This window comes from Thalia democratica, chromosome 3, assembly GCF_965202585.1.
Source record: "Thalia democratica chromosome 3, ktThaDemo2.hap1.1, whole genome shotgun sequence".
NCBI classification, from domain to species: Eukaryota; Metazoa; Chordata; class Thaliacea; order Salpida; family Salpidae; genus Thalia; species Thalia democratica.
The window spans coordinates 48,398,587-48,542,765 of NC_139167.1; the positions used below are offsets into that span (position 1 = coordinate 48,398,587).

At 25.9% G+C, this 144,179-nt stretch overlaps 10 protein-coding genes across 10 annotated transcripts; all 10 read right to left on the minus strand.

Moving 5' to 3' along the window:
* Positions 1 to 2,633: 2,633 nt before the first annotated feature.
* On the minus strand, positions 2,634 to 11,243 carry LOC145831853 (sodium-dependent phosphate transporter 1-A-like). The gene is made up of 14 exons (XM_082939195.1): positions 11,133 to 11,243; positions 9,572 to 9,732; positions 9,288 to 9,447; positions 8,930 to 9,070; positions 8,632 to 8,717; positions 7,502 to 7,730; positions 6,713 to 6,807; positions 6,324 to 6,387; positions 5,929 to 5,990; positions 5,710 to 5,784; positions 5,391 to 5,581; positions 4,875 to 5,063; positions 4,169 to 4,253; positions 2,634 to 2,792 (listed from the first exon to the last, which is right to left on the minus strand). Exons 1-14 carry the CDS (start codon positions 11,167 to 11,169, stop codon positions 2,634 to 2,636), a joined length of 1,734 nt encoding a protein of 577 aa, XP_082795321.1. The 5' UTR covers positions 11,170 to 11,243.
* Positions 11,244 to 21,066: 9,823 nt separating this feature from the next.
* LOC145832337 (macrophage mannose receptor 1-like) lies at positions 21,067 to 29,590 on the minus strand. The gene is made up of 3 exons (XM_082939655.1): positions 29,569 to 29,590; positions 28,988 to 29,099; positions 21,067 to 22,210 (listed from the first exon to the last, which is right to left on the minus strand). The coding sequence occupies exons 1-3, from the start codon at positions 29,588 to 29,590 to the stop codon at positions 21,067 to 21,069; spliced, it is 1,278 nt and encodes a 425-aa protein (XP_082795781.1).
* A 603-nt stretch (positions 29,591 to 30,193) lies between these two features.
* LOC145831540 (transmembrane protein 39B-like) lies at positions 30,194 to 32,163 on the minus strand. The gene has a single exon (XM_082938825.1). It carries the CDS (start codon positions 32,147 to 32,149, stop codon positions 30,425 to 30,427), a length of 1,725 nt encoding a protein of 574 aa, XP_082794951.1. The 5' UTR covers positions 32,150 to 32,163; the 3' UTR covers positions 30,194 to 30,424.
* Positions 32,164 to 43,981: 11,818 nt separating this feature from the next.
* LOC145831208 (solute carrier family 49 member A3-like) lies at positions 43,982 to 55,285 on the minus strand. Its single transcript, XM_082938348.1, has 8 exons — positions 55,049 to 55,285; positions 51,522 to 51,897; positions 50,997 to 51,073; positions 50,574 to 50,825; positions 49,632 to 49,787; positions 48,601 to 48,758; positions 45,187 to 45,314; positions 43,982 to 44,542 (listed from the first exon to the last, which is right to left on the minus strand). The coding sequence occupies exons 1-8, from the start codon at positions 55,196 to 55,198 to the stop codon at positions 44,382 to 44,384; spliced, it is 1,458 nt and encodes a 485-aa protein (XP_082794474.1). The 5' UTR covers positions 55,199 to 55,285; the 3' UTR covers positions 43,982 to 44,381.
* A 13,171-nt stretch (positions 55,286 to 68,456) lies between these two features.
* LOC145832338 (uncharacterized) lies at positions 68,457 to 69,572 on the minus strand. Its single transcript, XM_082939656.1, has 5 exons — positions 69,541 to 69,572; positions 69,332 to 69,405; positions 69,197 to 69,266; positions 68,945 to 69,072; positions 68,457 to 68,709 (listed from the first exon to the last, which is right to left on the minus strand). Exons 1-5 carry the CDS (start codon positions 69,541 to 69,543, stop codon positions 68,457 to 68,459), a joined length of 528 nt encoding a protein of 175 aa, XP_082795782.1. The 5' UTR covers positions 69,544 to 69,572.
* Positions 69,573 to 83,294: 13,722 nt separating this feature from the next.
* Positions 83,295 to 88,184, minus strand: LOC145831834 (elongation factor 1-alpha-like). The gene is made up of 8 exons (XM_082939176.1): positions 88,133 to 88,184; positions 86,515 to 86,668; positions 85,910 to 86,078; positions 84,965 to 85,148; positions 84,599 to 84,873; positions 84,173 to 84,429; positions 83,763 to 83,997; positions 83,295 to 83,632 (listed from the first exon to the last, which is right to left on the minus strand). The coding sequence occupies exons 2-8, from the start codon at positions 86,656 to 86,658 to the stop codon at positions 83,511 to 83,513; spliced, it is 1,386 nt and encodes a 461-aa protein (XP_082795302.1). The 5' UTR covers positions 86,659 to 86,668; positions 88,133 to 88,184; the 3' UTR covers positions 83,295 to 83,510.
* Positions 88,185 to 97,010: 8,826 nt separating this feature from the next.
* LOC145831641 (N-lysine methyltransferase KMT5A-like) lies at positions 97,011 to 105,215 on the minus strand. Its single transcript, XM_082938951.1, has 7 exons — positions 104,830 to 105,215; positions 104,499 to 104,623; positions 100,831 to 100,909; positions 100,268 to 100,371; positions 99,003 to 99,149; positions 98,332 to 98,498; positions 97,011 to 97,943 (listed from the first exon to the last, which is right to left on the minus strand). The coding sequence occupies exons 1-7, from the start codon at positions 104,995 to 104,997 to the stop codon at positions 97,870 to 97,872; spliced, it is 864 nt and encodes a 287-aa protein (XP_082795077.1). The 5' UTR covers positions 104,998 to 105,215; the 3' UTR covers positions 97,011 to 97,869.
* Positions 105,216 to 129,616: 24,401 nt separating this feature from the next.
* Positions 129,617 to 135,823, minus strand: LOC145831963 (serine/threonine-protein phosphatase 4 regulatory subunit 3A-like). The gene is made up of 4 exons (XM_082939320.1): positions 135,652 to 135,823; positions 135,339 to 135,530; positions 134,569 to 135,186; positions 129,617 to 132,239 (listed from the first exon to the last, which is right to left on the minus strand). The coding sequence occupies exons 1-4, from the start codon at positions 135,817 to 135,819 to the stop codon at positions 130,311 to 130,313; spliced, it is 2,907 nt and encodes a 968-aa protein (XP_082795446.1). The 5' UTR covers positions 135,820 to 135,823; the 3' UTR covers positions 129,617 to 130,310.
* On the minus strand, positions 135,820 to 139,697 carry LOC145831965 (ribonuclease P protein subunit p38-like). Its single transcript, XM_082939322.1, has 4 exons — positions 139,564 to 139,697; positions 138,828 to 138,878; positions 138,538 to 138,615; positions 135,820 to 136,171 (listed from the first exon to the last, which is right to left on the minus strand). Exons 1-4 carry the CDS (start codon positions 139,665 to 139,667, stop codon positions 135,820 to 135,822), a joined length of 585 nt encoding a protein of 194 aa, XP_082795448.1. The 5' UTR covers positions 139,668 to 139,697.
* On the minus strand, positions 139,695 to 141,815 carry LOC145831964 (WD repeat-containing protein 70-like). Its single transcript, XM_082939321.1, has one exon. It carries the CDS (start codon positions 141,775 to 141,777, stop codon positions 139,897 to 139,899), a length of 1,881 nt encoding a protein of 626 aa, XP_082795447.1. The 5' UTR covers positions 141,778 to 141,815; the 3' UTR covers positions 139,695 to 139,896.
* Between the last annotated feature and the right edge of the window lie 2,364 nt (positions 141,816 to 144,179).

Below are 144,179 nucleotides of genomic sequence, written 5' to 3' on the forward strand. Positions count from 1 at the left end.
TTTTTTTTTCATTTTTTTTCATTTGTAGCTCATTTTAATTTTGATTAAGTTTGGTATGCAACTCGATGATCGAGAGGTCTTTTTGCGTATCCAGGTCCTTGAACCAAGGAATTTTGAGCAATTTTTCGTTTTTGTTCAATAAACCACTACATATAAACAGTTAAGGTTGAATGTATTTATATACTTTTTATAATTTTTTATATTTATATATTTTTTATATTTTTTTTATAAATTTTTTATATTGTACATGATAACTTTGCTTTGTAGTTCGTGTTGTGATACAGATACTATACCAGTTTTTTAAGTTTTTAGCATTAGTTTTGTTCTAAAATTTAGTTAATATAAATAAAAATTTTAAACACTAAATAACTAAAAAAAAACTAACATTAAATGTAATGCTCGAATAATATTTCTAATTACAATGATTAACATTGGTAACATTTTTTATAGCATAAGTATAAAAACAAAAATTTAAAAATGGAAAACACATACTTTTTTTGATTATAAAGTTTTAGTTACAAACAATGAAATATAATTGATCCTTTTTTTATTAGTTTCCTGGAGTTAGAGTAAAGTTGTTCTTTACGATTTAAATATATCACAATAACGTGTGTTTAACTATAAACAAGTGTTAATTTCAATTAAACCATTAATGCAACAAAATTTTACAAGAATTTTTTGACTTTAATAGAATGTTTTCATGCGAAGTAACCGCTTTTATGTTTTAATTAGACTTAAGCGAGTAAAAGCATCAATTCTTACTAAAAAAAATATATAAAAAACAAATAATATGTTCTAATTACATATCCTTTATTTAAATGATAATTTTAAACAAACATAACATATCGCCTACAACTATATATAAAAATAAAATTAAAAAAAAAAACTTTTTACAGTTAAAAAGGCTGATAGCATATAGACTGCTTTTATTAGTTATATAATTTTTTGGTCAAATTTTTTGGAAATTATTTTTATTTCTCAAAAAAAAAAAAAACTTAATAGTAGTTGTTCTAAAAGTATTATTATAAAACATAATGTCAACTAAACGTATTTGGATTTACTAAATAAAAATTAATGCTAATGAACTTCATGCTCCTTTTTAATTTAAACTATTTGAAGCAAAAGTTTTCTTAAAAGCACTATTAAACAATAAATTAAAACTTAAAAAAAAGAGCATTAAAATTTATAAAATAGAAGCAACTTAAAACTAAGCATAAGAACAAAAATACAGAAAAAGCTTTATTTGTACAAAATGGGGTTTATGAAAATATACTAGCTGAGTTTATTTAGTACGTCATAGTATGTATTTTTGTAAACTCTAAAGAAAATTTTACGAGCTTGAACTTAGCTTGAGAGTGTTTTTTGAGAATTTTATAAAAATGTCCAAACTTAAGATCCAATTATGTCCTAATCTTAATACCTAATTAAAAGTTATTTTTTCATTCTAAAGAACGATCCTTTGTCTTGAATTAAAAATAAAATTCCATTTAATTGGGGTTTGACTTTTTGAATGTGGCCCCTTAAAATATTTTTTGTTTTTTTGTATTTTTTATTTATACAACCTTTTCTAAAAAAAAAAAATTTAATATTTTTTTAAACATATTAATAAAAATGAGTTTAATGATGGCAAATTTTTTTTTTCAATTTTTTTTTCATTATTTTTTTTTATACCATAAGCCTGAATAAACTTTTCAGAAAAATTCCGATTTTGCACGATTTTCGTTTTTCAGATATACAACTTTTATGCAAAAATAAAATTTTTTTTAGTATTTTTCATTTTTAACAGACTTGTATAGTTATGTTTTATGATGTTGTGATGTTTTTTTTCCCAGTTTATTATTGCTTTTTAAATATATGACCCATACAAGTTTAACCTAAACTCTTAGCACTTGAGCAAGAAATCCCGCAAACAGCGTTGCTAAGAATTTAGTTAAAACTTGTATGGGTCATATATATTAGAAAAAGTTGTATTTCTAAAAAACGAAAATCGTGCAAAATTGTAATTTTTCTGAAAAGTATATTCAGGCTTATGGTATAAAAAAAAAATAATGATAAAAAAGATTGAAAAAAAAAAATCTTCGCCATCATTAAACTCATTTTAATAAGTATGTTTAAAATAATATTAAAAAAAATTTTTTTAAGAAAAGGTTGTATATATAAAAAATAAAAAAAAACACAAAATATTTAAAGGGGCCGCATTCAAAAAATCAAACCCAAACTTTATGGAATTTTATTTTTAATTCAAAACAAAGGATCGTTCTTTAAAATAAAAAAAAATAGTTAGGTATTAAGATTAGGACATAATTGGGTCTTAAGTTTGGACATTTTTATAAAATTCCTAAAAAACGCTCTAAAGCTAAGTTTACGCTCGTGACAGTTTTACTAATATTTTTTTTGGATTTTAAAAACGCCTTAAAGCGTTAAAACAGCTATAAGCAAAAAGTAAAATAGTTGCTTAAATATAAGAAGTAAAAATCTATACATGTATTTATATAAATAATTTTTCATTAATTACTTTCTAGTTTATGATTTCAAAGTTAAAAAAAAATTCGAATAAAAAATTTCAAAACTCCTTCAATGCAAAGTCACAAAAAAGTTTAAAGACTTTTTTTAGCTTATGTAAATTTAAACATTCAGATACCAACGCACTTCATAAGAACCCACATTGAAAAAGCACTAAATAATCCGGACATTGGCACAGTCACGAACCAAGCGACTACTATGTTCTTTACAATGTCCCAATCAACAGCATTTTTTGATTGACTCCAACCAATGAAAACTACAGCACCGACCTTAATTACGAAACAACCGTTTAATGATTAATGCAATCGTTAATGTTTCTAAATAAAATTATGATATTTATCTGCTAAAACGTGCATTCATCATCTCTTTTACAAATTATAAAATACAAGTTTGCTCTCCTCAGTAAGATTGAAAGTGGTCATTTGCCTTTTTGTTAATTTTTGTAAAAATTGCATTAAATCTAAAGAAAAACGAACTATTATTATTCTTTTTACTGGATAGAATTAGACTTCTTGTTTTCAAATCTACCTTTGTTGTTTTCTTCTATAAATTATTTAGAAGCAATCTAAGTTTAAATCAAACCAGATTTTGTCTTGTTTTTTGCGTTTTTTAGTTTAACGATTGCTTAAAGTTATCCTCAGTTTTTTTTAAAAACTTCAAAAATAGACTATTATAGTTCTAATACTTATCAATAAAAATTGTCATTACTACCTTTCTTAAACATTGTATAGTGCTTATCGAAAAGCAAATTAGATTGATTGAACACTTACATTCTTTTTGAATACAATTGAAAAAATTCAAGTAAACTTCAAATTTCCTTTATAAAAATATTTAAAAAAAATATGTTTCAATCGACTTGTAAAACAATTTTTAGCTTAATCTTTTTTATGTGCTCTAAGTTTAAAAAAAGGTTTTACTCTCCTTTTAGCCCATTGTGTTCACTAGTATGGTACAAAATTACTTATATTTTATTTGATCAGTTTATGTTTTTACTTCGTCTTGGTTTTGTTAAATTTTATTATACAAATGTTTATTTTTACAAAAATTGACTTTAAGAAAAACTTATTATTAACTATTAGTATGTATATTTTTGTACAGTTAATACAAAATGTGTTTTAGCTTAAAACTTATATAAACTAGGTAAATTAATCATAATATCGTTTTTATCATTTTTGTTTTTAATATACTGTATTTTTATCATTTTGTTTGCAGTGTGTATTTCTTTTAAGTAGTTTTTGTTTTCTTATAAACTCCAATACTCATTAAAATAATATATTTCAAATTTTGTTTTAAATATAACTTTAAATCATAAACAATAACAATATTAGCTAAAGGAACTTGAGTACTTTTTTTTCACAAAATAATTAAATTATTACATATAACAAAGTTAAAACAAGTTGTTTATGTGTAAAGTAAATATATTGTTTAATTTAACAACAAAGATATATAAAAGCTGTTAAGTTAATGGAAGAGTTTAATTGATTCTTAACTATAAAACTAAATTTAAAAATATAAGATAAATAAATTTAAAATTTTAGTAGTTAAGTTTTATGTAAATAGTTCAACAGGAAATAAGAAAAACTGAACAAATTGTTTTGTAAAATAATTATGACTGACTAATATAAATACATCTGTGAAAACTAACTTTGCAATGGGTAGTTGAGACTGGTAGACCTAAGTTTGAAGCAACTATAACGGTAGCAGCAGTCATTAACTCAATGCAAAAACCACTAAAAGTTGTTACTTTTTAACAAAACAAAGTAAACTTGGTGATATAAAAAAATTTTAAAGTAAATAACTTTTACAATTTAAAATTTTTGTTGTATACACCTCTTTTTATTTTAAAGTTTATTTGCTAAAAAAGTACGCATTACAACAGAAACTCCTTTTATAATTTTTTTTTCTTTTTCTCCTTCAAAAGTTTTTAGTTACTTGTTAAACAATATAATCTTTCAATTTAATAAGAGAAAAAATTACCTAAAGTAAACACTCGATTACAATTTTTCATAAAGTTTGTGTTACATTACGCACACCAAATAAAAAAAAACCTAAAAGGTAATAAAAAAGAAGAGGTGCTTTTAATTAGTCTATATTATCTATGTTATCTTTTTTTAGTTTTGTAATTTCGACGTAAAAAGTTTTTTTTTGTCTTTAAGCTGCAATATAAAATAAATTTTAGTAGTTTACATATTTTAAGAAAAATAAATAAAAACATCAGTTAATAAAAAAATAATATGACACTAAATAACTTAAACTATATAAAAAGTATAATGTTGTATTTTACAGTTTTTCAAAGTACTACTTTATATAAAAATGTACAATAAGTCTTGCAGTTTAGCACAATTATATACCTTGACGAAGTAATTTTTGTCAAGTTTTTTCCTAAAGTATCAATGACACGCCTGCCAAGTGTCCACAATCCAAAACATATTCCTGCGCTTCCGTAGAACAACAAGTACCACGGGGTGGTTCGATGTGTGGTTGCTACATACCCATCTTGGAATATCAGCCACATTCCAATTAGCGGTCCGATAGAGTTGCTGTATTGTATAACCATGTTTAAAAAAACTTTTATAAAAAGTGAGCTGAGCAAAATACTGGTTAAAATATATTAAATTTTGCACTTATATCAATTATTAATAGCTTAACAATTTCGGTTTAAAACATTTATTTTTTTTGCTTTTGGGTGAGTATTGAATTGTAAAACGGTTTTAAATTAAAGCCATAGGTGAAAGCATTAAACGAATTCTGAAGTAATTTTAATGAGGTATCGAGTTTCATGAAAGGAAAAAGAATGACAGTTTAACTGGCGTTTAACGGTATCAATGGCGTTTAACGGTATCAATGACGTTTAAGGGTATCACCACCTGACGTCGTTGCCACCATGGGCGAAACTTGCAAAACAAGCAGTGAGGATTTGAAGTGGGGAGAAAAGGCGGTCCTCCACCTTGGTGTTGCCTGCAACGTCAACCACTTCATTTTCAACCGACTCGATATCGAGTTTATTGCTATTTTTCTCACTAAGAACTTTTTTACTTTCTCCTATACCCTCGTCATCCTATTTACGAGCAATCATAAAAAGTCACGAATTTTCTTAGTCAAAGGAAAAGAACAATTAAGTTTTCTTTATTGAGTAAAAAACTCGTGTAATAAAAATTTATTTATAAAACCAAAACGAAAACTTACTTCACTTCCTATAAAGTTTATCTTTTCATGTTGCTGTATAAGAAAATCTTCTTTATTATTGCAAAGTACTATTTCCTAAAAAAATTTAAAATGTAGTAATATTATTAATATTATTAATATATTAAATGTATTATAAAGCATAAATAAGTTGTTAATTTGGTAAATACATTAAATACATTCTTATTGGAAAGGTGTTATTTTTAACGATTCAAAACTTACTTTAGTTTGTGTTGAAGTTTTTTCTTTTCTATCTGTTGTTATAGCTCCAAATTCGTTTTCATCTATGCAATATTTTTTAAACATATTACTTAAAAGCTGTTCGTGCCAAGGTTAAAGAAAATGTTTTTAAATTATTTGAAAAAGATTGAAATAGACAGTTAATCAATAAAATTGTATGAAATAGAGCAACTTTACCTTGAACTTTAAAAATTGTGTTAGTTTTGTATGAGTAAACTTTTTCAAATAAAATAAACTAGCATACTTGTTTAATAGAAACTAAAATAGCTTTTATCAAATCACACGTTATTTTAAAAATATTTGTATTAGTTTTTCTGTAAACATTTTGAAAAAGTTGTTTTAATTTTAAGACTAAAATTTAAGTATAACAAACATACCAATGCAAACATTCTCCTGAAGTTTTTTGTTAACTGTTTGACTTAAGTCTTTTACATTTGTGTGCTGAAAGCATATATTGTATCAATAAAATATTTTTTGTATTAACATAAAAGCTCTTTTTAAAAGTTAATCTGAAACAAACTTTTTTTTAGTTTTATTACCTAAAATGCTTCTACAGCGAATAAGGTCAAACAATTATGTATATTTAAACTATTTTAGAAAAACACTGATTTAATAATAAAAATTTTATTGTTTTAGATTATTGTCTAATTCTTTTTATTGTCTTTCAAAATAAACAGAAATAGAAATAAAGTTTTGTGAATGCTGTAGTCACTTGGTATTTTTCATTTTTTATATCAATAAAATACGAGCAGAGGAGAAAACTTACCGGTAAATCTTTTTTGTTTTCTGGAGTGTCATAACCAGAGTCACCTGGTTTATGAACTTTGCAATTTCCAATTTCCATTAGATTTACTTCTTCAACTAAGTATTTTTTTTTAATAAAAAATAGAGTTTTAAAACTGCAAAAACAGCTTTAACTGTTGTATCATGGTATTTACATAGTTTATTTATCTATGTTATTAATAGTAGTTCTCCCTTGTTTTTGAACAAAATATTAAATTTAAAAAAAATCAATTCAAAAATACGTATACATTAAAAATTATGTGCCTTCTTCGTTTTAGTAAATTACTTAATATTAAAAAAATTATTAGAAAAAAAACAAAAGCAGTTTTTTTTATTTTATACTATAATTTTTTTATAAATGGTCTATTAAACTATAAAACTATTTTAAATAATATGTGTTTTATACATAAATATAAACAGAGAATAGTAAACGCGGTATAAGTTATTGAATATACGTTTAAATCTTTTATCTAACTTTTGAAGCTAGAACTTAACCGAAATACCAATAACTTAATTCAAATCAAAATAAATTAATCATTTTAAAAGTTAAGGATAATTGAAAGTCATCGTTATATTACTTTTTTCATTACGTGTTAAGTTAGTTAGTGTATTTAAAGCCTTACAATTAAATTTAAAGCCTTTTTAAATTAAATAATACAATCAGTTGTTTTAATATAAATTTTAGTATAAATTTTTACTATATGTATTAAAAAACTCAATTTAAAAATTGTTCTAAACAATAAGGTTAAAGTTTAGAAAGCTTTTAACTTACTTCTTTGAACAAGCTTAACATCTTTTACAATCCGTGGTATATAGAAGAAATAAACACAAATAAATACCAGTAGACCACAAATCAAAGAAATTAAAACAGTTTTGCTTATTTCAACATTCCCAAGACCAATAATGCTTACTCCACTGTACAATATTGAAAATATATTTATGAATATGGTGACAGAATAGAATAGTGGTAATAGTATTTTGCTGTACTTCAATTGATTTTTCTGTTTTAGTTTAAAAATTGTTTGTTATTACTTTATTACACAAAACATTTTAGTTTTAATACTGAGATGACAGTTTAGTTCAATAGAAAATGTGAAGTATAGCACATTAAACTAAAAAACAGTTTTAGTAAACAAGTTATAACAAGCTTATTCCTATGGGAGTTTTGAAGTTGTTTCGTAACTATTGAAATGTTAAATTTTAAAATTATGAATAAATAATTTAAACTTAAAAAACTAGTAAGTAGTTAAGACACTAGATTTATATAAAAATGTACTTACAGGCAAAAAAAAAAATTACAAATAAAAAACATGTTATATTAACAAATTTAACAAAAAATAGTTTAACAACTTTTACTATGATTTAAATTTTCCTATAAAATCTAATTTTTGCATATAACCGTATTTCTTTTTTTAGATGATATTTAACTTAAAGCTATGATTTTCAGGTAAAATAAGCAGGAGTAAAACTAAAATTTGTAAGTTTAAATTTTTTAAGGTTTTTTTGTTAATTTTAAGTGCGTTAGTTTTATATGTAATTTAAAATACATTTCAAAAAAGATAGTTTAAAAGACAGAAGGTATATATGCTGAAAAATACTTAACCAAACCAAAACAAGTTGGTATTAAATTTGTAAAGTTTTAAATTTAACATTCAGGTAAAAGGGAGACGTTACAGTTAGAGTATTGTTGCAATTAGCAGCAACTTTTTTGTTTTAAGAACTGTTTCAATTTAAAGACTTAATTAAATTAATGGACAAACATATCTAACTGTTTTGTTTTAAGACTTTACATGAATGCCTTTAATGCATACTACCAAATTCCTAAACTGTACTTCAAGTTCTGTTAATTTAAAAAGTGGCAAACATTCTACGGTATAACTTTTAAAAATACAAAAGTTTTACTTGGTTGTTAATTGCTTTCTGAACAATCCAAAAAAGAGCAACAGACGCTAAACCAGATAACACCGGAGACAAAAACCAACTTCCTACTATAATTAAAAATATTTAGTTAACAGCTGTACAATAAAAGTCTTTTAAAAAAATTCAGTAGAGTAAAAGTTAATAAAATATTTAGTGCTATTTTTTAGATTAGTTTTTTCAAGAATAAGGTTGTTAAAATCTAAAAATATTTCTAAGAAAGAAACAAGCAGTACTGTTTGCATTCTTGCAGCGATATAGGCTTAAACTAAAGTTCATTTACCAATCTGTATAAGTTTTGTCCAATTAACTCCGTCAGTGCCAGTGACAACCAGCGAAAATCCAATACAAGCTCCCACTATGCTATGAGTTCCACTAACTGGAAGTTTTAAAACCGTTGCTATCAACTGCCATACTGCGGATCCTAATAGTTTTTTCTTGATTTAGTACTCAATTGAGCATCATTTTTCTATTTTTAAAGATAGCATCAAAATTAAACAAAGTACACTTAATATAATTATTTACCTTAGTTTTGTGCATTCAATTTGTCTTTACATATTTCAAAAATATTACTTGGCATTGTTGTTACAGTACAATTAATAGTAATTGATACATACTAAATATAAAAAAAGTTTTAGAACCTATCATTGCTGATAAAAATCCGAGCATGAGGAGTTCAGTTCCATTTTCCATACCAGTATACTCTTCGGGATCAAGTATTCCTTTTCTTATCGTTTTTCCAACTTTGCTCCCCATCAGTACTGCTCCGAGCGTCTCGAAAATTGTCGCTAGAATACAAGCCTGGTAAAAGTTGAATATATTTTGTTTAAAAAATTTTTGTTAAAAACATAACCAAGTTATCAATACTAACAAATTTGCGTTTTTAGACATGCTTTGTAAGTCGCTCAAACTAAAAATTAACAACCTGCTTTAAAGTAAGTACTTTCGATCCAACAGCACTGCCGAAGCTGTTTGCAACATCGTTAGCACCTACTGCAAAAGCTAGCACGAACGCAACAATAAAGCCAATAATAAGAATCCACAACAGTGATGCACTTTCGACTGATGTTACAGCATTAGTTGCTGCTGTTTATTTGTTTGTTTTAATAGATTTTAATTATTGTTTTTAACAGTTAGACACAACTTAATATAAATATATAATTTTACAACTAAAAACAAGAAGCTTAGACCGCTGTAAATAGGTTCTTTAGTAACTAATAATAGTTTTTGCTCAACTGTTACTTTTTTAGTACTGGTTCATAAACATACCTTGTGCTTTTTATTCTTAGCTTGTTATTATATTATAGCTATATAATGTCATTATGTATAAAAAATGTAGATATGATTTAATTGTTTTAAATCTAATTTAATCTAAAAGTTAAAACTTTTAAACAACTACAAAAAAACTATTTAAAGTAATTTCAAAAATCTATTAAATAATTTTACATTGAAAATATTTGTGTGACTCAGTAAAGTTTTTATGCACAATAAGTTACTATTTACACACACTAATAGGCATCAGTAAACAACTTGAGAAACACTAAACAAACAGTAGTATTTTAGTATTTTATTGTGTAAAATCGATTTTCAAAAAGGTAAGAGTAAATATATAATTCAAAAAGAAAAAAAGTAAGTTTTTATAAATGCCATTAACTATGTTTTTTTATAAAGCATACTTTATAAAAGTGTTTGTAAAAAATAAAAAAAAAGCAAAAACTACCTAAGGATAAAACATTAAATATACACAATAATTATAATGTGCTAATTTAAGCACTGTTATAAAACTGGATTTGTATTTGAAAATCAGCCAAACAGGCGATAAGCCGGCTTATCATTTGCGCAAACAAGAAAAAAGCCGGCTACGAACAACAAGATTATAGCATTTTGTGTTGTTTCAACCAATCACGTACTATTAGTTTCATGAAACAAACTTACACTTAGATTTTTTTTTCCTATAACGAGCTGAACTTTCTGTTGATTACTAAGTCTAAAAGTTCTCTTTTGCCTTACATACTTTCTATTTAAAAACTTTTTACTACTATAATCCAAAAATTACACAATAAAAATAATTCTAGGCAACATAGTTTGCAAAAAGTTCTTTTCAAAAGTTTATTTCTATCGTTAAATTACAACAAATATTTAGTAATAAAAAGAGTTGGTAATAACTGATCAAATTTATTTTATAAATAGATTACTTATAACATACCATTTAATCTAAATAACAAGTAATGTTTTTTAAACAAGTTAACAAACTAAGGTAATTTTTATAAAATTCCCTTTAAAAATGTTTAAATTAATTGAAATAAAAAATAAAAAATTAATGTATACATTTCAAACCAAAAAACTGTATTAGAAAATATGAATTTTAACTTTATATTAATGCATTATGTTTCAAATTAAAATGTCTAAGCACTTTGTATTTTACTTATAAACTTACTCAACGACTTTTATATACTTCAGAAATATAAAAATAATAAGAAACTAACTATCTAGAACATATGCGAAACTTGAAGTAGCTTCCATGTTAAAGCTTTTTGAATTACAGTATTCCTTATAACTCTGAAAAGTTATGGTTTATTTAAAAAAAACTAAATCTGTTTTAACCGTACAAACTAATGTTTTAGTTCCAAGTTTGGAACACTTTACTGCTACTTATAAACTATTACGCTTCAATGAACGTTTGGTTATTGTGTTGTCACAAAGCGCGCCAAAAAAAAACTTATTTCAAAGAACAAATGTAGCTTATAAAGTGCAACAAACTCTAACACATTTCTTATTTAAAATTTGTAATCTCTTCCTTAACGACAAGTTTAATGCGAAAAAAAAAGTTTACTTCAACGCTTAGACTTTATATAAAGAAAAAAAGCTAAAGTTACACACAAGGCAGGTCGCAGACATACAGCCAAACATGCAACTATCACGCGGAGTTATGTTGCTGTATTCTCATTGGATAAAAGATTAAAAAAGGTAGGGCGGTTTAACTGTGTGGTGTTTTAACTCTTTTTGTTTTAAAGTGTTAAAAAAGAAAATTCACTTACAAAATGTTTAAGTTAAGTTAGTAAATCTTAAACTAATCATACTCATAAAATGTTGGTAATTATTGTTAAACATACTCTTTCGAATCGAAAAAGAAAAGTATGTACCTATAAATATTAAAACAAACAATAAGCTTTAGAAATTTTTTATAACTTTTAGAAAGCAAGTTTATGAAAACATGATTATCTATGACAATCCTAATCATATGAAATTTTTAAGCTAAAAAGTGTTTTTATTTGTTAAAACTTTCTTTTAGTCATCAGAATTAAGGGCAGGGTTTTCCAAACCGTTTTTTACAAGGTCCCCTTTGATAAAATTACAAAAGCTCAGAAAAAAATTCTAAAAAAATAATCTTAAGTACGCCTAAGACCTTTTTTTGCCTTAATCATCACCACCAGAGTATCTAGTGTAAGTTTCGAAACTACCCTTAAATACGCTTAGGACCTTTTTTTCATCATCAACTCAAGAATATTGTGTGCAAGTTTCAAATTTTGGCCTTATAGCCCATTTTATAGTTTACTTGTCCCCCTCCGTTGCAGCTTATCACCCCTTAAATCTTTGAAATTGCCCCAACAAAGGCCATATGACCCACTTTGGGAAACCCTGATTTAGGAGAAGGTGAAGTTTTGCAGATATTAAAAATTAGCAAATTTTCGCAGTTTTAATGTTTAAAAGTTTTCTAGTTTTAATGTAATCTATTACACTTACAACTCTTATTTACTTTTAACAAAAAACATTTTAAACAATTTTCCTTGATTTAAAAATACCTCATTTTTTATTTAGATTTAAAAAAAATATTATTTTTACTATAAAGTCCAGCTTATTCTTTACGTTTTTATTCTTTGTAAAGGTTAACACGTTTCAAATAAATTCAATGGATCTTACAGTTCTTGATTATTTGAAACAGAAAGCAAATTAAGTTATTTGTCTGATTTATAGATATCACGTTTTTTATTTTGATTGAAAAAAACCAAAAAAACATTTTCATAACCTTAAAGTCCAAATGTTTTATAACGTGTTTATTCTTTATAAGGGTAAACACGTTTCCAATATACTTAATAAAGTTTCCAACTCTTATTTAAACAAAAAACATATTAAGCAATTTCTCTTGCTTTGTAGATATAACTTTTTTATTTAAAATAAACAAAAACATCAAAATATACTATTTTTATGATGTTAAAGTCCAATTAAATATTATATATTTACTCTTTACAAAATAAATACGTTTCGAAAATTTATAAAGGTTACAATTCTCAATTGATTTAATCAAAAACATCTTAAAAGTCTTCTACTGCTTTGTAGATATCACATTTTTTATACGATAACATCAAAAAAATATTTGACTGTGTTTTTGTGCAATTCATGTTAAAATTTTTATCTTTGTTTATTAAACGACAAAAAACCGCTTAAAATATTTGGTCCTAGGACCTGGTACACGAAAAATTATTTCGGTTATCGAGTCGTACACCACTTAGATACCTTATAACATCTTGTCCAGGACAAGACTATTGAGTTTAAGTATGCTTGAAAAGCCTTTTATTCTAAGCACATCACTCGCAAACGCTGCTTAAAAAAAGGGAAAAAAAGTAAAATTGTAGTAGCATTAAGAGTGTTGTTCTTTTATACATACAATCAAAAGTCATTCAAGTTTGATTGTTGAACGACCAAAACAGTTTTGATTTTTAACAACTTATTTAAAATTTATTAAAACCAAGTTCGTTCAAACTTAGTTGCTAAATGGTGAAATTATTTGCAATGTTTAAAAACTTATTTAAAATTAAAAATAAGTTGCTGTTGTACTTGTTTAAACAATACATTAAAGAAGTATTCTTACTAAAAAAATTGTTACAAGCGCGCAACGTTTTTTTGCGAGATTAACTAAAAAAGTGGTTTTATTATTACTAAAATGTAAATCAAAAATATCTATAATTATTTTTTTTTATTGTTTTAAAAATTTATAACTACGATACTATTGATTTATAAAAAAAATATACTTTATGTTTTAACAAAATTCTCAGTAAACTTAGGCTAAGAAAAAAGTTTCAGAAACGTGCTTGTTTAATCACAAACAAAATTCAAGTTATTTATTGTTTATAAGCACATAAAATTAACGTTGTAAAATTACTTTTGAACAAACCAATGAAAATTCTTTGCTACACTTGCCATTGTAATTGATAAAAAAAACAAATGATATAAAAAAATATTTACATCTAGATATAATAATAACTCGTTTTGCTTATACAAAATACTTTTATACTTGACAGCAAATTAAATACTTAGAAGTACACTCAAGTTACAATTGTGCAAAAAAAAATATTTATAACTGTATAACATAGTTTATACTTAATTTTGTGACAAGTACCTGCAAAGAAACAATTAAACCTTACTTTCTTAGTGTTGAATAGTCGAATTAAAATAAGCTGCTATATTTTAATGAAAACATTCAAGGACTATTAAATATGCTCATAAGTTCTACACTACAGGATAAATTATATTGTTGGCTAAAAACCTATGCTAAACTAAAAACAATCACCCGGATAAATATAACAAATACAGTAGCCTCTCGCGAATCTTCACAGCAAAAGTGCGTTATTAATCAAGAGAAATTAAGTATAGGAGAGATAGCAAGTATACCTATATATTGGCTGCTTTCTGTTAATGCATCTAATTAGAAATAGTTTTGGGACTTTCTCAATTTTAATTACTTATTTACTTAACTAATTTTCATTCAAGTTGTACATATGTATGTAGTTTGGTGCTATAATAGCTATCTTTCTTCGAAATAATAATGATAAACTATAAGAAAGTTATATTAATAAAAATTGCTTATGTGTATACTTTTTCTAAATTCCTTATCCGCACAAAATTAAAAACTTTTTTCATGGTATAAGAAAAAGTTCAAAAAATTTATTGAGTTGAAATAAAAATTTATACCATAAATATTGTGAGAAATTTAACATTCTCCCTTGTTTAATTTAAAAGTATAAAGAGGGTAGTACAATAATGCAAATGTTTACTTTTTTTTGTTTTTTTTTTGACAATTCTGAAGTGTGTATACAAACGAGTGCGTAGATTTGCGTCAGGTTACTCTATTTAAAGTCATTTTAAATAATAATCTTTTACATGCGTTGGTTTATTTACTTTTGTTAATTTGTTCGGCAAATTGTTTTACTTAAGATAAGCTGTATTTTTTAATATATTTACAAAGTTATTAATCAATAAATTATTGTTTAGTTATATCAAATCGAAATCAGGATGATCAAAATTTAAGATTATTCTACATTTAAGTTTTTTGACATAATTCATTAAAGCTTAGGCTTTTGTTCAGCTTAAAATTTTTAATTTATTGTTATAAATATAACAAAAGTTAATATGTGACACTTGTTTTAAACCAAATATTTATACTATGTTAAAACACGCTTGTATTTTAAAGTTCCAGTTTTGTAGTTTTTATAACCTTATAAAATATGTTCATTACTCAATACTGTAACTAAGTTTGTTAAAGCAACGAATATGTTTCTTTAATCATCCTTTTGTTCAAGTTTTTCAAAAAAATATAAATAATTTTAAGTTATTGCATTTAAATGTTATGGTAATTAAGTGTGTACGCAATAAAATTACTGAAAAATTTGATTGTTAAATTAAAACTAATGTATTAATTTGCAACCTTTTAAACTTATTGTTGGATTATAAATTAAGTTTTGAAGTCTTTGTAATCACTTAAATTAACAGCAAAAATAAAACTTATTTCACATAGAATTAAATTTATTATCAATGTTTGGTTTCAACTGAAATTACTAATGCGGCTCTTATACAATTTTTAGATATAAAAATTTATAAACATATGAGAAGTTCCGGCTTTAATGTAAACATTTTAAAGCATACAATCGTTAAAACAAAGTGAAGTTAATACTTAAAAAAATTAAGTTGCTAAACCCTTTTGTGTTAAATGATTTATATACAGTAAAGTTTACTTTATTTTTTATTAAATTTCAATTTTAGTGGTTTTTGCATTAGTTAATGACTACTGCTACCATTATAGTTGCTTCGAACTTAGGCCTACCAGTCTCAACTACCCATTGAAAAGTTAGTTTTCACAGAAGTTTTTATATTAGACATAGTTACTTTATACAGTTTTTTTAGTCTTAAATAGTTTTTCTTAATTACGTTAAAACTATTTACATAAACTTATATTTTGTAAGCATTTGAAACTTATTTAGCCTGTACTTATTTTGATTTTAATTTAATATTTTAGAATCTGTTTAACTCTTCCATTAACTTAACAGTTTTAATACTTTTTCTTGTTGTTAGATTAAACAATAAATTGAATTTATTTATTAGAGAATAGTTGTATTAAAGGTCCTCTAGTTTAAAATATAGTAATCCAAATTAAATTGCAATAAACAATAATATTTTCTAGTAAATTGAAGATATCTTTTTTTGTTTGTTATTGGAGTTAACAAAATAAATAATAAATTTAAAAGAAGTACATACTGCAACCAAAAAAAAAATTATATAATGAAAAAACAAAATGAGAAAAACGATGCTTAGTAGAAGAACAAATTTTTGGACTATAAAAATGAAGTTGCAGTTTTTATGATTTATTATAATTCATTTATATAGTTTAGATATACTTTAAGCTAAAACACATTTTGTATTAACTGTACAAATATATACGTGTTTTTAGTAAACAGTTAGTTTTTATTAAAGTGATGTATATATATATATATATATATATGTATCTAATTATAGAAGTAGTTTATTTCGTTCTGAGGAGATGCACAAAGCATTGAAACTAAGTAAACGAATTGAAAATTAGTTTTTTTTTATATTATAAATATATCTAATTATATGTATATTATGTCTATATATATTATAAAAGTTAAAGTAAATCAAGACGAAGTAAAAACTTAAACAGAATTGTTTGAATAAAAGTCAAGTTTACCTTAAATATTTTTGTATTACATAGAAAAGCACAATGGGCTCAAAATTACATGATAACTCGAATTCGGACAATTCAAAATCTTACAAAATTGTTTATTGGGCCACAAATCAAAAAGTGTAACAAGTAACAAAAAAAAAATTATAGGTTATACTTCTATAATAGTAAAAATAATATTTTGTTAAAAAATAATTTTTTTAAACACTAAAAATTAGTACTTTTAAAAGGAAACTTAGCATTATCTCAAAAAATGTTAAGAAGTTTTCAAAGAAAATAAAGTTTTTTAGGTATTAACTAAACCTACAACCGGTGTTGTGGTTCTTTAAATTTTCATTATTGAATTTTAATTGACAGAATTTAAGCTGTTAGAACTTGAATAGTCTCAAAAGGTGGGTCAAGCGTCTATTGAATTATCTGGTGACTAAGAAATCAAATTAAAAATTATTTTAAGTTAGATAGAAATGGATTTTATGTTTTCACAACTTATTTTGTTTCTTATTTGCTTTAATTACTTCAGAAGTTGTGTAAGTTTAAATCAAACTAGTTTTTTTATTCTAACAATTACTCAAATCTATCAACAAATTTTGTTAAAAAGTTGAAAAAAAAAAAAATACAGTTGTAATACTTACTCATAAATGTTATTTTTATTGTTTTTCTTATACATATTATAGCTTTTTCGAAAAAGTGAATTAACTTTATTGAACACTTAAAGTTTTACATTCTTTTTAATTACATTTTTAAAGAAAAGTAGACTTCAACATTTTCTTTACAAAATATTAAAAAAAAATTTCTAATCACCTGTAAAATTATTTTCAGCTTTTTGTTTTGTATGTGATCTACCTTAGAAAAAATAATTTAGATAAAGGCTTCTACAGAAAATTTTAATTGTATGAAAAAAAACTTCTTTCCTTCAACAATTAAACTTTTAAACGAATCTACGAAAAAGAACAAAAGCTGATGTGGAAGGAAAGTCGAGAATGGCTTTTTATTTGCAAAAGGTTTTATCATATGTTAAACTTTCTTTTTGAAAGATTGACTGTAATAAACTTCTTGTAACGCTGTTGTCTAGTCAGCGTAGTCGAGTCTAACAAATTGTTGTTTATATATACGAAGAAAAGCGCAAAGGCAGTGAAATACTCGGCTCAGTTTTATTTTACGCTCGACAGATAGAATCTTAGACGCACATCTGTGAGCAGAGCATTAAAAAATTGTTTATTATTTCGTTTAAGTTTATTTTAAGAGATTTAGCTGTATCGTGTTTTAAATTAACTATCTTAGTAGTAATTTTTATATAAGCAAGCAATTTTTAGTTAGTGACAGATTTTTATTTTTTACAATAGTCTAACAGTAATTAGGACAGGTTGTAAATAAGTTACTCACGATACCAAAATTAACTCTTTTAATCTCAGTAAAAATAGTAAAAAGAGCTGTTATCAACCTCAACATTTAAAAAGGCGTTTAGCCAAGGGAACCCTCACAAGGGCGACCGATCAACGAATATATAAGCTGTTAAAGGGAAATCAAGTCATAAATGACTTTGCGGCACTTACAGAAACTACGGCAAACTTAGCCAGTACGTCACTTAGACTTTATTTGTCGATTACATTGTTGTTTTGGTCATTCTTTTGTTTGCCAGTTACTGTTATTAATAAGAGAGTATATTCTTAAAAAACACTGATTCAACCAGTTTTACTATCACATGTTTTTATAAATAAACTAAACTTAAAAGATACATGAAACGTTTAGTGAATCAAAAATTGTTTATAGCTAATGAGCGTTGACTTTATTAGTTGAGATAATTATCGGAATAGCTTGCTCTGAGATCAAAATTGTCTTTTAAAAAACATCTAAATAAAAGTTATGTACAGTAATATAAAAAAAGTTGCCGAGCGTTTTCTATAAAAAAAACTAGAAAAAATAATTTCAAGTAAACAAATGAGATAAAACATTTAGAAGGTATAGCTTAGTTAATTCCTTTTTTTCTAGGTAGCGTATTAAATGTTTTTTTTAATTTGTAGACAATACGTTAGTAACTGTAACTTAAGCTTATAAGCAATGTATGTACTATAAATAGCTTTTGTTCAAGCTTCTTTTACTATGATTCGTACACAATGTTATAAAGTAATTATTAAGACGTTGGAAAAAGAAAAATAATATATAATAAAATATTTACAATTTTTATCCCAAACTTTGTTTTTAAAACATAAAGTTCGTTAATAGTTACTACCTATATAAACACTATACATAATTATACATGCTTTTTCTGCTTTTTTTTAAATGTGTGTTAATGATTTATAGACTCCGTAGATCTGTTCTTAAATTTATTTAAGAGCAGTGAAACGCCGTTAGTCGGAATAAAGTTTTAAAACAATAACATATGTGGTACAATTTTTAACAGTTTTCTGCTTCATAAATGTTTCTTTACACAGTAGGATAATTTATTAAATACTACTACATATATTTGTTTATGTTTATATGCTATAAACATATTTTTAACTGTAGTGTTTAATTCGTTTTTTCAAGTCTGCTTTTATAAAGGTTAGGTATTAAAATTCTAATGCAATAACTTTAAAAACTCACTAAATTTAAAGCAACACTTTTTATCGAGAAGTTTAAATTGATTTAAATTTGTGCTGGTCGAGTCAAGTATTGATAGAATTTTAAATCAAAATTTTATCTATATTCCTGAATCTAAATCGTCAAATTTATGCAAGTAGATAATTACTTAACAATAATAAAACCTAAGTTTAGATTTACAGTTTAATCCCTATATCAAAATAAAATATTTTAATATATTCACAGTACTTAGACTGTTTTTAAATTGTGATTTTATTAAAAAACAACCTATGTTTTTGCACGTAAGCTTAGTTTGTTAAGTTTGTTTCAATACGAAAAATGTAAGCTCATAGTATCCTTAAAATCTTATTTACTTTATATATTTATTTTTCAGAATAATTTGTTTAATTTAATGTACTTTTTTGATGAAACCCTGTTTTAAAATTAGGTTTTAAAACTATAAATTTCATAAAGCAATATATATATATATATATATACTTATACAGTCGGATACTTTAAAGAAACTAGTTGTTGTCTAAAAAAACTAGATATCAATTTTTCTAAACAAACACGTTTGAGCATATAACAATTTCTAAAATCAATGTCTATTTGATAAGATTAAACAATTTTCTTTATGAGTTTAGACTCTAAACCATAGAAAATAAAGGCTAAATTTTAAATTATATCTAAAAACTTTATTTTTTTATTTCGATTTTTATTTTCTATCGAAAAAATTTAGAGCTAATAATTATCTTTCAAACTGTTTGTTTCAAGTTGGCTTTTAAATTGTTAAATAACTGATTATATGGTTTTATTTCTTTTTCAACTTTAGTTTTTGATTGTTTATTTCTTGTAAAAGCAGTTTTAACAAAAATTGGTGCTTTTCTTTATTAAAAACAATTTTAAATTTTTGTTTAATAAATAACTAATATCATTAAAAATTAATGCTACGTCTATTTATTGGAATAATTAAATGCTACATCTTTAATTCTACTTTCAGAACTTAAAATCCTTCGAAAAATTAGTAAAAACATTACCTTTACGAAGAAACCTTTATTTTATACCTTTATTTAGTTTTAGATTTTTATTTTGAATAACTTTATGCTTGGTAAACTCACTAAATTTCTGTTTTTCTAACATGCACTGCTTCAAAAAAAATAATAATAAACTAACTCACTATATAACAATACAAAAATAATCAACGATGAAACTGAAAACTAAAAAAAGATAGAAGAAAACACATCAATAAATTTGAAAAAAAGTAAGTTTTAAAAAACTCATGTTGTCTTTTTAAGTTTATAAGACTTAATTTTAGTAATTAACGGTTGTAAAAATTTAAATACCTACTTCTTAAGATATTGGTAGATTGCATTTATATCATAAAACGTTTTTGTTTTCAACTACAAAAAAAAAGCAAGTGTCTTATAATAACAAATTTATTTATCAGTAGTAAATTTATTTTAAAACAAATTAATAAAGAATTTACATAAGGTTTGCAAAGATTAGAGATGAAAACTGTTTTAGTTTTAAAGCAATGGGGATTAGTTTTAAGGACAAAGTGAATAGTAGAAAAGTTAAAAACTACCTAAGAAAATTTCACACAATAGGCATATCTGAATACTACACATAAAAGTGTTAAATTACGGTCTTGTTTAAAAAATGAACTGTTTTATTCGTCCATTTAAATGATCATTAAAACTAAATAAAGTTGAAAGAATATTAATAAATAAAAATTAAACAAAACAACTTGTAAAACAATTCTGTCTTTATTAGATTTAAACTGCAGATGGACATTTTGTTGACTAGTTAGACCAATAAAACTTTAAAGCTTTTTTTTTAGATTCAACAAAAATTACTTTAAATCATGATCATTACAAACTTACACGTTAGTTTTGTTGGCAGATGAACATCATTTCTCTGGAACACATTTCATCCCTCCACTTTCCTTTGTACACGTGATTGACCGCAACGCATTTTCTCCATCTAGACTGCGACTTGTTCGCATGTTTGGACCAGTTTTTAAAACTTTCCTCAGTTAAAACAGAACCGTCTTGCCAAGTAAAGTACTTGTCTTTAGTTTGATCATTTAGACCAATCCAAAAGTATTTAACAATACTACTTTCGCTCTTAAACATTTTTTTGGATAAAAAAGTGTTTTCAGCTTCTGATGTAATCTTTGCAAGTTGCGAGTTTTGCTCCTGACATATTTGCACACTATCGTACCAAGATTTAATTTCGTAGTAAAACTTGAAACATTTTTTGTTATATTTAAAAAAGCCTTTTTGGCAATTTACTTCGGCTTTGTTTGGAGTCGTTTTTACACTCTTTGAAGTTGTTACTTTATTTGTAGCAACATATACAGTTGAAGTTGTAGTCTCTTGGTATTCTATTTCGTCTGCAATCGCATTTAGTCCTTCTTCGAAAACGCAAATCTTTTGCTTGGAATCGAAATAGCTTCCAGCCGAGCATTCGTACGTAGTCATTTCTCCTTGGTTGCACCAAACGTATGAATTATTCCAATAAGGATGCGAAAAATAACCTACTCTTCCTGAACACAATTCGTCATCATCGTACATATCTGCGGGCGTCTTGACCACATGGCTTTCAGGAGGATCAAACTGGCAGACGTGCAAGTTGTAACTGTCGCAAGGCGCTGATCGCCAAGTGAAAAAAGCTTCCGTTGCTAAGACTACACAGCTGTTTGCTCGCGGCTGGTTCGGGTGGTCTCGATCCCAAGCGTCATATCGTAAAGGGGTTTCTCCGTCCCAATTAAAAGACTCTTTGAAAACGTCGTACCTGAGAGAAATAAAGTAACTTTGAGAACGAATGTGGTTTCTTTGTATGAAGGAGGCGATATCTTGCTGTTGGAACTCATCTTCGACGGTCGCTAATGCACCACCGAGTGACGCACAATGCTCTGAGGCTTTCTTGTAAGTTTGAATTTGACTTGCAAACTTGTAGCAGTAGTTCCCAAGTAAAACGGCGTTGTTATTGCATTCAGCCGACTGGCAGATTGTCTTTACTACGCCACTGAATATTAACAAAATCACAAATGATTTCATGTTGTATATTAAAACTTGGTTATCATACTGAAACAATCTTTCATTAAAATAGATGCAGTTTACATAACGTTCAAGTTGTAAGCTTTTAAAACTCTAATCATATCAGTACTCTACTTGTTAAAATAATTTTAATAACCTTTAGATTTATTAACTTGTAAGGGCAAATAAAAGTTATACAGTATTTTTTTCTTTAAATTGTAAATTAAAATACAAAACTTTACTTATTACATTCATTTATTTGGCTGATTTTAGCGTGTAACTCTAAAACAAAATGGTCTCTTAAATATTTCTCATGCTGTTCTTTAAATATATTCATAGTTAAAAAAGCTTAAAATATAAAAATAAGTGTTAAATAATTGTAAAATAACATTTTTAACCTACTAAAAAAACGTTTTGTAGAAAACTAAATTAAGTAAAACACTTAGAAATTTTTACATAATTTTAAAGATACTTTTCTTTTGAAAAAACATTTCATTGTAACTGTTAGTTTGAAACTAATCCTAAAAATTTCTTTTATTAAAATTCTTTTTTGTATTTTATAAAGATACTACTGTTTTCAGTATGCTATTTAATCAAGAAGATACCTAATTCTATATTAAAACGGTTATTGTAATAAAATATTTTTACATTATTTTTTTGAATTGCATCTTTTAGTACTTGTTGGCGCTTAGTAAAAAATTTTGACGCAGTAAAAGTATAGTACACCTTGAAATATAAAAAGCATTCTAAATCTCTATTCTGGTTTACCTTATTAATCATTTTACAAAAACTACATATTGTTCAAAATTTATTCTAATAATATTTTGGAACGATTTTTTTTTTGCTAACATTCTAAAATTAATATTAGATTAACTGATTTTATGTTTTTAATTTGCTGTTATAAAAGTTTTTATTTTTTTATTCTATTTTAGTTATGAAAACTTAATAAAAAACAAAAACAAAATTATTAGTCGTTAGTTAAACCTATTTAAACAATTTTATTTTAACAATTTTTAAACTAAGCCTGTTAACTATTTTATATTTCAATAGCTTTAGTTTGTACTTTACCTGTTGAAATTACATCTAAACTAAAAGCATCTACTAAAGATTTTAATAAGATTGGTTGTAGCAAAATAAAAAGATAGCTTAACTTTCTGAATTGAAATCGATAAACCATTAATTTTTAAAAATAACATGTTTATACAATTTAAAAGCTTTAAGTGGTGTATAAAAGTCTCAAAAACTAATTATTCTAATAAAAAATATAACAAAACGTTAAATAAATTTTCAAATAAGTTATAAAAAACATAAAGCAGTTCTATCACAGGTTAAGTATATAAAAACTAATTGTTATAAATTAAAAAAAAAATGCGTTTCAAGTTTGTGCAAACTAAAATTTCAAAATATTTACTTTAAATAATTTTGAGACAAACAAAATAAAAAAATATATATAAAAAGTATTTACTTTTTGATAAATTATTAACTAATATAAACAATGTTGTTGCAGCAAATAAAATCAATTATAAACTATTGTATTATACTACTTTAGAAGAGCTGTTTCATAAATCGTTTTGTTAATTATACTGAATTTTATAATCGTTACATTAAGCACATTTTAAATTCTTAAAAACGAAACTTAAGTTTAGTATTACGGATTTAAATCTTTACTGTTTTACCTTCAAACAAAGATTAGTTTAAAGGTTTATAAGTAACTCCTTGCTATTGTATATTCAAACTACAATGACTTAATTATCTATTGCTAAAAAGTTTTGTTTTGAACAACACAGCAATAATACAAAACTTTATTCATTGCAATTTTTTATAGTTTAAGCTACTAATTTTAACTAAAAATTAAATTGTCAGTTTTTTTGAAACTAAAAGAAAAGCTTATAAGTTTACAAATATATTTGCTACAAAAAAGTAATAGGTATTGTTTACTTTGCTTTTTAAGATTTTAAATAAATGTTGGTTATAATTAAATATATGCATATATATGCTAAAGTTTTGATAGTTAACAGTTAAATGAAGAAACAATAAAGTAATCGATGCTTTTAAATATGGTCAACCAACCTGATGTAAAAAAAGCATTTCAGTCATTTAGCTACACACCATCAATTACTTTCACTATTTTGATTTATTTCACAGTCCTGGACAAAACATAAAAAGGTACCCAAGAGGTGTGCGACTCGATAACTGAAAGGTTTTTTGTTAACCAGGTCCTAGGACCAAATATTCCAGCGTTTTTTTTTTTGTCGTTCAATAAACTCTAACTATGTAAAAACCTTATTCTTTAGTATTAAAACTATACTACTTTTTAAACGTGAAGGAATTAAAAAACTATACGGTTAAAAAAACAATTATGAAATATAACTCAGATTGACTTGAATTGAAAAAAAATAAAATAAATTCAGACTAATAAACTAAAATGTGCTTAATTAAAATGAATGCTAAAATAAAGATAGTTAAATCGAAAACCTATTGCGCTCAAAAAAAAAACATTCTTTTTGTCTAATCGATTTATTATATATTCTACAACTGTAAAAATATGTATACCTATAAACTCAACTATGACAAGATAAATAGTTTAACAAGACAAAGTAAAAACACTTTATACTCCATCAACTTAAAAAAATAAAAAGTTTTAAAATATTTTAGTTAAGAATATTACCAACTTTATGTTTTTAAAATATTTAATAATCGTTTTACACAATGCACAGTTTAATGATTTTTTTACTACTAGTCTAAAATATAATAAATAAAAAAATAGTAATTGAAATTGACTCTATCTAGTTAAACAAATATCAATAGAATTCATTCAACATATTCTGTAATAGGTAGTATAAAGTTATATTTAGATATAAAGTCATTACATGTGAAATCCTAAAAAAAGCTGAATAAATCAGTTTATTTTTGATTAGTAAAGCAGTGATTCTAAAACATACGTAGTAAAAGCACATATGACTAACTAAAAAAAGTGAATTTGTAAAACTAAATTTAGAGTATAAGATTTTTAAGAACTAAAGGTGCTATTTTATACTTAACTATCTATTTTAGTTTTTACAAACTAATAACAGTGTGAAAACAAAAAACATATAAATTTTAATGCTAAAAGGTTAAAAAAAATTATCAAAAAATATAAATAGTAATAGATATTTTTGCGTTGCTTAGACTGTTCGTCTTTTTATTTTTGAACTTTAATTTATACAAGTTTTTTAAAACTTGTTAAGTTTAATTTATCGTAGTATATCAATTAAACATGTATTTGCCTTTTTAAGCAAATTTCAGTTTTTTTTTCAAGTATAACTAATAAACTCGCAGTAGGACTTGTTTGATAAAAGTTTGTCAGGAATAGAATTATAAGTAAACCAATACTTAATTTTAATTTGGATGTCTTTTTAGACAACGGTATTTTACAAACGTTTAGAACAGGGTTTCCTAAACATTTTTCATAAAGCCTCTCTAAAAGAAATTGAAAAAAAGTTGCCTCCTCCAGTAAGATTTCTTAAAAAACTTCCATAAGATTTTTTTTTTCTTTACTCTTTTTTACCAACTCCAGACCATCTAAGGATTTTTTTAATGGTGGCTTTATGACCCTTCTTTCTTTGAATCTTATGACCCCCTCTTAACTTTCTAAAATGGTCCACTTTAAGAAGCCCTGCTCTAATGTTAGTTTAAAAACGGCCCTTAAATTTGCTTAATTTTTGCTCTTAATCATGAACTCCAGAGTATCTAGGGAAAGTTTTAAAAATAATAGTTTTCCTGTAATATCTAAGTGTAGGTTTCAAAACTACCCTTGAATACGCCATATGACCCACTTCGTAAAAACACTGATTTTAAAGTTTAAATTTATAAATTAAAGTTATAGGTTAAGAGTAACAGCAAAGAGATAAAAAATATTTTTAATAAGATATAATTTTTATTGTTGCTTTTACTGATGTTCGGTATATTGTTCTTTTTCAACAAGTGACTTTTTTACTTGTACCCACTTTTGGACAAGTGTAACTTTTGTACGGATAACTCTAGTTCTTGTTCCTAGCCTCAGTTCCGTACCTTTAAGTATTTAAAGCTAAACATTTACTTCCATCCCCTTTTATATTAACCATGACCCTTTGAATATCAGAGAAAATGCAACAATAAAAACTATATTTTTTTAAAGACTTTTATTAAAGATTACTTTTTTTCTGTTTTCAATTCAGATTTTGTTTACTATATTAAACAAAAATACAAGAGTTTATTTTAAAATGCTATATTGAACGACTGGTTTCGTTCTTATTAGGACTCATCAGGCAGACATAGTCGTGAGAAACTGCTGTTGGAATCTAACTAAACGGATTATAGTACATAAGCGCTGAAGCGACCGTTTATTGATAAAGTTTTTTTTAAAATTACAATCTTTCACAGCTCAAGGTCTAAGACATTGTGAGATTATAGTCTATGCTCGTTTGGTCAGTTTTAACCAGTATTTATTTCGGCCATCACCAACAAAATTGAGATGTTTTACGCCATCATAACACATATGGAACCTCACCACACGACCAACAACAACAGTATTCAAGACAACCTACGACCAGTTTCGTACTATTGTTGTTGTTGGGTGTGAAAGTTAATTATTTATTATGATGGCGCGAAACATTTCAACTTTGTTGATGATGGCCTAAATAAATACGGGTTAATGCTTAATTAGAAATTTAAGTACAAGTAGTTGAAGAAACAATTGTATAAGTTCTAGAAGTTTTTAAATTGTTTGTTAAATTATTGAGGATGCAATTAAAATTCATAATTTAAAGAAAACATGTAGACTTTTTTTAAAGTTTAATCTAATAATTAAAACTGAACAGGTTTGATAACATAGTGTTTGAACAAAACTATTAAACAAAACTATTCTAAAGACGTAAAATTCGCTAAATGTATAACTCTTATTTTAATCTAAATTATTAAAACTTCCGCATGCCTCGTGATCATTAAAACAAAAATTATTTACTTGAGTTTTTAAGAACTGCAAAAAAACTAAAGTACATGAAACTAAATGATAAAATAAAAACAGTTGTTATTGAATGCCTACCTTTAGAATTTTTTCAGTAGATTTCTTTTATAGCAATTGCAGCCTTGTTTTAGTTGCAGAATTTTTTTTTTAAATGGTACCAGACTATTGTGCACGGCAAGATGCTAACTAACCTTAAATATTTATTCTGCAAATATAGAAACTACTATACCGGCTGAAAAAATGATACAAGAGTCACTTCCTTATGTTCGAAAAATTGCTTATGAAAACAAGTGCATTTAAGATGTATTAAATTTGGAAAAAAATATATTGTAAAATTTCTGACCTTATCTGATGTGATCCAAAAGTTGCTTAGAGTCTCTTTTTTTCGTTACAATCTTTAAACCGATAAAATATTTCACTCATACATTAAAGGGAGGTGAAGTCGTCACTTTTGCTCTTATATGAGTTAAAAAACCTCTGAAAACATAATAACTCTAGTTTGTTTCATTTTGTAAAACATAAGAAAGTCAAATTTGTGACAATTGATTTTATTAAATACATGGATTGCGTGAAATTGTGTCTACCTGAAAAGTTCTTATCATAACAAGATAGAGGTCGTAGTATATTGTATGGACTTTTGTTGATGGCTGTGCTAGTTTTCTTTGTAGTACAAAAATTTAAATTTTTGAAGTAAATTCTTTTTTATTGTTTGTTTGTTAGTAGAATGTCAAGGAAAACATTATATTTGCTAGTAAGAAAATTTCAAGGTACAAAATTAAATTTTATTTTTTTTTACCAATCATATCAATGCAAATATGACCCATTATATATAAAAGAATACAAATCTTTCATTTAAAGCTTGCAACTATTAGGTTTAAATCAACTTTACTTCACAAAAATGTTGTTTCACAATATCAAAAGACTTCGGTAATGAGGCAAACATACGTATTTTTAGATTGCTATTTAAAAGAGTTTTAATTTGGTTTTAGTCTAAATTTTATGAAAACAAAAAACTTCTTTTTATTCAAATTAATTACTTAATCTGTAACTATTTTTTTCAATAAATTTAGAATTTTTAGTTCAGGGACCCTGGTGTAATGAAAACCTTTCGGTCATCGGTAATGTAACATACATATATCTTTTTGAAAATGTACTTTATGTGTGGTTGCTCCAATAAATTCTAATAACTTTTCTATCAGAAAGTAAAAGCCTCAAGAATTGAATGAAAGTTTACACACAATAACTTTGCATATATTTTAGAACATGCAATGCTGATCTTACAATTATTTTCAAATGAGTAACTCAGCAGTTTGTGCATCTAACTCTTTTTTATCAATATTTTACTCTAATATATAGTTAAGCAACTTTTATGGTCAGTGAAAGATAGATTTACGAAAAAATTTCTTTTACATGACTAAATAAAAAAGTCAAATGTTCTGGAGAATTTACTGATTTTTCAAAGAAGTTTTTTAAAGTTCCAGATTCTTTCTCTATTTTTGACTGAATTTTCAAGTACCATGAGTTTCCAGTTTTTTTTTGGTCGCCTATGTGCGACAGCAAAACAAGAGCCTTGTCAATGAATCAGTTTACAGAATTAGGTGGCATAAAAAATGGCGATGGAGAAGTACTTCTCTGTACATCAGCAACGCCTACTTGACTCAACAGTAATGAATTAATCACAACAGCCCTACTGTACATGGGAGTACAGACGCATCGTCGGTCAACCTAGTGTGCATTGTAACTTGCAAATGAGACTTTAAAAGTTCATAGGGAGACATTCACGCGTGGGAAAAGATGATTGATGGCCGTGACAATTGACGTTCTACAATCAGCAAGAGGTTGATAAGATAAGCAGTTTTTAGAAGACTAAAGGAGGGGAGGGAATAAGAATGAACTTAATTGTATTTCTTTATTTATTTGTTTTAAATACTTTTGTGTTTGCTTTTTTATTTAAACACACACCACATATAGCCGATTATTGTAAATTTTTAATTATCTATTTTATACCAATACCTAATGTCTACAAAGCTACGTTTTTTTTATTAGACAAAAATATAATTACGAACATAAACTACAGCTAAAAAAAATTATTCACATTCAATTAGTTTTTGGGAAAATTTAAATATTAAAAAAATATGTTTAATGATATACCACAGATGTTCTTGTGCTAAAACTTTATTTCAACTAACGGCGTTTCACTGCTCTCAAATAAATTTAAGAACAGATCTACGGAGTCTATAAAATATTAACACACATTAGAAAAAAAGCATATTGATATATGTATAGCTTTTACTTAATGTTTAAAAACCTTTGTAATCATTTTAAATTTTGTGAGCGTAAAATAATACATTTAAACTGCTTACATTTTTTATGATCTATTTCCATAATAATATTAGTGAAAATTAAATATTTTATTTACTACCATGTTTCGGTGGCAAAAAGTTTTACGATCTTGTCATGTACAATAAAGTAGTAAATATTATCTGTTTTTATTTTTACAATTTTTTTTTATGTTGATAATTAAACCGAATATAAGTTTTTAAGTATTTGTTTATTTTAAGTAATCAAAATAGATTGGTTATTTATGTATGATAACAAAAAGCCTTCAGCTAACTATTTTAGTCACCTAAGATTAGTTTCATTAAATAATACATAGCTGTAGCTAAATGATGAAAAATATATCGAACAAATAAATTTTCTTAACTTAAGCATTTATTTTGTAGTCAAAAAACTTATGAAAAATTAAAAGCAACATTTATACTTTTAATACGCATTATATTACTTAAAATATTATATAAGTAATAAATAAACTTTAGCTTGCTGTATTCTTGAGTAGCTTAATAATTTATTTAAAACAATTAATATTAAGATAGCAGTATGAAGTATGCTATTTAAATACTTATTGTTTATAGAATATAAATTTTAGTTAGAACAAATTAAAAAAACAAACGATTGTAAATAGTAGTTGTATTCTCAAACTAAGTATGATTAAAACATAGTGATTGTTTTTTCCAACTTTAATGCTACAATATAAAATATTTTGCAGTTCCAAAAAAAAATAAACACTAAACAACTTACAAACTAGTAATATAGTAAAATGAATGCAATTAAAAATCTCTAGCAACAAATAAATAATGCAAGTCAACAGTAGCACAAACTCATAATTTAAAGCAAGTATAAGACACAATCAAAATGAATAAAGTATTAAAAAACTTACATCTAAACTTTTTTTTTAGTTTCGTGTTTCAAAGCATTGGTGCATAAGTCTTTGTCTAAATCATTTACAAACCTACAATCGTAGCTTTCTTCCAGTTGAAGGGCTCTTTTGTCCCGTAATAACGTGAATGATATTAAAAAACTAAAAAGAACCAGCAAGCCTTGTGTGCAAATGCGAATCATGCTCGAACTAGTAAAAAACACACTTATGTGGTAGCTCATAGTGACAAAAAGCAAAAAAAAAGGAACGTTTATTAAAACCGAGCTAGCTGGTTTTAAAAAGTAACTGTAGAAGTTATAATGTAACTTATTTCCAGGCTCCGCAGTATTATGTTCACCTTTAGCTATGTACAGTTTCTGATTATGCATAACAATATCACCTTTGTGGTATACGATATTAGGCGACCACTCATAGTAGCAGACAAGAATTTCTTTTTCTTCCATCTCAAAAACTTCATCATCAATTTCTTCGTGAATATCTTGCACAGCAGAGTTAGTGCTTTTGTAGTCAACAGAACTGCTCACTTCACTTTCAACAATGCTGTTGTCGTCAGCTATATAATTTATTTGGTTTTCATTTTCCTCCTCAACATCTATGTCTGTCACACTTTCTTCGTTTAACGTGTGGCTACCCTTGTCAGATGAGCCACTTTGCTTTGCTGAAGTGCTTTTACTGGCATTTTCACTGTTGCTTGCCATGACTTTTTTCGTCTCACTTTTTATTGGGTCGTATTTTTCAAACCTGCCACATAAAATTGCGGTTTTGCTTAAAACTTGTGAATAATTCAAATTAAAACTGTTTAGAGAAAGCATGATAACACAGTTTAAGAAAATTAAAGCAGAGTGCTTTAAAGTCCAAACTGTGTCAATATAATGCTCTTTAGGAGTGTTCAATATAGGAAAAAGTCCTGCAAAGTATGAACAGAGAAAAGCTCTCAAAACTACATTACATACTTTACTATTGACACTTGTCTGTAACATTTTTACATCGTCACGAATTTTAGCTGGAATTTGAACATTTTTAAAATCTTCTTTTTCTAGTGAACTTTCATAGACACTTTGAAGATTGTACCAATATTTGTTAAGCTGGCTATAACCTTTTTTTAAGAAATAACTGATCTCAAAAATATTTGGATGTCCAATAAACAACCAACTTCCAATAAACCAAAGTACTAATGGGTAGCATAAATATAGACATTTTGTAAAGTCCCAAACCTTAGAAAACAGAGTAAGATTTCTCAATAAATCTATTGCGTACATAACCACAATGATAACACTTAAAACATTTCGTAAACATGCTTGCAGGAATTTATAATCGTTAGGCTGATATGAAGCAAACACTAATAAACGAGCTAAATTAAAACCAAATATTTTAAAAACTAAAGTAGATAAACTAAAGTCAATCAGATGAAAATTTGCCCAGTTTGAGCTAGCAGGAAGTGACGTAGGATACCACCACACAGTTTTGTAAATGTAAAGAAGCTGACAAAGGTGACACAAACACAGGTATGCAAAAAACATTAACTCAAAGTAGACTGTGTTTTCAGTCCAGCTTTGATCTTTAGTGGACCATACAAAGAACTGAACAGGTATTGGTGCTTGATGTTGCCGTGTGTTTTTTTCAGCTGCACCATTTAATGATGAATTGCTCGACCCCAATAAGCTATTTTTCTTTTTTGCTTGATTAGTGCTGTTATTGTTCTTAAATAATTTGCTTCTGTTTCTCATTTTTTGTTTTAAATAGTCCTGAAAAATGTACATCAGCTTTTTTTTAATTACACAATATTTAATGATTATTATTTTCTAAACTGTTTTTAAATAACAAAAAATCAAGTTTTGAAAAAAAATTCAAAATATTTCTCATATATTTTTAAAATTTTAAATACAAAAATTTTTTATTGGAAAAATTGTAAAATTAATATGCCAAGATAACATGCTTAACTGGTAGTTTTTTTACCTGAAAACTTTTTATTTTTTGACTAGCTTTACTTAATAATACTGTTTCTACAGTACACTTATTTCTAAACTAGTTGTTGCAATTAGTTTAGTTTTTTCTTTAGGCTTTTCCAATCTTTATTGTGAGTTTTTCTTTTTTGAAGTTCCAGGGTCCACCTTGATTTTTAAAGTTAATCTTAAATTATAGAATTTTATCTGAGCTATCAGAAATTTTTAACTGCTTGAAATAATTCAAATTAATTTTTAAGGTATAAGCGATCAAAGTTGGTTACCTCAATAGGTCCCTAATAAAAGGCGCAAACTAAAAACGTAAAAATATTTCATTAAAAATCTATCTTCTCCTTCATTTTTTAAGCAATCTTCTTCAAATTTACACAGAAAGTGTATTGATAAATTTTAAAAAGATTAAATGCAGGACTTTTTTTTTTGAAAATAAAATTTTTATTTAAAAAAAAACACCTTTTTCTTTGTTATTTTGTTAAATATTTTTATTTTTTAATACTTTTAAAATTCCAACATTCAATGTCTTTTAAACTTTAAAAGGAACGTTTCCTGAAATTTTGAGGTCTCTAGCTCAAAAAATGAAGGTAAAGTTAAATTGTTAGTGATTTTCTTAGTTTCTGAGAAAATTACCCCAAAAAAATTTGCGGTCCATATGTTTGTATCAGAAACTTTTTATAAAAATTAAAATATCACAAAAGTTAAATAAGATTTTTTAATTCTATAAAAACTGGCTTGTAGTTTGTTCTTCAAGCTTTCATATAAGATCCACTGTTATTTTTAGTAAAAAAAAAGTCAGACCCTCCTATGCTTTTAATGGGCTTTTTTATGACCCAACTAAAAAGGCAAAAAATCATTTCTTACAATCTATCAACTTCACCATAATTTTAAACAACTACTAACAAACTTTCTAAGTATAAGCCTTTATAAAAAATAATTAAATTCAAGTATGGCTTTAAAAAACTTTCAAGTTTAATACATTACAATAGATTTTATTAGTTATATTACTTTTTATTTCATTATGAGAATTTATATGAAACCATGCATGCAAAACTTCCTAAATATTATAACCTGGTTCAAAAAATCTAAGAGAATAGAAGATATATTTAAGTATACATCGAAATTTTTATAAAACTGTAAATGAATATTTGTCAAAAAATATTTGGAGCCCACTTCTATTCCTAATAAAATCAACTGCTTAAAAATACAAAAACTTAAAACAGAAAAACTAAAACATTAATATTTGAATAAAAGTTTCAAAAGCTGTGAACAGAGTAAATTACTAAAAAAAATGTGCACGCACACTAAATAAGGCCTGAAAATTACTCTTTTAAACTTGATCTAATTTACCTAAGCTACAAATTGCTTTATACAGCATTATAATATTTAAACTAACATTTGAGATAAAACGTTTAAAGTCAGTACAGTACAATAGGTTCTTTATGGAAGGAGAAAACTAAAATCTAAATAAATAAAAACTAATAAGATTTATCTCCTGCAATTTTTAAAACTAAATATGTTAATTCAAAGTTTTGCTTAAAAAACAAGAAAAATCTGTAGCACCAATTTTGTTTTTAATTAAAAAACAAAAAAAATACCAATTTTTTATTGTTTATTTAAAAAAGTATATTTTTATTTAAAAATAAAAACTTCCTGATGAAATATATTTTAACTGTTTTAAGAAACTTTATTTAAGCCATTTATCTCAAAAAAGTAGGAAGTATATTTCTAGTGATTTTTATTTATTCACTGTTTTAGTTTTTTCCTTCTATAATAAACCTATTGTATTTTCTAACTTTGACCAGCAATATCTCAAATAATATTTTGAATATTAGAAATCTGTAAAAGCAACTTATAGCATGACTAAAATTCATAAAATTTATTATTTTTAAATAAAAGTATTTAGTCTCCTATAGCATTAAACAAAAAGGCTTTATAAAAAATACTAATGTTGTTTTTTTTTTAATTTCTTACTACAAAATATGCTAGAATTCGTTTGGATCCATAAAAAACAGTTTGTTATAAATGAACTAAAATTTAACATAAACTAATTTCAAAAATATTTATACTGGTCATAGTAATTTCTGTGCTAACCTAGAATTTTTACACTTTTCTATTTGTAATTTCTACTTTTTTCTGTTAATTATATTTTATGAATTATAAACAAGTTTCTATTTGAAAAGTAAAAACTAATAAATAAACTGCCATATTAAGGTGATTAGTTTTTAGTCTATAAAAAAATTACAAATAAAACTGCTGTACAAAAAATACTACAACTTACCTGTAAACCAATAATATTTTGGAGCACAATAAAATTGTATTCTATAAAATCTGTGAAAAATTGTAGTAACATAGAGCTATGTAAATATAAATCTTGCTTATTAGTATTTACTTAAAAAACACAAACTTAAGAACTTGCAAAACTTAAGCAGCATTTAAAAAACACTAAATTTCCAATTTTTTTCACTTTAAACAAGTTTCAAAAAAAATTATCATATAAAGCAACAGAGTAACTACATAACACTGTCTACTAAACAAAATTCACTCTTTTATAAGCTTAATAATGTCTTCCTCCATTTCAGCTGGTTGCACCCTTGAACCAAAACGATGTCTTAGAACACCATTTTTATCAATAAGAAACTTATTAAAGTTCCATTTAATGTTACATACTCCATGATGAGAGCTAGTATCAGCAACTAGAAAAGTAAACAAAGGATCAGCATTTGGACCTTTTACATCTATTTTCTTAAACATATCAAAAGTACATCCAAATCTTTCATGCATTTCTCTTTTTACAATCTCTGCAGGATATGGTTCTTGCTGGGCATATTGATTACAGGGAAAAGCTAAAACTCTTAGACCTTTGTCATAATAGTCTTCATAAAGTTTTTGAAGTTGCAAGTAATTAACTTTGGTTACACCTCATGCTGTAGCAACATTTACAATAATGCAAACCTTTCCTCTATACTTTTCAAGAGAAACATCCTCATTACTTATACTTTTTACAGTAAAATCATAAACTGTTTTAAAGCCATCCCATTCAGTAGATGCTAAACTTGATTTGAAAACATTTTCTTTTAAGCTTGTATAATAAAATCCTCCTCCTAACAAACTAGTGCCTACTGTTAATGCTTTGGCTAAAGTCTTTAGGAACATTTTTATTAAAACCTAGAATTATCAATTTATTTATTTAATTCTAACTTTTATTATATAACAAACTAAACCTAAAGCTAGAACAGACAAAGCGCAAAACTTAAAAAGTAATTCTAAACTTCTCTGTAAGTTACATGACAATTCAAATTCTTTGAAAAATATTTAAGAGACCATATATCCAAACTTAATATATAACTGAGAAAAATTTAAAATATTCTTGTTAGTTTTATAGATATCTACAAGCTATTTTTTTTGCAAAGTTTAAAACATTTTTACAGATACTTAAAGATTGCTAAAAATAACTAAATGTTAAAACTTATATTGGTTATACCTCAAAAATTACTTAAATTTGGCAAAAAATAAAAAAAAGGCTTGTAGATATTAATAAGACTTTTGTATTTAAATTAATTTCACATTACTTTTTGAGTTATGGCCCTTTAATTTCTTTTTTAAGAACTTGAATTGTCAGAATTCAAATTTGTGCACCCCTCTGTAACATACTAACATTTAAAACAATAAATTTACTTATAAATTTTACAAGTTAATAATGTTTGTTTTATTATACAAGACTACTAAAAAAATAACATAAGATATTAGTTATTAGGGTTTAGGGGGAGGTAAAAAAATTTGTTATTCATGGTCTTTACATAAATTACTAAGCTACCAGTTACTTTTTACCTTTTGTTAAAATCTAAAACAACTTTTGAGATAAAAACAATCAAAGTTTAAGAGTTTCAAAGGTTTATTATGATAGATTCAAAATAAAAAGGCAAAAAAAACCTATTTTGCTAAAATTATATACCCTCATACAATTTAAGCAATTTTGTAAAAACTTTCTCAGTAAAACCTTTATAAAATTTTTAAAAAATATGTATATACTCAGCAAAAATGTATATACCTTCAATTCCTATGAAATTGCTTTTTTTTCAATCTTTTTAAACTTGATTTAACAGATTTTTTAAAATATTACAAGAAAAACTTTCTGAAAATTTGTTTCCTCTATCTTAAACAATAAAAAGGAGTAGATTTGTGGTGAAACATAAAGTTTCCAAGAAAACTAACAAGAAAGAAGTTAGCATCCATAGATTTGTTTCAAAACCTTTTTAAAAAATAATAACTGAATTTTTTATACTTGACAAATCTGACTTATATTTTACTTTAAATTTCCATTACAAAGACAATTTTAATAGCTGCAAAAAATGTAGGACACCACTACCTTAGCTAGTGATTTCCAACTGATTTAGTTTAGTTAAATAACAACTAATTAATCATGTTAGCCCTAGATTAGAAATTTAAAACTTTATTAAGGTAGAAAAAATCAATATATTTCTTCCTTGTAAAACAACAAATGTTTTTTGAAGATCAAGCAAATAAGTTAAATCACTTTTTACTTTGTGTACTCTTTTGATAAACTATAAAGTATAGATATAGTTGCCTTAAAATAAAATTAATTAACCAAGAGTAGACTGAATAACAATTATTTTTATGAATATATGGTAAATAAAGAGTAAATAAATGTACTAATGCTAAAACTTCATGCAAACTTTGATAGATTAAAATATTTATCTTTACACATTAAATGCATCGAAAATTAAAGAACTTCTTTCTTATCAATAAGTCAACTCAGGAACCAAACTACTTCTCTTTTTAAATGTTGATGTTGTCATACCAATTCTGTTGTCTTCAAATCAGGTACAGTAAACAAATAAAATTATCCAAGGCTCACTTAACAGAATATATAGTTAAAGAAGTAAACGAGGCTAATATGTGTTCTCTCTTAGTTTTTGATATTAAAATAGTAAGAAAGGGTAGTATAACACTGTCCTGGACAAGACTTTAAACTTTACACAAGTTATGTAAGACTCTGTAACCGATTTTTTTTGTACACCAGGTCCAAAGACCAATTATTTTCAGCGTTTTTTTTTGCTGTTAAGTAAACAATAGTATAGTTATAATCCTAAACAAGGACGTCGCGTGAAGTAAAGGCAGATACTTTATCTTCAGAAAAATAAAAATCATTATAACACTGAAAAACTGTTAAAACTATTATTTTTTAGACAAGATTATGTATACTTTCGATTTAGAACTTTTATCCTACTAAATTTTTTTTTTTTTTAATATCAAACTTTGTCGATGTTTAAATACTTCTAACCTAAACTATATAAACAATCAATTATAGGATTTTTTTTATATGTTAGCTACTGGTTTCGACCAAAAAACGTACAATTTTTTAGTCCTCTATGTAATTAGGAGGACCCCTTTATGCCACCACGCCATACTATACAATATTTAGTTTATTTCTATAGTTAGTAGAATTAGCGGATTATTTTTTTAGACTAAGTCTTTAAACACTGTCATTATTTAATTTTTCGAGCGTTTTTGTTGTTCAATAAACAATAATATTTTTAAAAATTATAAAAAACAACAATACTAATACTAGACTAAGCTATAGTCTGTCCTGGACAAGACGTTAAAAGGTATCCGTGGTGTGCGACTCGATAACCGAAAGGTTCTTCGTGCACCAGGCCAAGGACAAAACATTTTGAGAGTCTTTTTTTTTCGTTTAATAAACTATATATATTATTCATGTATATATTTATTTTAATTGTACCAACTACCAACATATGTTTCTGTGTGTTAACGAATCAACACACTTCAACTGGGTTCTGTAAAAAAATTATTACTGTAATGAAAGAATAGAATCATAGAGTAAAGTGGTCGTATACATGTTTTTTAATAAAATAAAATAATTACTACAGATAATAGTTAATAATAGGTAAAATACTTAATATTAAATCCGACTGTTATAAAACTATATAATATTTGTAATTTTTTAGACTTAATAATTACAAATATTATATAGTTTTATAACAGTCGGATTTAATACTAAGTATAATACCTATTATTAACTATTATCTGTAGTAATTATTTTATTTTAATAAAAAACATGTATACGATCACTTTACTCTATGATTCTCTTCTTTCATTACAGTAATATTTTTTTTACAGAACCCAGTTGAAGAGTGTTGATTAGTTAACACACAAAAACATATGTTGGTACAGTATACGAAGATTAATGTACAATTTGTTTTTATTTATATTTCAGTGAAGTTATTTCACTGGGATCTTTTGTTAGCAAACGATTAAACCTATATTTTATAGAGTTATATTTATTTTATGCATTTTATTTTTTTTCATTTTATTTTTTATTTTGTTGTATTAGTAATTGTCTTGGACATGACTTTAAACTGTATCCTGGTGTATGACTCGATAACCGAAGATTTTTTTTGTACACCAGGTCCTTGGACCAAAATTTTGAACGCTTTTTTCGTTCAATAAACTATTATATAGTGAAATTACCTTTAGTCACCACCACTTTTTGCTTTTTGTTATGTTTTTTTTTAATACTTAAACAAATTTTCTATTATTTATTATAAGTTTTTTCACGCAAATTGGTTATAACTAGTGATGTACCGGACCCGGATCTGGACTTTTTTTCAAATTGGGATCCGGCCGGACCCGGATCCGGACTTTTTTTTCAAATTAGAATCCGGCCGGAACCGGATCCGGACTTTTTTCAAATTAGGATCCGGCCGGAACGGGATCCGGACTTTTTTTTCATATCAAGATCCGGCCGGATCCGGATATCAGACAAAAATGGCAATATCCGGCCGGATCTAGACCCGGATAGTGAGTCCGGTACATCTATAGTTATAACTAAAATATACGTTGTAGACCAGGTATTTCAGTTTAAGTGTTAAGATCAAGCCTGCGAGCCGTAGTTTTCTGAACTCTGGTTTTTGAGCTGTAAAAAAAAATTGTGCTGTTTTTAAGTAGGACACTTTGATACATAGATTTGTTAGTTTTAGCCCTTAAAATTTGTATGCACAAACTTTAAAAAAATTTACTTAAATTTTTTTCATGTTGTTTTAATTATCTAACTATCTAAATAAAATCAGAAAATAACATTAAATAAAAATAAAATCAATAAGAAAGCCTAACAGTAAGTTTGTAAACCCGTTTGATTTTATTTAATTTATATAGGAATTAAACCTTTTATGCTTATCTTTACTTTAAAAATTAATCTTAAGAGAAGTATTTTTGCTAAAAGACGGCTCTAAGTTTAAAGAATTGTTTGTTTAAGAATATAAACTAGATTCATTTCCTGCAAGCCTTGTTTTCATCACTAACTTTGTTAAGGTAAAAGCAACAATTACAAACTAGTTACAACTTTTTTAAGAACTACTATTAAAATATTATTTCGTAACATTGGAAATAACTTTGCTTGTAGATTTTTGCTTAAGAAAGTAGTATTAAGAATACCCGACTATTGCTAGTCAAAATGACTCATTAAAAAAATCTATTACAATTTAAGCTAGCTATTGGAACTAACATATTACCTAAAAACAAATTAAATACTTACTAACTAATAAAAACAACATAATCAGAGTAAAACTAAATACTTTATAAAAATACATTAGTAATAATCACCAAAAAAAGTTAACTCAAACTAAGTTGTTTAAACAAAAAGCTAATCATAACAAAAAGGATTACATAGATAAGTTAATAGTTGCTCTTGATCCTTTACCAGGACCAAGCTGATTATTTAAATTAGTTGAAGTTTTTTAATTAGTAAAGCTTCTAAAGATAATAAATTCTTATAAGAATTACAATTTTTAAGAATTTCAAAAATGTTGTAAATTGTTTTATGAAATTTACAATATGCACAATTGTCAATGTGTTTAAAACAATTAAAAATCATTGAAAACATAGAATTATAAAACTGAAATATTCGTAACAAGCCAATCTTTACTAGTACAAAGTTAAATAAGTACTAAAGCCTAAGAGAAACTTGATCTATAAAAGCTTTATAACTCAAATGTTACTTATAAACATAAATGTCCAGAGAACAGCAACATCTCCTATATCGGAACTACAAAAAAAATATTTAATAGTGTTTAACACAAGTTTAGAAACAAAAATACCATCGCGTATAATCACATTCAAAAGTCTAACCATTGCCAAAACTTCCCGAACTTAAACAACCAACTTAAAATAATACGACGTAATAATAAAAAAGATCTATTTAGCCTAAAAGAAATATTTATCCAAAAATAATTAATCTTAGTCGTAGTTAGTTACAAGGAATAATTAAAGAGGGTTATTATTTAATATAGTTTAATAAAACAGTTATATTAAGATAAACTATAGAATAAATAGCTAAGTAAATTTTTAGTTGAGCACCTATTTCAAGAAATTTAGTTTTTATGTTTATTTTTGGAACGTTATTATGACTATTTTGATTCTTGCAGAGTTTTATTTAAATATTTTCCGTAAATACCTTGTTTATTTATAATAAAGTAACTACTAAAGTTGAAATTAAATTTATTCATTATTTTATTTACTTTTTATGATAAACTATTACATAAATCAAAATCAATCAAGATTTAAAGCTGCACATTAATTTACTTAACATTTTTTATTTACATTATATTTCAAAAGTAATAAAATAATGTTTGAAAGCTTCAAAAATAAAAAAAACGTATAAACTTTTTATTTTATTGGATTAGTAAATGCTTTCTATCGTATAAAATCCAACTTTTAAATAACTCGCGTTTTATAATATGTAATAGAATTTGTAAAATGCGAGTTATTTAAAAGTTGGATTTTATATTTGATAAATATTTGATAAGATGTAGTAAAATTTATCGACAGAAACATGAGCGGTCTTAAATTACTTTTTTGTTGCAAAACTTTGGTTTAACATTTTTACTAGAAATAATTTACGAGTTTTTTAAAAATTTAATGGGTCTTTTGTTATTTTTTGAATTTATCAAGTATAAAAAAGTATTTGGCATAAATATGGCCTATCTTATCAACTAAAATACATAAACAAATGCAAACTATTTTTTTAATACAAATTAGTAAATAAATAAAACTGTATATATCTGATCGTGGGGACAGGTCAAATATGCACGAAGAGACACTTTTGCACGAAGGATGGTGTTTGCACAAGAGTAAAAATAAAAGTAAAATAAAATAACAAAAAAAAAAAAAAAACATTAAACAAAATAATTTTAAAATTAACCGACCGAGGGTTATGGTTAGAGGTAACAGTGTTAGTAAAAAAATGATAAGAATTAAAAATACCGACAAAAGGTAAGGGTTAGCGATAACAGTAATAATTAAAAAAAGATAAAAAATATAAAAAAATTATCATTGAAAAAATGTTACTGACCAAGGATGAAGGTTAGTGGTAAGAGTGATAGTGAAAAAAAACTAACCCGTGTAAAAGTGTCTTCATGCAAAATTGACCCTTCGCACAAAATTGTTTTCGTGTAAAATCATTCCCTTGAGCAAAATTGCCTTCGTACATAATCGTCTTCGTGCAAAAGTGTCCCTTTGTGCATATTTGACACCTACCCCTGATCGTAGATATATCGTTCATACTTAAAAATCTAAATGATACTGTAAATATATTAAGGTATTTTACAGTATATTGGCGTAAATTGAGTTATAGTTTATAAACTAACTTTTTTTCGCAACAGTTTAAACATTCAAGGGTTAAACTTTCAAAAAAATATAAGTTTTTTTTAAACAAAAATTTTTAAACACTCTACTTATATAACTTTTTTTTTTGTGTGTTTTAAGATAAAACCTTTAGTTTAAGTGTTAGTTTTTTTATCTAAGACTTTTTAGTTACTTAAAGAAATTTCAAATATATATGTTTTTTATACTACAGATGTTTGTTATAAGTAACTATTTGTTTGTTATAAGTATACAATGAAAGGTGAGTCGGTAGTAACTTTTTTGTTACAAAAGAATCGAACGGCTTTATCATTTAAAGAGTTTTTTTTTTGTGGATATATTTTAAACTAAAAAAACTATATAAAATATTTACTCAAACCTAAGCTAAAAAACTAGAGAGATCTTTCGTTTTACTAAAAACAAAAAATGTTTGAAAAAGGAGAATTGAAAGTGTTTTAATAAAACAAAAGACCCTTTTCCACGTGTTTTGTTTCAAGAGTTAAGACGGGTTTTTCAAACCATAAAGAGTAAAGGTAATTTTTTTTATCTCAAGACTCTGTAGAAAAGGATCTAACTTAATATCATTTAGTATTCTTACAAAGCATTATTTACTTCTAGCATAGACTTTATCAAGTTAAGTTGATTGATTATAATGTCCAGAATTAAGTTGTAAAAGATAAATTTGCACGTTTTTAACTAACATATGTGACTGATATATGATGTATTTTAAAACTTTTTTTTAAAGATATCCTAAGTGTTAAGACTATTTTTGAACTAATATGTTGGTTTCAAAACTAAAAAAAATCGTTTCTAAGTATTATATGTTCTTCAAAGTTTTCAAGTAAAAACATTATTTTTTTTTATATATCTAATAAAACTAGTAATTACTAACTTCCAAATTAGAAAGTAAACAAATTAGTCAAATAAACATTACAAGTCATACAAAGATTAGATTCACTAAAGTTTTTATTTTGCCTACAGTAAAAAAATGCTTTAAAAAAACTGCAGTGATACTTAGAATCGATGTTATTATAATACTTTATTACTAAAATATATAGTTTTTTAATCTTACTCTAAATTTTATAAGATCTTTTTAATTTAGCTGTATTTTTAATTTTAAAATTTTTCTCAGTTTTCTAGTTTAATACAAGACTTTAAATTCACACAGGTTATACAAATTGTCTTTTTTTCTGCTACCTTTATTCTCAATAATACAGTCATTGCTTTTAAACGTAGATAATAATACATACAAAATAGTTTTTTACAAATTTGAGTTCAAGAAAAACTAAACTTTCAATAAATTGTCCCAAAATTAAATTTTTTTTAGGTATCCGGAAATCACATATTTCATTAGAAAATATTAGTGCTCAAAACTATTGCTATTTTTTGGTTCCAAAGATACAGTTATTTTAAATTATTTATATCTTAAATGCAAGTTTCAAAAACAATATTTTTTTACTAAAGCTTTAAATAACTTTTATAAAACTAAGTTAGGCTCAAGTAAAAATAACCAGTTTGTTAAAAACTTATTCTAAATGCAAAAATATGTTTATACTTTACGAAGTTTTGATGAACTTTTTTTTAACAATATACTTTAATTAAAACTTAAATTCTACCAATAAGAAAAGTTGCTACACGATAAAGTATATTATTAACTTATAACTATTTTATCATTATTTAGTATCTGACTTATTTTTGTATATTGGTTTAAAATGCTAGTATTAAAAATAGAAAAATATAAGTTTAGTAGTTTTAGTATTAAACACTTATCATGAAAAAGTTTTCTATTGATAGAAATAAATTAATTAAGTTAAACTACTTAAAGTAAAAATTAACAAAAATAATAAATAAATTATAGTGAAAAGTGTAAATAAAACTAACAAATAAAGTTTATGTATCTGTAATGCAAGCATAATTTTAAACTTAGGGAAATACATGTTTATTACATTACCACAAAATAAAAACAACTTACAGTAAAAATAATGCAACTAATTGGTAGACTTTGATTAAACATCAAACATTAACTTAAAACAAACATCATAAAACTTTGATGAGCGTTTAAGTAAAAAGTATTGAATTTTATTAACGTAAATACTTTGATTTTTGAAGAAATATTTAAAAATAAACAAAATAAAAATTTCCTTGTTCAAGGATAAAGAATGTTTTTGCTTCATTATAAAAATTAAAAAAGTTCAATAAAAGTTGAAGAAAATTTGCTTTCTTGTAAATACTAAAACAAAGCAATTAGCAAGTTTGAGGTCAGATTTTTTTTAGATAATTAAAATACAAATTGCATATCGTTTAATAAAATAAATTCTGTAAATTAGTCTTCCACTTTTATACCAGGTGTTGATTGTGTATCATTGCTGCTTGAGCTACTAGACAGTTGGTTTTCAGCATTTATCCTCCGGTATTCAGTTTTGAAAAAGACTAAGTATATCAACCACACAAGACATGCATAACCCATCATAAAGTATGCAGAATCTGATTGTTGACTTTGCATTACTTTTCATATAAACAAAAAAATATTTTCAACTATTATCTCTATAAAGGTAAAAAAAACTTTAAAAAAAATACAAAAACTTGGGAAATAAACTTAATTAACTAATGTTAATACCTAACTTTTTTAAATTTTCTTTAACTTTATTTTTTCAATTGTAATAATAAGAACAAAAAAAATTGTATTGAACTAAAAGTTTATGTTTGACTACGATCAAAATTACTACGACTATGTTACAATAAAATAGAGTTTCTCAAAATTTTGATTATATTCACATTTGAAGTTAAAATTTAATAACTGATGAACTAAATTTTTTTAATCCTTTAAATATACATATTTTTCAACCTAAATTTTAATAAATAAATTTTAAAAAGTTTTTGTTTAAAAAATGATTTATAAAAGTTTGTAGAGTAAAAAACATTTTTAGAACAATGTGTGTATGAACATATCATATTAATTTTCTTAAGAAACTCATTCTATCAATCATTCGTTTAGCTTGAATTTCTGAATACTCAACTTTAAATACACTTGCTTATATTCTGGTTTGTAAAAGTTAAACAGCGCTTGTGTGTATGTATTTTATTTATTAATTAGAAAAAACTTTTAAGCGCACAAAAATCATACTAACTTGTCATGTCCAGCACAGTTACACTTGAATCACCATTTTCGTTACAAACTTCTAAAGGAGCATCTTCTTTTTTTAGTTCAACCCCAAGTATTTGCAAAACTAAAACTAGTATTATTCCTTGTAGTTGCCTGTAACATTTGTTATTGTTTTTAATACATTTAGTATCTTAAACTATAATTTCTGTTTAATTGTACTTGTTATAATATTATTTTATTAACATACTTAAAACTCAATGCATATAATAAATTTCTATAAAGGCTCCATAAAACATAAATTTCATTTTTTAAAGAACAAACTTAATTGAGTACTTTTTTAAATATTATTGAGTCTATATTGAATCTACATGTGGAAATTTTAAAACTAAGTGAAACGTTTATAACATAACGATATAAGAAATTAAAAATATAATGGAAATAAATTGTCAAAAATTAAATGGAACTTTGAGCGGAACATATTTGAATTTTGTAGAGACGATGGCGTAGCGATCATAGAAAGTAAGTCAGGTTTACTTATTGAGAGGCTTTTGTAATGGTGTTCAAAAGACTTGAATTAATATAACTATAGATTTTAACCTTGTAAAAACAGATTTTTTGAATGTAGTAGAGCTAGAACTTTGCAACGACATTTATGTACAAAACAGGGAACCAAACTTTTAATCTAAATATGTCAATGTATAATTAAACAACCCTCGGTATGTTGTCGATCAAATACCTAAAAATATTTACAACTATATCTAAGAATAAAACTTCTTTGATAGAGCGAAAGAACACTACCAGGAAGCAACAACCTACACTTCACGCCACCATTTTATGTAAGTAGAGACAAAAATCGGCAGACATTTCCTGAAAACTGTTACTCGCAACTTTGGCCTAGCTCACCTGTACTAGAAAGTTTTCAACAGAAAACTGTATACTAAAATGTATACAATTATTTTTAATTAACTAGTGACAAAGTGCTTCTATGCAACTTAAATTTTTCAGAGCTTAATAGCTATTTTAAACAAAAACTAATTAATTTTTAATGTTTTGACGCAACAAGACGCAAGTGTCGATTTTAAAAATCATTGTACAAGTTGATAAACAATTAAAACTTGTAAAACATTATTTTTTAAACAGACTAATTTAAACTAACTTGTTTAATACTTCATAACTATAATGTGTGTTTTCAAAAGTTTGTAAAAAGTTCTTCCCTAAACAAATTTTATTTTGCTTTGATATAAATAAAACTAAAACAATTGTGAGAAACATCGACAATTGTTGTTTTTCGTTTAATAAAAATAACTATATATTTATGCATATACAATATACATATACTTTTTTTTGTTCAGTAATTACAAAAAAGAGAGGCTCTTAATAAAACACAACACAAATACGTCTAATTTAAAATTGATTATTTTAAATAAGTAAGAATGCTTACAAACTTTTTATTTAACGTGTGTAAGTTTTGACTTATGTTTATATTTTATTTGATAAAAGTGAAAGAAGAGCTAGTCTACTATATAAACTATTGAAAGAATTATCACACGAAAAACGTTAAATACTTGTATATATATATTTTTTACTTTCATACGGATACTGTACGTCGTAAACAAATTTCGTTACATACTAAGTACTAATACCATATTCTTTACTTTTATATATAATTTTAACTATCTTATTTGTTTGTAAAATATTTTCATTTAAATTTTTTAACTTAGTTAAACATCTCAGACTCTAAAGTTTTTATTAAGACTAAATAAAAAACAATTTAAACTTACTTCACAACGGTTTGTTTTTGTATATAGTGATTAGGTTTATATACCAATGTTTAAATAAATTACTAGTTGTGTCCAAGCATACTATGCTAGATAACTTATCTCAAAAACTGAGGTCATAAATTTTTTAATATGCTATCTTAAAAAAATTAATAGTAAATAAATTTTTGTTCTAAAATTTGTTTTAAAATCTTTTTTACTTAGATCGTGTACTTCTTTAAGTATTTTAAACGTTGTATTTACGAAGGTTTAGGAATTAGTTTTTTTTTAAGATTTGATTAACAAAGTAAAGTAGCCCTAAAATATCTACAAACTAAATCTAAAAAGCGTTATTATATGTTATAAAAACAAACATACACATAAAATGTCTTAATAAAAAACACTACTACTGCATATAAAAATCTCTACGTTAAAATACTTCATACTTAAAACATGTGGTTAAATTTTACGACTATTTTGAAAATCAAATTTCACTACATCTCTGATACTATAGATCATTGAAAATTTGAAAATAATTTCAAATGCTAGATTCAATGTGTATGTCATGGTAAAATATGACTAGTTCTATTATTAATGTATGAGCTAACGTAATTCTATGAACGGTTTTCATAAATATTACATAAAATTGCTTGTTAAAATTTTCTGCATAAGTAAACACGCAAAAGTAAACTAAATCTTAGGGCGAAAAGTTACAATAAGTTATAAGTTTACTTACACCGGAGTAAGAATAAATATGTTAGCGCTTTGAATAAAACTTTAACTATGTTTTATACAAATAAAAGCTATTTTTTTACAATTTTATCTAAAATAAGTTATTTTTTTAATGATAAACTTTTTGATCCTAAACTATATTTAAATAAATACTTTAAAGGTTGTAAAAAAAATATGTTAATTACTTACTTGAGCCTTAATAATAAGAAAACATATTCAAAAATTGTTTTATCATACTAAAAATGTATGAACTAAACAGTACTTAAATGAAAAATAAAACTTAATGACTGCAATAACAAAGATAAAAATGTTAGTTTTTTTTTTAACGTTCTATTTTAATCCTCAAAATTTTTAATATTTATACCTAACCATTTTCATTAAAGAGTTTTATTTAATTTTAAGTATGACATTTTTTTTACGCCAACAGTGTTTTGCTAAATGAGCTCATCAGCGCTTAAACTAAAATTCTGAAAAAGATTTGAAAGTCATTGAATTTGGATTTAAGTTAGGACATTGGTTATATCTAACTAACTATCACAACTTATCTCTTAAGTAACACCTATTTTCAATGACTTTCAATAATTCTTTTAGAATTTTAGTTAAGCAATGGTGAGCTCAATGAGCAAAACACTGTTTGCATGATAAAATTTTGAAAAAATTAAATTGTATTTATTCTCCTTATAAAAGTAGAAATCTTTGACTATTGTTTTTTTCCAAATTAGAAGATTAATTTTTTGTATGATAAAAAACATGTTTATGTTACATAAATGCAAAAGTTGTAATTTTTAAAGAACTTGTTCAATTTGTTTTACAAAAAAATATAAGAGGAATAATATAAATCTGAAATTTTTATGTAAATCAAGTCATTTGCGCAAAAAAAAAACTAATGAGTTTTAATAGTACGAATCTGCCAATTACACTTGCTCAAGCTTAAGAAAATATAAACAAACCCAAGCATGAATATGACACCAGTACTAGTAGCCTCTCCAACCGGGTAAGTTGCTTCTACTGCTAACTCATTGCCTATCGGGTAAACCGGTATGCCGAAAAATCCAAACACTCCCAGTGTCAAAGCTACCCAAATTCGTTGTTGTGGGTAATGATGAACCTGTTGGTTAAACACAAGAAGTGATTATTTAAGTACTACCTCTAGTTAAAAGTGGTAGATTAAAAAAAAGTACCCTATTTAACAATTTTTTGTATGATAAAATCGTTTAATTATAACTTAATTTAAATAACTCAGTTTTAATTAAGCAGTTTAATTATTTATACAGCACATCCAAATATGATTACAGTTATGTTTATTAAGTATTATTAAGCGTATTTATAATAATAATTTTTCATTGTTTAATAATTACTATAAGTGTAGTTGTGCACAAATACTTTCATATAGATATTTTGCTACATTCTTTAATTTCTATAACAGTTTTCTCTATAAAATATATTAATAAATTTAAAAAAATTACAACTATTTAAATAAATGATACTTTAAATAAAAATACTTAAAGATGGTAAAAAAACTTTTTTTCAGAATTTCTAATAAAAAAGCTAAGTTTATATGTATGTTTGTATACAAATAAACAAAATAGAACAAATAAAGTTAAGCTTTGATTATCTTTAGAAAGCAATTTTACCACGAAAAATACTAATAAAAAACATAAACGACTTACAGTAAAAAGCTAACAAGTTTTTGAAGTTGTGTCTGTTTTTATAAAGCTAAACAATTTTTTTAAGCTGATGTTGTACAAATAAAATAACAACTTACAAAATTAGCTTTTAAACTCATAGTAATACTTTACCTTAAGTTGTAACGTTAAAACTTAATCATACTCTTCATCTAGCTTTTAAATTGCTTATAATACATTAATTGAATAAATCTTATTATATAACTGCTAAAAAATGCTAGTTAATTAAGTTTCTTAAACTTTTTCATTACTATATTAATCAATTTTAAGTTGAAATCAACTAATCAACAACTAACTATTGAAAAGCCGACAATAGAAGCTACACCAATCGTAAAACAGAACTTCGTGATAGGCGTAAAAAGTTTTGTTTTGTCAACAACAACACCTGCAATTGCTGAGCCAACAAATCCACTTCCGACCAATACACTTACACAAATGGGTCCAGAAAAATTCTATTGATTCATATGTATATATAAAAATAATTTGTATTTTTTAGAAATATAGTATAACTTTTCATTTTAAACTCTACTATTTGTTGATCCTTAATATGTTTAAGCACATTATCAGTCGAAAATTAGAATTAAACTACGAAGATTTTTTTGTAAGATAAACACATTTGTTATGATCTAGTGTAGATTTTTTTTAAGATTTACTTTTTACTGTTTTGAAAAGATTGAGAGCTAATGTACAAAGATTTAATATTTCAATTTAAAAATCTGTAATAGTTCTAAATCAAAGACCAACTTATTTTTTATGAATTTTTTCATAACTATTTATTATACCTAATTAACTATATAAAATTAAATACAATATTTTTAGATATTTTTTAGAGATAAATGCCGTTCATAAACATTAACTATTAATATAAGCATTATAACTATTAGCAAGTTTATATATAAAAATGATGCATAACTTTTCTAAAACTAAATGTTCAACTTTTGAATTAAACTTTGAATTTGTATACTATATCTTTTTTAGAGACAAGCAAATGTCTTATTAACCAAAAACTATCAAAAGTAAAATAAAGTACACAATATATCTTGGCTTTTATATTCTGGTATGTTTAAGTTATTAATTACTAAGTCATGTGGTATTTTTTAAGAGAAACGACCGAATGTAAACTAAAATGAATCAAGTTAAAATCAAAAACTGAAACTGCAACCTTAAAATTTTCTAACAATAATCTAACATAATTGAAATGTAACTGATTAGACAGAAAACAGACTTCAAAAACTTACATCATCATAACCCCATGGGCACAAAAACTGAGAGAGAAGAGTAGTTGCTACGCTAAATAAAGAAATGCCTGCTCCGACAGTTAGTGAAAGTATGAGGTAAGGCTTGTTGCGAACCAATTGTTTTAAACCCATTACAAACGGCTGGGATTCTTGCTGTGCACTAGAAGAGGGAGGGGTAGCAGGCTTGCTACTCCACCAGCCGAATGTTGCCATCAAAACTGCAACACCTGCAGGTATCGCTTGCATTCCTAACTAAAATTTAAATTTTATTCAGTATGTTTTGATATAATTATTAAGTTTTATACTGTATTACTATTGAACTATGTTAACCTTTTGAAAGATTTTGAATGTATAAAATTTATTTTTTAAATAGAATATAATAATATTGATATCTTATTTAAACTTCTATATAACTAAAACTACCAAGAAAAGCATTTTGTCAGCAGATGGAAGCAATATAGGTGACAAAATTCCAGAAAGCATAATTCCAAGTGGATTTGCTATAAATTTATTTTTATAAGAAACATACTTTTTTTTGTTTTAAAACCTTTCATTGAATACTTTCTCATTAAGAATTCTGTTATAATGTTATGTTTTCAAAAGTTCAAACTATTTGAATATAAATAATTATAACATTATGTTAAGTAAAAAAGATTTATCATAAATGTTCTTAAAGCGTACAAAAATTTAAACTGAAACTAAAATAATATACTAAAAAAAAACTATTTAGTTATAGAAACCTTACATATAGTACTTACAAATAACTGTTCAAAAAATTTGGTTTAATCGTTTGTTAATAACAGATCTTAAGTACTTACAAATATTAATTTTAAGTTATACAAAATGATACTAAAATTTCAATTATATTAATTTTTTATCAATTTATATTTAATAAGTTAATACTTATTTATCATTAACTTAATTTAAATTACAAGTTTTCAGACTTACAAATAGTAGCTAATGTGTTGGATATTGCTCTTTGTTCTTCTGGAAACCAAAGAGCAGCCAGCTTGGTTGGAGCAAACAGCACAAAGGGCTGAGCCAGTGCTGCAAGAGTTTGCCCGACAAACAAAACAGGAACACGAGAGCTTTCTGAAATACCATCAATAGCAGTTACTATTCTAATAACACAGCCAGCACAGTTCAACCATGCTCCAAGTATAATAGATATTTTAAGTCCAAGTGTATCAAGAAGCCATGTAGCTACAATGCCACAAGGTATTCCCGTCACCATAAAAACTACAGATAGCCAATTTACAGTGTCAAGTGTAACATTGTAAAAACTTGCAGTTTTGTACGCAATTGGTCCAAAAGTCAACCATGCCTGTTTTAAAAATGCAGTAACACTTATTCAACTTTAGCTAACATGTAACAATAACATTAATTAACCAAAGCAACAATTTTTCTCTGTTACAAAAAGGATATAATAATATTGTTAATAAAATTTGGAGACTACCTCTATTTTTTTTTTTGGAGTAAAAATATTTGAACATCAAAGTAAATCTATTAATTCTTAATTACAGTTAAAAATTGTATGAACTAATACATACTTTGGGCCATAGGGGGCAAGTACATTATTTACAAAAGTTAACCTTGGGTCTTATATGAAAGCTTAAAATATGAACTCTGTTTTTATAGAAGAAAAATTGATTAATTTTCAAAATATAGTATTTTGTCTCTACAAACTAATGGAAGGCAATTTTTTCATTGTCAATTTCTAGGACAATTTAAAATTCTCTAAAAGTCCTCCTCTTCTTTTTTATGAACAGTTGACCTAAAAATTTTAGGAAATATTCCTTAACAAGTTTAAAACATTTTGAATGCTGGAAGTTTTGTAATATCAAAAATGAAAAATTTACATAAAAAAGGTGGATTTGTTTTTAGTAGGATTTAATATCAAGAGACTCTTCTTGATAAAGTAGTTAAGTTTCATAAATGAACCTGTCAGATAATCAGCCTTATGGAGCTGAGAAATTGCATATTGTTTTAAGGTTCCATATGTTATAACAAAACCTACTTAATGGCCAATACAGCAAAATCAATCACTAGAGCAGCTTACTTTGAAATAAAACCCAGAAAAATTAATACCAAAACCAATGATTAGTCTTGAGGTGAAGACCAAGTGACAATTAGAAATAAAATTGTATTGCTTACATATTTAGTTGTTCCTTTTACAGGATCTACATAAGTAAAACAGCATGTCATTTGTAGCATATCAAACAGCAAGATCAGAATCACAAGTAAATTCTAAGAAGTGTTGAAAACTATACAACAGGGAGCAATATTAAAATGTCAAAAGCAGTAATAAGTGCTGCAAAATTATCATTAGTGAAAATTCGATTAACAATACAAAATGTACTCAAAAATACAACACCTAAATATTTGGAATCATGAAACAATGAAAAGCTATTTTGGTACACTTGTTACTGTATGCTGTTATAGTAGTTTAAATTTATCTTTTTTTAAGAGTAATCTTTTAAGTATAAATTTTGTTAAATTATCTTTATATATATAAATATAAACCTTGAGCTTTGTTTTTAAATTCTGCTCGTATATAAATTAATACTAATTTTACCTAATTATACACTCATAAGCTTGAATTTTGGAATATTTAACATTTTAGTTTTTTGTTTAGATTTTCATGCATGAATAAGTTTTTAGATAACATTACATATAGATAAGCAACATTGTTATGTGCAGTTTACTATTTTATTATACTTGAAAAGGTCACAATTTTTTGCCACCGATACATGGTTGTAAATAAACTATTTAATTTTCACATCTTTATTTAAATAAGCTCTATACATTTCAGAAAATTGATTAATTCTGCTCATAAAAACATTTATGATAGGTAGAGAAATTCATTGGTTTTGTTAAATAATAATATACAAAGTGTTGAGTTTGATGTTTGTATTGATATTAAACTGAAAAGATTTATTACTGTGTTTTTACAAAACTAATAAAATTTCAATATTTTAAATAAAAAAATATTAGTAATAGACTTACTAGTACTAGTTATAATATTAAAAATTTGAAAATGTTACTTTAAAATAAATAAGAAGATAGATTTTAACAAAATAGTTTTTTTGCCTTCCATTAGAAACCTAATGAACCCACCAACTTTTATTGCTTATATCTCTAAAATTAATTTTAATTTTGTTAACTGGTAAAAACTGCATGATAACAAAGATAAAACTCTAAACATTAGACCAACTTGTAAAAACAAGGTTGACCCTCCGTCTATGGCTTAATTATATTAATAGTTGTATATAAAACGGTTGTTGTGAATTTCTTAGTAATTTTTAATATTTTTAATATAACTGTGCCTGTTATATCTGTAATTGTATATCTTTAATAACAACTATCTGTAATAGTTATTTTAATATACAAAAATAAATCAGAACTTAATTTAAATTTATCATAGATCTTTAAAGCTACATACAGCTATCATTATTATTATTATTATTGTTGTTATATTGATTTTAAAACTTAATTAAAATTTGCCTTAAACTCAGTCTTAATATTAAAATTTGATTTGTTTAGTTTCTAAAGTAAAAATTTTGAGTAAAAATTTGATTTTAATTTAATTTAATTGTTTATATGCTATTTTCCATGACTGTCACAGATCTTTTTTAGATTTATTTAAGCACTGACGAGGTCTTTGAACAAAACTTAGTTTGTAAAATAAATTCTTGAAAGAATAAATTCATGGATCTTTAAAGTTAAATATTTTAGTCTTTATTTAAGAAAGTAAAAATCTGTAAGAAATTACAAATACTTAAAAGTATAAATAAACTTAAAATAAATTTCATCTACACTATATTGTTTACAAAATATGATTTATTTTTTTAACTAATAGAATTTTAAAAAAACAAAAAATAATAAAATAGCTGAAGTCTGTTAAGGCTATACTACTATTAAGTTAGTACCATCAAGGCTACTTAATGACCAAACTTTTTGTCTCGAATCATTAGTTTATAAGTTTTATTATAGAAAAATTAAAACTATGAGATTATAATTTAGAACTTAATTTTTCTTAATGGTTTACTGATCACAAATATTTCTTGCAGTTTAGCATTTACATCAGGGTTTCCCAAAGTGGGCCAAGTGGCCCCTAAGGGGCCACAAGCACCAAAAGGGGGAAGAGGGGGGCCATGAGCAGTAAAGGAGCCACAGGGGGGCCATGAGACCATAACTTGAAACTTTCACTAGATGTTCTTGAGTTGCAGATGAAAAGCAAAAAAAAAAAAGGTCTTATGTGTATTTTATCGTAGTTTATGAGTAATCTTGTTGAAGGGGGCCATTTGCAAAAAAGTTTGGGAATACCTGATCTACATAAATAAGTTATTTATAAAAGAAAATTAGTTCTAATGTTTTTGTTTTACCACACTAACTTTTTTAAATAGCTGAACAAATCAAAGTTATACATAAAAAAATTTCATGAAGAAAGCAAAATGTTAAATTAAACTTTTTACCATTGCATTTGAAATGTTGAGCACCATCAATGTAGCTAATAAAAACCATCTACGCTTATAGACTTTATAAACAACAGTTTTTGGTTGATTGTCATCTGGAGTAAGAATTTTTGTTGAACTAGCAAAGCTGTACTCAGTCTCTCCGGTCATTGTAGAGTATTTAATTTATACAGAAATACTTATAAACATATAAAGATTTTAAAAACTATAAGTTTCAGATTATTTACTTTTATTTGCTTTCTCTGTAAAATTATATAAGTTTAATAAAGTATTAATGCAAGGTTATATTTTTTTTAACTTAAATATCTTAGAAAGATAATTGAAAAACTGTTACTCTAATTTAACAAACTATTTTTTTTAAACATCATATATTAACTAAACAAATAAATCTAAGTTAATGTAAAATTATAGTATTTTTTAAGAATTTGTTTGAAAAGTAAATAAAATTATTTATGGGACATCTACTATGTATTTGTTCAACATCAATTTAAAACTTCAGAGTTTTGATTGAAATTTATATTATTTAACAATAAAGTAAACAAACTTTATGTATAGCTACTTTTTTGCATTATTTAAGTATTTTTGTATAGCTATCAAAATTTTCTTGCTTAACGTGTAAAAATTGTTAAAACTCCAGGTTTTTCTAGTTTTTTTTTTCAAAATTTCTCAAATTTCAGGGTTCTCATGTTTTTTGAACTAAATTGTCAAATTTCAGGTTTTTACAGAATTCCAGGTTTTGTGGCAACCCTGCTTATAGATGGTGCAAACTAAAAAATCTATACCATAAAAAAAAATTTCCTTCTACAACTTTTGAGCAACTGTTTTAAACAGGGTTGCCACTCTTTAAGTCAAAAACCTTAGTGACTAAAAACTGTTGTTAGTGACCTTATGTGTCAAAGGCATGCATTATTTTATAGTTTTGAGAAAGAATTATTTTAGAACTAAAAAAAGTTATAAAAATTAACATGTTCTAAGTTTTCTCAAAACAATTTACTAATCCCAAAACAAAATTGTTTATTTGAAGAATTTAATTTCTTTCCAATGAGTATATATATCGGGTGTTTGTCTTTTAAATAAGCGTTAGTTACATACTGTTCTGCTGGTTTAGCATTCACAACTAATGAGATGCGAATGATCAACGCATTATTAAGCTAAGCTTTAGCCTATGAAGTATAAACTAAGTTGAGGAAAATAAACATTGTCCAGTGAAGGACAGTCTATACTTTTTCAAGCAGCCAGAACACTTAGTTTCAAACGCCTGACAACCCTTATTGTAACAAGTATTTTGTCAAGACTGCTAGTATTATTGCATGCTAGTATTAATATAGATTACTTGTTAACTAATTTATACAGTTTGTTTCTTGAGATTAAATAATTATTAACTTATAATAAACTACTTGACAATAATTCAAATTGTGTTTTAGTCATAACTTAGGAAAATAGTTTCTTTAAGTAAGACCAATATTTGTAACTTTAGCATTGTAAGCTACTAGTAGGTAAGACTACTTGTAAGTTTAGCTAAGTGCTTGGAGACCACATATTTAAGACCATATACATAACCAAAATTATAAATACATCTCTGTGGTTATACTTAAACTGTCTTGAGTCATCCAGAGTTTTGTTTTTAATCCTAAGAATATAATTAAGTTTCAATAATAAAAATCAATCAAATTCATTAATAGACTTTGTTATAAAATAACAAAATATTGAAATTAAATAAACTAAATCTCATTCAAAATCTAGAAAAAAAATTCTCCTGAGATTATTAGAAAAACCTAAAATTATACGGAGTTTACAAAACTATCATCAGTTTAAAAATAAAATTCAAAATATTCTGAGTTATCTTTAGTGTCCTGAGTATCCTCAGTGTGTGGCAAACCTGTTTAAAATTTCTCACTAAAAATGTCTTAAAAATTCATAGGAAGGAATTATAAAAGTAAACATTTGTTTTATTTAATTGTTTAAATACTATTTTCCATGACTATTAAATATCTTTCTAGATTTTTCATATAAGCACTGACGAGGTCTTTAACCGAAACTTAGCTTGCATAACAAAGTCTTTAAACAATAAAATATATTATTTCTCCTCTAGAAGTTGAGATATTTTTATTTGTTTTCAAAAAATCAAAATATATATTATATAAGTATATATAATATTAATAAATACTACAGTTTTTTCAATATAATTGTTCCGTATTCATCAGTTCATCAGTCAGTTTATTAAACAGATTATAAAATAAAACATATGCTAAAATGCACATAAAATTATGCTAAAATTTTAAACAATACTTCATTAAACTAATCAGTTTAAAAATAAACACACATTTAAAATTACTTAAAATTACCTATAACATTATGATTTTATTGTTTGTAAGCTAAGTAATATTTCACTTAATTAACTTTAAGTTGATTTGTTTTGACAATCTATGCAATAAAAATTGAAAAATTTTTAATCCTTATTGGAATTTTTTTTATATATAAAATATAAATAAATTGTATCTATCTAATTATATCACAAAACACAGTTTTTTACAATTTTTTTTTGCTGTTGCATATATACATCAGAAATATTTTTTGTATATGTAAAATGTATTTATGAATATATGTAAAACTAAAAATTAAAATTTTTGTTAACTCAAAGAACAAATAAAGAAAACTTTTAAAAAGTATTAACCAAATAGTTTTTTTTAATATAATTCACTTCATAAAACTCTTAAATAAATTTTGGAAAATTATGTTAATTATTTTAGCAGCTAAGGACTACTAAAATATTATGTAGATGCTAAGCTAAAATTTTAACAAGTTATTACTTTTCTCCAAAGAAAAAGGTTTGCATGTGCGAATAAACTTCTCTAGTTTAGCATTTTAGGGTACTCCCTTTTTTAGTAACTTATACAATATAGATTCAAACCACGGTCTAGTTATAATTTTAGTTAGTATTTTACCTGTTGTTTCACTTATATAAAAAAGATTTAAACTAATAGATACCTAAACTACAAAAGTAATATAAACACCCAACCAGTGAAAGTGAATTTTAATAAATCTGAAACAAATACTAAACGACTGTTTTTAAACTATACTAAGTAACTATTACCTACGGGCTTGTTTGAAGATAGATTTTTATTTACTTAAATTATTTCAAAAATTTAAAAGCATAAAAGTTAACAAATGATGAAAATTTAGCTACTCGAAAATAACATCTTTTTCTAAACAAGCTAACACAATGTACTGCAGGGACGAGTTTTGAGCGCTTTCCTGTGCACCCCCTAAAAAGACAAAACAAGAAAAAACATCTTAAATAAGTCATTGAAAACGTTGTATAATCAGAATCTTTAAGTTTGCTAACTGATTTACTTGTGTTTTTTTGCAAAATAATTAAACAAATAATATTGTATTTAAGAAACTTAAATACTAGGGAAGTTTCAATTCAACATTTTCAGCTTTTTAATTAAAAATGCTTAAATAAGTAATAAATGATGATTTTGCGTTGTTTTTGAACTAGAAAGTTTATTTTCACTTAAAAGTATTTAATATTAATAATCAACTTATACTAAACTTCGTTGCTTGAAGAAAATAAATTTACCTGAAAGTTGAATTGTTTTAAAGCATATTCCCCAATCATTTATTATGAAATTTTCATATAAATATTAAATACAGTTATTTAAGGCCATAGGGGGGGTCCACTTTGTTTTTTACAAGTTGATCTTATTTTGTAGAATTTAATCTGAGCTATCGGACACTTTCAACCGCTTAAAAAAACTCAAAGTAACTTTTGAGATATAAGCGATCAAAGAAAGGGCGTTCAATAGGTTCCTTATAGAAGGCGAAAACTAAAAATGCAAAAAAATACTATTTCACTAAAAATCTATCTCCTCCTTCATTTTTTGAGTAATCTTTCTCAAATTTTTACAGAATGTGTATCATTAAACTTTAAAGAGATCAATTGTAGGAATTTTTTTAATTTTGAGTAAAAAAAAAATTATTGTCAAAAAACTACCCTTTTTTTTAGTTTTTGTGGATAAAATTTTTATTTTTCAAAATTTCAAAAATTCCAACATTCAGATTTTTTAAAATATTAAAAGTAACATTTCCTAAAAATTTAAAGTCTCTAGGTCAAAAAATGAAGGAGAAAATAGGTTTTTAGTGAATTTTAAAATTTTCGAGAAAATTGACCCCGAAAAATTTGCGGTCCATACGTTTATATTGGAAAAATTTTACAAAAAGTTTAATATCTCAAAAGTTAAATGATAACTTTGAATTCTATAAAAACTGGCTTATAGTTTGTACTTTAAGCTTTCGTATAAAAGCCAAAGTTAATTTTAGTAAAAAAAAATGTTGGACCCCCCCCCCCCCCTATGGCCTTAATTTTTCAAGTCTTGATTCTTATAGTTCACTAAATACTGACCATGTTATTACTATAACAACATTTTCTTCAAAACTTTCAGGCTAAAATCGTTTTTATTTCACTACTTTTTTAAGTTTATAAACTAAAATCAAATTTTTAAAATAATTAATCAAATTAAAAAAATTCCATATTAAGGAATTAATATTTAAATTTAAAAAAAAGTTAGCATGATAATTTAGAAAAATTATAAATAGCTAGCATTTAATTTATTAACAATTAGTACAGTTTTAACTATGATTTCTTAAATAAATGGCTAGTATTTTGTAGAGTAAGTTATAATAAAGTATGTAACAGAATGTATGTATCAATCGAAGAAATAAAAATAATTTTCGTTTTAATCCTTTTTTTAGAAGAAAAACCTTTATAATACAATTAAAAGGAAGGACCACTCCAAATTTTTAATATTTATACTATGAAAAGATATTTTAATTTACATTGTTTTTCAAATTTTATTACATAATGATACTCACTTAATTTAAGCTCTTCATTTAAAGCTAATTAAAAAAAACTTTAAAAATAAATAAAATACAAATGTGCTACCCACATGAAAAAACCTAGACATGTCGCTAAAGTTAGCTTTAATTTTATTTTTTTTTTTAATATAAATAATTGGTGTTAGATTTAATAGTTCATTTTAATTTAAATATAAAACATTACTCTTTTTTTATTAAAGTTGGAAATACTTTGGAGAATAAAAAATCTAGTAAAATACAAAACAAAAAAATGTTTTTTTTTTCTTTAAATCATATTAAAATTACTTTTTTGTAGCTAATTTATTCTTGATAGCCAATTTACTTTTAGTGACGAAGTTGCTAATAAAGCAAAGTTCGTTTACTTGTGAGCTTTATTAGATATTTGGAACATTTTATTTATACTTAATCATTAGACTTAAAGATTTAAACTGCACTGCTATTTTGTTTTTTTATTATTAGTATTTTTTTGAACGTTTTATTTTTGTTTTTCATTAAGTTCTGCAGATATAAAACCCAGTTCATAAGACATTGAACTTTATTTGTGGAATTTAACACAGCAGCTGAAAGGTTTTTACATACACCACGTCCTTGACCAAACTTTTTGGGCACTTTTTGTCGTTCAATAACCAATATTTTGAAAAATTCAATATTTTTCATAAATTAAAGTTTTTTTGTCAATACTTATTTAACGATAAATTAAAATTTTTACTTCATTACGCAGAATAAATCTCTTGGTGAAGAAATATCAAGACAACTAAATTTGTGGATACTTTACTTTTTTATTCATTACGGTTTATTCAGTTCTATTTTTTATTTTTTCTCAGGTTGTAACTTTACCTTACTTTAGTTTATTCTGACTAAAGTTGAAGTTTTTGCTTTATTAGGGTTATATCGATAGTGAAGTTAGATTATATTGTTTGGTCACAGTAACATTGGTTTAGTCTGGATTTTAGCATTTTCTATCTAACTATTTCTAAGATTGTAGTTAAAGATTACTATTTAATAATTCATTTAATATCCAATTTTTTGTTTATTTTTTAAATGTTTTTGTTGGAAAGTAGATTTGTTTGGTTACATTAACATTGGTTTAGTTGAGATTTTAGCATTTTCTGTCCAGTTATTTTTAAGACTATTCTTTAAGACTACTTTTTTGAATTAAGTTCAGAATACTTACAAACTTTTTTTTTTAAATCTTTTTTCTGCTTACAAACTTTTTTTTTATATATACTTTATTATTATATATATTTTTTTTATTGCATGAAAATGTAAAAAGAATAGTTATAGATGTTTATATTTTAGCAGAAAATAAAGTATTTAAAAAGCAAGCTGAGATAACTGTTTCAAGCAAAATTATGTTAAAGATAAATCTCTTTTTGAGCAAAGCAAAATAATTTTTTTTTATGTTTACAAATGTTGTTTTCTTTCTATTATTACAGTTAAGACTTAGACAAAAGTTCAAAAAAGAGAAAAGAGCTTTTTTTTTTTGATTGATTTAATGGACAGAAATTTGTTGTTGTTAATATCATTGTTGTTAAAATTATTATTGTTTTTTTTTTTACGTAATACGTATCTTCATATTTTTATTTATAAGAGTTCAGTTATTGTAAAAATCACTTCTTTAAAATTCTAAAAAAAAATTTACAATAGTTTATGTAGCTATTCAAATGTGAAATATTTTTATTTTTCAACTTAAATTATCCAAAAAAAAAACCTTTTAGCACAAAATACTTAATTAAAATGATATATTTATTCTATACTTTTTATCTAGTTTAATTTTTTTTTTTTATGGATTTATTTTACTTTGTTTGAATATTGCAGTTTAACGTTATTTTTATTCTTTTTTAATGTTATAGTTATATTTTACTGTTACTTATTTTTTTTTAAGTTAAAATAAGTTGGTAGTAGAGTCGAAATTCTTAAACACACATAAAAAAAAGGAAATAACTTAACATATATATTTTTTTTTCTCTTTTTAAATCATACAAAAGGGTAATTTATTTGCAAAATTCTGGATTAATTTTAAAATTGAAACTTCAGATAAAAACTTAACCTTTTAACGTAAAGTTAGATATATATTTATGTGTATATAATGTTGATATATGTGTGTGTAAAAATTCTTTAATTTTTTTGGAAAATTCTTTTTCTTTTTTTGTTTAAGAAAAGTATTTAATGTTATAAAGTTTAATAGTGTCACTTTTCATAGAGCTTTTCGTTTTAGATTTTAATTTTTTCTTTTTTTTCATTTTTAGCTCATTATAATTTTGATTAAGTTTGGGTATGCAACTCGATGACCGAGAGGTCTTTTTGCTATCCAGGTCATTGAACCAAAACATTTTTGAGCAAAAATTTTTGTTTTTTTTTTTTGCTTTTTGTTCAATAAACTATACTATAGTATGATTTAACTTCCATAGTGCTAACTAGTTCATTTATAATATGAATAGAGTATTTTTTTTATCAATTTTATTTTTCAACTGTGTAAATAATCAACACTATAAAAAAAGCTACAAGAAACCAAAAACTTATATAACAACAAAAAGGCTACAGAAAAGATTTAATTAATTTACACAAATACTAAAGAAAAAGAGAAAAAATGAAGACATAAACAAATTGAAAAAAAAGAATAACTAAAAAGTCTGAACAAAGATCTCATATCCATCCTGTAGCCCAAGTGAAGCACGACTATCTGTTTGTAGACCAAAACTGCACCCAAAACGGAAACACTAACGCTTTTTGTGAAAATTTTATTTCTTGTAGTATTTGATCATTAGTCTTAAAAAAATATTTTGTTTAGAATAAATAAATATTAGAAAATAGTTGTTATGGTACTACGTTGTATTATATCGAGAGTTTTAAATATAGACTTAGTTTAATCTAGATTATAAATCTATACAGTTGTCGATCTCATTGACAAAAATTTATCTTTTAATAATACCAGTGAATGAATTTTTACATCTAAGTAAATTTAAGAAACTAACTTTTCTATCCTCTATTTCTACTTGATTTATATGAACTTTGTACTTTTTTCCCCTTCCATGTCAATGATTTTCACAGAAATTTTCAAAGGTTTTTCGACTATAATACAAATCTGCAAAGTGTCTTCTTTGACAGAACATTTATTTTTTTCGTTAGACTTATAATAAGTTTTATTTTTCTTGCACTCCATTACTAACTCAGTTAAACAAAGTTCAGTTGGCCAGTTAACAAAACGGGATTCAACCTTATTACCTTCGATATTTTTGGTTGATATTTGTTTTCAGCTGAATTGTTTTGATTAATTACAAAACAAGAATATTCTGGTTTATTAACTATACCAAGCACTGATTTTTTTTATGTTTTCTCAATTGAAAGTTTGTCTACACGGACATTTTCTTTGTCACTAGTTTTAGATGATTTGTTATTTAGTGAACTTTTAGGAGATACCGTTGTATTATAGCTCAATGTAAAATGTAGTTTTTTTTTTCTGTTGTTAATGGCTTCTCATACCTGCAAGTTATATGTTTTACATAATACTTACTACGTACATAAAAATTATATGTATCATAATTCATAACAATTTGACACCTGTTTTTAAGATAATAGGTTTCAAAAAGTTCACGAAAGCTGAGAGGAATAGAAAGGTTAGTTAAATAATGTTTACCTTTGGTAGACGTTAATAACATCTTTATGTTTCATTCCTAGATACGTTTGACCGTCAAAATAAAAAAAATTTGACCAAGGTACTTAAAATAGATTGTTTTCTGTCAGGGGTCGGAAAACTGCGGCCCGCGGGCCAAATGCGGCCTTTTAAGTCAAAGTCTGCGGCCCTCGAGCTCATTTTTAGCCAAAAATATACAATTCAAAAACAATGAAAATTAAAGATTTTGTAATAAAAACTTACTGTTAGGCTCTTAATTCAATAAACTATCTTTATTAGTGCCCAAGTATTGCTTAACTTATCGTATTTTTGATCTTAAGTAATATTTTTCTACTGATTACTAGAATTTTTGTTAAATAAATGCGGCCCTCAAATGTTTTTTTTCTAAATAGTGCGGCCCGAAAGCTATTTTTTTCTAGGAAAATTGGCCCGCGAGTTACATAAAGCTGCTGACCCCTGTTTTATGTCTATGTTTTTTAAAGAACAGTACTTTATGAGCAATTTTCAAAAAAATTGAATATATGCTATTGAAATAATTTCACAACTAAGTCATGGCTATATTGCTCAAACAGTACTTTTTAAGCTTATGATGTGATGTAATGCTGAAATTAAGTTGGTCATCACTTTAATCGTTAATACGCAAGAAGATGTAATCACAACAAGGTATTAACTCAATTCCAGAGGACGTATTTTTATCAGGGTTTGTTTTGTTGAAAACAGGTTTGCTTGTATTTAATTCAGTTGAATTGGTTTTTACATCATTAGCTTTTTTCGCATTCATACCAGAAAAAACATTTTGCTTGTCTTGAATTCGTAAACTATTTCTGTTTTTCTTACGGTCTACTTGTTGCACATCAGCTAATCTTAATATTTAATTGCATTGGATCAGTTCAGATTTGAAATTTTGTTCATTATTTGTACTGATAATCCTAATAAAATGTTTATATACTAAAGAATTGAATATTTATAAACTAAAGAAAGTTTTAAAATTTTTGTTTTGTTGTAACAAGTTTTTATTGCTACTAAAATCTGAGGTTTCGTTATTAAAATCGGCAACAGGACTAACAACTAGCTGTGGAGTAGTTTGCTCTTCTAATGTATTGTCACTTTGTTTTTTAGTTTTAAACTTAAGTTAATAAATATTTGTAAGAATGAAAAATAAAGATTATTTAGATATAAACGACGCATCTGAAAGATTTAACAAATATGAGCATGTATATTTTATTTGTAAAAAGAAAACTTTAAACAATTAAAAGTTAGTTTGTATTAATTTTCATAATAATCAATGTTATCTCCTTCTTTTAAACCGGTTGATTTCGGTGTGTCATTTTAAATACTTCCCGGCCATTGAGTATGAAACAAAATAAGTTTCTTTCAGACTTCTCAAGTTGCAAAAAACCGTCATCAGTCTAAAAAATGTGTTTTTCTTATATATTCACAACATTTCTATATTTATTCTAGAATCTAGATGGTAATATGCTTATACGTTTAAACTCAGGTTTGAGAGTAGTTTAATTTTGTATTTAACTTATCCGTTTTTCAAATTATCTTATGAATTTGTAAATTTTATCACTAAATAAAAGTATAATATATCTGAAAATTTATTTTTGTAACGTAAGATGACCAACTTGCTACATTTTAAGTTTAAACTAAACTAACTTCTCGACGACATGGCTTTTATTTGTTTTAAAGTGGAGTGTTTCGCTACTTGTCAAACAATTGCTATTATCAGCATTATTATTATCATCTTTATATTTACCAACAGTACTACATTCTGCTGAAGAATCTACACAATTATTGTTAAAAAGTAAAAATAAAATTCAAACATAAGAAAAGAAAATATCTTTGTATCTGTTGTTTTTTGTTTTTGTAAAATAATTGAGACAGTTTATTCGTATGGTTTTTTAAACCAGTTTCATTACCTGTACATTATTGAGTTTGTTAGACTTTTTTATTAAACTAACTAAGTTTCTTAGTACTTAATAACTAATGTACAAACTAAGTACAATTAGTTTACAAACGGATTAAAGTAGCGAGTTAGCTAAATCAAAAACAAGTTTATCTTTAATTTAAAATCATCATAAATTTTTAGAATGATTATACAAAAATATATATAAGTAACATAAACAATGAAGATACATAAAATATAAGTTACAACCCGGTTTCAATAAGTACAAAAAGCATAAGTAGTCTAAGCAACTTTAAATCGTTTTTCGCGCTTGTACACATAATAATAAATCAGGATCAAAAGTGCAGACTAGTGGTAAGTGTTACACTTAAACATGCTTCTTCTGCGGTAGTTGCTTTGTAGTTAAAAAGCACGTCGCGAAGCTGACTAGAAAGGCTGACTAAAAAGTCAACAATACTTTAACATTTTAAATTAGTCTCACAACGTATGAGTTATGTTTAAATTTTTGGTTAAACTTTGCTTGACATTTTATTTTAGTTCGTACTATAAGCTCCGATTCGTGTGTAAGTACTGTTTTAAGTTTAATAAAACAAGTTTTTATCTGAATTTAAAACTATTTACCTTAGATCGTGTGTTAATGTTTTTATTTAGTTAAGATTGTTTTTGTTGAGCATAAAAGTAGTTTCAAAGTTAAATAGCTTTTGATAAATTTTTCTTAAAAGAATGAAGATTAAAAACTCACGCCCGATTCCTGTGTGACTGCTGTTTTATATTTTTTTGAAGTTAAACTTTGCATTTTACTATCTAAAGTAGCTTTTTTAATCTTATAATTTTTTTAAACTTTCAGTATAAAGTATTTTTTTTATAACTAGTCGCCCAAACTCGTGTGTTAGTACTATGTTCGTTATGTTAGATGTTAGTTAATGTTTTGTTAGAAAATGAGTGCCCAAATTCAAGTTAAATGTTTTTATTAACTTTTGAAACTTTTGTTAAGTTTTGATTTTAAAAGTACAGATTAGTTGTAAAACATAGTAACTCAGTTTAACTTTTTTTCTACAGTAGCATGTCTGCCCCGGACTTGTGTTTTTGTGCATTTCTGTATTCTATTTAATATTTTCGTTTTATTAGTGAGTTATTGCTGTTTTTAGTAGTTTTAAGCTTAAAATATTTTAAAGTAATAAATTTATAAGTTTAAGACAATACTAAAACTAATTTATAGTTTGATATCTTGTAATTGTATTTAAAATGGAACCTTTAAATGCATTTATTTAAGATTGCTAGCTACAGTCAAAAAAAGTGGATTTTTTAACCTGTAAGCGAAAAAATGATGAAGATAAATGTGATCATTTAAAAAAATCGAAAACACGTGTGCTCTTATGGACTAAAAAAATGAAAAAATTTAAGAGAGTGGTTGTAAAACCCCGAAAGTTTTTGATTTATATGTGGCATATGGATTAAACACGTTAGACTATGCTAATAAACTAGTTCTGTGTTAATGAAGTTAGCATATACGTTAAAGCTGATCAAAAAGTACTTTATTAATTAGTTTTTAAAAGAAAACAGCTTTCGCATAGAAATAACTTCCGCTAAACAGAAGCCTGTTTTAACCGTCTCTGTGTGAACTTAAAATGATTAATCTCATTCATGGCCAATAATTTTTTAAGACTTAATTTAATTATAAAGAAATTTTTATCTTATGTTTGTTTTTAGATATTCTTGAATAAACTGTTTAGTATTTATCATAAACTGACTGTTTTCACTCCAAGACTTTTCAAAAGCAATCCATTAGAAAAAAAATTATCCTTATTTAAAAAGTAAAATGCAAACGATCACAACTATGGTGAACAGATGTTTTATTGATGAATAAATAAGCTTCTACTTTAACTGATGACAGCCATTTTAATGAATCTCATTAAAAATAAGTGTTTTGTTTTTTACAACGTTAAATAAAAAAATTTTTTTCATTTTAAACTAATCAAAATGACATATACTTGTGTGCAAAAACTAATTATTATTTTCGTTATAATTTAATTTGATCATATTTAATCCTGAAAAGCATTTCATGTACAACTTTTGTCTTTTAATACAAAATAAACTTTAATTAATTTTAATTTTACAAAAAAAACTTTTTTTTTTCGTAGGTATTCAACCAAAAATATGAATTATAAGATAAGTGATTATACAACTTTTGAACGCTTAAAACGATGTAACAGATATCTTATGACAAGCTTTATCACACAGCTAAAACGCTACGCTGTATAAAATCATAAAAAATAGACTAATAAAAATAGAACAAGAATGCTTAGGAGAGGCGTGTTTTGACCAGTTTCATAACCATAAAAACTAGACTAGTAAAACTAAAACCAATAAATTTGCTTTTTAATCATTTTTGATGAAAATATCATAAATATTTGAACTGTTTTAAAAAATGTTCGTTTATGATTTTCATTCAGATTAAATAATTCTATTATCTAATCCTTTTATTTCAAACTAAAAAATACAACATACAGCTCATGCTTATATTTCTGATATATTTTTTCAAACTTTTTTCAGGAAAATTCTTGGTAAACGGCACAAAATAAAATTATAGTTATAGATTTTAAGAACTTTATAAACAGATGGTTTGTATAATAGTTTATTAGTACATTAAAGCTTAAAAACAACAGTTTACAAATAAGTAAGATGGCTTATATGTATTATAACCTTAAGAATAATATAATAAATTTTATGCAGACTTATCAAGTCAAAAAGTAGTTATAAGAAATATTCAAAAGTAAAGCTTAAGTCGAAAAATTGTAATTAGTAAACAATTTATTTTTTAATATATAAAGCATGTTGCAAAAATTAGCTTTATAAACTTTAAAAATACAACTTATTAAAAATGAATATTTCGATTACCAACTAAAAATACTACATACTCTTTTGTTTTCAAAGTTAACGTTTTTAAAAACAAGTACTTTTCACAGAAAATTTCTGCAGGACTTACACTAAATTTGCATCTTCGCCACACCGCAGGTGCAACCGACAGCAACGTCCTGGTATGTCGACACCCACTCTTCTCCTTCATTGTTGTATCCTGGCTTTCTGCGCTGAACTTGCATGGAAATCTTTACTTCATAAGAGTACCGGCTCAAAGTATCCCTGACAAAATAGCCCCACGAATCTCTTTCTACGCAGTAAACGCAAGTACAGCAAGCCATTGGAATACGGGCAGGTCTTCTATTGGCATCGTAATCGTTGCTGGAAGTATATTTAACGTAACTTTGTTGTTTTTTAGTTATTCAAAACGAAAACTTTAAATTTTTAGTTGAAAACATTAAAAAGTATTTTGATCAAAAAACACTTGTAAGATTTTTTTCAATTGCTTTCAAAAACTGTTAATTTAAGTAATTAGTTGTAGTTTAAAAATTAAATGCGGATTTCCTATCTTAAACTGTGAACATAAAAAAATATTTTTTACTAAAATAAAACTTACTATATAGCCCAAGGAGTTGAACTTCTGTTGTTTATGGAGAGCTTGTTGTATTCAAGACCCTGCCATTTCTCATCATCAAACTCTAGCGAATAAGGGCACAGTTCACGATCTTTTTCACAAACACGTTTCTTTAAAGATCACAGTTTTACTTTTTTCATAACGTTGGTGTAAAAATTTTTAAACAGTTTGCAACATAACATAACTACAATTTAAACTTCATAATTAAGTTTAACATAGCTAAACCATACTCACTTTATGCTTTTTTTCTAGCTTTCTGTAATTTTTTCCGTTTACTCGAGGATAGACGTACGAATCTAACTTTCTGAAAAAATATTATTTAACTAGCTTTAGTGATGTAAAGTAAATGCGAGTTTATTATTATCAAACTTGTTAGATGAAACTTTAGAAGAAATCACGACACAAATTAAAACGATGTTGATTGCTATAAACGATTTTGAAACCTGTTAAAAATGATAAGATTAGACTTCCTTAAGTTATAATAAAATTTTCTTAAGTAACAAACTATTAAAAAATAATTAAACATAATTTACAGCAAAACGTTTAATGTACTTATAACTTAGTAGTAAGTGACAAACCATTTTTCATGAACTTCAAACTTTTATTTCTGTACCTAGACAAATAAATAAATGATACGTATATACTGTATATATATATATATATGTTATTTTTTCAAAAATATGTTTAAAATTCAAAAAAATATAAGTAAGTTTATACTATTTTATTATATTATTTAAATTAAATGACTTGCAAAACTGGTAAAATTTCGCAGGCAAAAGTAAATAACACTTTTGTAATATTAGCTATAATAACTTTACTTTAAAAACTAATTTAATATTTATTTACGTACGTTCAAGTCTTCGTTTTTTTTGAATTAATGTAGAAACTATACTTGCTGTTTAAGAGACATAATATACTTATACGTACAAAAAAAACATTTTCCCAAGCTATAAAAGCGTACTATTTTACTTACAATACTCTAAACTTTTGTTCGAATTTCAAGTAAAAATCAAAAAAAAAGATATCAACAAACTTTTTTGTTAAAAAAGTCCATTAGTTGTCTTGATATATTATCTTTGATGATATTTTACGTTTGTTTTATTTCTCAATGTAGAATAAACTTAATCCAACTTTAAATCGCTTGCTTGAAAGACAACTTAAATATTTATATTCCAAAAGCAAATTTAAAACTTTCTCGCAAAACATTTATTTTTAACAATTGGAACTTTTTTTGTTTCGGATAGCGATTTTCAGCCTTAAAGCAATCAAAAGTTTGTACGTATTCACAGATGTCTATGCCATAAAGCAAGGTTTACAATTAGTAGCAACTGTAGACTAAAAACTGATGGAATTTATGGACGGAATCACAATTTTATCACCAACTCTATGTTAAAAAAATGGTTTTAGTTTGCAACTGTAATCCTGTAATATTAATTTCTTTTAGAACATTAGTTTTTTAAAGCTTTGATCGAATGCCATTGTAAGCAGTTTTTGGAGTAAAAAGTTAAAGTAGTTTTTTCTTTGAGTCATTGATTTGGTACTTATGAAACTTCTATCAATAACTAACCGACTCAATTTGTATATTTTTTTAACCAACACCTAGCTCAAAGTTTTAACGCAGGTAATTAAAATTTTGTTACGAAACCTAATATAAAGATTTTTTATTTCATCTTAAAAACCCTATATGCTATAGTTATGTGCATTTTATTTAATATGTTAAATTTTTTTACTTAGTATTTAAACTTAAATAAATATATATTATTGATATATGTTTTGATACACGTTATTTGTTTAATAGTTACACTTAAATTAAATTCTTAAAAGTTGTATTTAGGGATGTTGTACAAAACCAAAAAATACATTTCATATGTCTCTAAATTAGAAATAGGAAAGTTTTATTGTTAGATTATGAGTTTAGCCGAATACAGATTTTTTTTATTTTGATGTTATTACACAATATAGTATAAAAAACTCTGACTTTATATTTTTATAATTTTTTGCTTTAATTAAAAACTTAAAAATAAACTAATAGTTTCTACACTAGCATTATGTTGCTGTGATTGTTAGTATTCATGAGTGGCGAAGCGTCGTATTTTTGCTATGGGGGGCGAAAAATTATAAAGTCAAAACTTTTTTTCAGCTAGTTTGTTAACTATTAAAGTATTTTGATTACATTAATTCGTTTACAAAAATAACTAATTAACAAAAAAAAACGAAGCTGTTAAACAAAGAATGTTTCTAATTTTAAACCACCACTTTTTCTTACAAATTATAACTTTTTTTCAAAACTTAATAACTATTTTAATTTTTCTAAGTTATTAAATGAAGCCTTTAAATTTACTAGTTCTTCATTTTAAAAACAGCATCACAAATGTTGGTAAAGTTAGCTTAGCTAGAACAGCCGTGATAACTTCACACAAATAAGTTTCTTAAATATCTTCCATAAAGAAAACTTAGGTGTTTTTTTTATTAGTTGCGTTAAATTTTTTCAACATGTTTTGATTATTTTATTTATTTAGTTAGAAATTTTAACGCTTACTTGTGCTAGTTCTACGACTTGAGAACACTATGACAAAACTTCGTAAACTATTAGTGTCACTAAAACGATCGTAATGTTTGGACCAGATGTCGACATCCTCATAGTTTTAAAACAAAGAGCTGTAACTTCTCACAGCTCTTTCTGTATTTAATCTGAAAGTTAGTTAAGTGACGTACAGAATAAAGGATTTTTATTTTATGAATAGATCTAGATCCGGTTCCGGCCGAACCTAAATTATAAAAACAGATCTGTATTCAGTTGATTAAAAAGAGTAACAGTTGTTTTTTATTAGAAAAATGTCTATGTTTAAGTAACATTCACATTGAATTTAAAACAAAACCGCTCCCTGAAACGACACAAGTAACCTTCAAGAATGAAAAAATTAAGGTGTTAGTACTTTTACAGTTTGCAAGTGATGTATTTTGTAGGTTTAATATATTACGTCCTTTCTCGTTGTTGAAAAAAACAAAAATGTTTATAGAAAAACGAAAAGGTTTATTTTCTACTTGCTCTTTAACGGCATTTCTTTACTTTAAAATATAAATAAAAGCATGTTAATTAATTGATTCATAGTAACTTTTTTTCTAATTTATTTTCACAAAAACCAATACATTTTTATGTAATCTTTTAAATAAATGTCAGTAATTATTATTTTATGTATTGTTTTTGGTTTTAAATATTGTTTTAATTCCTTACTAAACTAGTCATGGTTAAACCACTTGACGATGCTGCAAAAGTCGGGTGAGATGTGAAAGCATGTTGTACATAACAGGCCGAATTTGTTCGACATAAACTTTAGTAGGACGCTTTAGTACTTTAAAACTAAGTAAATTTTTATAGATATGTCAAAAGAGAAAGCTTTACTAAAAGTAGTTAAAAAATAACAAAGTACAGTATGACTTAGATTGTTAAAATATGTTCTGTATTAAGCGATTTTTAAAAGTAAAACTCTTTACAAACTACAATAAACTATTACTAGTTAAAAGTTATACTACTAAGACAAATAATGAAAGAAAATTGTAATCATACCAAATTATGAATGTGATTTCAGGTAAAATTGATAAGAAATTTGCATTAAGAGGTAAACAAATCAGAAATTGTTTATATAACTAGTTTAGCTACTAGTTAAAAAATATTCCGAACAATTAGATTAGCAAAGTACGAACCGTGTATTTGACCTTATTTGACCTGGCCCGCCAAGCTCTGGCGTGCCAGGTCTTTTTAAGCTTGAAACAAACTAATACCATCTAACTTTTTTATAAAAACACACTTTCAAATGTGATATTATTTTTACTTACTTGCGTTTTAAAAATTATAAATAATGATATTCTACAACTTTTAAAAATTACGAGGCCTACCTAAAATTACGAGTAGATTTGTTTCTAAATTTTTCTTCAAATTGCTTATTCGGTAATTCAAGCCCATCAACTACAAAAAAATCTTATCACTATTGTAAAGTTCTGTATAGCTATTGTCAATTGTAAAATCCTGGACAAAACGTTGAAAGGTATCCAAGTGTTTACGACTCGATAACCGAAAGGTCCTTCGTGCACCAGGTCCTAGGACCAAATATTTTGAGCGTTTTTTTGTCTTTCAATTAAAAAATAGTGTGAAAGTGTAATTTTACATTATAAGTGTTGTAATTTTAAGTTAAATAGCTATGGACCCGACATGGTCTCAAATTTTAAAATAAATCCAGATCCGGTATACCACAATTTTTTTTAACTTTCTTATTCTTTTCTTTTTGTCTGGGGGGAACAACCTCCGGTGTTCCTCCTAGCTTGGCATCCTGGTATACAGTAATCTGAAGCTTGATAACACATTTTAAGCTAAAAAAATTGTCTTTAATATGTAATTTTTTTTAACTTAAACATTAAAAAAAGTATACCATTCTTTACTAATAAGTATTATTTTTAATTTTTAGATATAAATTTAATTTTTAAAAAGGAAGCAATACAAAAATAATAAAACGTAACAGCAAATGTGTATAAAAAAAAGCAATTAAAAAAAAAATATCACAAATGACATTTACTTAACACTTAATGTTTTTAAAAATGTGCTTGATACCTTAGCTTGTTGTTGTTTAAATCTGGCAAAAAACTTTTTGGTGTTTGCACTTTTTTCCAAAATGTTTTGGAAAATTATTAAAACGGATTTTATCCTTTTATTATTACCACCAGCAGATATTTCAAAGGCAACTCTTCTTACAGAATAACAGACTTAGCGTAAATTTTATTAAAAATATTTCTAGCTTATGATATTTAACAGACAATATTAACATCTATTTATTCATCTTTACCTGACCATTAACGAAATTTTTAAGGTAAATAATAGAAGACATATCATAAATTGAATAATTTGAATATAAGTAAACACTTTAATTTCTTAACACTTCTACTATTTTTTTTTTAAATAATGTTGTCAGTGAATGTTTATTTTTTGTTTAAGGCAATTTTTTGCTTATGGTCATCTTTGGATTAAAGTCTCAAGTAGTATTGAAAAAACTAGGACTTTTTTTGTATAAGTTGCTGGTTGAGGTTGATATTACTGTATAAGTTAAACAGAATAAAGATTTTCATCATAACAATCAGTTTTAAAATTATGTTTATACGTAATAATATAAAAGTTCTTCTAGTTAACGTAATAAATATAAATTTTATTTAGCAAGTTTTTCATCATTTATCTGTTTTTTTAGCATTGTTAATTTATCAAATTAACTTAACGAATAAAAATGTTTTTAAAGAAATTAAAGTGTATTTTTTAACTAGTAGCTTTACATATGTATTAAGACTACTATGATCCATCTTTCATCTATTTTTTTATTTTACTTCGATAAATAAATTATTTGTAGAATACTAAATCTTATTTTTAGATTAAATAAAACATAGTTTTAAGTCTTTTTTCTTCAAACTGTACAAAACCGTAAAAATTATTTAGTTTAATGTTAGGCATAGTTTTTACTTGGCAGTAAAAATAACAGAATTTTAGTGTTATTACTGATAAAAAAACACTAACTATATTTAGTTGCTTAATAAACCAATCAGTTAGTTGCTAAAGTCTCACATAAATTTAGCTCTTTAATCTAAGTTATTGCTATTCAGCTGTTTGTACGGTTTAAAATTACCAAATTGTTAAAGTTTCATACAAAGTTATGAGCTTAAGTAAAAACTTTTTTTCGTGAGAAAACAGTAATCTAGTACTTGTTTATTTAGTTACTTATTCTTATGCTTTTTTGTAAACAAATACGATTTATCTTTTATTTAAGATTCCTGGGAACAAAATTAATGAAATAAAACGCTTATACTTGGTAAAAGAATATTTTATTATATTTTTGAAAAAATTTTATAGTGAAGTTACAATTTGATACGTAAAATTAAGTTTTTTATTACATACTTATAATAAATTAAATACTATTTATAAGTACTCTGTTTTAATACTTTTCATCTGTTAATTTAATATTAATTTATACCTTTGAAATCAATTAATATTTAAAAAAACACAAGTTGTAGTTAAAAATATCTTTATAGTCAACTAATTTTAAGTTTTAGAATAATATCATACTAAACTTTGCAATTGTAAATTAACTAGACCACCAAATAAAAAGCTTTTATATTTTAAAAAGTGAAATTATATTGTGAGTTTTATTTTAAATTATTTTTTAGTTATTAATTAAGTTTTATAAATTAAGTAAGTTTGTTTATTTACTTAACAGCTTTAAAAAAAGTATTACTAGATAAAAAGTATACTATAAACATTATATTTCAGTATTTTTTATAAGTTAAAGATGATTTTTGAAACGTCTGTACTTATTGAATTTCATTGCAAATAATTTTTTTTGATATGCATGCTATACATGCACTGCACAAGTGCGCTTAATAAAAATGACTGATTAATAAAAATTTAGAATAGTTTTATTGGCTTTATTAAAACTTGTATTTTATTTATTATTTAGTATAGTCGTTTTTTCGTTTTAAAGTCTAAATTAAAAAAAAATTATAAACAAATTTTTTGTAATAATACGCATAAAGCTTTGGGTGTTGCCAACCTTTCAACAGAAAAAGTTATTCACTCAAATTACAACAAGTTTCAGAATACCTTAATTATTACTATACCTCATATTTTAATTCAGAACCATTAGCATTGAAATACGAATGTTACAACAACTCAACAAAAAATACCGAAAAAGTTAAAGAATAACAAAAATATTTGCAAATCATAATAAAGCAAAAACTATTTAGTACCTGGCAATTAATGTCTCAGGGTACACTTTTCATATCTTTAACATTTATGGCGTAACAATCAAAACACAAACTGAACTTAAATTTGCATACATTTTTTATATTATGGTTACTTCATTACTGCAAAAATTCCGCTTGATATACATGCATATTTATGGGGTAGCTGTCAAATTTGCATGAGCGTACAAAATTGCACGAGGGAACAAAATTGCACGAGTGCACAAAATTGCAAGAGTGCACAAAATTGCACGAAGGGTCACTTTTGCACGGAGACACTTTTGCAAGGGTTAATTAATTTATTTTTTTTACTAGTACTGTTACCCCTAACCCTTACCCTCGGTCGGTCGGTAGCTTTCTTTTTTTTTTAGTTATTTTTTATTATTATTTTCACTATCACTGTATATTAACCCTTACCCTCGGTCAGTAACTTTTTTTTGTATTTTTTTTACTCTCGTGCGAAAATGTAACTCGTTCAAAGTTGACCCTTGATGCAAAATCGTCTTCGTGCAATTTTGTGCCCTCGTACAAATTTGGCTTCGTGCAAACTTGGCTTCGTACAATTTTGTTCTCGTGCAATTTTTTCGTCGTGCAATTTAGACCTGTTACTGTATAATCTGATATAAAATGACTTTTGTTTATAAAAGTCTTTTTTTGTTTCACTTGAAACTTATACGGACTATACTAACAGTAACAGCACAACAACATAAACTACCTCAAGTGATATTATAGTTTATTTTTAGTATAATTAGATTCTTATTTTTATTGTACTTTACGTTCAAGCTAGGAAATTAGTTAAAATTAAATATTTTTATTAGTATTATTACTAATATTAAATAAGTTTAGTTTATTGAACGAAAAAAAAACGCTTAAAATATTTGGTCTTAGGACATCTTGTCCAGAATAAGTTAATTTTTAATAATAGATAATAGTACTTAAGGTAGTTTATGTTGTTGTACTCCACCCCACGCGTCGCCACGTGTACTAAATTATGCTAAAAACTTACTTAGTACTATTTCACCTTAACGAGTGCAAAACATCAACATGATATCTACCGGTTTATTGAACAAAATAGTGGTTTATTGAACAAAAACGAAAAGTTGCTCAAAATTTTTTGGTTCAAGGAACTGGATACGCAAAAAGACCTCTCGGCTCTCGGCTCATCGAGTTGCATACCCAACTTAATCAAAGTTATCGGACACGTTCAAAATCGACCCGAGTTCAAAATCCACCCAGTCAAAATCCACCCAATCAAATTCGAGAACTGCTTACCAAAAGAGGGTAATGGTTAGGGGCAACAAAGATAGCAAAAAATAAATTAAAAATTAAATTCTAAAAATATATCAATAAATTAGTGAATAAAGAAAACATAAAAAAAAAATCGGGTGTATTTTGAACGCGGGTGGATTTTGATAGTTTACCAAAATTATAATTTACAGTCAAAATTTAAATTCTAAAACGAAAAACTCTATGAAAAATGAGACTTATTAAATTAAACAACATTAAATATTAAAAAAAAAAACATCAAAAAAAAATAAAAGAGTTTTTATACACACATATATCTAACATTATATACACATAAAATATATATTGAACTCTACGTCAAAGGTAAAGTTTCTATCTGAAATGTTTTCAATTTTATAATTTATCAACAATTTTAGTAAGTAATTTAACCTTTTATATGATTTGTCTGTTAGTTTTTTGTTTCTGTCTTATTTCATTTTATTTTTTACTCTCGTTCAAAATTGACCCTTGATGCAAAGTTTTAATTATAAAACTTTGTTCCTTCGTACAATTTTGTGCCCTCGCGCAAATTTGTCTTCGTGCAATTTTGTGCACTCGTGCAATTTAGTCCACTCGTGTAATTTAGTAACCTCGTGCAATTTCGTCTTTGTGCAATTTTGACCCGTTCCCGTTTTTCATATGTATACAGAAGTTTTGAAAATCATTATTAATTTAAATGGAAGTTTTTTACATCACAAAATAGTTTTTAAAATACCTAAATGTGCTCAAGCTGATACTTTGAGAAAAATAGTTGTGTATCTTTTTAGTTTTCTTTTGTTATTTAGAACTGCTCGAATTTTAAAGTTATATTTACAATGATGTTTATCAGTTTTCAATAGTAAAAGTTATTGTAAAAAGTTTCGAATTTAGATTTGAATTTTGAATACTAATTACAGCTTAAATTTCATCACAATTTTTTTTAGGTTAATTCGGCAAACTAAGTTTCTAAAGAGGTCGTCAGTATTAAAATTAAATTAAAAACTCTGAAAAATATATCCGAAAGTCATAGGAATTGAACTGTTAATAAGCAATTATTAAAAATATTGAGCAAAAACAAAAGTAGACAAAGCAAATCAAAATAAATTGTTATCAAAAACTTAAACTATACTAAACTATAAAATAAAAGCATTATAGATTTAATCAAATACCAACCACGCAACACATACTATTTTGTCATGAAGTTATACTTAGTTTTTTAAAAGTTTTTTCGGCATAATTGACGGAACATTTCAACTAAATACTCTGAAGACTTGAAATTGAAACCTACACTAGATACTTTTAGGTGTGTAACGAACAGCAAAAAAAATAATCACGTTGTAACAACAACAAGTGTGGAGATTTGTAATTCCAAATTTAGCAGCTATTGCCAACTATCTGCAAGGACTATAACAAACAAAAAACCATAGTCTAAGATTTAATAATACTAATATAAAGGTTTAAAATTACTAGATCTGGATTTGAAAATTACGTCAGGAACCAGTCGAGCCCTTGGACAAAATATAAATTGATAAGTAAAAATTTCTGGCCTGCGACATGCTTCAAAGCTAAAAACAACTAATGTAGAAGAAGAAAACTTAAGTTTTACTATGATAAAGTTTTTTTTTAAATACGTTTTGTTTTTGCATTTCTGTAAACTGTGCTTTATATTATATGTAAATATGTTCCATTACATACTTTCTTTCATATGAAGATCTTATAAACTTAGTTTTTATAAATGAAAAATTTTCAAGTACAATGAACTGCAAAGCAATTATTCATTTTATTGTTGCCCGCAAAAAAATATTTCAAATTAAATTAGTCTCTTCTTCATAATAAGCAACTGGACATGAGATTGAACTGTATCCTGGTGTATAACTCGATAACAGAAAGGTTTTTTCGTACACCAGGTCGTTGGACCAAATTTTTGAGCGCTTTTTTCATTCAATAAACAATACTGACCCCGATCTACGTATTGGTTCTTTAGTAAACCAGTTTGTTCTATAACTTAGAAACTAATAAATGTATTTCTTAATTACCATAGCTCAATTTTTTTAAATTACTTCAAGTTAGAGAACATATACTTTAAGATTTTTTAACTTGCCTACCTGGTTCTTGTAGCTTACACTAATTGTGACACTTTTTTTTGCTTTTTAAAGCATAAGATTGCGACCATACAGACTGGTCTGCAGCTTAAAGTAAAAAAAATTGTGAACTAATCAGTTAAATTTATCATTACTAACCAAAGTTCTTAATATTTACCACTTTAGGAAACCCTATATAAGCGATTTAAACTGCTTCGCTTTATGTGTTTCTTTGCTATCGAGAGATTTTTTGACACATACTTTTTATATTTGGAATGGGACAAAAAGAATTCACAAAGGTAAAAACTATACTTTTTTCGATTATCTCTGCAGACTTTGAGCTGATACAATTCATTTTGTTTACAGTAATTTTTACATAATGATAAACCATTAACCCAGGGACGTAGCTAGCTCAAAAAAGTTACGAATCTGCAAAAACTAAAACATCTGAAATAACACGTCCTAGCGGGAACACAGCAATTTAAACTAATATTATTGAATTTAATCTGAAAATATGCAGTTATGTTAATACATCAAAAATTAAATATTGAAGTACGAGTGATAACTGTATACAAGGCAATTTATTTTTCTCCACACCCCCTATGACTATTTATGTCATGCCACTTGTGTAAACCCAGAAAACATTCATTAAAAAAAATCACAATTTAACTCAAAAACACTAATATTGTTTTCATTTAAACAATTAAACGTATAAAATCAAACATTTAACGTAGTCAATAGTAACAACAAATTATGCAAACTTTTGTAACATAAAATTGTATGATTTTGATTTTTGAAGCTACAGCTTCCAATAGTTTAATTTTGCATTGTAGCTTTTTGACAAAACGAAGCTTTAACGCGCTAAATGTTACAATTTGGATGTATTTAATTCGTTCAATTTTTTTACGACACTAAAAATGCTAAAGAGTACATATATGTCAAAATTATCTCTCAGGACTAATAAAATAATTTTATTACTAAGCATAAATGAATACTAAAAGCTAAGAAAGCAGAGTCTTTTCAAGCTGAAAAAAAAGCAAGCTGCTTTTTCGCACATAAGTATACGTTTCTGTAGATTTGCAGAAACGTACCAAGCCACGTCCCTGCATTAACCTATTTGTATAACTTATTTTTTATGTGAAAGAACTCATAACACTAATACTAAACCTTTAAAATCTATTAGTTTTAAAGTGTGAGTAAGCAGATTAAGTTTAAAATCTAATCAGTTTTTATTTCTTAATAGACATATGAAATACAAAAGAAAATAAAACTTTAAGCTCTTATTATTTTTTTAAAAGCTATTTTGTTTATTTTTATTAAAAATAATAATATCAAGCAACGTTAACATAAGCCTAATAAGGTCACATAAATTTAATTATGTTGACATACTCATTTTCATAAACGTTGCTTTAGCAAAATCGAAGAGTAATCGCCCCGTTTAATAGATATTACTAGTAAATTACTCTTTTTTTATTTTATTTTACTAATTAACACCCCCTGATAGCAAAACTTGATATTACGCTCTTTAAGAAGTTCTGCTATATCTATATATATATATATATTGAAGTCAGATGTTATCTGTCAAACAAACATAAAAAAATAATTTCGAATAATGTAATTAAAAAAGACTGAAATCAAAAGCATATTCAGTACTTGTTAGAGTAAAAAATGTTGAACAGGCAATACAGGGTTACCACTGGTTTTCAACAAATTTTCTTTAGGTTTTCAAAGTATCCTCTAGGTTTTAACTGTGCACATTGTTTGGTATTAATTAGTTTCAAGTTTAAGATATGAAATTGTGTTAAATGGGTAGCTGTCTAAATTGCACGAGGGGACAAAATTGCACGAAGATACTTTTGCACGAGTGGATAAAATTGAACAAATGGTCAATTTTTTGCGAAGATACTTTTGCACGAGCAGACGATTTTGCGTTTTTTTATTAGAGTTTTTATTAGTTATTTTTTGTTGCTATCACTGTTACCCCTAACTCTCGGTTAGTAACTTTTTTTTTGATAATTTTTCAGTTTTTTTTTCTTTATTACTTTACTCACGTGCAAAATTGACCCTTGGTGCAAAATCATCTTCGTGCAATTTGGTTCTGATGCAATTAAGTTCCATCGTGCATTTTTGTCTTCGTGCAATTTAGACCCGTTCCCGTGTTAAATAGTATAGAAACATTGAAAAGATAATGTTAAGCTACTTAATACGTTTTTTATTAAAAAAATTGATAATGACAAAAAAAAATATCTATATGGTAGATTTTTGTGTCAAATCGAAATTTCACCACTTAACATGTTGAAGTTATTAAAAATTACAGGTTTTTAGCCTAAATTGTCAAATTCCACGTTTTTTAGCAACCCTGAACTGAAACGTTGGCAGTTATTACTTACAGCTTTTAAACAGCTTAGGATCATTTACTAGTAAAAAAACGTGTTTTTTTCAAACTGTAGTTGTATGTTTTAAGATATTCATTCTGATGGTAATATTAAAAATTAAACGCAACCAGTATAAATCGGTTCTTGATTCTCATAACTTGTTTGTACTTAAACATTTAAAAAAATTTACTTATCTAGTACGAATTATTATATATTAGGGTCTTATGTAAAGTCTGTGACTACGCATCTCACTGGTGAACTTACACAATTGCATGAACCCGTGCAATCTTGAAGTATTATTAGTAACTGAAGTCATACATATCATTTGTTTAATGGCATAATTGCCTTAAATTGAAATAATAAATTAAGGGCGTAATAACTCATTACTGGCTAACCTGAAAACATTAACATCATCTATTGTTAAGACATTTAGGAGGCTCATAATAAATTAAGGGCATAGGAGAATCCACCCTGATTTTTACAATTTGATCTTATTTTATAGTTTTATCTGAAGTATCATACACTTTTAACCGCTTAATAAAATTCAAAGTATTTTTTGAAATATGAGCGCTCAAGTCGGTAACCTCAATAGGTTTCTAAAGGAAGACGCAAAACGTCAATTCACTTTAAATATATCTCTTCCTTCATATTTTAAGCAATCTTCTTCAAATTTTCACAAAAAGCGTATTACTAAATTTAAAAAATTTGAATTCAGGAATTTTTTTTTAGGTTTTTTAATCTTAAGTTTTTAATACTTTTAAAATTCCAACATTCAAAGTCTTTTAACTTGTAAGAAGAACATTTCTTGAAATCTTGAAAGTTCTTTACAGGGTTGCCACTCGTTTAAAAAAAATTCCAGGTTTTTAAAAGTTAACATTTTTTGGTCTGTTTTTAATTTAAAATTATTTTCTATAAAAGAAACTGTGATAAATAGTACAAAACATTTAAAAGATGCTGTAAAGTTACTTTAAATGTGTATTTTAACAAAAAAATTTGACAACGACAAAAAAATCTAGTTTATATGATAGATTTTTTGTGTCAAGTTGAAATTTTAGAACTGAAAATGTTTAAATTATTAAAAATTCCACGTTATTTTTGCCTAAATTGTCGAATTCCGGGCTTTTCAAGGTGGTAAAGCGGCAACCCTGTCTTTAACTCAAAAAATAAAGGAGAATATAGATTTTTAGCGATTTATTTAATTTCCAAGAAAATTGACCCCAGAAAAATTTGTATCGGAAATCATTAAAATTTGTCCATGTTTGTATCGGAAACTTTTTATAAAAATTACATATCTCAAGTTAAATTATATTTTTTAATTCTATATAAACTGGCTTGTGGTTTGTACTTCAAGCTTTCATATATGATCCAATGTTTTTTTTAGTAAAAAAATTTCGGATTCTCCCACCCCCTATGCTCTTAATTAGCTTGTATTTAAAATAATAATTTTTTCCGGGTTATTAAAATATAACAATCTTCATATTGTAACGGCAGCTTCAAGATGTGCACACTTATGACAACTAATTTTAAGGCGATTTGTCAAAAACTAAATTGTAAGTTTGTCAATAAGTAATTTGAAGCATTGTTTATAAAACTTTTATCCCGTTTGTTTATTTGATGTTTGTTTGAATTACATTGAAAATGTTTCTTAATTTAGTCTTTAAACAAGTCTGCGTTTAGATTAACTATTCACAGTTCAAGTACAGATTTTTGAGCAGATATCTATGTTATGAGATCATCGATCATATATTACAGTATACAAAATATCTCTTAAACTGTTATGTTAATAACCAATTATCTATAACACTGAAAGCACTATTATTTCAAGTAAAAATTACAACCTTTTTAATTATCTATTTTATTACAGCAAAAGTTGATACGGCAAATAAAATGCACAGGTAATAATTTGGATACAAAAACCACGCAAAATGTCTGATAGAAAAGTTCAGAACATATGTGGAAAGTGTAAAGGGAAATTAAAAATACATCTTCGGGTAACAACTGATGCTGCCGGTCCACTGCAGACGAGTGAAAAGTCGTGGCTGGGCAGTAGTCAAGTCACTTCTTTCCGCCTGCTTTCTTGGCTGATTTGGTTTCCTTTCCGGTGCCGTCCTTTTTGACGACGGACTTGATAACACCGACGGCGACGGTCTGTCTCATGTCACGGACAGCGAAACGTCCTAAAATTATTTTACTTTTGAGTTATTAATTTCAACGTTTTATATAAATTGTCTTGATAAAAATATTTTTACTTAAAATTACTTTTCGTTTTAAATTACATTTAGTATAATCAACAATAGGATATCTTACCAAGAGGTGGGTATTGAGAGAAAGCCTCGACACACATGGGCTTGCTTGGAGTGAGGACAGCGATTGCAGCATCTCCAGACTTGACAAACTTAGGGTTTTCTTCCATCTTCTTGCCTGAACGACGGTCAATCTTTTCCTTAAGTTCAGAGAATTTGCAAGCAATGTGAGCAGTGTGGCAATCCAAAACTGGAGAGTATCCAGCGCAGATCTGTCCAGGGTGGTTTAGGACAATAACCTGTAAAGAAATTAATATTTGAGATTTTTTGGTTTAATCATAACTATAAGAAAATTTCTGTTATAAATAGTCAGATAAAAATTTTCTACATATGCGTTTTCAGTCGAAAGATGGTATAAAAAATCATCATACTTATAAAAAAATTTTGCGATTAAGCTTGAGTTAAGTTTCTTACCTGAGCAGTGAAGTTTTCGCTGCCCTTTGGTGGATCGTTCTTACTGTCTCCAGCAACCATACCACGACGGATTTCCTTGACGGAAACGTTCTTGACGTTGAAACCAACGTTGTCACCGGGCACAGCTTCAGGCATAGATTCGTGATGCATCTCAACCGACTTGACTTCAGTGGTGATCATGGCTGGTGCAAAGGTGACAACCATGGCTGGCTTAATGATACCAGTTTCAACACGTCCTACTGGGACTGTTCCAATACCTTGAAAAAAATTATTCTACTTAATTTTGTTAATGTGCTTTTTTGAGCTTTCTCAAGTTAATTTAAGTTCAGATCTAGTCAGTCATCTGGTTTTATTCAGACTGGGGCGACATTGAAGTCATCATTGACAAAATATTTCTTTAATTGCAACTATCATTTTAAAACTAACCTCCAATTTTGTAGACATCTTGAAGGGGGAGACGAAGAGGTTTGTCAGTGGGACGTTTTGGTGGGAGAATAGCATCAAGGGCGTTGAGGAGGGTCTTTCCAGAAGCGTTACCTTCCTTACGTTCTTGGGACCATCCCTTGTACCATTTCATGTTGGTGGATTCTTCCAACATGTTGTCACCATGCCAACCAGAGATTGGGACGAATGCAACAGCTTTGGGGTTGTAACCGACCTTCTTCAAATAGGTGGAAACTTCCTTTTTGATTTCGTTGAAACTGGAAATTAGATAGGTTAGCATATAATACATTAAAATACTTATTTGGATTTTACTTATTATATATAATTCAAAATTATTAACAAACATACCGGTCACCAGAGTATTTAGGCTCAGTGGAGTCCATCTTGTTGACACCGACAATAAGTTGCTTGACTCCCAAGGTGTAGGCAAGGAGAGCGTGCTCACGAGTTTGTCCGTTCTTTGAAATACCAGCTTCAAATTCACCAACACCAGCAGCGACAATCAAGACACCACAATCGGCCTGGGAGGTACCTAAAAGATAATGACACATATAAATTGTTGGGGTATTAAACTTTTAAATAATGAAAAAAATACATTTCATTTTTCTTAGATTTATTTCAGTACTTTTTTAGTAAGGCTCATCAGAAATTGTATCTTGCTAAATTAAACTGAAAAGTAATATTTAATTACTATTCAGTTCTTTACTATTATTACTATTCAGTTATTAAACTTAATAGTAATAACTAAATAGTAGTAGGATACAATTTCTGATGAGTACTCAATCAAATTTAAGAAAAATGAAATGTTTTTCTTATATTATTTAAATAAGTTATGCACTGGAAAAAAGCTGTTCAAATAGTTTTTTAAAACAAAAACTAATATTGGAAAATTTATAACTGTCTTGCTAACACTTAATTAACTTAATGTTAAATTTGTTCAGAATATGTAAAAAATTAAAATTCATTTTTATAGGCTCTGAAAAACTACAAAAATATTTCTGACAGAAACATCAAACAATATATTTCGAGTTCTACATGGTAGGTGATTAAAATTTGTAACTAGGACAGTATAAAAAAGTATGTTTCTGAAATTTTACCACTACGTTACTAAGATTATGTTAGATTTAAATAAGAGAAATGTTTGTTATACTTATGGATGTTGTTTGAATCCTATCAATAATAATAGTACAGCAATTAATTAAATACACTAACAGGGTTATTTATATTACACAATTAATATCAAATCAGTCAAGCTTTTCTTAATACATATTAGTCAACAGCAATCAAATTTACCAGTAATCATGTTCTTGATGAAATCTCTGTGTCCTGGGGCATCAATGATGGTGACATTGTATTTTGAGGTTTCAAATTTCCAGAGAGCAATATCAATGGTGATACCACGTTCACGCTCAGCTTTCAATTTGTCCATAACCCAAGCATACTTGAAGGATCCCTTACCTTTCTGTTAAACAAAAGAAATTTAAATATATTTGAAACATAAAATATTTTAAGGTATTTGCTGCTGTATATTAAAAATTATGTTATTTGAATGGCTAACTAACAGAAAAATCTTAGTATTAAATACTAGGATATCTGAACTTTTAAATTATTTAGGCATAGATTTTAACTACTTATCTTTATCCAAAATTACTATGTCTATTTACTGGGAAAAAAAATAAATATTTTTCTCAAAAGATGATATTAAACATATTAAAACATATACATTCTCAAATTACATTAAATAGACTAGTTATTAATTTTCATTACATTTCACATTATCATTAAATTTATTCAATTCAACTTAACATATAATTAATTTCAAAATGTAAAACTATTTCTACTTTAATAATCATTATTTTTGGAAACAAAATATATTTTGCAAGTAAAACTTAAAGCACCTCAGCTGCTTCTTTCTCGAATTTTTCAATGGTACGCTTGTCAATTCCTCCACATTTGTAGATAAGATGTCCAGTGGTTGTAGACTTACCAGAATCTACATGACCAATGACAACAATGTTGATATGAGTCTTTTCAGCAGGCATGTTGCTATGTCTGTAATAAAATTAAAATCATTATGCTTCTATTTATTTTTATTTTAATATATTAAAATATTTCTGCATACTTCGTTTATAAAAATAAGATTAAATTAATATCTTCAGTTGATTTCTTAGGCTTTTATTAAAACTCAAAAGATATAAATCATTAATGTGAATAATATGTTACTTAAAAATAGAAGTCAACATACATTTAGGGTTTAAACTTGAAAATTTATTTTAATAAGGAAACTATATCTATACCAAATTAAGTATTTTAATATGAAACTATATGATCATTGCAAAAATTAAATAAATTAACCAATTATTTAAAATAATTTCTAATACTTATATATGGTATCATTTGTACTTAGACAGTAGACGCACTTATGACTTAGCCTATCTGATTGTTAAAATTTATATAATTGCAATTATTTGACTATGATATTGAATTATTTAATTGATTTTGTGGCAGGTTAACATCTAATGTTAATCTCACTTGAACTATAATTTTAGAAGTTAAATTTGTCAGTTTTGAAGGTAAATCAAGTCAATACATTATGTATAATTCTGCATACCTCAATAAAAATATATATTCTAATTCTTTAAATAAATTTAAAATCAATATCAATCTATTTTAACTGAAAAGATACCTAGTTACCCTTCTGTCATATACTCATTAGGTTTAAAGCTTTAAAGGTGAACATTTATTATATGAAAAAATTATGAAGCACAAATCCTCGAGAAAACATTAACATAGATATAAAATTAAAATATTATCTAGGAAGTATATTTTGTAGGTAATATTTATATTTAATACACTTAGTAATTGTTGCTTTGTTTAAGGCTTGAATGGGATATAAAAAGCTATCTGAAACTATCTAGGCAGTTGAAGCTCATTTAATTGTTATACTTTTCTGTCTAAAATTAATGAAATATTTAAATCTACATTTTTGTGCTCTAAATAATTATCACTTTTAACAAGTGGTGCAATTTCGTATTAAAGATTTGCAAAAAAAAATAATTGAAGAACTATGACTTAATTTCAAAGCAGTATAACAAAGTGGGCTATCTTTCTTATTAACATTATCAATAAGTATAGGTAATTTCAGCAAATTATTTACTTATATCTTCTTGAATGCTAAATACAATACATCCATAAAGTTAAATCATAATACTAAATTAAAGTTAATTCATATGAATATTAGATTAATAAACATTGTGACTTTAAGATTAATAAACATTTTAATAACAAAATTAAAGTATTTCATAGAATAAGTCTAAAAAAGAGATTCATAGAATAAGTCTTAAAAGGAGTTCGAAAACTTTAATTCTAATTCAACTTTACATATTATCAGCTTGGGGGACTTATGAATTGCTGATAAATTTTAGTATTAAAAAAATTTCATGGATCCTTAATGATATAACACTAGTTTAGCCATTAGTTAAATAATCTTGTGGTAAACTTAAAACTGTATCTAACCTAGATGTTTACTCAACGAAGCTCACAGGTAGAAGGATTGGTCAGTGAAAAATATCTATATGTGTACTTAGATTCAACGTTCACATACTTAAAAAGCCAAAATAGTCAAAACCTAAAAGAGGGCATATTAAAACAATTCATACTTAAACTGATCAAAATTTATTAAACTGCTATGGAAAATAACAATAAAAAAATTTCAAAAAATCAATATTTTTTATATTTTCTTTAGTTTTATCTAAAATATAATTTAATTACACCAATTATTTGGTTAAAGTTAATAATACATATCGTATGTACTACACTTGATAATGTAGTAAAAACTTTAAAACTACTTTTGTTCGATAAATTTCGTGTTAAACTTTTTTTTTTCCTTTGAAACTTATAAATAATTTAAAAACAGTTTTATTTCTTTAATCTATACCCATACTAGATTATTATTAAAGTTTAGAAGAAGATTAAGTAATATTAAATTTATTAGTTTCAACATACAAGTATTATTTATAAAACATCAAGTTTTTCATCATGTTTTTTTTAAGTACAAATTAACCATTATTTTGTTTTAGTATGACATGAAAAACTTTTATATATCATAATCAAATAAAAAAGAAAGTAACAGTAAGTTAAAAGAAAACCAATAAAGTTAAACTTTTTTACATGTTATGTATACAATACAGTTTAAATACTTTATAAAAATTAATGCAGTCATATCAATTTGTAGTTAATATGCTAAAAATTTCATAAGGCAAGTATTTAATTTTCTCATTCGTGTAAAACAGTCACAACAAAATACAACTAGACTGACTATTAAAAAAAAATACTTATGACTTTACACAATAAACACAAAGGTAAAAAATCATATGAATCGACTAATAAGTAACAAAAGTAAAGTTTTTACAGCAACCTCAAGTTAATGAACTAAATTTACTACTTTCTACTAAACTTACAATTATTGATAAAAACTATTGGTGCATGATATTTGAAGTTAAAAAAAAAGTCGTCTGTTTAAACATCATTTAGCTTAGCAACATTTGCCTTTTCTTAATATTAACTTGCAACTCTGTTTGATATTACTAAACATTTTTTACAATAAGTTCAAGGTAAAATGGCAGTCTCAAAAATTTAACTAAAGTAGCACAAATATGCTAATCTATTAATTTCATACAACAAAAAATAAGCTTGTATAATTAAAGAAATAACAACTAGTCGCATTAAAGAAACTGTAAATGTAGATTCATGTTTAATTTAATCATGAGACAGTGTTGTAAAAATGGAGATAATGAGCTCTAAACACTGAGTTAAAGTTTGTTTGTTTAAACTTAAAATAAAGTGCTTAAATAAATGTGTGAGGATTTGTCATAAAAATCTAATAACTATGTCGTGAGTGCAGTATGTTAAAGTTTCTTCATCATTTTTTAAATTTGGATTTAATGTAAATTTTGTAAGTAATAGCTTTTTATAATTTACTTTATGCCTATAATAAACATTGATTTTACATAGCAGCCCACAAGTTATTTACTAACAGTTGTTAAGTTTTTACAAATACCATATTTTTCTTTTAACTCATTTCTTTAGAGTTCTTAATCTTAGTTTAATAAAAAGAAAACTTCACTTCATGGTAGTTTTAAGTTAGAAATAAAAGCAATTAAATAAGCACATCTTCGCATTCTTAACTTCATATTTATTATATAATGTAAAAATATTGTGTCCTAACAAAAAAAAATTACTTAAGTAATTTTGTGCAGTTGAACGAATTAACATTTAAGAACAAAATGTCAAACATAAAATAACATGCTAATATATTTTAGAAACCTTATTAATTTATTTAAAAAAATCCTAACAAAAGTAAAACTTTAATCTCGTAAGCAAATATGAGCCATTTTGAAAACAAACTATCACGTGAAAACAACCTTTGCATATTGTACTAGTAAACCTTTATGATCATAAAAACCTATCAATTAACAACATAAATTTTTTTATTAGTAATTAACTACACATATGCTATGCATAACTTTTTAAATGAAAATTATAAGACAGAAAAAAGTTTTTGATGAAAAAAAAATCCAAACCGCATTGAAAAACTTAAAATTGATCAACTGCTAATCAGCTGACACACAAGCATATTTTATAAATAGTATTTATTCTGTTATCTTAATTTGATACATAGTAAAAAAATTATGTTTTTTTCTACTGACTTTTACATCTCCTTATTATTGCTTCAAACACGTTTTAATTTTAGATTTTAGTTAAAAATCTGTCTCAAGACACATAAAATTCGTGCTTTTTTGTCTTTGTCGCAGAAAATGTTATCATTGCAAACTTAATTAATTTAGATTTCGTCTATTTCTATTGCAACTATAGTAATTTAAAAAAAAATGTTTTGAGGTAGTTGAAATATCTAAAAAGGTAACTTATAACTATAATATTTTTTACTATTTGAAATACCTTCAATAAAAAAATTCAGAAGTAGTAACTAAAACAAACTAAAATTCAAAAATAAAGAATAAGATAAAGAACAGTGCAGTTTATCAGGATTGAAACAAAAAATAAAAAACCTCATAGTAAAAATTACATATTAAAATGAGAACCATCTAGAAAACTTCGTCATCAAAAGAAAATTGACAATCTCGGATAGATTAGCTATAAAAGAACAACTTTTAGTATGAATTTTACGAAATAACTTAATGAGAATTCGTTTTATGTTGTATCTTTTTTGTATTTGGATTTTTTATTCTCGAAAGAGTTTGTCTAATTTGAATAATGGAAGTATGATATGTTATATTCTAATTAAAATGTGCAAATCATTTTACAACTTTAGTGACTATGAGTAAAAACTAGTTAATTTGGTTTATATTTAAATAAAACTAAAACGCACAAAAAGATATTGGATGTTTGAAAGTCTACGAACTATTTTAGTTTTTTAATAACATACCCTATCATCTTTAAAAAAAACTTATTATATATTACTAAAAGTATCTCACTCTTACTTTAAAAAAAACTATGAATTTGAAATAGTTAACAAAAATTTTAAAAGTTAATAGTAAAAATATTTTTCAGACATACCTAATAATAAACTAAATAAGTAAAATTATTAGTCAAACTAGATACTTGAACGTCAATTAGCTAAAAATTTTAGCTTTAAAACTAAGGAAAGAAAACCACCTTTTGGGAACTTTATTATATTTTATACTAGTTAAAGTGCAATAACAAAAATTTTAAACCAATATAGTTGGAAATAAATTGATTAGAAACTAGTAGAAAATGTAACTAAACTGATTGTCCCTCAAAACAACTAATAATAGAATTAATTATTAAAAAACAGATGATTTAATTGTAAATCGCTCTATTAATTGTAAAACATAACCACTTTTATACTTTAATAAAAAACACGAGCTAAAGTAATGTTTACGACAAAAAATACAAACGAAAAACACCATTTTAAATTTGATATACAGGAAAAAGCAAATTTTAATCACTCTTATCAATTGGAATCGGTATAATGACGAAGATAAAAGTTTTAATTTTAAACTTAGATTATATAAGAATAGATGGGGTAGCTGTCAAATTTGCATGAGCGTACAAAACTGCACGAGGGCACAAAATTGCACAAAGATTCTTTTGCATAAAACACTTTTGCACGGAGACATTTTTGCACGGGTTAAATTTTTATTTTTATAATTTTTGCTTTTTAATTTTTTTTTTATAACTGTTACCCCTAGCCCTTACCCTCGGTCGGTAACTTATTTTTTTAATAAATTTATTATTTTTTTTAACTATTTTTAAATTTTTTAATTCTTTTTTAGTTATCATTATATATTTTTTCCTATCACTGTTACCCCTAACCCTTACCCTCGGTTGGTAGTTTTTTTTTTCTTTTTAGTTAATTTTTTTATATTTCATCTTGATTTTTCTTATAATAATTTTTATTAGTCATTGTTTTATTATTATTTTTTATTATCACTGTTGCCCCTAACCCTTACCCTCGGTCAGATACTTTTTTTTTAAATTAGTTTATCTTTTAGTTTTTTATTCTGTAATTTATATATTTTTTTCTCTGTTTTTTTACTCTTGTGCAAAATTGACCCTTGATGATAAATTGTCTTCGTGCAATTTTGCCCCCTCGTGTAATTTAGTCTTCGTGCAAAAGTATCTTTGTGCAATTTTATGCCCTCATGCAATTTAGTCCCCTCGTGAAACTTAGTAACTTCGTGCAATTTTGTCTTCGTGTAATTCAGACCCGTTCCCGACTAGATGTGCGTTTGAAATTTATTTTACGTCTAAGCCATTTATTTATTTATTTATTTATTTACTAAACAACTTTATACTAATAGTATAGTATAATAGTGATTTTATACTAATAGTATAACAGATTTACCAGATCCTAATAAACTCATAGTTTTAGTCCACGCTTTTATTATTCAGAAAATTAATCAAGCTCAAACATTTCAGTAACACGTACTTCTAAATGTAGCTCAACAAAAAATATTGGTCTTGTGTGCTAAATTTGCATGAAGCCTAGCTAACTACACCTACTGCTTCACTACAGTTTGCTGCCATGTTTTATTGTAATTCTAACTTTTTGAGTAACAAAAGTACTTGTTTATATATTTTGCTTTTTAATTTTATTACTGCTACAGCTTAATTTTTATACATTTTTCGTTTGACTTGATTAATAAATACAAAAAAAAAAAGTTTGTTATATTTTTATACCGATCAGCGTTTCAATGCACAAATATTTATTCATATGCGTAACATTTATATTAAAAACAAAAAAACAACAGATAAAGCATTAGTGCTTATAGACCTGTTTTTTACTGAAAAATATACAAAAAATTATATGGACGTAGTAATTTAATGATAAAATGGCCGGATTAAAAATTCATTGAATAATTCGAACTTGTAGAATATTTTTAGAACAATATTATAAATTGTTCAAATCAAAATTATATATAGTTAAAGATAAATAAAAAATGGTTAAAATTGGTAATAAAGAAGTAGAAAATTATTTAAAAAAAAGTAAAAAAAAAGTTTTAGTTGTTCAGTGTAGTTCAGTAAGTTTAAAAGAATATCTAGTAAAAACTGACCGTATTCCCTGTATAGCAGACTTGCCGTTTTTACCCCATTTTTTGGCACGTACATAACTTTTTAGCTTTATGGTCTCGTCGTTTATCTTAAAGATTTTGTTGTTGTAAGTTAAACTTCTATATATGAAATTGCTAGTTCAGCTGTATAAAACTTTATGTTTGCATTTCCTTCCAACTTGTGCAGTTTTTTATTACTTTTTAATTAGTTTAGTACTTATTTTAAAGTAATGTACCTTGAAATTAATACAGCTCGTTTGTTCTTCTTAGCTATTATCTTTTAGATTAATTTTTGAAGCTCCTCATTTTTATTTAATAAATTCAACCTTAATAAAAGTCATTGAAAAATACAACTTTTATTAGTGTTATTTTAAACGAAGTAGCATATTTATAAGCAGCTTAGTAAATTAAAAACGTTTATTAAAGCTTGTTTAAGCTAGTAATTTTAAACATATACTTTTTTTTTATGATAGCAAGTCAATAAAATGCAACAGCGAATCTAACTATAAGTCAAAAAAAATTAGGGTATTGAAAATTTGTATAGAAGCCTGGTGGTCTCAAAATATAACATTGAAATTTAGGAATTATTTAAGTCTAAAACTTAAAAGCCTTGACTAATTGAAGTGTAAACAAATAGGTATTTAAAACTAACTTAAACTAGGTATGTAACTTTGGCAAAAAAAAAAAAACAATTAAGTACAACTATGAATTAGGTACTTATAAACGTGGGTAGACAATATATCTTACAACTAATTCCAATTGTAAATTAGTGTAAAAACGGAAATATAATCCTCATTTGAAAACCAATAGTACCATCGAAAAATATTTTAAGAGAACTTTTAGTTTTAGGTAATAAGTTCTCACATTACTAAACTTTTATGTATAACAGTTGGGTACTTTTGAGTCTGAGCAAAAATTTTGAAGTAAAAGGCAAAAATGTTGTCAAAAAGAAGCTGTTATTAGTTAAATTGTAAACTTCCGTAAGCTTTCCAGCGGTTTAACAATCGACATACAGACAATCAAATAAAAGTATCAATAATACGATTTAATTGCAAAACGAACATAACATTTCGAATATAAGGAAAGTTTTTTGCCAAAATAAATTTTGTTTTCTATTAATGTTTGTTGTAATCTGGTAAATATTTTTTAAATGTGTAAATAGGTAATAATTTAAAGGTATAAAAAGTTTTAGTGAATTTATGTGAAATCAATTTTAAATACACAGTATAAGGGTTGCTATAACTTGCCGTGATATATTTTTTTTCAATAAATAAAATTTTTCATGTAATTGGTATGCTTTTTTTTTAAAATTAGAAATTTTTCTTAATTAACTTAATGCCAAAAACTAAAGTTTTACAACCAAAAGATTAGATCGGCCTTGCGTTAAAAGTTCATAGTTTAGTGGTGATACGCCATATCCATATTGACAAACTCTTTTACACAAAAGTTTAGTAAACACATTAATTCTCATTACATTTTAGCTTTTCTTAACTTTAAATAACAGTATTATTTCTATTTTTAGCCGGTCCGCTAAATAATTCTAAACTATTTTAACCCACAAAAGATTTATACTGATAAATCTGGATCCTTTCTCAGAAACTTGTTTGTGTTGTATCTCAATTAAATCGTTTTTTAGCTTTTTTCTTCTAATACAAGTTTTTGGTTTCTTAGAACTTTTAGTTTTATATGTAGAACTTTTTTCAAAGTTGAAAAATAACATTAATAAAACAAATTGTATTCATCAGTAAAAATTTCTATATATTAAAGCATACTGTAATTTGACTCAGCATCGATATATTCTTAAGTAAAAAAGTTATAGCTTGAGAAAATATTAACAAATGATGAGGTAGTCTAAAACTGATATTGGTGAAACAAAAGTAAAATGTTTCTGTTAACCTTTTTTAAAAATTAATTTATTGACGCTAACAGCGTTTTGTCTTCTATAATAAAAAAAGTATTAAATATAAAAGTAAAGCAGCCACAAGCTCAGTTAACAACTCAGATGCTTTTTTCACTAAACGTAATGAAGTATAAATTTTAACTTCACATAAATTTATGAAAAAAGTTTTTTGTTAGCATTATTAAAGTTATCATAAGTATTTCTTATTGTACAACGAAAAAAATTTTGATCAAAGACTTGGTGTATGAAAAAACCTTCCGGTCATCGAACCAAACTCCATAATACAGTTGAATGTCTTATGGACTGGATTTCATATATATATATATATAAGTTGAACGACAAACAAAAAACTCAGAAATACTAACCAAAATGCACTAAATTCCAAAAAATAACGAATAGTGAAGTTTACGTCTGAAAATCTTAGGGTTAAATACAAATAAAATTGTAAAAATCCAATAATAAAACGAACCATCTTAACTGGACAAGACGTTAAAACGTATCCGTGGTGTGCGACTCGATGACCGAAAGGTTTTTTCGTATACCAGGTTTTAAGACCAAATATTTTGAGCGTTAACTTTAGTCGGTTAATAAACAATATATATCTAGAAAACTTTGCCATCAAAAAGAAATTAATAATCTCGGATAGATTTGCTGTAAAAGATTAATTTTCAGTATAAATTTAATAAAACATTTTCTTTATTAGATTAGTTATTTCCCAAAATTTGTTTAACTTAAATGAAAGAAGTATATTATGTTCTATTTTGATCAAAAAAACATAATTATTCAAATTTGTGTAAGTTTATAAAAAAAAGTTATCACATAATTTTAAGTATAACTTAGTTCTTTTTAAGGTTTGGCAATTAATAAAAAGGTTATAGAGCATTATGAAAATTTAAGTTCAGTGGATATTAACGAACGACTTTTCTTGAATATTCAAATGTTGAGACTTCATAGTATAATACTTTTCTTATCGTTATTAGTAAACTTTATAGTATTTCAAAACTTGAGTAAGAAATTACATTGAAACTGAGGTATTTTGTTAAAGAAAGTTTGAAGCAACGAACGAATATTTTCATTAGAGATAGCAAAAAAAAATTATATAAGTTTTACAGTGTTTATAAAGTTATTATTTTTTTTACAATTAGTTTATTTTTATTAACTAAGTTGCGCTTAGGTTTTGTTAGTTTCTTTTTACACGCAAATTTAACCTAAGTAAAGCAAATACTTACGAAAACAACTAATCTAAGACTTCTAAATTTTTAATTGAGTAAATATAACATAAAAATATTATTCATAAAGATAAAACTCCTACTTAAATAACAAAATCGCTATAAACTATACGATACATTTCCAAAAAACTGAAGTTTTGGACTACAAAAAAAAAAGTTTCAGATAAAATCTATCTTTTTTTTTAATTTAAAAGCTGATTGTAAGTTTACTTTGGTAGCAGCGATCACATGATCAGAGTGTTGATGTTTTCTTTTTGTTGCAGCGTAGGCAGATACAAACATCCTAAATTTAGTTGTTTTCAGAGTTTGGATTTTAACCTTGTGACTTTGTTTGAAACGATGAATCACTAAGGCAATCAGATTTTCAGTTAAAATAGATACATTTTTTTTGGTTAGTAAAATTACACATTTTAAAACTTACTTCGTACTAAAAACTACAAGTTACAATTACAGTAGCGTTTGAAAATAAAAAAATTACTAAAATAAAAAAAAAGTTTTTTATTGTCCATGTAAAGGCTTTAACTATTAAAGCTTTCATACCGCATTAGTTGTATAAAATCTCCTACACGATCTATATGACCAATTAATGCTTAACATTTAAGGTTTAGTAAGCCTTTAAAAAACTTTTATATGGACTACAAATAATTAAGTGGTAAAAACTAAAATGAAATCTACAAATTTATTCCAAAAATAACATCGTGTTGTTTAAAATTTACAGGGTTCATGTCATCTAACTAGTTAAATTTAATATAAATTCGTTAACACAGTTTAAATATTTTGAAAAATAAATTGTGCGAGTTAATAAAATGTAATTTCTATTTACAATAAGTAACTAATTATTTACCAAATTTAGGTATGAAACTAATTAAGAACTCGCTTTTTGAAGCAAAAAAGTTAGGGTGTCCAAAAACAGCCTGGTTTACATGAAACTAGCCCTAGTTTTTGTAAATTTAATTTAAAAACACAAACTAAATTTAAAAATCATAAAACCTGCCTGAAATTTAGGAAACAATTTCAATAAGCTTGAGTGCTTGATAACTTGGTCATTTTTAAGATACACAGTATTATGTATAGAATCAAAAATTTATTAAAACATTATTTATTATCATAATTGGAATGGTTATTTATTTATCAGATTTTACCAAGTTAAAAAAAATTTTTGAACAAATATTTTCAGCTTCAACAAATGTTTAATTTAAATGTGAAACCAAAATAGAAGAATTTTTTAATAATAGGAAACATTTAAAACTTTTAGTAAGTAAAATGTGCACAAAAATTAAATTCATTGTACTCTTATATAAAGAATATAATTTATATACATAATGTGGAGCTAAAAATAGTTAACATTAAAATATTATAATCGACTTGTTTTTCCATTTAAGCTGTTAAAAGCAGCAGACTTCAAAGTAACTCATATCCTGTGCAAACTCATGTTTAAAAAAATACTTAAGGTTTTATAGAATATAGATGAGGAAAATTCATTATCACAAGCAAATTTTTACGCGTATGTGGTTATCGTTTTAAGTAATTTTATAATTTTAGCCACGGATATGCCTCCATATTCTTTTTGCTTGTGTCACCATAGTCGTACAGAAGTTCTTCTCCTGGAAAGAAACATTTTTGATAGTAAACAACTATTTTACAATTTCCATGTGGTTCAGTATATGAAGTCTAAGTAAGGTAGATAAAATCTTGAACTAAATAAGAGAATATGTTTAGTTTTTTTTTAAATTAGAATTTATATTTTGTATTATGTGTAAAAAAAAAGTCAACAAAAAATACCATAATTAATAATTTTAATTTAATCCTTTATCTTATCTACGAGATATTAAGGATAAGTTACACTGATATGTTACTAAAAAATTAATTCTTACGTTTCTAAAAAAAATATGTCACAAATTTTTTATTATAACAGCATTAAGTGTTTTTTTTTACCTGGCGTCTTAATGCTTTAATTTCTTAACTTTTTCGAACACATCAATAAAAAAAAACCTTTCTGTATATCTCGCTTGGCAACTATGGTCAAATGTGGCATCTCCTCACTGTGGTTGAAGCGTTGCGAGTTGGGGAACCACATGAGCTTGGTGTAGCAGTTGGGATCCTGCCTGCTGTGGTTCAGCAACCTTCCCAGCCTGCCACTCTCCGCTGTCGCGTCTATGCTGTTCGATTAAGTGGTATTTGAACTTAATGCGACCCGAGATGAAGTTGGATTTGTAGAATATTTTGAAGTTTAAATAACTCTTGTCAGTTTTTCATATTAATTAATTATTTATATTAATTTTATATTAATGATTTATGCTACTAATTTTTTACTAATAAACACAATCACTGAATTATAAAGCTGTTTTTGATAGTTAGTTTTTTTCCTAACCAAATTTTTCACATGTGAGGGTAGAAAATTTATTCAAAACTTTTTTAATTTTTAATGAACTTTATTAGTCCAATCCAAAAGCAATTTTTTTTGAAAATATTATGGAATTATTTCGAATTTGCAGCCTTTTAAACTTATATTTAAAGAAAAATTAAGTTGGATCAAGCTACTGATCAATTTCTATACTCTTTTAAGATGAAAAGTATTTTTTGAATTTAAATATTTATATTATTAGTTAATCAATAAACCAGTTTTTAAAATTTTTATGTAGAAAACTTAATGAAGCATATACCAAAAATTCTTTCCTCTGGAGTTAAAATAGTACATGTAACAGCCGATGTTCTTATCTTGTTGATACAATTCTTCTCTTTTTTGGGCTTCTTGAGAATCTATTAAGTCGCCAGCGTATTCTACCACAAACTCGTTTCTTTCAAATGGCCTTAAAAAATACTTTTGTTGAAAAATGCATGTTAAAAAGTGTATAAATTATAGAAGTTAGTATTAAAATTAAGATCAAAGAATCAAAAATTTGAATTTTTTAAGGCCGTAGAGAATAAAAACTATTTTTCTTTTTTTACAAGTGGATCTTATCTTTAGAGTTTTATAAAAGCTACAAGTTGTTTTTAATAAATCTTTAATACTTGAAATAATATTGAGATACAGCCGGTTCAAGGCAGAAAGTGCAATGGGTAACTTTTGGGAAGAGATAACTAAATATTGAATAAACAAAAATCACTAAAAACCTATCTACTCCTACCTTTTTTGAGATAAATACCACAAACTCCTGGAAACGTTCCTAGCAATATTTAGAAAAGTTTGTAAAAAAAAGCATAAATTTTAGATAGAAAAATTAACAATTCCTTACGACAGATTTTTTTAAATACTGTTAGGAAAATTTTTTAAAATTGTAGGTATTTATCTCATAAACGTAGGAGTAGATAGGTTTTTAGTGATTTTTGTTTACTCACCATTTTAGTTACCTTTTCCCACAAACAAACTACTGTACCTTCTGAATTGATAACGGCTATATCTCAACAATTATTTAAAAACTAATTTGTTTATATTTTTCATTTAACACTTTTTGATCAATCAAAAACAACTTGAGTTATTTATCTTATCATACTATCTTTCAAAAATAAAGTTGCTTAGAACTTAAGTTAATTTTTTTTCAATATTCTTAAACATTTTAATATTAGCTTATACAAAGGAGAACAAAACATATTAAATTTAAGAACTTAGCTATAATTAAAAAATTGAAAATATTTTAAGCGAACCTGAAGTAATATTTTCAGTTATTGCGAAACACTTCTAAAAAACAATAATTTTAAAGAATTGTTACGTTTATTATTTAGATTGATAATGATTAAGTTCAGTTTTCAAGATTAAAGAATTGTATAAAAAATACAATAAAGAATACATAGATATTAATTATGTTTATAACTTAGTTCTATAAACAACTAGCAATTAACTATTTTATTTTAAATAAAAAAGTAAGTTAGTTGAACTATTTACACAAATATCCAAGCTTAACTCTCATACAAATTAGGTAAAACTTACTTCGTACTAACAATACCTCTGCCTTTCATTGGAATTTCAACAATCTCGATGTTTGATTCAACATTATTTATAATTTTATCAACCACTTTTGACGTTTTTTGAGCCTTTTAGAAAAAATTAAATGGAGAAAAATTATTGATAAGTAAATATCATGTAGACTTAAAATTGGTTTATTTAATTTAAAAGCACAAATTAGAATAGATATATATATACATATTAGATAACTTTATTTAACTGTATGTAGCTTTAAAAGTCAAAATTTTTTTTTATTTCTTATAATTCTTAGTGAATTGATTATGAAGTTATAAAAATCAACAACCTAATTAGTTAATTATAACGTTACATTTATTTAGTATATAACAAACTATAAAAATCTAGTACAGTACTAATCAGAAATTTATGCAAGAATTTTGTATGTTTAACATTTTAAAAGATTCCATCTAAGAAACAACTTATTTTATCTGTTAATTAATAAAACAAGATTTAAAAAATTCCCGATACAATTAAATTAAAGGAATTTTTTTAGATACTTAAAACCTAATATTCACAAACATAAAAAATACCTTTTCAAGTATATCACACTGACGTTTACTTCTACGATTATGGAAAAAACTTTTAAGTCCTACTTCTTTTTTCACAGTTCTAAAAAAACACTAACTAAAGAATAAAGCACCAAGTATAAACACATAAGATATAAATTAAACAGTATATCTATTAAGACTATAGAAGAAAGTGTCCAGACAGTTTTCACAAAAATTTGCAAAGGCATTTGAAAGCCATTCGGGGTGTGATTGATTTTATGATCACTTCATTTCGCTTTTGGCTATTTTTCATACCTGTGAAAACGTTTCTACACATAGTCTGACAAAGGAGTACTACGGTGAGTAGAATCTGGTAAACATGTAACTTAAAATGAGAATTTATTGGATAAAAGATTAAGAGCAGATTATGAAAAAAATCCAGATTTTCTAAACATCTGGCTAGGAAGTAGGTGATCCATCTTCTTCAAATATTACACTATGTATACCAGTTTGTTTATTTATTTTTATCACAGTTTCAAAAAATAAAAGTCACAAACAACGGTTGTAATAATATATATAAAATGCTTTTTTGTATCATTTCTATATCATCGTAGTATTATCTATAAAATATATGTGAAAGCTTGTATTCAAAAATATAACGATTTCAGTCAGCTTTAAATAACATAACTAAATTCCGGTTAATGATTTTACTTTAATTACCTATAATTTTAAATTTCATTTTATATCTATTTTAATTCTCTTTGTATTACCATATTTTACTTCATGCTCAGTGATTGTTTGTAAATTAGTTATTCATTTTTTAAAGATTTAATTTATGTTGGTGTTAAATTGCAAAATATAAGCTGATGAGAATTTGCAATAAAATTTGGAATTTAAAGTAACTTTCATTTTAAAAAGTATATAATTTAATTTATAGAACATTGTTTTTATGTATTTTTAGATTTTGTAAACAATATTTCACATTAAGTATTTGTAACTTTTGTAACTTAAATCTTATCATATCACTTACACTAATAATAATTTATACCTGATTTAGTTATTATCATAGTATTATACCAATCTTGAATAAAAAGTTAAAATTAATTAACTCTACTTTCTTAGACCAGTTTTTTACTGTCTGGTAAAACTTTATATTATTTTTATTTGTACACTTAATTTTTTAGTAAATGGTTAACAAATAAATACATAATTTTAGATGCATTTTTAATGTACAGAATCTGTAGAGCTGTTCATAATCTATGAGCAGCAAAACGTCGTCATTCAATAAAATATTTGGATGGAAAATAATTTTTATTTATTTGAAGTATATAAATAATAATACAATTTTTACTAACTTAAGTTAAACATATCATTTTGAAATAAAAAGAAACAAAATACTAGACGCATAGGTGGGTACAAATTTTTCTTTAAAATAACTAAAAATGACTTTTATTTAAAAGCTTAAAATATACTATATAAGAGACATTTTATAGCACAAAATAAATTCAATCAGTTTTATAAACATAATCAGTTTTGTAAAAACTTTTCAATAAAAACGTATAGAACATAAACTTTTCTTGGTTAATTTTTAGTCAATATATGATAACAAATATGTTTTGTTAAAATCTTCAACTATAGCAAGCTATTAGCAAATAATTTTTGAACATTCTAAAATTCAAAGAAATTTTTCATCTGAAGAACAATATTAGAGCAATTTACTTCAAGTTTTAAAGATATGTTCTATTCATTATTAGAAACAAACTATAAAAATAAAATTTAAAATAATATTTTTGCAACCATAAAAAAAAGATCTTCTGTTTTTTTTTTTGAAAGAAAAATTAAAAAACTTAAAAAGTATCACTACTAGTTGCTCATAATTTTTTTAAAACAAACTGAAAAAATTTAAAAACAATTGCTCAAAAATTAGGGGAGTCTTTTTTGGCTTATAATTTGTCTTTTTATATAAGCAGGGTTGCCACTTGTTTTTGAGAAATTTCTTCCAAGTTTTTGAAAGTTTACTTTTTTAGGTCTACTTTTAGTATTATAACTGACAGTATTACAACATTGAAAAGATACTGTAAACCTACTTTAAATAACTTTTTTTGATAATCACAAAAACTTTTCATCTATATGATAGATATTTGTGTCAAATCAAAATTTTACTACTTAACATGTAAAAATTGTTTAAATTCCAGGCTTTTTTAAAAAATTCAAAAATTCAAGATATTTTTTCCCTAAATTGTCAAATTCTAGGTTTATCCAGGATTCCAGGTTTTGTGGCAACCCTATAAGTAAGTGTATAAGGAGCCTATTAAGTTCTCTTACTTTGATTGGTTAACTCTTTAAAATTAATTTGAATTCAAGAAGTTGAAAAAAACTGGTAATTAAGTTTGAGGTGAAAAATTTGACAAACTTAGTAAAAAAGATTTACCTCCCCACAACTCTTTTCACTTTTTAATAATTTTTTTAAGGAAGACATCTAGTTTATGCCGTAAAGTTAAGGTTTTGTAAAAATACCTCATAAAAACAATCTTACAAAATCAAAAACTTGAACAAGGACTTTTTTGAGTTATAAAGTAAAAACTGATAGACTTGTAAAAATATATTTTATATGGAATAGTATTGTTTAAATTCCTTTTACAAGTTACACTATTTGAAATATTTTAAATTTTTAACTCTTTTACAAATATACAAACTTTAATTTTTCAAATTTTAGAAATTATCAAGTTAAGATTTAAAAATACTTAAGTAAACTAAAAGGTAAAAATAATTTTCAACTCTTTATTATAAATATAGATAAATGAGCATTTATATTAGGTAGTAGCACAACTTTTTGCAATGTAACAAAATAGTTTTCTGCAAAAAATCAGTTCTTAAATCACAATTTATGTATACTGTGTAGTTACAGAAGTCTTACTATTAAAAACTTAGTAAGTTTTGACTTATTTTAATTAGTAAAAATTGTTAAGGCCATATGGGGATCCCAAACATTATATTTTACAAAAATTAACTTTTGCTTTTATATGAAAGCTTTAAGTACAAATTACAAGCCAGTTTTTATAGAATTCAAAAATATAATTTAATTTTTACTAAGATATTTAATTTTTTGTAAAATTTTTCCAATATAAACGTATGGACCCCAAATTTTTCCCGGTCAATATTCTTGGAAATTTTAAAATTCCCTAAAAATCTATCTCCTCATTCATTTTTCAAGCAATCTTCTTCAAATTTTCAGGAAACATTCCTTATAATAAAAGGAAAAAATGTTACTTAAGAATTTTAGTAATTTAAAAAAAAAAAAAATTTATCACAAAAATAAAAAAAAGTGTTTTTTTTTTCAAAAAAAAAATTTATACAAAATTTTTTTTTAATTTAAAGTAACGTTTTTTTGTTATTGTATAAATATTAGACTGTGAAAGTTTGAAGAAGATTGCATGAAAAATGTAGGAGATAGATTTTAAATGAAATAGTCTTATTTTGCTGTTTTAGTTTTCCCTTCCCATAGGGAACCTATTTTGCGGCCCGACTTTGAATGGTCATATCTCAAAAAATAATTTGAATTTTTTAAAACGATAAAAAGCATCTTGAAGCTTAGAAAAAACTCTATAAAATAAGATCAATTTGTAAAAAACATGGTTTTACCCCCCTATGGCCCTAATTTAGTTAGGAAACACTATTGTACATTAAAAAAAATATTTATAAAACTATACCTTGACTGAGCAGGTTTATTAATTTTTGTAAACGCTTTGATTGATTGGGTCTTATTTTTTTTTGTCTCGTTCGATTCTTTTTTCAAGTTTTTAAGCAGTTTTATTTGTTGACAATCATCTAGCACCTTATATTAAGTTTTTTATTAAATTTAGTTTGTTTAACTAATCTTTGTATATAATTTATGACATAAACTAAACGAAATTACTAAACTACTTTTTTAGTACATTTAAGTACTTTTATTTTGAAAAAAAGTCATTATGAATCAAATTGTATTACATGTATCAACAATAAGAAATTCAAAAACTACTAAAAAGTATGACTAGTAACAACTTTATCATCTTCAGAGAACTTATCATTCAGGGAATTATTCAAAGCTTCAAACATTTTTTCTATATTCATATTGTTTCTAATTTGAGCCGTTTTCCTCTTTCTAACAGCACGAGCTTTTAAATTTGCTCCTTCTTGCCCTTTTCTTTTTTTAATTGGTGTTTTTGACATTTTTTAACTTAAAAAATACAGAAGTGTATAAAGTTTTGCATTAAGTATAGTTAAAGAAAGTATAAAATCATAAATATTTTAATATGAAAAAACTTAAATAACTACATCATAATAATAATCTGCACACAGTTTTGAACATTTAAATGTAAGCTCAATGAAAAGAAATAAAATACATGATCTTAAACTGCAACTCTACAAGATGACAAAAAGATAATACCTTACACCTGTCCAAAATCAATAAAATAGACTTGGTAAAGCTAAGATTCTATTTAAGGGCATAGGGGGATAAACATTTTTTTTTACAAAAATTGACATTGACATATATTTCAAAGCTTAGAGTATATAGTATAAGATACTTTTTATGGAACAAAATAAATTCAATCAATTTTTGATATATAACAAGTTTTATAAAAATTCCAATACAACTGTACAGAATCAAAAATTTTTAAGGTAGATTTTCATGAAGTTTTGAAAAATTTACTAAACATCTATCTGCTCCTTCATTTTTTAAGCAAATAAATTCAGATTTTCAGAAAGTGTACTTTTTAATACTACAAACAACTTGAAGTAAGCGGATTAAAAAAAGTCATTAAAAAATTTATGACCAAAATTGTTAAAATAATCAATTTTATTGTTTATTTTTAATAAAATTTTAAATTCTGTTTTATACAAGTTGTTTAAAATTTATTATAGATTACTCTTAAAAAGTTTTAAAACAATTTCTTAAAAACCCAAGGATAAAATAGATTTTTAGTGAAATAGTCTAATTTTGCCCTTTTAGTTTGCACCCATAAAAACCCTATTGAAGGCTATAACTTTGATTGCTTATATCTCAAAAGTTACTTTCAATTTTAACAAACGGTTAAAAGAAGTAGCTTAACTAATTATGTAAAATAATTGGACTAAATTTGAAAACAGTGTTTATCCCACTATGCCCTTAAATATTTTGAAAGCTGACACAGCAGAGTGAAATATTTATCTTATTATCCAAAGTTCACATTTATAAATAAACTATAACTCATGTTGTGGGCTGCAGTTTAATAATCTTGGAAAAAAATTCTGATTTTTGTTCAAAAATCTACACAGATCTTAATATTATCATAATTTCAGTTTTTGAAGATATAAAAATACGTTTTAAAGATTAGCCATTTTCCCTTCAGAGAAAAAGCAAGTCTTGACCTTGAAACAGGTAAAAACATAATTTTTGTAGATTTTTGGTTAGCCTTTTTCCTGATTCGAAACTAAGAGAATTTTTGGTGTGGTTTGTGTGAAATGTATAGGTTTTTTTGTTGTTGTTTGTCAAGTGTTGATACTTTCAAAACTTCTTTTTTTTAGAAAACAGGTTGAGAAAATGATGTATGCCTAGGTCAATGATTTCATAAAAAAAGATTTTTACTCCTAACCAAAATGGAAGGACATACAATATAAAATAGTTTAAAACGTTTTTTAGAGTTTTATGCATTTCACTTTCAAACTGTTTTCAAACTTCAAACTAATCAAAAACTTAACTTAGGCGAACCAAAAGTTTAATAAGAAACTTTTTATAAAACACTTGACACTACGCAAAAATAATTCATCTGCTTCTTGTTACTTTTTTAATGAAGTTTTAAATTCATAGTTTTTTACAGTGGTAAGTGGTGAACCATGCATGAAACTATTGATTTTTAGTACAGAGTTATAATTTCTTCCAGTTTATTGATTTTTTAAAGTTGTAAAATTTTTAGTTTTAACTTATATATAAGGTAAATAGTATAAACATATACTGTGATGCTATTACTTTAAGTGTATTTTTTACTGAATAAAACTCTAAAGGTTACAAAAAAATTATTGTATATTCTAGCTAGATATTTTGTATCTAATCTAAATCTATTATTTTTGAATGTAAAAATGTTGGAAATACCAGTTCTCTTTTCAAAAAAGAACTTCAGAAATGAAAGTCTTCAAAAATGTATAAAAATTTATAAGGAATCTTAATGCTATGTTAAACAAAATCTTAACTTCGTGTATGTTGCTTATATAGTTCAGTAGATATTAAAAGTTTAAAATATTTTCTGTTTTAAAAATAAAAAATAAGAACTGAAAACACAGTTATCAAAATTATTGTTTTAAAAATATGAAAAACAAGTTTTGTTTAGTTAACGATTATCAAATAATTTAGAAGAAACTAAAAACTAATAAAAACATTAACAGAATGTATATAACAATGCTAACTTAAATGTATACTTTTATGTAAAACTATAACATATTTATGTTGTTTAAACTTTAATACATAAAATCGATGAAAAATTTACACAGCATGATGTTAATTTATTAACAGACCAAAATTTTACAAAGGCATTCTGCTAGTAGTAGTAGTAAACAAAAGGCAGTAATAGTAATTACAAGTTTTTGTTTTTTTAAAATGATTATGCAAAATAGTTAAAGTTTGGTGTTAGTAAGAAAATATTTTTTTTTTAATTGAACTAAATTAATAATGTAATTAGATACCTAGAGATAATACTTTAAAACTTTTACTACTATTAAAATAAAGAATTAATACCATATATTTAAACCTAAAATAAAAGTCATGTCTTATTAATGTTACTTAAGTTATTACTAAATCTTTTAAACTTATTTTGTTAAGTCAGGTATAAGTGGTTTAATAAAATTATGTTTATTAAAATTAATTATGACAAAGTGATCACATTACTTTACATTGAGCAAGAAACAAGTACAATATACAATATTTATAACACTAAATTATTCTATTATATATAAATTGCTGAAAATAAAACTAATTTAGAAAATTTAAACCAACAGTTGATTAACTATTCTTTATCATTATATTTAAGGTTTTAATTATGGGGGTCACTTTTTATGAAATCTAATATTATTTTAAAATTAAATACTCAACTACCAATTACTTTTTCTGTTTTGAAAAACTCTTCAAGTAAATTTAGAGATAAACAAACAAAAATAGAGATTTCAAAAGGTTCTTTATGCAAACTAAAAACGCAAAAAAGACTATTTCACAATAAATCTATCTCAGCCTTCAGTTTTTGAGTAATTGTTTTAAAATTTTCTTTGACTTATCTTTTATAAATTATGAATATTTAGAATACATTATTTTAAGTATTTTTGTATTATAATAACTATTCAAAAATCTGCTTTGTATGAGTTGTTCAAAATAATAAAAAAAAAATTTGAAGTAAACTGGTTTAAAATTGAAAGAGAAGGTAGATTTTTAATGAGTATTTTAAAATTTCAAAAAAATCAACCTAAAAGACTTTTTCAATACGGTTGTATCGGATATTTCACAGAAGTGGTTATATCTCAAAAGTTAATTGATTTTTTTTGTTCCATAAAAAGTATCTTATAGTATATACTCTAAGTAAATTTTCAATATATTAAAAAATGTATATTTTGTAAAACTAATGTTATACCCCTTTTATGGTCTTAAGTTATACAAAAATCTTAGCTTCATATATCATTTTAGTTTTGTTGTTTTAAAGAGAGCATATTATAAGTGTCAATCCTTTTCTTTAGGTATAAAGTATTACAGACAGAGTGTTTAACCATTCCATGGTTCTAGAGGTAGCTTCATAAAAATGCTATCTGTTTGAGGGTATAGGAAAATTCAACATTACTTTTTTTAACAAATAATAACACTGGCTCTTATATGAAGCCAGTTTATAAAGAATTTTAAATCCTTTTTTAACTTGAGGTATCGTAAAAAGGTTTCAACTCAAACATAAAGACCACAAATTTTCTGGTTCAATTATCTTGGAAATTCTAAAAATCACTAAAAATCTATCTTTTTAATTCATTTTTTGAGGTAGAGACCTCAAACTTTCAGAAAGCGTTCCTTTTAAAGTCTAACAGGCTATAAAACGTTACAATTTAAAAACATAATAAATTAATAATAAAAAAGATGTTTGTTTAATAAAACATTCATAATTCAAAAATTTCTGCATTCAACCTAAATTATAATAATGGACATTTTGTGAAAATTTGAAGAAGATTAATTAAACAACTCAGTGATCCTAAGTTTAGTTACTAGAGTTTTATTATTTAGTTTAGAGTTTTGCAGTGGTATTACTACCAGTGCTCTTCAGTCAGAATAAACTTGCAAAATCATTACATATGGCTATAATCAAAACAAGAAAACTAATTTGGTGTGTTAATTGCTTTTAAGTAAAGTTAATTGGTTTGCTTTTGGTAATTAGGCATGAGTAAGAGATTAGTAGATTACTCAAACAAAATTTCATGGTAAAAATTTTAAGAAAAATTACATTAAAAATAACAAAAAGAAATTTTTGGTCTGAAAATATAAAAAAAAGTACAACAGACATAACAAATTATAAAGAGCACTTTGCTTATGTTTTTTTCTAGGTTTTAAGTAAGTACTTTGCTTGATGTCTACATGTGTTTGTTTCTTCTGTTGATACAGTTCCTTTTCTCCTCTAGAATTGCTAGAACCTCTGTTAAACATAGTTTGTAGGTATCTTTTCCTTTTCTGGTTTTTTAAGTTTGTTTGATTACTCTATAAAGGATTTTATATTCTTGGTTTTTTTCTTTTAATTTGTGAATCTTTAATCTTTAGATAGTTTGGTTGAGTTCTTATATTTTAGATGGTTTTTCTGATCTGGGTCAATCTTAAATGTTGTTTTATGCACTGCAATTCTATTTTTGATTTAGTTTTCTGTTAGTCCTATATATACTTTGTTGTCATTATTAGACTCTATGATTGCCTCGTACATAACATTTTCTTTTTTAACTACTTTCTATTTTACAATGGACATTTGTGTTTTTGTCTGCAATTGCACTTTTTTGAACTATTTCTACTGGCTTGGAGGAGTTATGACATTTTATGATGATTTTAATGTTATCCTGCAGGAGTAGCTGATTTTTACATTAACTTTGTTGATGAATTTCTTCATTTTTATTCTTTTCACCAAAATGTTTGTTTATATGTCGATGAAATTTCTGTCTATGTTTGTTTTTACTGCCTTGTCATATAGTAGATTGAACCACAACACTTTTTGTTTTATATTTTTACTTTTTTTTATGGTAATATTATTCTTATCTATGTATTTTATCTCTTTGTTGTGTCCACTTCTTTTTAGTGCTCTATTGTATACATGCTTTGATTAATGGTATAATTCTTTATTACTTGAGTATTTGTTAATGCTTTTTTCAATCATACTTGGTATTTGCCTTATGATAGTGTGAAGGTGGTTTGAGTTTACATAAATATATTTGATTTTTTTGTTTGGTATCTGTATGGATGGAACTTGACTTTAGATTTAGATCTAGGTAATTTAATTCATATGCTGGGTTTTCCAATTCAATTTTGAAACCTATTTTGTTTGAATATATGTGCATTTTCTCTTTGATTTTTGTGATATCTGGTCAACTTGTATCTTTATCTATTGCTATAAGCCCATCATCATCTATAAATATATCAATATATACAATAAACACCTATAAATACATAATTACATCATCTATAAATACCAACTTTTCTTTCATTTAATTTACTTTTATGTCATTTACTCTAGTTTTGAAATAAACTTAGAATCACTGAAGGTGGTTTGAGTTTACATAAATATATTTGATTTTTTTGTTTGGTATCTGTATGGATGGAACTTGACTTTAGATTTAGATCTAGGTAATTTAATTCATATGCTGGGTTTTCCAATTCAATTTTGAAACCTATTTTGTTTGAATATATGTGCATTTTCTCTTTGATTTTTGTGATATCTGGTCAACTTGTATCTTTATCTATTGCTATAAGCCCATCATCATCTATAAATATATCAATATATACAATAAACACCTATAAATACATAATTACATCATCTATAAATACCAACTTTTCTTTCATTTAATTTACTTTTATGTCATTTACTCTAGTTTTGAAATAAACTTAGAAACTTAGAATTGTTTATCTGAAGCTCTTTCAATTTTTTTAAATTGAGCATAGTTATATTAGCTTATTTTAAGTGATTGAATATAAGAAGATTAGTTTAAAAATTATGGAAAAAATAATTTTTAATGAAATAGTCTTTTTGGCGCCTTCCATTAGCAACTTATTGAGCACACCAACTTTGATCTAAAAGATTACTTCAAACATTTTTAAATGGTTAAAAATGTCTGATAGCTTAGATAGAACTCTACAAAATAAGATCAGCTTGTGAAATCAAGGTGGACCCCCTGTGCCCTTATAAGTAAATTTAAAAGGTTTGATCACACCAAGCCTTATTGATGAGTTTCAAAAAAAAAAACCTGCAAATTGATGTGATCCAACCTTTATGTTAACTTAACTTGTCTCATGGCAGACAAAGGTCCAGGTTTAGCCTCTGTAGACTTTTGCCAATGTTTTCTTTGATTTTACATGTTAATTTTCAAATAACCCATGCTTGGAATGAATTATTTGTTTTGTTTTTTCTAAAAAAAAACAACTTTTGTAATACAGGGTTGCCTCTCATTTTTTCAAATTTTTTTCCAGGTTTTCCAAATTTCTTCCAGGTTTTTAAAAGTACACATTTTTGGGTCTATTTTTCTAATTTCTATTAAAGAAACTGTGTTAAATAGAATAAAAGCATTGAAGAGAAAATTAAAGTTAATTTACATTAAATGTATTTTTAATAAAAAAAATTTTTGATGATGACAAAAAATCTTAATTATATGATAGATTTTTTGTGTCAAATCAAAATTTTACAACTGAATATGTTAAAGTTATATAAAAACTCCAGGTTTTTCCAGGCTTTTTGATCAAATTTCTCAAAATCCAGGTTTTTCCAGGTTATTTTAGCCAAAATTGTCAAATTCTAGGTTTCCAGGTAAAGAGGCAACCCTGGTAGTATCTTTTATTATTAACAAAAAAAACCTATTCAAAATTTCAAGTTGGTGACTTTTAAGACATTTAATTAATGTTTAAGAATTACAATAAGCAACTTAGATAAAACAAATTTCATAATACTTTATACTTCTTTTGAAATTACTGCATCCCTTAAAATATTTGCATAGAGCAAACAGATATTTAAACTTTTAAGTTTCATGTAATAAACTTTTTCAAACTGGTCTGAATAATTGCTTGACCTTAGTTACTTTTAATTGTTTTGTCTTTTTAAGCAGGGTAGCCATTGACTTTATGGAAATTTTAAACAGATTTTCAACTTTCATTTAGGCTTTGTTTTACAAGTGTTCTTGTCCAATTTTAATAATAAAAAAAAAACTTAAATAATTGGTACTTGAAGGTTACATGTAAAGAAGATTTTAATTTTAAGTAAAAAAAAATAATGACTTTGATAAAGCTACTCACAACTAGTATTCTATCAGATCCTGGCTTAGCTTCCCAAAACTAGATTTTTATTTGAAAAATAAATTTGATTCCTGATTTAAAAAAATAGTTTTGTCTATTTCCAGTTAGACTAAAGATCTGACAAAGTTCAATTTAGAAATAGATCCAAAATTTCAATCTTATTTAAATTTAATGGAAGCAGATATTAACCTTTTCGTTTAAATCAAGATCACACCAGAACAGCAGGGAGGCTAAAAGTTTTTGAGAACATTTTTCCAGATTTTCTGCATTTCTTCCAGGTTTCAAAAGTACAAGTCTTTGGGTTTTTTAAGCATAAAAATAAGTTTAAAGTAAAAAATCAGCATAAATAGTATAAAAACATTGAAAACATACTGTGAAGCTACTTTAAATTTGTTTATAAATAATGAAAAATTTATTACAACCAAAAAAAATATCTATATGGTAGAATTTTTTGTAAAATTGAAACTTTGTTTTTTATATGTAAAATTGCTTAAAATTTAACGTTTTTTCAAGTTTTTAAGTAATTTTTGTTGAAAATTCCTGTTTTTTTCAAAAATTTATAAATTTCAGGTTTAATAGACTTAATTGCTAAATTCCAGGATTTTTGACAACCCTGATACAAGTTTGCTACTCTTTAATTCAAAAAACTGTGAGTCATCCAGATTTTTTCTAAATCCTAAAAATAAAAATCAGTAAAATTTAAGTTAATCAACAAAAATGAACACAAAACAACAAAATATTGAAACCAAATCCAGAAACTCGTTATAAGTCTACAAAAAAACTTCCTGGAATTTTCAGAAATACAAAAACTATAAAAACCTAAACTAATCTGAATCATCTTGAGTTTTTTTTTTTTTTGAACAAGTGCGAGTTATCAGGAGATTTTCAAAATTTTTAAACTTTTATCTTGAGCGTGTGACAACCCTGTTATTACAAATTTATTCTTAAAATTGAAATCTTGTTTAATCAAGATCTTAGTAACGTCCAGCCCTATACTGAATTTGTATCAGTATAAGAATGCTAACAACATGACTAATTGTAGTATGAAAGAATTAAAGTACAATATAATTTAAATATTGATCTATAAACAAAACATACAATATTTTTCTAATAATTTGATTGGGGGTCTAAACTGGTTGTTGTTAAATTAAAATCTTGTAACTTCTTATTTTAATTATGTTATTTTATAATTAATTAATTTTTGAATTATCTTTAAATATAATAGTTTATTACAAACTAGCTTGAATTTTTTGTATATATGTTGTCCATGAGCTTTGATTTTACAACATTCAACTTAGAGAGTAATAATTTAGGTAAAAAATATGACTAACACAAATTTTATCTTATACACACTTTTTTATATTAGAGTTAATTGTTTATTGAACAAAAAAACATGCTCAAAAATTTTGTCCAAGGACATGGTACACATAAAACCTTTTGGTTATCAAATCATACACCAGGATACAGTTTAATATCATGTCCAGGACGAACTACTATGATAGGTTGTATTTAATTAAAATTAAAGTGTATTTAAGTTATAAAAATACTTAGTGCAAGTTTAGTAATTTGAATGTGTATTTTTTCACAAAAAAAATGGTTAAATTACTGTAACATTTAAATAAAAACAACATTAGAGTTGCTTTGATATGGTTTTGTTTAAAAAATTATTACAAATTAGGTTTATAAAAAAATAGTTTAACTTTTTTTTTGATAAAATATTTTTGAAAAAATTTCTTAACTTCTTTTATTAACTTTAAATATATTTTAATAAAAAGGTAATCAGCACTTAAAAAAAAAACAATAAATAGTTGGTTGTTAAGACTAAAAACTTTTGTTATCAGCATTTGACTTTTAAGAATATTAGTTGTAATTTAATTGGAAATTTTGTTGCTTTAAATGGTCAAACTGATTTGTTTCATTTAAATTATTAATTAAAACTTTTAAGGATTATTTGTTTTAATTATAAAATTAATGATATAAAATATTTTTATCAATTCTCCTTATTTTATTTTATTTTTATCAAGTATGTAAATGACCATTACTGTTTAGGGCGCGAGTTTTAAAAAACTAAATGTTCAAAGTTGTATTTGTAGTAGATCATTTGTTTTATTTTGATTAGTGTCATTTAGGAACTTAAAAATGGTAACCATACCTGTGTATCAGCTTATTGTAGTTGACAATTACATGTATTTTTCAAGCTTAAAGTTAATTGCATTGTTTAATATTTTAAAACTTATAATACTGTTTTTATAAGATTATGTGATTAGTTTGTTTATTTTAAACATTTATTCACGTATATAAACTAAGAAAAACAACAAGTGAAATAACTATTTTATAAAAAAATGGGTTTAAGTTTTTCATTAAACTATTTAACTGAAAACAATGTTAATTATATAAAATTTTAATACTATTGTAAATTTTATTAAAAAAGCTATTTTAATGTAATACTCTTTTTTAAAAATATGTTATTAAATTTATTTAAAAATATTGTACAAATAGTTCTGGTATGAATTTGTTATATTTAGAAAATGTAAAAGTACACTTATTTTAAAATATAAATTATTTATATCAAATTTGTGTGTCTATACAATACAAATTCAAATAAAAAATATTGATTTGAGTTGCATATTAAATAAACAAAACAAGTTCGTTGGACTATTAAACACAACAATTTCCAATGTACTAGCTTTATTGAAACTAACGTATGTTTCTCTGTGTAAAACTAAAAACATAACTATTCAGAGTTTTTATGGATCTTTAAATGAAGTTTTATTATTTTACCAATTTAACTTTAAAGATATAAACACCTTAGCTAACCCTCCTCTCTAAATTATACTCTAAGATTCATAGTGTTTTTAGTTTACATTTTTTAACAACATTTTTAATTGTTTTTGAGTTTTTTAAATCTAAACTTATTATAAGTGTTGTATTTTAGAAGACTTAAAAATTGTGTTTTTAATTATGTTTTAATCTGCTAAATTTTAATGCATTTAATAAAAAATTAAACTAAAGAAACAAAACTATTAAAATTTATTCAATTGATAACGTAAAAACTTACATTTTAAATTATATACAAGTAGTTGAAGCTCATATTAAGAAATATTTTTTATAAAAAAAAAAAGCATATAGTTGTATTTTAAATCCTTAACGTTAAAGTTAATAGTTTTTAACTACTAATGATTTTAAATTTATATAGATAACTTAATCAAAATATTTGCTAAAGCTTTTTTACTTAAAAACTTTGAAATTTGGACTATAACTTCTTTAGTGAAACTTTGATTTGAAATTAAATATTTAGTTTACTTATATAATCTTAAGGTAATAAATTTGTTTGATTTTTTTTTCATATAGAACTTATTAACTACTTATGTAACGATCTAGTCATTTCGTGAAAAATATGCTAAAAGTTATTTTAGCTTTTGTTATCTTTGTACAAGAAACTAATATTTGAAAAAAAAGTGTTGTGAACAAAAGATCATTTAATAATAAAAATTACTAGTCAAACAAACTTTGATACAGTTTTATTTTCTAGTTGTAAAAAACCTACAAGAAATAGTGAGATAAAAACTGTCTAAAGAAGCAAAAAATAAAAAAATATTACAAATATGTTAAAAGTATACTTATACTTTTTATATAAATTTATGTGCTTGGTAAAATAAATTGTGTGAACAATAAAATAATATAACAAATTTTTTTATGTCAACATATTTTAGTATAAACTTTTCAAAATAATTACCATAGTCCTAAATTTTTAATAACCTAATACTTATAATTAAAAGGGAATAACTAGAGCAGGGTTTTTAAACTTTTTTATCAAATGGTCCCCTTTAAAAAAATCAAAAAAGCTATGACCTTCTTGTACCAAGATTACTCAAAAACTACCATATAAAACTCTAAGAGCTTTTTTATTTATTTTTTGATCTTTATCAGCAACTCCAGAATATCTAATGTAAGTTTCAAAACAACCGTATAAAACACCTAAGACCTTTTTTTATTTGCTCTTCGTCAGCAACTCTAGAATATCTGGTGTAAGTTTCAAAACTACCGTATAAAATACCTAAAACCTTTTTTTGCTCTTTATCAGAAACTCCATCTTACAAAACCTAGTGTAAATTAAGTTTCAAATTATGACCTCATGCCCTCCTTTGGCCCCTTTGCTGCTCATTGCCCCATTAGTATCTGTCATGGCCCACTTTGGGAAACCTTGAGCTATAGGGAAAGCTTTCTTTAGCGGAAATAAAAGTAGCTGATTACGGAAATACAAGTAGCTGATTACGGAAATACATGTAGCTGGTAAAAAAAAACTATGGATAGCTACGAACAGCTTTTAAAAACTAAAAAAAAACTTGCGAATAATAAAAAAATGTCTGCGAGATCCAGACGACAAGCTTCACTAACAGACATATTTTTTAAGTTTCGTTCAACATCTAAATTCAAATATAACTTTTATATTTTTTATCAAGAGATATGAAAACTTCAATTGAACTGTTCGTTATTTCGTTAAATAAGTAAACTGTAGTACGTTTTTTTTAAATACTGGAGTTGAAAAAGATAGTTTGTGAGCTAATAGTTCTGATTCCTTTAGTTTTTGTGTTTTATTTATTACTTTACACTTTATTGAAATATTTTAAAGTATAACATTATTGTAATTAAAAATTTGCATTATTCTTTATTTTTACAAAGTAAGAAAAAAAATCTTTTTGAACATTGCCTATATTGCTAAAAAAAGACGTACTCAACAGGCAGGTTACTGTAGTATCTAATTTTAAAGTAAATTATATTCAATTGTAAGTTTAATAAAATACAATTGAAATATCATTACTGATCTTTAAAACAAACGACATATTTCTTACTGGATTTATGGGTTAGAAAAAGGATTCAGTAGCTGATTTTGTATTGAAAAAAAAATCTGAAAAACATGCTTATCTAAAGAATTTTTACAGAAACAGATTTTTATTTTCGTTTTTTATTGGCGAAGTTTTTGATGTTTACTTAAATTTTTCTACGAAGTAAACAATGGTTTATGTAAAATGTTAAAAACTAACATACCTTAACATTTTTATCTGCGTAAAAACTTTAGTATTTCTGTTCGTATATATTTGCACTTAATTTATGGTTGTTAGATCGAGTGGTTATAATGTAAGTGAAGCATATATATATGTATATATCTATGTATTAAGCATAGGTGTTATTAAACATTTTTAAGCGTTTTTTTGTCGTTTAAAAAACTAAATATAATATACTATACTCTATATTCTAGACTATAGATAAGCATAATTACTATAGATTTATAGTTAATAATAGATACAATGTACCTTATAAAATCCGACTGTTATAGATTTAGTAAAAAGACGTAATTCAATAAGTATTAACTAATAGTTTTTAAAGTTAATTGATAAGTTTAAATCACAATACTACGAAATGCTATATACTTATCAATTAATTGCGTTTTAAGTTGTTTAAAGCTATATAAAATAGGTGTAATACAAAAATATACAATGTTAATAATGATTAAGTTTAAATTACAAAAAAGTTTAGTAAAACTTAAGATAAAAAAAACTACTTTTATCAATACCAGAAAATAGAACTTCACACGCAGCTAAAGCTGTTGTCAACCGAAAAACTTTAAATAAAAACTATACTATATTAAAAAGCATATGCAAATTGTTAATAATGTTTACCAAATCCTTTGGTAATTTGTAATTAATAAGAGCTTATATTATTATTTAGTGCATAATAACACATTAAGAATTTATGCTTAATATAGATGTAAGGTAACAAGTTAATTATGTGCTAAGTATAAATCTGCACTAAAAACCACATCCAGCAAAATTTTAAAGGTAAAAAAGCACATCTTATTTTAATAACCTTAATTTTATCTCTTTTATAATCAGTTATTGTTTAATTTAGAATAAAATGAAAAACTATCTGGTTTTTTTTCGTCCTGGACATGGCGTTAAACTGTTCTGGTGTATGACTCGATAACCGAAAGATTTTTTCGTGCTCCAGGTCTTTGGACCAAACTTTTTGAGCGTTTTTTGTCGTTCAATAAACAATATATATATATTTAAAATTTTAAACTTGATTGATTTATTTAGTTTCTATAACCACTACCATGAAATTGTTTCACATATGTATAGAAATATAATGTTATGTTAATAAATACGTTTTGTTTTTTGCTTTTTATGGAAAAATTAAAAAGTAAAATTTATACCTTTTAAAACAGATAAAAAAAAGTTTTACTCTACGAGTTTATTTTCAAACAATACTTTAAACATACCTTATAATTAACTATGTTGTCTATGATTAATTTCGAATAATATTTTAGTTGTAGTTTTGTATTAAAACAATTTTGTAAGACACTAAAGTAAATTACTTTTTAGGTATGTGGACTGTGGAGCCAACCTAGAGGTCAGTCATTCCAACAGACGCTTCGATTCACCACTTTCCCAACAAAAGTTATTAGAAAGATTAAACTTCGCAAAAGACTAATGGTAACTTTAACTTTACTACAAAATAGTATTTTGACATATAAATAAAGCATATTTTGAATAAGGTAACAATGTTTTTGTCATTTTCAAGATAAACTAGAATATTAAGTTTTTCTGTAATTTTAGCTACTCATATAATAAAAGTAAAAGTGTTAATCTAAAACTAAATTTTACTGTCTTTGCTTGCTTTTTCAGCTGTTATGTGCTGATCAAGTTTGATGATTTATTGTGTCACAATTTTATAGTTTTCGGTGCCGTTTTTTGTAAGAATGTGCGAGATAATTACTTTGATTAATTATTGCAAGTTTAAAATCTTCAAGTTTTCAAAATTAATAACTGTGCAGTAAAATAATTCGAACTATCAAAACTCTGATATTAAAAGGTTTTTAATTTCGTTTATATTTTATATTATCACTTCATTTTCCTTGTCATGTCGTTATCAATTTGTTTTTTAGGTAAGAAATTAAACATTTTTTGTTTTAAAATTAATCAAGATAGTACAAAGAATACGTATACTTAGTACTTAGTTTGTTGCATTAGAATTTTAGTTCTGTAGATTACAAAGAATAACTTTTTTACTGAAACGGTTTGAATTTAGCTTTAATACTTATAACACTTTGAAAAAATTTATCTACAGGTTTTTCTATTAAATTTCTGTTTTAAAGTAGTTTACATTTTTGTGAGCAATCTAACTTACTGTTTTAAAAATATATTTCAATCTTAATATGTTTAATTTATTAATATTTAATGTTAAATAAAAGTCAATTTGTGTTTTTATTGTTTCTTTTATTGTAATCGACTAAATAAAAAGCTTACTGACTGTTTCGTAAAATGTTACTGTTAAATTACTAAAATGAATAAGTTTCAAGTTAAGCACAACTTTTATTTTTTAATAGGTTTTATATTCAAAGTAATGATATTTCGATTTGACACAAAAATTCTGTCATATAGATAAATTTATTATGTTGTTAATTTTTTTGAATATAAGACCCATTTAAAAAGACGTACAAAATCTTTACAAAAATTGTATACTTATTAAAACAGTTTTTCACTTAAACTAAATTTAAACTAAAAATTAACCCAAAAACTTAAACTTTCGAAAACTTGGAAGAAAACCCGTGTGTATAAATTTAGTTTTTTTATTCTGAGTAACCTTAAAATCCGGCAGTAAGTTACAAGCAATATATAAGTAAGTGCAAGAATCAACATTTGAAAGTTATAAAAATGTCCAAGTTGTTAAACTACAACTATGAGCTAATGTTTAGCTAGACAATTTAAATTTAAATATTAGTGATCTACCGAATCCGAATCCGAGTCTTAATTTCAAATTAGGATTCGGCCGAATCCGAATCTAAATTTTGAAGTTTGGTTCCGGCCGAATCTCAGTCCGAATCTGAGTCCGAATCCGAATATTTTAATAATTGGAATCCAAAAGATTTAATCTGCTTGTTATGTAAATACATTATAAGTTTATAAATGATAACTACGTATTATATTCTCACTCATTTGGTAAAAAAGTTTTAAAAATATTTTCAACGTGTTAATAAATAAATACATTTTTATTTTAGAATAATTTATTTTAAAAGCGAACAAAAAAACAAATGTCTTACTGGAAAAAAAAAGTACATACACAAAACTTAGTTTCAATACTTTGATGGCCAGGCAAGCAACATTAACAATTAAGTTGTACTTTTGTGATGCAAAATAAATAAATCATAGACTTTAATAAATGCTTAAAGCTGAAAACAAATCAAAAAAAAAGTTAAAACATTTCACGTTTAAGATAAGAGTTAGTTCTTATTGTGACCATAAATGAGTTAGAACATAAACTTTTGCAAGTGTTCATATTTATAAAACAAAGTACAATTTAAATAACGTGGAGCCGTAATAAATTGAAATATAATTCCAATTGTAGTAAAGGCCTGAAAAAGAGTATAAATTACAATTGTAAGAAAAAGTTTTTGAGTTCCACTTAGAATTACACTTTTACCATAACAAAAAATAAACACAGATTAACTTAAGCAACTATTTAAATATATAAAATGAACTACAATCGCAAAAGATGTCTCTGTTATACGACAAAAGACTATTATTGTTTTTTCAAATAAAAGTTTTTTCGCCGGTCTTTGGAAGCAATCGATTGCGCTAATGCTCGTACAAATTACCAGCTTCAGAAAAAATCTTTCAGAATGCATAGAAGATTATGGTGCAGCACGAAGTTGCCTTGCAAAACTGGCGAGATGTGGGCATTTAGTCTTGTTAACGTTCCACCGGTTTAAGATTTTATTCTCTTCAGTTTCTGCATTCAATTTTTCTGTAGTAAAAAAGCCCTTTATTTCTGCTTCAATTTCTTCATCAATAGAATCCTGTTGCTCGTCCTCCTGTGTAGCTATGTTTGATTCCTTTCTAAACAAAGAATAGTAAGTTGAAAACTGCTTCGGATCAACATTTACAGTGTTGTGGTTTTGGTTTCTCTGGTGACAATATAGGAGAATCACCAACTTGATTAGCCTCGAAACAGATATGCTTTAAAACATTATTTTTAGCTGCTCTTTCACATTATTTTTGAAGTAAGAAGGGAAAGCGGAAAGTCGATATCGTAGATCAACAGTTGTTGTGATATGACTAACAGTAATTTGTTGTAATTCATGTTTAAGTTGTTGTTACTGGTATAGAACCTTCTTTCGCAAGCCTTTTTTATATTTTTGGCTAAAGTTTTAAAAACATTTGATACTTTTCCTGAATTTTCATAAAAGTTAACAAACTTTGTCAGTGATTTTCCTAGCGGGATCATGCTTGAGAGCAATGCATTGTTTTTACTACACTCCTTTCTTAGAAAAAAAAGGTTCGAGCAGTAGAATAATGTCATTAACCAGCTGCCATTCTTCAGGTGTAATATTCAAATCTTGATCGTTTTTATAGTTAGCCATATAATACCGGACACTTGATTTTAGCTTTTTCAGTCTCTCTAGCATAAGATATGTTGAGTTCCACCTTATATCCACATCTTGAACAATAAGCAAGGCTTTTAGTTTTGTTTGTGCGTAGTCAAAATCTACCTGGATCATAAATAAACTACCAAATAATTTACATTATTCAGGATTGCCAATCTTTAAGCCAAAAAACTGCCCTGAGTGACCTTAAACTGTCCTGAGTCACCTCGAGATTTTTCAAATCTTTAGAAAAAATTCAGCATCTTTTCGATATCAATAAAAATAAAGTTCTTAGCAAAATTGGTTATAAAACAAAGTATAATAACATTAAAAAGACACTGTAAAGCTAATTTAAAAGTATTTTTTAATAAAAGAAATTATGATGATGACAATTTTTTTTATCTATATAATAGATTTTAATGTGTAAAATCAAAACTTTACTACTTAACATGTAAAAATTGTTTAAAGTTCCAGTTTGTTTAGTGATTTTTTTTCAAAATTCCAGGTTTTTTTTTCAATATTTCTCATATTCCAGATTTTTCAAGGTTTTTTAGTCTAAATTGTCAAATTCCATAGTTCCAGGTTTTTTGGCAACCCTGTGAAGAGAATGACATAACTTCAACTATTTTAAGTTTTTGTTTTCATAACAATCTTCCACTCAAAAAAATACAACGTCAAATAAAATAAAATTTTATTAAACATTTTTGAGCTATGGATGTTGGTTGACTGTCTGTGGGTCGATTGTCAACCTGACCTTTTTGCCCATACTTTTCCTGCAGACGGGGTGACTTTCCAGCACGTTTGTGCTTAGGACCCTCTGCGGGTAGCTTGGTATTTGTATTTTTTAAATTGGACATAATAAATATAAAATCTTTAAATACTAACTTATTATAATTTATCAATGAATTTTATATTTCAATACTAAAGACTATTCTAGACTACTTAATATAAATTAGGCAATATAGTTTGGGTGATGTATCTATTATACAAAAGAACCAAAAAAAATAGTACAAAATTTCTCACTCAAAAAGTATAAACTGCTTTTATAACTTTTATAGATCACTAGGCAAAAGTTTTTTGATGAAATGTTGCACCATTGATTTTAAGCCTTATTTCTCATAACTATAACAAGCTCTAAATATTATCTTAATAATTAGAGTTCATCAATGAATAATGAAAATAATAATCATTACAAATTAATTAAGATTTTTTTGTTAACAGATTTTCTTTTTTTAGAAAATTGTTTTAAAATAAAATATTAAAATATTTGAAGTTATAACATATATATCATAAATTGATATTATCAATTAAATAAATGATAAAATGTTAACAAAAAGTATATAGCTAAAAGCATGCGAGCATCTGCTTTAATGTTACATATATAAGTTGCATTTTTTTTCTTTTTTTAAGTTGCAGCAGTTAATTACAATGAGCAAACATAAAAAACTAAACATATGATGAATAAATAAGAGCGGTTATCCAAAAAGCTGAGATTAAACGCTTTAACTATGTACTTAGTTTTGTTTGAGAGTCTAACAAAAACAGTTTATCATAGTTTTTATACTGTGTGAAAAACTCTTAATCAAAATTGATAAGTGTTTTATAAGTGTGAAAAACTATCATTTTATCAACTCAATCTTGAAGTCAATAAATAGTTTTAAATTTAATTTAACTTTTGACGAGCAACTGAGTAAAATTCAAAAAGTTTAAAGTGGTCTACCGAATCCGAATCTTGTTTTGAAACTAGGATTTGTCCGAATCCGAGTCCGAATCTTGGATTCGGTTGATCACTACTAAATATATGTGCATCTGTTAACACTGGGAGCCGATAGTTTTTCAACTGAATCACTCAAACTCGGTCATTTTATACCAGATAATATTAAACTTAATCACGTTTAACTTTAAACTTTTAGTTTTCTAGCTTGATAATTTTTAGCTACCTTTAGCTATTTCTAAAAGATTTTCCAATAATTTGAACACTCTAAGTTAATGATTTTTTTATGTTTGCCTGAAGTTCTAGAACAGTTTAAGTTTATTACATTTTAAAGTTGTGAATTCAACCAAAAACACAATTAAACTTTTATCAAAAAAACAAAAACAATTTTCACTTTGCACTTAATGACAAAAAAAAAAGATAATAATATCGACAATTTTACTTCTTCTTCATACTTTAAACATTTTTATAATCGTAAAAACGTAACTATAACAAAATAAACGATGCTTGTAAACACAGAAAAAAAAATTCCTCAAAAAAAGTAAATTAAGTTATTATAGTTTTACTTAAAACAGTAATCCCAATCTATCATTTAGATACCTACTCACGTACAATTAATTAGAAAAGTTAAAAAAAAGTTTAGATAAATATGTTTTTTTAACGGTTAAATTTTATGGCATTGACTACTGATCTTAATAAACTAAATGTGCGTATTTAACTTAAGTAATACAGAGTTTGTTAAAAAAAACAAATATTGAACGACACCAGCTATATTGTTGCAAAGCATTCGTTTCGACTCGGGAAACATTTTGAAGTATTATTAAAAAGGAAGGAAACGCAACTTCATCCAGACGTTTTTTAGGTTTTGAAAAACTTTTATGGAGCCTGTTATGACAATTAAATTAATTTAAAAATTTACCTTCCTTATATTTTTCAATGTATTCCTTGAATGTTTTTCAGTTAACATCATTTGAATCGACTATATCATAAGCTTTAAATCAATTACCCAAAAGTTATTATTTTTTAATTACTCTTATCCCAAACTTTTAATACTTTGATAAGCTTAGCATAAAACTTTTATCATAAAAAATAGTTTTTATTGCTTCAAAGCTAGGCGACAAACTTTTTATCATTAAAAAAAAAATACTATGGTAGTATTCAAAACAAGGAAGAGGTTCTCTATTGATCTCAATAACAATTTTTTTCGCCAATCCATGTCTTTTGCAAATTGCAGTTTCAGATGTAGACTATGGCAAACTTGCGCAACGAAAACCACACTGCACTCTAATACCGGTTTTTTTTCATTACATGGATTTTTTCTAATGCAGTTTTTGGCACTACTGGCTGTTGCTTGATACCTCTAAATCCATATAGAAAGTTAAATATTTTTTTTCGGTCAAGCTTTGCTTTTAAATTTGACAGTTTTATCCACCCCTTGAACCACAATTACATTTATTATTGTTTTTTAAACGACAAAAAATCGCTCAAAAAGCTTGGTTCAAGAACCTGGTGTATAAAAAACCTTTCGGTTATCGAGTCATACACCACGGATACAGTTTAAAGTCTTGTCCAGGAAAGATTTCGTGCTCTGAATATAAACTCAAACCCCGATGGCACCTTTAATAGTTCCTATTTAAGCTTGTATCATTTTTTTTTCTACTTTTAAAGAGAAAACAAGCAAAAATTAATAAAAAAATTAACTGTTCCAATACATTAGTTTACTTTTTTTAGAATCACGTGTTTCCACAAGCCCTACTCATTTTTAAATAACTTTAATTTTATTGATGAGCTAGATTGAGTGTCAAGGAACTCAAAAAATTAATTTAAAAAAAGTTAAATCTAGTTCTTAATTATACCAGCTGGTATGATACATGTCTATCTTATGTAGTCATCTTTGAGTTTAGATAATTATGTTAGTTTCTGCGGGACGTATGTGATGCTTCAGGAATCTCTCTATACAATGATCAAGGATAACAAAATTATTGTAATAGGTATAAGAAAAATTCCTTCAGGTATTGTTGGCATACTTTTGCACGTTTTATTACAACTTGGTTTCTACAACTTGTAGAATGAATATATGGGAAATCACAATGTAGATTTTTGACACTGACACAACTTTTTTAGTTCATGAGCAACAAAAATGTAAGGAAAAAATGAGTCGATGGTTTTTTATTTTACTTAATTTACCTCACAAAGTAATATGGTCTAAAAAGCACAGACGGCATCAAAAACTCTATAAATCATTTGGTCGACAAAAAATACAAAGCTGTACTGAGAGTTTCCATTATAAAATGAATAGTATGACGTAAATTTCAAAACCTGAAAAATATCTGAGTGTTTGCCTTGGCATATTTTTCCAATTTTCTTAGCCACTCAACCGCGATTTTCGCATAGAGAAGAGGTATTTACATGAAGACATGGGTAAAACAAATATATTTTACCCCATCTTCTGTGAAGGTAAAAAAAAAGAGTTGAAAAAGCATTGATAACAGACAAGTTGATTTCAGTCGATACCGCAAGTACAAAAACTACCACACTGCAACATCTGCTAGTATGAGTTTGAAAAATATTTACTACGAATCTTGAAGAAATCGTTACTCATTTTGTATACGCAATCTCTGTCGTCGAAGTGTGTACTAAACGAAAAAACTTGTAAAAAAGTTCTTAAAGTCGACTTTTTATAATTTAATTTGGATAGAGAAAGATTTTAAGTGGTCTTTTCTGCGTTTACAAAACCTTGTAGTTGTGTTTAAAAGCTCAAGCGTTAGAAAAATATACACGGTTTATGAAAATTTTAAATAAAAGTTTTTCTTAGTTTAGAAAAACAAATTAAGGTTTTTTGTTCTTGAAATTTGTTAAGATTTTAACCAAAAGCTAATATCCAATATTAATTCATAAGTTTGTTCAGAAGCCTAATTGATCTAAACGTTCTTATGTTATGCAGTTTCTATTCAAATAGTTTTCTAAAAAAGGTTCAACTTGTTTTTCGATTTTTATTCAAATTAGAATGGCAAAGAAGGAAAATAGCAAAATAACAGCTACTTAATAAAGTGTTTGTTTCAATTTTTTTAGTTTTTTTTTGTATGAGCTGAAATTGAACAGTAAAACTTTAACACATAGGTGACAAAATAATATTGTTTAAGCTTAAGTTTGAAATATCAATACTGCTAACACTAAATTTTAAAATTATTGTAATATTTATTTAAAAAATATTTTACTTCATTTTAAAACATAGTTTAACTTTTATTAATAACTTGAAAGCTTTTATACTGCTATCTAAGGTAGTTATAACACTAAAATTTAATTAATAGTAAACTGTTTTGTTCTGTCAAAATTAATGGTTATAACAAAAATACTATCATTTAATCATAAATACTAATACGAATTAGGTTATAAGAAAATAAAAAAAGCATGTTATTGAAAACTAATAGCATAATAACTAAACATGATTATGTGTTGTAAATAAAAAAAGTATATCAAAGTTCTAAATTATCAATTTATCATTAAGAATAGACTTTAAATATACAATATACTTGTAAATTGATGAAAACATTTACTGCTTTGTACTAAACTGTCAAAATTTAATCTGCTTTTTAAAGTATATAAATAATACTATTATAGGAAGGTTTTTGAACGTATTTATATACCATTTGCAACTTAATATGAATAAGTTATTCATTTAGTTTTTTATATTTTATTACACAAAGCTTTTCAAAATCATACAAGATTTTTTTGTCAAGTGATAAATTTTAAATGAAATTTGAAAAAATGTTTGTTAAGTGAGTAGCTTAAAAAATAACTTTAAATTATGACGTATGAATAAAGTAAAATAAATACAAAAATTAGAGATTCAGTAATTAAAACTAAAGGTATGTTTATTAATAGATTGTTAATAATTTTGTTTTACCATTTAATGCTACTTGCGTATTTAAGTTAGGTCGCTCTTCCTCAATCTAGCTTTGTGTAATAAAATATAAAAAACTAAATGAATAACTTATTCATATTAAGTTGCAAATGGTATATAAATATAAATAATAGTTTTGAAGATTTATGTAGTCAAAAATAGTTGTTGAACTTTCTTTTTTTATGAAAATTTTAAAAAACCTTACCGCAGATACTTTTTTATATAATTTAATACTTAAAAAAAAATATTTTTTTAGAACTTTATACTTGTTAAATGTGCATAAGAATCTTAAATAACATACAACGATCCACACTGACTAACTATATATCTGGCAATTTCCAAATATAACTACTGGATTTGGTATTCAAAGGTTATAAGAAAGTATTTTATCATCTTTTTTGCATACTGGTTTTTGAACAAAACTAGATTTTTTTCAATATTTTAAAACATAATTGATCAAATGACGCTGTATTGATTTTTTTCTGTATATCAACACATGTGTTCTAAACAAGCTAAGTTATAGCAAGTATATTTAGCTGTTTTAATTAGAATTCATATACAATAAAAGATTAGTTTAGATTAAATAAATAATTTTTGAGTAAAACAGTTTGTATGATAAAAATATAGCATCAATTTTAGTTAAAAAAAAAGAGTGAGTCTACTAACAAAAATAACTTTTTGTTCACATTATGTAAAAAAAAACTTAATATATTTTAAGTTATTAAAAAAAAGACTTTATATTTATCCATGTAATTCAAATGTGGCTTGTTATAAACTTTTGTTATGTAGTAACCGTTGGACTTAAAAAAAAACTTTTTTATACATTCAAATAAGCAGCAAAATGTTTTCCAGTATAATTAATTTACCATGTTTGTTTTTAAAGAAGCAACTTATTCAAGATTTTAGAAATATTTTTTTTATATAAAAAAAAACTGCTAGAAAAATTTAAATGTGACTTAATAAAAACCGTAGTAATAAAAGCCTTACCAAATTCATTCTATAAGCCCTATAAGATTGGAGAACTACTTTAAATAGTAGTATATCATAGTAGAACTACTGATACCTGTCAACTTTTCAGTTGTAATAAATTTCAAAAGTTTATGCTTGCGACCTACTTAAAGAAAAAATTTATTAATGACTTATTCCGTTTATGAAAGCTTGATAAGTTGTAGTAAGCTGGCTGTGAACTGTTTTATGAATTTTATAGAAACAATGCCATTAAGTTTACGATAATATACACATGTGTTTTTAGTTAAGGTTTTAAAACAACATGTTAAAAAAACATCTTTTGACTACTATTGTTCAAATCGTTTTGATGCAATAAGTTACAGAAGTTTCGTTAACAAACCTTGATTTAATTATAAGTTTTTAGCAATAGCGAGCATTTGTTATAAACAATCTAAAAAAAGCTTAAGTTAACTACCATCAAAAAAATAGAACCATTTAATATCTTAGTTACTCAAGAACATCTAAGGTTAAGCTTTATACGTATTGTAAAAATTAAAATAATAATAATGTTATAAACATATGTCGAAATTAATAATAATGAAAGTTTAAGTTTTTGTTTCAAAATGTACAACTAACATTAAAAACGGACTTTAATAGCAAAATAATTTAGCATGTTATGTGAAAACGAGAACAAAAGTTAACCAATTTTTGTTTGGAAACATTTACTTATGAAAGCGATAAAAGAATATTTGGCTGGATCACATCATAGACGTGGGCATAATAAAAACAAACAAGAACTCAAGAAAAGCGACGTTTCGGCTCAAAAAAGAGTGTGATGAAAATTAAAACGCAAAAACAAGCGACAATGTAGCGTTGAGAGAAGCGCGCGTTGTAAAGAGAAGAAAACCAAAGAGACAGCAGTTTAATTAAATTTTCCCACTCCGGCGTCGCATTTTGCCCACGCGTTGGCGCAAAAGAGCTTTTGCGCGCCGTGCAGATGAAATATCAAGCAAAATATTAGTTTTTGTAGACAAACACTTACACAGCTTAATTAGCCGACAATCTGTTTGGTTTTTAAATATTGTTTAACTGTACATACTTGCAACTTTGCTAATTATGTGTTTTGTTTAATGATGTTCTACTAACTGCTAGAATTAAGCTGTTGTCTGCTTGCGATTTTAGTTTTATTATCTAAATTAGTGGTCGACAAACTCTTATTAAAGTTGTATTTTGCATGAAAACTAATTTGTAAGGAAATAATTTATTTTTTAAATCTATTGATATGAGTTAATTAAAACAAAATTTTGTGAGAAATAATACTTTATAGATGTGCTTTTTTAATATTATAAGAGTCATTCATTAAGTTTAATTAAGCTATGTTCAAATATTGAAAAATAGAAATGAAAAATCTAAGCAAGATATAAAACAACATATTTTAATGAAAGCAACATCTAAAAAGCGAAAATATTTTTACATTATTAAAACAAATAACGCATAAAAATAAAACGTTATGCGCAGAATAATTATTTATTGGAAACAGCGCACATAAAGGAAGAATATCAAGAATGGAAAAGGGTTTTGAAAACAAAGTAAAAAATACACTGCCTAACGAATAAAATAAAATTTACAAATTTATATTGAAATATTTAAGTGGAAACGTACACTATTGTTGGATAGTTGTTTTTACTTGTTGAAGGCGGTAAAATTAATAATAAATAGTTTGAAGATTGTCAAATTTAGAAAAAGAATTTCAACTCAAATTACCCTAGTGACGTTTTAACTTTTAACTAGACAAAAATACGATACCTTTTCTAAAATTTATATGTTAGAGAATTTAACAAGCCTTTAAAGTTTCGACAACCAATGTATAACACAGAATTTAAACCTAAAAATCTGACTATGAAAAATTTCAGCCGACTCTTGACGTCACCCAATTATTAAATCTAACGTTCAAAGCATCAAGGTTGTGTTCATTCAATTAAAAACTCCTTTTTTATTATCGGAGAACCTTTTAAATTCAACTCTTGTTGTTCTCTTCCACAACTTCTATCGACATCCTCGCTTTTTTTCTCACAGGTTCTTCGCTTTCTGTTGTGTTACTCGTCGTGATGATGGTTGAAATCGAGACAGATTTTTCCGACAACGGCGTTGCGTCGCTCAAATTGTCCGCGGGTTCCGTTTTTGAGGTTGAATCGGTGTTTTTCGCTTCGGAAGCTTCGACTTTCGGCTCTTCTGAATTTCTGTCCGCATTGTCGCTGCTTATGGAGCCTGTCGTCGAAGAAACTTCTTCCTGACCGTCCTGACTTTCGTTGAACTTGCCTGCCTGCTTATTGTTGCTCGAGTCTTGAGCAAACAGCTGGTCGATGGTTGGCGGGGTGGTGCTGTCGGGTGAGGACTGCTTAGCACTTGTCACTTCCTTGCTCTTCTCTTCCTCCTCCTCGTCCGTGTCATCGTCGTCGGAATAGTCGACCAAGCTGCCAATCTTCTTAACTGTCGCCAGAGTCGAGGGTTTCTGTTCTTCGCTTTTGCCGTTCGATTTCTTCAACGAGGCGATGTTGATCGAAATGTGCTTTTTCGGCTCCAAGCTCGAAAAGACTGTGTTCGGCTGGCGCTGGAAAATCTTGTCCTTGCTGCCGGCGGGAGGCGAGTCTTCGAAAACCGAAGAGTCGATGGACATTTTGGTCGGCGGGTCGCAGTCGTCCTTCGCCTGAACGTCCAAGTCGAGCGATTTTTCGTCGTCGTCGTTGGCGTTGTCGTCCCGGTCGAACCACATCTCCTCTTCCTCGTCCATCGACGAGTTGTCCCTTCGGTGGTTGTTTGGGAAGCGGCGGTGGTTGAGCCCGGCGTACGGGGAGAGGGTGTCGGAGGTGCCGACTGACGAGCGGCTGCTGTTCAATTGGTTGAGCATGCTGCGGTCCTGCTGCTGGTCGTAGGTGGTCTTCAATTTCTTGAACGTCTTCACGTACTCAATGCGGTCCAAGACGTCGAAGTGCTGCTGCACAATGTAGGAAATCAAGCCTCGGGGCTTCTCCTGCTGCACAAACTCGAACATTTCCAGGATGGCTGAGTTAATGAGGTTGTACGAGCTGCCCGACTTGAACAGCTGATCGACCACCGGCTTAAACAGGTCGCCCTTGATGATGTAGCGGTTGTAGAAGTCGTCGTTGCGGCCGACTATCTTTCTCATGAACCTCAGCGCGGCTAAGACCAAAAACCGGTGCTTGGACTTGAGCAAGACTAAGACTCGCCTGAGCAGGTCTTTATTCTGAATGTAGTGCTTGACGTGGTACTGGTGGTTTTCCACGGAGAACGTGACTAAGTCTAAAATGAGACTGAGTATGTTGCAAGTTTGGTAATCGTCCTTGGAAGGACCGCTTTCCGTCGCCGTGTTCGCTAGGAGCGGTGCCATCAGCACGTGCATGCAGTACCGGTAGAAGAGCGTCAAAAATTCAGCCTTCTCACTTGTCTTGCCCATCATGTTCTCTGGGTCCAACAAGATCCTCAGCAGCCCGTTGAGTTGCATGGCACCGCTCAGCTCCTGGTCCGGATCGCAGATCATCCTTTCGATGACCATGTTTATGAGAAACGCGTCTTCCTCCGACTCGGAGCTCGAGTTTTCCCTCTGCATCTCCTTCTTGCAGAACTCCCTAACCATCGTGGGCGAGTGCTCGACGCAGTGCTGGAAGATGTCTATTGCGATGCGGTGCGACTTGGAGTCCTCGCAACCGAACAAATGCTCTATCGAGGGGAGCAGGCCGAGGCGATTGAGGTTTTTGAAGTACTCGTCCTTGGGCGGGGGCTGCAACGTTTGCGAGAGAGTGCAGAGTTCGCGGAGGAAACCGGCGAGTTCGCAGCGCCGCTCGTCGCTTATCGAGTCGTTGGTGATTTCTTTGAAGAGATTGGGAAGGAGCTGCGTGTCTTCCTGCACCAGCGAGACGATTTCCACCTGTCAGAATTTTTCTTTTATGAACACTATATTTAACTTGTTTTAAAGTCCAAGTTGATATACTAAAATTAACTAAATAATTAGTTGTAAGCCGTTTTTATTTCAAGTACAGTCTACTTAATGATAAAGGCAGTTATCAACTATTTTTGTACATTGAAAAATTTTTTTTATTGAAATTATAAATACTCCTGTAATCATTTGTGTAATTCCGTGTATAAATTTTCAGGAACATTGTAAACCTTGTAAAAAATAAAAGTATAAATAAACTAGTAACTTTATACTGTTGGATTTAAAAACGTATTCGATGTTTTAATAAAAAAACTGGACTAGTGATAAATTTCTGAGAAAATAATAAAATTTATGAAAATAAGTTAATAAGTTTTTACTTTACTGATATTTTTTTTTTCCAAATATTAAAAAAACAGTAATTTATAAACAAAACGAGCTTTTAATTTTTATTTATTTATAATGATATTGAATAAACAACTTAAAAAATAGTTTAAAAGAATATCACAATACTATTATTATTTCAAACTTATAAAAAACATTTTTTATCCGAAAAATATTGATTTCCAAAAAACAAACTATTTTAAGATTCACACTAATATTCCAAAAATCAAGGAAATGTTTTTTTTGTCTTTCTGAATTGTTTAAAAGGCTTAACCTTATTTTTAGACACTCAAAAGTATAAAATAAATAGGTAAAAATAATGCATTTGTTGTATTAAACATAAACTAAGTAACATGACAAATCAATCTAAAATTAGTTTACTTGTTAACAATTCTTAGATAAATATTTTTTCTGTACGAAAAAGCGTCATCGGACTTAATAGATAACTTTTACTACTTAAAATGAAATTAAATAGCAATTATTTATTATCTATTTTGAAACAATACTTAATAACTGTACAAAGTTAATAAAATATTTAAGAAGTAACACTACATGTAGCACTCATGTGTTGAGAAACAAAATGAAATTTGTAAAATAAAAAATAACTTCATATTACAAAGTTTACCAACAAATGTGAATATTGAAGGAAACTTGTCAGTGAATGAAGGAGATAGGTTTAATTTAAAGTGCATTTACAAAGAAGGCAACCTTGTGCATGCAAGAAGACAGTTTGTATATGTTTTAACTTAAATTTTACTTTTCATTATTAATAGATTAGTATAATTAAAAGTTTAAGCTTTAATTAAGTAGTTAATAGAATAAGATAATATTAATATAAGATAAAATATGAAGTATTATGTAAATAAAGGAATATACGGAGATAAAAAGATTAACAACTGTGGGTTAAAAGATTAACACATTTTTTAAGTTTAAGCAAGTATTTCAGAATTTACGATAAAAACTTTTCCAAAAGAGCAGTTTTATAACCTTGGATTAAATTGTAAATCTCATGACCATTTATTTTACGTATAAAACAATGCGTAGAGCAGTATTTCAAACTTGCAAAAAAAAAGGTTTAGGATCGCACAGACTTTCGGTTATCATTACAAAAACAGGTTAGCAAACAATTTTAACTTTAAAAAATTCTAGAAACAATTGAATAAAAATGTTACATTTGTATTTTACAATGTGAACGTGCTAAGTGTTTGCTTAACCATACGTTTTAAATTCGAATAATACTACATTTATTATCTAACTTGTTTTACTAGAGTTTTTAAAATTATAAAAACAACCTTTTAATTGGTATTTTAGAAAAAGTACTTCTTAGTTTTTTTAGTCAGAAACTTTATTTAAAATTCACCGTAATTTTTTTTAATTTCAATTAAAAATAAAAAAAGCTATTTTTAAAACTTCTGAAAGAAAATTATATCGATACTTTTTAGACAAGTATAAGATTAATAAATATTTTACGTTTTGCGGTAAAACTGAGTAACTGTAAATTTTGTAATAAATTATATTTTTAAATATATTAGTATTCAATTTAAATTTATTCCAGTGTTAAATCTGCTTTAACCTAATATTTAAATATTTTTACTACTAAAAAACTAATGGATACTTTAAAAATATTCATTTATAATTTTACTTTGTTAGAAATATTGCTGACATTTATCTAAAACTAATTTATTAGTTTTACTTTATTTTAATTTATTATTTTTTGAATCTGTCTTCTAATACTGGAAGTTGTAAATAAAAACAGCAAAAGAGGAACTACTTAATTTGTTTTTAATTTTTATTAAGACCTGTCAAAGTTTAAGAATACATATCTAGAAAATTAAACCGAATATTTATAGATTTTAAATTAATATAATGTTAGCAATTGAAATAGGCATTTAAATTTAAAATATTTAAAACACTGATAAGTAAAATTTTTCGCACTTACTTTGTTAAAAAAAATTACAGATGCCAAAGTGGATAGCATATTTTCATCAAAAACCGAAGGAGTTGGCAACACAACGTCTTGAATGTACTGCAACTTGAAAGTCTGGTGAATTTTCTTGCGCAGCTCAACGTTAGTGATTGGAAAAACCTCCTTAAAAGTCACTTCTTTCTCCAAATACTGACGATGCTGCCTCGGTTGATTGTGCTGAGGGTCGTACTCGAGGCAGCCGATGACTTTCATGACATTGTCCTCAGATACTAAAACTTCAAACAAAACAGTTTTGTTAAGCATAAAAGTGTACTTGATACAATCGAACATCCGCTTCAAGTTCTCAGTGTCCTCGAGGTCTTCCATTTGAGAGAAGAGGTCGAGCAGCTTGGGAATGTAGTCGGTTTCTTCGATGGCTTTGGCCAGGTTCTCGCGGCCGGGCGGTGACCTCATGGAGTAGGAGAAAGTGTCGTGAATTTCCTCCATCTTTCCGATCTCGCACTTGGGCAGGTCAAAGGGGGAGGAGGAGGTGTTGTGGTCGTTCATGGATCCCTGCAGGTCGTCGTCGTCCTCGTCTTCATCCCCCGGCATATCTTGGGTGATGTCGACAGACGGATCCTTTCCTTGGACCTGTTTGTATAAAACAAATGTAAGTACATGAAATAGTTAATATGCAAGTGGATATTTAAAATATAAAATGATATGTAAACAAATAAAATATTTATTGAGGTAAAATGTTCAGGAAAATTAATCAATTTAAAAAGTTAGGAAACACAACATACTTGGCAAATTTTTTCCCATATTTCGTCGCATCCTGTTTTTTCCTGAAAGCTGAGCGCCAAGTCTGAACTTTCAGTTTCAGACCAAACTATTAATGTTTCCTGTTGTTTCTGGTATGCTGTGTCTGATTGAATTTTCGACTCTAGTAGAACATCTCCGTTTACTTCTGCCCTCACAACCAACAGTACTTGTCCCTGCAATGAAAAGTTTGAACGTAACTAAAAGTTTATATGGTAATAATGATATAAAAAAAAGGTAAAGTTTAATTGAATAAATATTTTTCATTTCTTCATCAATAAATGTAATTGAATATACCTGTTCGTTTTCGTTGTTGCAAACCGCGCGCACATGGCCTGTGCCGCGGTCGTCCCACTGGCGGGAGTTGTTCAACGTGTAAAGCTTGACTCGTCTGCGCGTGTCACAGGCAGAAGGCGAGGAAGAAGAAGAGCTTTCGGCAGTTTCAGAAGTCATTTCGCCTTTCATTTATTTTTCGGCTACCTTGGTTACTTTTACTCTTGCAGTAACGTACTCCTGTGTTTGCCAGGGATAGTTTATGGGTTTTAGCTTGTCTTTGACGCTTTCGCAGACTTTGATAATCCCCTCGTCGATGGCTTCCTTGCGAACGGCGAAAGTAATAAGCGACTTAAAACCGAGAATTGGCGCGAGTTTGACGGAAAGGTCGTGGATTCCCGCGCTTGGAACTTGCTTGAGGGCTGATAGGGCGATGAGGTGGCGGGTAACGATGTCGCTGGCCGACTTGCACACGAAAACTAGTGATAAGTTGCCGCGTTCTAATTCCTTGGTGACTTGCTGCACTCCAAACACCAGTTGCTTCCTGTAAAATTGTTGACTTGTTTGTAAGTTTCAAAATGTAAATTTTTATACGTTTAAAATATTAAAATATATTACATAAGTAATAAAATAACTATTTATAGTTCAAACGATATATACTATAAAAAACAATTTACAAAACAATTAACAAAAATACAATTATTGTTGTATCTTTCTTAATTGGTTATTTCAATAAAACATCAAGTCAACAAACAAAATAAAAATTATATTTAGACAAAAACAATTTATTAGTATTATATTTTACTAATCACTAACAAACAACACAACAAAAACGTTGTATATTCCAGCCTGAGAAAATATTGGAAAAGTCAACGCATAAAACTTAATATACAAATATTTACAAAGAGCACTTGTGTTTGGTGTCGAACATTTTGCTCGTAACAAAAAAGCTTTTAGCGTGAAAGAAAAGACGAAGGAAATTTTAGCGAATACATTTTAGTGCACAGTTTTGAACAACTTAATAAGCGGCTAAATTGAAATCGAAACAAACTTTCAAGTGGGTATTAAAATAACTTGAGTAAAAATAGCTCTAGTTCACTACAGAGCATGTATTTAATTACTTAAACTTGATGTGTTGTATTGTTAAATAAAAAAATTAACAAAAAAATATACAAAGCTATTTAAAACTAGTATTATTACAACTAAAAATTAAATAAATAACTCAATATTCGCTAGGGGAAAAAAAATTAACTTAGTAATTTATTGTTAATTCTATTTTAGTTTTAATTGGAAATTATATTTATCTTCTGATGGTTTATCGATAATTTATTATATTCATTTTCTATATATTTTTCTTTTAGATAAACAAAACAAGTAATTTAAACTACTTTTAAAAAACACAAATATGCTTTTTTTTCAACAGTACTTAGTTTAAATACAGTAATGCCGCAAAGCTACGCATGTTGAACCCTGGTCAAAATGTGTAGTTTTAAGCTGCTTCAAACTTTAGCTTTCGAATTAAGTACAAAAAGTCTAGATGTTTTTAATTTGTGAACATATTTAAAAAATTTAAATTTAAAATATTTTTTTTATAAAATAACTCTTAACTATTACTTTATTAACTGCTTATAAATAGATTTCTTTTAAGAATAAGGAAAATCTACAAAAAAAAAGAGAGTAAAAACATTAGTAGACAGAAAACTTTTTTAGAAAATTACTGTAAAAAATCAAAACAATACTAATAATACCTTATCAAAATAGCTAGTAAACAAAGATAGTACTACCATTGTCAGTTTTACGGCCAGTATTTTTTTATGTAGATTTATAATGACCTGCTCAATTTATATAAAATATATAATTATACAAGATATATACTTGTAATTTTATTAAAAACTTAAATATTAAAACATTACAAACGTTGTTTAGTAACTTTAGTGAAGATATAAATAGATAACATTAGCATAAAACAGACTCAAAGATAAAACCTTTTTTTTATTTGATGCGTAGCTATCTAGTCTAAATGTTAAATAACCGTAAGAATTTTAATTATATATTCTTAATTACTTAAAATATCATGTTATTAATAAGAAACATATATCTTAACTATATACTCAACAAACTATTTAACCATTATAAACAATATGATTTTAGAATTAGAAAATAACACCTGTATGCTCTTTGTAATAACTCCAATACCAAACTAATGTAAGCAAAAAATATATTGAACAAATTAATTATTTCAAATTTCGAAATTGCAATCGTTTAAAACATTTTACCATCAGGTAAATAATATATATACATTCAACAGCAACAAGATTTAAGATAAAAATCTGCAACAATTAATGTATGGTGTAATTAACTTTATAGGTAAAATATAACTACGAAACCGTAAATATATTTATTTTACTAATATTGAGTATTATTTAAAATTTTAAACTCAATTCATAACTAGATGGTCTTTACTAAGCGTTTAAACTTCAAATCAAATTTGAAATAAACATGTATAAATAAATAAGTACTTGTTTTATAATATCAGGTTATAAACATAAAACTAGATTATACAACAATAATAAAAAAAATTATTAACAATAAGATTATTATCAAAAAGTGCATAGTTTTATCTACATTATTCAGAAACATTTTACAAAAAAAGCACCATATTCAAAAAAAAAACATCTAATTATCAAAAGTTTTAATTGTTGTTTAAGCTAGTTTTTGCTTTAAATGCATAACTCGTTGCTTACTTCTAAAAATAATCTGAGAGTAATAACAGTTTGCAAACCAAAAGTTTACCATTTCTTCAGATAAAAAATAACGTAAACATATAAAACAAAAGCTGTATGTATGAGTAATTTATAGCACAATTAAATCTAAATACAATTTAATAAATATTTCAAATATTATACTTACTTAAGAAAAGACTGGACAAGTTTGATTCTTTTGTTTGATTTATTAGTTTCAAATTTTTCTGAAACACTTGATATATACCTGAAATAAATAAGTTTTAAAAATTAAATGACTAAAAACTGATCAAAGTTAAATTTAAACTTTCATTGTGAAACAATTTGAACAAAATTTGAAGTCAATAAATTGTTTTATTAAAAATTAAAACAATTTTAACATAGATAGTTACAAACGCAGGTATTTAATTGTTACTTAATGTTATTTAGTGATAAAAACTTGCATAGCTACAATCTTACTTAGCAAATTGACTGAGGATGAAAGATGCTGCTCCTTTGTCTAACTGAGGCCTGTGATAGTATTTTTGAATGTAATAAAAATAAAAAAAATAGGTGATCAAGATGATAAAAGTAATTATTTTAAAATTTTCAATCAACGCTACATTTGATATCACATTAAAACATAATTACAATATTTATTGTCTTAATCATGTGACACTTTTAAAATATAAATAAATTAATAATTTCATAATTATAAAATACTACTGATATCAAAATTAAACTAATTCATAGTATTAAAAGAAAATTTTTAATCGTTAAAACAATAAAAAACTAATTATAGCAGAAAACTTTAAATTGACTAAGTTCATACCTAAACACAGAACCTTAAAAAAACATTTTTTAGTATGAAAGTTTACTCTTACAAAAATTTAATTACTTGTCTTTTTTTTATTATTAATGTAATCTTTTCAAAATTTTTATTTAAAACAAATAACTAAGCTACCAGTAATTTTTACGTGTTTAAAAATTCAAAGCAGTTTTTGAGATATAAGCAATCAAAACTAAGAGTTTTATAAGTTCCTTTTTGGAAAGCACAAACCAATTTTACTTGATAAAAAAAGATTATTTTACCAAAACATATCTTCTACAGTTTTTAGCAGTGTTTTTAAAACTATCTCAATCTAATCTTAATCTTTGAAAAATTTGGAAAAATCTGTTAAAAAAAACTTTTTTTTCAAAAATAATCAAAACCAACCAGACAAAATTGAAAGGTTCTAGAAGAAAGTGTTTGTTAGGGACACGACTTTTCTTCAAATTGTTTCTACTCTCTTTTGCAATTCGTTTTGTGACTTTTGTCATACCAAACTACAAAAATCTTATAAAAACCTAGTAAAATATAGAAGTGTTTTTAAAAACAAGTATTTAGTTTTGCTAGTTTAGTTCACTATATATTATCTAAATAAAAATTTACTACAAGAATAGCCAGTATTAATATTATATTTTGAAAAACTGATTTGAAAAAAGAAAAGAAAAACTTAATAAATTAATTTAATCAGTGCATAACAATGATTTGTTTTAAAAAAATATATTAGTGCTTAGAACGCTTAGAAGAAGGCTCTCCAGAGTTATCTGGTCTTTTATTTGCACCAATTATAATGTGAGCATCTTCATCTTCACTCGATTCTTCTTCTTCAAAAATGGTATTGGGTTGTGTTTCTTTGTAAGCATGTGACACGTACTGAGGTGCAGCAGCAGCCTCTTCAGCATGCCTTAAAATTGCTTCACGAGGGTTGCTATCATCAAACTTGTCTTTTGCAATACTCTTCATTACAAATGAGGCTAATGTGCTGCCATGAGCTTTTATTCTTCCTCCTGCACCTCCTCTGCTATTAAGTGGAGGTTGAGGTCTGTGTGATTTAACATGATCTTTGCGGTCTTTTTCCATTTGTTTTTTTGTACTTCGTTCCCTGTCTTCTCTGTAAAGCGGTAATGAGTATGGAGTAATAACTTTTCTTCTTACCATCATTTCAACCTGATTTATCTTTTTCCTTTTTTTAACAACACATAGCTTAGCCCCTTTAATACTTTTGTCAACATCATACAGTACATGAATGTCTCCAGTAGAAGTTGTTGCAAATATTTGATTTATTCTGTCATTCCAAACTGTTTTTAAAACACTTCCCTCAGATAAAGCCAACTCATTCACTACTTCAAGGTTTGTTTTGTCTAAAAATATTAATTTTCCTTGTTTACCCTCAGCATTTCTTGGTACAGAAACTCCAGTTACAAGCATTTTTGTGTTTGGACTAAAAGTGCAATTTAAAACAGAAGACTCATTAAGTAAGTCTGTTGCAGTTGCAACTGGGTCTTTAAGTTTTCTCACATCCCAAAGTTTAACTGTATCATCTCCACCTCTTGTGCAAAGATGAAAACGATCTGCACAATATTCTATTGAAGATGTTTCTGATCCATGTGTGTGAGCTGATTTTATTACTGTAGTGGGATTGGTTTTAGTTCTCTTTGCATCAAAAAACATTAATGAACCATCGTTACAGGCAGCAGCTACCTGTTTACCATCTCTACTATATGTACAACAAGTTGGCTGAGTTCTTCTCCCAGATTTGTCTTTACACTTCCATATTGACCTACATTTTTTACCTTGATCTTTCATATCCCAAGTTCTAACAGTTCCATCATTAGAACAAGTTAAAAACTCACTTCTTATCTGTGGATGAAAGGTGCCACCATTTAGCACTGTTTTATGACCTGTTGTTCTAAACATGTCAGTTAAATATTGGTCCCCTTTAACACACTCTAGTTTTTCATAGCCATCTCTATCATAAACTTTTGCTTGAGCATTGGCTGCGCAAACAAGTATGTGCTCTCCAGTGCAATTAAACTGTAGTTGTACAGGGTTATGACATTCACATGGAGTAAGCTCACGAAATGATTGACAAGATTTGTCCATTCCTGCAAAATCCCAGTACTTCATATCAAAATCAAGAGCACTGGTAACTAATCTTGAACCAGATGGTTCAACAGCCAAAGCTTGAACTGGCTTAACTCCATGGCTCAAAACTATTTCATGGGTTGATGGTACAAAGTAGGGATCTATTACTTCTTCATCTTCTACTTCAGAGCTATCACTATCGGTGTCAAGATTATTTTTATGTTGTGTGAGGGTACTTTTTACAAGACTTTTTTTCTGTTGTTTGACAGTATTTTTTGGCAGTGGTCCAACTGAATCATCTTCACTTGAGCTATCTTCTAATTTAATGTTTGGAAAAGAGTCTTTTGTTGTTGAAGTATTTAACTTTTCTGGCATAATTTTTTCAAGATTTGATTTGCTTCTTTCTTGAGCATTCCTTCTTGTTTCTTCAAAAATTTTATTAAAATCAAATTTTCTACTTTTCTTTCCAAAATTTCCAAATCCCATAATCTTTTCCATTGAATTGTCTTTTGAACTCATTGTGATTTACTAAATCTAATTTTCTGACAAAAACATAATTCATGTTTAACAATCTGTTTATAGTTTAAAACTGAAATATAATAATTGAAAACAAAATTTTTCTTTAAACTATAATTTATACTACAAAAGTCCTTAACTGGACTAAAACTTATAGTGCTCTAACACAAACGGTGAGCTGAATTAAACAACATAGGTTTATTATGAATTTATTATTATGAATCAATTATGCTTATTTAGTACAACTAAGTTTCACTGCTTAAGTACAAATAAACAATGATCTAAAACACTATATATGCTTAGATAAATTTTTATTTAAAGGGTTGCCAAATGATTTTAAGAAATTTCTTCAAAGTTTTAAAAAGTACAAGATTTAGGGTTTATTTTTAGCATAAAAAGAAGTTTAAGGTAGAAAACTGTCTTAAATACAATAATATTTAAAATAAACTGAAAAGCTATTTAAAATGTTTTTTTTTTGTTAAAAAAAAAATAATGATAACAAAAAATTATCTATATATCTTCATGTAAACATGTAAAAATTGTTTAAAACTATAGGTTTTTAGTGATTATTGTTCAAAACTCCAGTCTTTTAACAAAATTTCTCAAATTCCAGGTTTTTTGGCAATCTTGTAATTAGTAGTATTTAGTAGTTATAAATAATAATAAGTATTTATAATTATTTTCAAGTATTAGGACAAAATTTAAAATATAAAATAATTAAAAACAGAAATTAAATAACAAAAAACATGTACTATTATAGGAAGGTTTTTGAACGTATTTATATACCATTTGCAACTGAATATCAATAGATTATTCATTTTGTTTTATATTTTATTACACAAAGCTTTTCAAAACTATACGAGTTTCATTCTAAAGTGATTAATTTTAAATGGAATTTGAAAAAAAAAATTGTGTAATAAAATATAAAACAAAATGAACAATTTATTGATATTAAGTTGCAAATGGTATATAAATAAAACATGTGTTTTTGAAATTCTTATTAGGTTTTGATTTATAAGAGTACAAAGACATATAACTCAATATGTTCTTTTTGGAAGGATATGATCAAAAAATAGGGCCAAAAAAGACAATTAAAGATATAGACTTCTACACTTTTTAAGGAATTGTTCTTCTGTGTGAAGTTTAATCTTAACATAATAATAAGAAATTATAATCTACCCTGAAACAAGCAAAGTTATTAGCTTCCACTGACAATTTTTAAAGAGGTATACTGTACAGCTGTAATATCTACAACAATTATTCACTTAACTTAAAGCACTTAACTATTCTGAGTCATGTTGAGTTTTCTTTTTATACTTTGAAAAATTTTCTGGTGCAAACTACTTAAACATCATGTTCATTTACCTTCTAAACAATAAAAAGAAAAGCCATATATATGCTTCTTTGATGGTTACTAAACTAATGAGAAATACTGTTTTTGAATATTCAACATTTAAAATTTAAATCCATGATATATTTTAAAATTTTTGTATAAATTGTTGTAACCATAGTAGTTAAGGCCATAGGGGGGGGTCCAACATTTTTTTTTACTAAAATTAACTTTGGCTTTTATATGAAAGCTTAAAGTACAAACTATAAGCCAGTTTTTACAGAATTCAAAAATATCATTTAACTTTTGAGATATTTAACTTTTTGTAAAAATTTTCCAATATAAACGTATGGACCGCAAATTCTTCGGGGTCAATTTTCTCGGAAATTTTAAAATTCACTAAAAACCTATCTCCTCCTTCATTTTTTGACCTAGGGACTTCAAATTTTCAGGAAATGTTCCTTTTAATATTTTGAAGAAACTGAATGTTGGAATTTTTGAAATTTTGAAAAATAAAAATTTTATCCACAAAAAACTAAAAAAAAGGGTAGTTTTTTGACAATATTTTTTTTTTTACTCAAAATTAAAAAAATTCCTACAATAGATCTCTTTAAAGTTTAATGATACACATTCTGTAAAAATTTGAGAAAGATTACTCGAAAAATGAAGGAGAAGATAGATTTTTAGTGAAATAGTCTTTTTTTGCATTTTTAGTTTTCGCCTTCCATAAGGAACCTATTGAATGCCCTTTCTTTGATTGCTTATATCTCAAAAATTACTTCGAGTTTTTTTAAGCAGTTAAAAGTGTCTGATAGCTCAGATTAAATTCTACAAAATAAGATCAAGTTGTAAAAAACAAAGTGGACCCCCCCCTATGGCCTTAATTTTGTATATAATAAAAATAAGTTTATTATTTTATTAATTTAATTGACTACTTTTAATATTACCACTTAGTCCTGGACATGACATTAAACTGTTCTGGTGTTTGACTTGATAACTGAAAGTTTTTTTTGTGCACCAGGTCCTTAGAACAAACTTTTTGAGCGTTTCTTTTGTAGTTCAATAAACGTAAAAT

Bases quoted from the DNA above. Each gene is read 5' to 3' on its own strand.
- LOC145831834 (XM_082939176.1), bottom strand. From the start codon at position 86,658: ATGCCTGCTGAAAAGACTCATATCAACATTGTTGTCATTGGTCATGTA. The intron at 85,149-85,909 runs GTAAATTTGATT...ATTATCTTTTAG, and splicing joins CATCAAGAACATGATTACTG to GTACCTCCCAGGCCGATTGT. The intron at 83,633-83,762 runs GTAAGATATCCT...AAATAATTTTAG, and splicing joins CTCTCAATACCCACCTCTTG to GACGTTTCGCTGTCCGTGAC.
- LOC145831965 (XM_082939322.1), bottom strand. From the start codon at position 139,667: ATGACAAAAGTCACAAAACGAATTGCAAAAGAGAGTAGAAACAATTTG. The intron at 138,879-139,563 runs GTTGGTTTTGAT...ATACTATCACAG, and splicing joins GAACCTTTCAATTTTGTCTG to GCCTCAGTTAGACAAAGGAG. The intron at 136,172-138,537 runs GTAAGTATAATA...ACAATTTTACAG, and splicing joins CTTGTCCAGTCTTTTCTTAA to GAAGCAACTGGTGTTTGGAG.
- LOC145831853 (XM_082939195.1), bottom strand. From the start codon at position 11,169: ATGGAAGCTACTTCAAGTTTCGCATATGTTCTAGATA. The intron at 9,733-11,132 runs GTTAGTTTCTTA...ACAAATAAACAG, and splicing joins TTTCGCATATGTTCTAGATA to CAGCAACTAATGCTGTAACA. The intron at 5,785-5,928 runs GTAAGTTTTGAA...AAATTTTTTTAG, and splicing joins AAACTTCAACACAAACTAAA to GAAATAGTACTTTGCAATAA.
- LOC145831963 (XM_082939320.1), bottom strand. From the start codon at position 135,819: ATGAAAGGCGAAATGACTTCTGAAACTGCCGAAAGCTCTTCTTCTTCC. The intron at 135,531-135,651 runs GTATATTCAATT...TTTTCATTGCAG, and splicing joins GCAACAACGAAAACGAACAG to GGACAAGTACTGTTGGTTGT. The intron at 135,187-135,338 runs GTATGTTGTGTT...TTATACAAACAG, and splicing joins TATGGGAAAAAATTTGCCAA to GTCCAAGGAAAGGATCCGTC.
- LOC145831208 (XM_082938348.1), bottom strand. From the start codon at position 55,198: ATGACCGGAGAGACTGAGTACAGCTTTGCTAGTTCAACAAAAATTCTT. The intron at 50,826-50,996 runs GTAGTTTTAGTT...TTTAAATTTTAG, and splicing joins CTGACAAAATGCTTTTCTTG to TTAGGAATGCAAGCGATACC. The intron at 45,315-48,600 runs GTTTGTTTATAT...CAAATGTTACAG, and splicing joins GGTGTCATATTCATGCTTGG to GCAACTACAAGGAATAATAC.
- LOC145831641 (XM_082938951.1), bottom strand. From the start codon at position 104,997: ATGTCAAAAACACCAATTAAAAAAAGAAAAGGGCAAGAAGGAGCAAAT. The intron at 100,910-104,498 runs GTATAGTTTTAT...GTGTTTTTTTAG, and splicing joins AATAAACCTGCTCAGTCAAG to AACTGTGAAAAAAGAAGTAG. The intron at 100,372-100,830 runs GTATTTTTTATG...TTTTTCTAAAAG, and splicing joins AGTGTGATATACTTGAAAAG to GCTCAAAAAACGTCAAAAGT.
- LOC145832337 (XM_082939655.1), bottom strand. From the start codon at position 29,590: ATGGAAATAGATCATAAAAAAT. The intron at 29,100-29,568 runs GTAAGCAGTTTA...AATACAATTAAG, and splicing joins GGAAATAGATCATAAAAAAT to TTCATTCTTATTCCCTCCCC. The intron at 22,211-28,987 runs GTGAATGTCTCC...GTTAATATTCAG, and splicing joins TCAATCATCTTTTCCCACGC to TGGCGTAGTAAAGACAATCT.
- LOC145831540 (XM_082938825.1), bottom strand. From the start codon at position 32,149: ATGAGAAACAGAAGCAAATTATTTAAGAACAATAACAGCACTAATCAA.
- LOC145831964 (XM_082939321.1), bottom strand. From the start codon at position 141,777: ATGAGTTCAAAAGACAATTCAATGGAAAAGATTATGGGATTTGGAAAT.
- LOC145832338 (XM_082939656.1), bottom strand. The intron at 69,073-69,196 runs GTGAGTATGGTT...TGATCTTTAAAG, and splicing joins AGCTAGAAAAAAAGCATAAA to AAACGTGTTTGTGAAAAAGA. The intron at 68,710-68,944 runs GTAAGTTTTATT...ATATACTTCCAG, and splicing joins TCAACTCCTTGGGCTATATA to CAACGATTACGATGCCAATA.